General features: G+C 35.7%; 2 protein-coding genes across 3 annotated transcripts in view; one reads left to right on the top strand and one right to left on the bottom strand.

Annotated features, from left to right (window-relative positions):
* Positions 1 to 25,011, bottom strand: part of wol (Dolichyl-phosphate beta-glucosyltransferase wollknaeuel) — a 34,724-nt gene extending 9,713 nt beyond the window's left edge. Inside the window, 4 exon segments of the mRNA XM_089099406.1 lie at positions 5,446 to 5,674; positions 8,311 to 8,419; positions 23,767 to 23,975; positions 24,822 to 25,011. Of these exon segments, the coding sequence (XP_088955532.1) occupies positions 5,446 to 5,674; positions 8,311 to 8,419; positions 23,767 to 23,975; positions 24,822 to 25,011 (737 nt within the window).
* Positions 25,012 to 41,208: 16,197 nt separating this feature from the next.
* On the top strand, positions 41,209 to 136,601 carry LOC148945366 (protein AAR2 homolog). 2 transcript variants are annotated; one of them, XM_089099404.1, is made up of 7 exons: positions 41,209 to 41,270; positions 55,384 to 55,555; positions 56,632 to 56,744; positions 63,024 to 63,280; positions 74,266 to 74,471; positions 92,488 to 92,662; positions 136,322 to 136,601. In XM_089099404.1, exons 2-7 carry the CDS (start codon positions 55,389 to 55,391, stop codon positions 136,565 to 136,567), a joined length of 1,164 nt encoding a protein of 387 aa, XP_088955530.1. In that variant the 5' UTR covers positions 41,209 to 41,270; positions 55,384 to 55,388; the 3' UTR covers positions 136,568 to 136,601. The 2 variants fall into 2 exon arrangements, with proteins under 2 accessions (XP_088955530.1, XP_088955531.1); XM_089099405.1 differs by lacking the exon at positions 41,209 to 41,270 and adding an exon at positions 47,294 to 47,384.
* The last annotated feature ends 7,578 nt before the right edge of the window (positions 136,602 to 144,179 follow it).

The raw sequence follows: 144,179 nt of genomic DNA, 5'->3' as shown, positions 1-144,179 counted from the left end.
ACCTATACTATATGTAAACAATGAGCAAAGTTCACAACTTGTAACCCTTCCCCGGGGGACTGTGGGAGATTAAGTCATCCTCAAAGACATATTTATTAGATTTTTCGACTATGCTGAACTAAATGGTAATCTTAAAATTTTTATCGGGTGACTTTGGGAAAAAATGGGTGTGGGAGGGGGCCTAGTTGCCCTCCAATTATTTTCGTCATTTAAGAAGAGAACTACAATTTTGAATTTCCGTTTGAATGAGCCCTCTCGCAATATTCTAGGACCACTAGGTCGATACGATCACTCCTGAAAAAAAAAAAACAAATAAACACGCATCCGTGATCTTTCTTCTGGCAAAAAACAAAAAATTCCACACTTTTGCAGATAGGAGCTTGAAACTTCTACAGTAGGGTTCTCCGATAGACTCAATCTGATGGTGTGATTTTCATTAAGATTCAATGACTTTTAAGGTGTATTTTCCCCCTTTTTTCGAATATAAGGCAACTTTCCTCAGGCTCATAACTTTTGATGGGAAGACTAAACTTGATGAAACTTATATATTTAAAATCAGCATAAAAATTCAATTCTTTTGATGTATTGGTATCAAAATTCCGTTTTTAAGAGTTTCGGTTACTATTGGGCCGGGTCGCTCATTACTTACAGTTCGTTATCACGAACTGTTTGATAGGAGCGTGTTTTATTAATATTTGATTTGTAAGGCTGAAATACATGGTTATAAGAATGTACTATCAGAAGATATTAGAATGACAGTAATATCTTGCCACATTCGACCCCCCCTCCTTAAATTTTTGTACGGCTTGTAAAAAAATACATATAAACAAATTTTGATGCGTTTTCATAATTTGTAATTTTTTTTTTTTTTTAAATAGATTTCAATCAAGTTATGCATTGGCAGAAAAATGTTCTGGTGAAAATTTACTTGCATTTTAAGAAGTAGATGTTACTTTACACAATATTTAAATATATAACGGGAAACTCAGTTAAATCATTATTTTTTCATTGAAACCACAGTATAGCCCAGTAAGTTTTCGCAAAATTCAGACATTAAAATGTTTGTATCCTCATTTCGCTTTTATTCAACTTCAAGAAGAATATGAACATTCTACAAATGACAACATAAGTTCCTTGATTTTTAATGAAGCATCATCTTCTGCAAATCTTCATCTGTTAGAAAATTAAGCATATCAAGACCAATCAGTAGGAATCATTTTATGAAGAAATAGGAGGAAAAGAAGATAGTTTGCTTCAAGGAAGAAGGAAACTATTGATCACACATCATAAATTGCACAAAAAAAAATCTTGATGTAAATTCAATCCTTGGAATAAACAATATTGTTCAAACTGTTAGTTTTTTAGAAATAATTTTCTTTCATGATCAAACATACTTAGCTATGTAAGTCAGAGCAAAAAAAAAACTATAATCAAAGTAGTATCCTTTATATTATTTTATGAATTAAATATTATTTTTTTTCATTTAAAATTGTTGTAAATACACAACAATTTTTTAAAAAAATTTTTAAAATTTTTTTTTTTCACTTCATATCAAAAAAAAAACGACAAAAAACAGAAAAACAAAAAACAAAACTATAATCAAATTATTTTTATTTATTTTATGTCATTAATGAACTCTTATTATTTTTATTAGAAAATATTTTAAAAAAAAAACAACCTGTTTTAAAAAACATGATTTAACAATAAACCAATGAATTTGAAGTTGTAAAAATACATATTGTGAATGTTCATAGATGTAAATGCTCAAATGCTTAAAATTGACAAATATTGAGGAAAATATCGGGGTTGATTTTCTCAAATATGACCAGTCGACACTACACGTTAGAGGAAATACTGTGGAATTGGGCTGAATCCTTCAGCATCAAAAATTTGCTCTCTTAAAAATTATCAATTAAAAAAAAAATTCCAAGAAAGAACTTTTTGGAAACTTCACAAGCTTTCGAAAAGAAATAGTAAAATGAAACTTAATGCTTAATTTATATTATGATATTAATTATTGAGAACTCAACAGTTCAAAATTTTATTTCACTGTAATTTTATTTTTATGTCAGTATTGTAAGTAAAGAAGAATATATTTAATATGTAATTCATTTTCAGTAAAGCGCCAATGACGCAGTCGGCTTTAGACTTTTACAGTTAGAAAGGGGGCAGAAATCAAACTCTTGTTTGTATTAACTTTTGTTCGGTTTAAGCTTGATTTGCATATTCAATTTAAGTTTTAACCGTTTTAAGAGGTATTTCTTTATTTATGTTGGTACCTGTGTATGTTTGTTTGATATGATTGTTTATTTAATGTCTGTTCGTTTTGGATTTCATTTGTTCTTTAATAGTAATTTCTGGTTCCTTTGAGTTTGAATTATTATATGAATTTATTTCTGTTGATCTTAAATTTAATATCGCCTATATTTTTCTTTGAAAAATTTCGTTTTCGGAAATTAATATTAAAATTAATTTCTGTTCGTTTTTGAGTGCCAGGTATCTATGAAATCGGTAAAATGTAGGCTATAGGTACTATATCCTACGGTTTAGGGGGTAGAGAGGTGTATAATTTATCTAATTCTCAAAGATGTAACTATGATGATTTTTTTTTTACTTTTCTTTGAAAAAAATTCTTTGGAGGAAAGTTTTTTTAAAATTAATTGCTGTTACTTTTTTAATGAAAAAGTTTTATTTAATATAATTAATATATTTAAAGTTTTAAATGTCTATAACATAAAAATTATAATATCTCATTCTAGTAGTTCTAACTACTGATTTTCAATTTATTTCAATCCCCCTTAACACTCTCTGAAAGTTTCGACTAAATCCCATCAGGCGTTCCTGGGACATTTCAGATACGCTCTTCTGACAACCTAGATGCACAGAGTGCTCTGACCCTTAGCCGCTCCTAAGATATTGCAGATATACTCTAGTGATAATACGAATGCATATAGTTTCTTCTTATTTAATTTAAAATCCTTTTAAGCCTTCCCTAAAGATTTAAGCACTGTACAACATACCCTGAAAGTTTCAACTTAATCCCCTCAACTGTTCCTGAGATATTGATGATGTGCCCTTTTGGTATTGTGTGTTGATTTTGTTCAGCATTTTCTAATATTAACTGAAAGTAGTCATAAGTAAATCATAGTAAATCAAAATAGGGACAGTTTCAAGCAGTCACAGCCAAAAGTTTTTGCAGTCAAAAGTAGTCACTGTTGCAGTCGCAACTAGTTGCATTTGTAGCCGCGGTAGTAGTAGTGGCCCTGAAAGTTTCAAGTTAATACCCGTTCCCAAAATATTGCAGATGTGCGGGTTTGATAACGTGGATGCAGATAATATCTTTTTATTTAGCTCACCATATCCCTCAACATTCCACAACCTTTCACCTCAATAGTCTAAGTATTTTTGGACGCACCCGGGATCGAACATTCCCCCCTTTCCCAATGATAAATCATGCAAAAAATGAACAAATTGGATAATTTACAATCCTTGCCCCAGGCACAGTGGGGGCATTGGGTTCAGATGCCTTCGATCAGATAGTTGGCCTACGATCCCTTTTAACTCTTAAAAAGCAAAAAGAGCTTTCAACTTCCAATCAAATGAGTCTCCTCCAAGGTCTGTACGACAGCCCCTTCCGTAAAAACCTTGTATACCCTCGGGGCATAGCTTACAATTCTTTCCTCCGGGTTCTGGGGGGTCGTGTCAACTTTGGATACATTGCTATATGATCTTTGGAATATTTTGACCAAGATGGGTCTCAAAATTTTAATCGGATCCATTCGGGGAAAAGAGGGCGTGGGGAAGGGGGGGGCGTGCTAATTGTCCTCCAGTAACTTATGAATCTTAAAGAGGGAACTAGAACTTCCAATTAAATGAAACTCCTCCAAAGTCTATACTACCATTCCTTGCATAAGAACCTTATATGCCACCCGGGCATAACTTACAACAGTTGTCCCCAGGCTCTGGGGGGTTGTGTCGACCCCAGAATTTTTGTTATATGATCTTTGAACTATTTGTACAAAATGGCTATCTCAAAACCTCGTTCTTATGCATTTGGGATAAAGTAGGGGTGGGGGGGGGGGCTCCTTGCCCTCCGATTACTTTTGACTCTTAAAAAGGAAACTAAAACTTTCAATTTTCAATCAAATGAGCCTCCTTTAAAGTTTATAGGACCACCCTTTTCATAAAAACCCTACGTCCTCGGGGCATAACTTACGACCCCTGCCCCCGTGCTCAGGGGGTTGAACAGAATGACTATCTCAAAATTTTGCTCGGATAAATTTGGGGAAAAGCGGATTGGGGGGGGGGGCTAGTTGCCCTGCGATCACCTTTAGCTCTTAAAAACGTAACTACAACTTTCAATTTCCAATCAAATGAGCCTCCTCCAAAGTCTATACGACAGCCCCTTTCGTAAAAACCTTATATGCCCTCGGGGCGTAACTTACAATGCCTTCCCCCGGGTTCTCATTTTTTAACTTTGAAGGCATTGTTATATGATCTTTGGAATATTTTGAACAAGATGGTTATTTCAAATTTTGATTGGATGCCTTCGGGGAAAAAAGGGCGTGGGCGGGAGGGCTAGTTGCCCTCCGGTAACTTCTGACTCTTAAAAAAGAAACAGAACTTTCAATTTCCAATCAAACGAGGCTCTTCCAAAGTTTATACGACCACCTCTTGCATAAGAACCTTATATGGCCCCGGGGCACAACTTATAACAGTTGCCCACAGGCTCTGGAGGGTTGTGCCGACCCCAAAGTTTTTTTTTTTATATATATCTCAAAATTTTGATCGGATGCATTTGGGGAAAAGATGGCGTGGGTGGCTGCCTACCCTCCGATCCCTCCTAGTTGCTCTCCGATAACTTTTCACTCTCGAAACGTGCACTAGAACACCCGATTCCCAATCGAATGAGCCCCCTTCGAAGTTTATACAACCACCCCTTCCATATGAAGTGCCCATGAAAAAAAAAAACAACATAAAACATAAAACATTGAAGCCTTATGGCATTTACTAGTTAAGTGTTTTGAGAGATACATGTGTTTCCCTTTAGAACATGGAAGAACTGGAAATTTCATTTAGTTTACAGGGCACTAGGACAGAACTTGAGCCTTTTTAGATTTTCTTGGACGTAGGCTCACGTTGGTTCTTCGGTTTGGAACGGGGGTCAGTAGCGTGACTCTGTAAGCTCAGTCAGAGTCGACCCAGCTCTAAATAGGTACCGAGAAAAATCTTGGGGGGAGGGATAAACAGGAAGGGTGGGCGAAAGCACAGGATTATTACCCCCCCCCCCATTGGACCTCCTGGCTGAAGGGCCATGAAACGGAGATCCGCACCACTGGTAGGGACTGTAGAATCCAATGCCGTATTCTTTACCTTTTACCTTTAACATCCGTAATTCATGTTTATATATTTCTCAAATAAGAATTATTCAGCGTTATAACATACCATCTTTCAATATGAATGCTTGGGAATGTTTCTTGCGCTGCTTTTCTTGTGAATAGTTTAAATCCACATTGCGTATCTCTCACAGTTCTCACTGCGAAAAACCAAACCAAAGCGTGGAAGCCATGCATCAGTAAATTCCTTAGAAACGACCTTGTTGCGATTGCTTCTTGTTCAAGATGTGCCCGAGACCCACATATTATGATTGACTCAGATTTACCATTTTGCAAGCCTGAAAAAAATCGCAGTTAATTGTTTTGAATTAACAGAGGAGTTATCTGAAATTAAACCCAACACGTAAATCTTTATTTGTTTTGAGATAGCCGCAGCTATAGAGGAAGTAAATACAGAGGATATTCTTTTTATTTTAACTATGTTAAATATCTAAGAAATAAACTAATGGCGAAAATAAATTAATATATAATTAATTAATTATTAATTAGTTAACATCTAATTATGGATATTAATTAACATATAGTATCTAACTTATAATTAGTATCTAATAAATTAATTAAAGAAATAAATTAAAGTTATATATGATAAATAGTGGACATGTTTTTTTTATGGATGTTCATCGCATCCAAAAGGATGTTTAGTGAGATAGAATTTATGAGGTCAAGTTGCCTCCTTTATGGGAGATAGGGAGCAAGTAAAAAATTTTAAATGGAAGCACTTGTAAGGTTTTTACATATTTGGATTCTATAAGGAAAAAAAAATAACAAACATATTTAGCTAGGAAATGCTTCGATCAAAAGTTAAAAAGCACTTGAAAGCTATGACAAAAGTAAACCTTTACAGCGGTTTTCGATATATCAAACACACTTTTAAATTTCAACTGTAATATTTGATCAGAATATTTTAGAAAACAACAAAATACTTTCATTTTTCATAATAGAATTATATATATATATATATATATATATATATATATATATATATATATATATATATATATATATATATATATATATATATATATATATATATATATATATATATATATATATATATATATATATATATATATAATGCTCATTAAACGCTAGTAGTTGAAACTTTGAAGGCATCAAACCCTTATCCATCATGTTTTTTCAACCTTCACGATACCAATAATCATTTGTCAAAAAAACATTCGCAGTTCTTGTTGTTTCAAATATTTTGCACAGGATTTTGTATGTAAGTCATGTCCCGCGTAATTTTACAGTTTTTCAAGTAACTTTTGTAGGCCCCCCCCCCCCAAAAAAAATTCAGACAAAATCTTCGTTGTTCTTCATGCAGTATCCATAAATAGGAAGCCTTTCAACAGAGTTTGTCATTAGGATTTTTGAGTTGCCATCACAGAATTTTCATGGTTGATAAAGCTAGAATCCCCTTCCCCCGAAAAAAAAAATCTTTGAGTAAAATAAAATCCTGGGTACGACCTTGGTTATGGGGGCAGCTACCCCCTTGATATACGGAATAATCTCTGTTTGCTTTAATGTAGCTCTTTACTTTCGTTTGAAAACTTGTTTTTTTATTTAATTAATGTTGTTTTTTTTTATATAGTATTTGGTGGAATATGGATATAAGGGGAGCTCCTACCCCAACTTCCTCTGGACTTGCTGAAGTTTTAATTATTCAGGGAATAACTTGAGTCGTTCTTTATCCAAACGTGAGCTTTCGTGCATTACGTTTTAGATAAGATGATATTCTTTAGCGTATATAGGCATTGCAATCCTACGTCCATACGTTCTAGGGTTCAAGTCCTGACGTGTCCCACCATTTGTACGGGACGGGAGTCATTGGTGCGACTCTGTCAGTTCAGCCAGAGTCGACCCAGTTCTAAATGAGTACCTGAAGAAATCCGGGGAAGGTAAACAGAAGGGTGTATAAAAGCACTGGATGCCTGGCTAGCAGCCCCCCATTGCACTTCCCGGCTGGAGAGCCATGACACGGAGATCAGCACTGCTGGTTTAGACTATAAAGTCTGGTGCCGTTAATTGGCAAACTCCACCAAAGTGCAACAAGACCTTTGGTAGATAATTTTACACTAATAAGATAACTTTTACCGAGCGAAAAATTGTTTTCGTAAAACGTGCCAAAATATATAAAAGAGGTGAAGCTAAATTAAATGTCATTTGCACTGAGACTCTAACATAAATTAGGAAACAGCAGTAGTTAGGTATAGGAAGGCGCATTTTTGCCAAAATAGGGCAGGGCTTTATGAAGCTTAATTTTGTATTTTCTTACACCGCAGGACTTTAGTGACCCATAATGATCTGGTTTTACTCCTAACCAAAGATTGTTTGGGTTCGTAAAAGAAAGAAGGAAGTCTCAAAACCGCTAACTACAATAGAAGTTTAGCTGGAGTCTAAACAGGCCATGCCAAAATTTGACGGATTTGAACTTTATTAAGGCTGAACCAACCAGAATATTATACAGTACATTTTGATATGTTGATATGTATTTTTGATATGTTTGATTGGTCTTACATTTTGATATGTATTACAGTACATTTTGATATGTTCTCGTGTTTCCATTGCATATCGTGAGATTACGATAGGAAATCAAGGCACTGGCTGAATTAATCACTCAAACTACTCCAGTCATTAGTGATTTTATTAAACGCATAACCATGACTTTTCTCATACAACTAGATCTCCTGAGTTAGCAGTCAATGCAACTGATTCCATTTTAGTATCTACTTAAGCTGAAACATATCCATCATCTCCCAGAACATTTTCGAGCATTTTTCTGAGTGATTATTGGTAAACTAGAATAAAAACCGGCAACATCTCTTTTGCCTAAATCCCATCTACAGTTTGCTTTATATAATGAATCAATTGGGGGTCTGAAAAGCTCATATTGTAAAAAAAAAATGTAACTTACTATCTTGAAAACTTTTCAGAGAGGATTCCAACTTCTCAATATCAGGGAAGCAAGTAGCTCCATCAGCATCCGCAAACAAAATATTCCGGCCACGACTGCTCAACACTCCCTGTAAAAATACAATTTAGACAACCACTAAGTTTACATTTCCAAAGCATTTGAAACGGTCGGCCTATTCCAAGTTTACGTGGACACTTTCGTGAGATAACTAGTCCCTCCATTTTTCTTTCGCCGCACATTCTAGCAAGACAGCTGTTCGTCCTATTTGTTGAAAAAACATGGACGATGTAATGCTCTCTGTGTGCACGGGTTTATCATTCATATTGCCTAGTTGGCCACTAGCGCAGCCACATTTTACTATTTTCTTCTTGGGAGAGGGGTGGGGAAGAGACGCAAATTAATCACAGCAGAAAAAGTGCATAAATTACATAAGACTTATAGCAAAGGTCCCAAAGATGAAGCCCATCTTCCTGCGTATATCCCTGTACCTACCAACGTTAGAAGTGTCCTCTTATAAGTCAACAGAAAAATATTCTATACCTAAAAAGAATGGTTAAACTCCTTAACCACGTATTCTATCAACTTCAGAGAACAACCTGCAGAGATACGCTGACATTTTAACCAATTTCTAGGTAGAAGACAAAGCCATGGAACCAGAAACAATTTTTTAGGCAAGCGCTTGAGCTGGACCCAGAGGGATGGGTCAGATTTCTGACGTTTTGACAGGGACAGGCTCACATCACATCAATAACAAGCGCAGCGGCTGCACATGAAAAAAAGGTCATCCAAACTCATTCCGATCTTTCCCAATACGAAATCTTACTTCCGAAGTCATCACCACAGAAGGTAAGCATACATTATGTGATAGTAATCAGAAGCTAAAAGGATTCTTTAAGGATGTTGTAATAATTGGAACGTCCAGCTATACCAATTTTGGAGTTGTTTTATCTTCGTTTATCGTTTGAGGAGATACATTATTTTTTTCAAATGCCAATCTGAATAGAATATTAGATATATTAAATCTAAAAGGAAGCAAAATTTGGCTTTTCCTTTCTTTTTTGTCAACTGCTTCTATGAAAAATTATACGACGTAGGCATTTTTTCGAAGACCACACTTCATCACCCTTCCTTTCTATGACGAACAAATTAAATTTCAAATAGGGGTCAGTCCTTTTATTAGACAGTGAAATAGATACACTGAAACAGTAAAACTCTATCGAACAAGAGCCCAAGCTCTTTGCCAGAGCTCTGATGAAGATTTGGCTAAGCGGTGCCTAGCTAGAATCCCAGTCTAGACAAAATTCAGTGCTTAGCTAAAACTACAAATTTAGTTTCAAATGGATTACAGTCGTCATTTATCATAGGCAGCGCGCTGCCTAAGCAAAGAACGATGTGGCCACAATGTTTTATTTTTCCTCCATACCCGGGCACTTCGTATCGAAGGAGTTGTCGTTCATTCGATTGTCGAGAAAATTCGAAAAGGGCTCATTCGATTGGAAATTGGAGTGGCTAGTGCCCTTTTTAATAGTCGAAAGTGATTGGAGGGCAACTAGCCCCCCCCCCACGCCCATCCAATCAAAATTTTGAGATAGCCATTTTGTTCAGCGTAGTTGATTTCCAAATAGAAAATATGTTTTTGAGGAAGAAACTCCCCCACAACCCTCAGGGCAAGGGTTTTAAGTTATGCCCTGAGGGCATATAAGAACGATGTTGGCACAATGTACTATTTATTATTTTTTCGCTTTAGAGCAGGGCACTTCATATAGAAGTGGTCGACGCATAAACTTCAAAAGAGGCTCATTCAATTGGAAATTGAAAGTTCTAGTTCCCTTTTTAATAGGCGAAAGTGATTATGGGGAAACTAGCCCCCCCCCCCACGCCCATCACTCCCCCAAACACATAAAATCAAAATTTTGAGATAGCAATTTTGTTCAGCGTAATTTATTTTCATACAATAAATTTGTCCTTGAGAAAGAAACTCCCCCAAAACTCTCAGGGCACGGGTATTGAGTTATGCCCTAGGCGCCTAGAAGGTTTTTTTTAGAAGGCGTTGTCGTAGAAACTTCAAAAAAAGCTCCTTCGATTGGAAATTCAAAGGGCTAGTGCCATTTTTAATAGTCAAAGTGACTGGAGGGCAACTAGCCCCCCCCCCCCTACTCCCATAATCCCCCCGAACACATCCAATCAAAATTTTGAGATAACCATTTTGTTCAGGGTATTTGTTTTCCAGATAGAAATATGTTTTTGACGAAGAAACTCCCTAACAACCCTCAGGGCAAGTGTTTTAAGTTATGCCCTGGGGGCATATAAGGTTTTTATAGAAGGCGTTGTCGTAGAAACTTCAAAAGGGGCTCATTCTATTGGAAATTCAAAGGGCTAGTGCCCTTTTTAATAGTCGAAAGTGATTGGAGGGAACCTATCCCTGTCGCCCGTCATTCCCTCCAACCCATACCATCGAAATCTGGTGTTAACCATTTTGATCAGCAGAGTTGATTTCCACGTATAAAATGTGATTTTGAGGAGGACATTCCCCCACAACCCTCAGGGCAAGGGTTTTAAGGTTATGCCCTGAGGGCATATAAGGTTTTTATAGAAGACGTTGTCGTAGAAACTTCAAAAAAGACCCATCCGAGTGAAAATTCAAAGGGCCAGTGCCCTTTTTAATAGTCGGAAGTGATTGGAGGGCAACTAGCCCCTCCCCACACCCATCATTCCCCCAAACACATCCAATCAAATTTTGAGATAGCATTTTTTTCAGCGTAGTTGATTTCCTCATAGAAATTATGTTTTTGAGGAGGACAGTCTCCCACAACTCCCAGTCCAAGGATATTGAGTGATGCCCTGGGGGCATATAAGGTTTTTATTGAAAGATTTACCGTAGAAAATTGAAAAACGACTCATACGATTTGAAATGCAAAGGGATAGTACATTTTTTAATAGTCCAAAGTGATTTGTGATATTTTTTGTTGTTGTTGTTCTTTAGACAAGGGCGCTTCGTACCGAAGGAGTTGTCGTGGGAATTTCGAAAAGGGCTCATTCGATTGAAAATAGAAAGGGCTGATGCCCTTTTTAATATTCGAAAGTGATTGGAGGGCAACTAATTCCCCTTTCACTGTCACCTCCCACGCCCAACCTCCCATTTGTCCATTACGTTTAAAAACTAAATGTTGCCTTAAGATTAAATCAAAATGCACTGTGATAACTCTAATTCCCAATAAGGCATCTCAGCAGTATCACAAGAACGACTGAGGGTATTATGTTCAAACTTTAGGGGCTACTTCTGCGCTTAAAATTTAACCAAATCAAAATAGCGTAAGTGTATCCAAGCTATCAAAGAAAGTAAACAGATTTTTTTGCGAATGGTATCAAGAACAAAATTTGCACTTTACTGAAAAAAATATAAATGTTTTTACTTTTATAACTTTAATAAATCAAATAATATTAACATTTTGATTACTAAATATCAGCATATGTATATTAAACTGATAACGCACTTTCATTCGTATTTTTTTAGTAAAGTGCAAATTATGTTCTGGCCTTGGGAAGGCATAGGGGTTTTGCGCCCAACTTAGTTTATTTCAGCTCGTTTTGAGTTTGACTTGGTTAATTATTGTAATTTATGTTTGATTTGGATTTAGTTCATTTACCAATGCTGATTTGTGATAGTTTCATGCTTTGTAGACTATTTTATTTTATTTTTGCTCATTTTTTGTTTAATGGGATTCTTTACTTTTCTTTGAAAAACTTATTTTCCCGAAAAAAGTTTTTTTTAATTAATAACCAATCAAGAGAACTTATGCTGGCATGACTTTCAAAATTGTAATTCCTGATTTTACTGTTACTAAGATAAAAAAAGATTAAGGAATAACAAAAATTATATTTCAATTTAAAAATGTAAATACACATGATGTAAATGGTGGAACGTGACACATTCTGATTGGCTGTAGTCGAAAATCCTAGACTTTGAGTTCTATACTCTAGAGTTGGATGCTTGGCTGTAACTTGTTTAGCCAAGTACCAAATTTTACTTGTGAACGGTAGTTGCCTGGACATTGATGTCTGGCCAGACACAAGTCTAGACAAAGATTCTAGCTAGAAACGCATGTGAACGCCGCTTTAGAAATCTCGAAACTCTACATCTTAATAATGGTTATGAAACTGACCTCGGATTTGAGTTTTATTCTAATCTATGCATACCCCTGGGAAACTCTTATCTGGTTCAAATTCACGACCTACCCTCTTCTTTTCATAAGTTGAGACAGTGTATGCATTAAAAAACAAAACAAAAAAAACTCTAGATTTGGCGCCGGACATAATTAGAATTGTGCAATTTTCAATATAGGGGAGGTCACTATGTCAAACGCTTTGTAGTTACATAATGTAGAAGTAGCAATATGGAAATCGCTTTTTATTGGATTCGAGAGTGCCAGGTTTAAAAGATACGTATTTACCAAACATAATGAAATCAGTAAGGAAGAACGAGAAACAAATAAAAAAGGCAAACCAATAATATTCCTTTATTCGCTTTTACTTCACACAGAAGATCCTCTTTCTCACTCCACTTATACCTGGTACAGAAGATGAAAAAAAAGATTTATTATCTCCACTTAAACATTAACTGTTTTTGAGGATGCACTATCAGATACACAAATTATATGCAACAACGTGGCAAATTGAATCAAGCAGAAGAAAATGAAGAAAAAAACAAATTAAAATCCCAATAAATAATGGCAGTCTTCTAGCCATTATCTTTATAAATCTAAATCTAATTTTGAAAACGGCTTAAGTCAAAGTTTGTGACTGAAACACGTGTTTAATGTCATTGCTGTCAGATGTTAGCTCCAAACGGGTTTGTAAAATCTCAAATATAACGTAAAAAGTCTTATGGGAATAAATCAAATGGATTTTCAATTTCTTAATATACTACTAGTACTACTACTACTACTACTACTAAGAACTCACTGTAGCAGCAAGCCGCATGAGGCCAACACAGCTACGCTCGCTCCTCCTCCATCCCACTCTATTCAAAGCCTCCCTCTTTACACCCTCACAGAAGGTTCCCATTTCTCTTCAATCTTTCTTTATGACATTATCCGACCCCAACCATTGACGACTTGCTTTCCGTTATGCAATTGCAATATACACAGTTCTTCATATGTTGACAAAAAAAAGAAAAGGATCGTCTTTATGAAATGAGATTAAACCATTTCGAATGCAGTTTCCCAATGGCTTTTTCTTACACCATTTGTAGTCAAGAATTTTGTTCTTAAGTTAAATAGAACACATTCACTTTTATACAGCTTCCGTTGGATTTTGAAATTGATAGTCGACAGATTGTTTCTACAGCTGAATCGTAAGTTTGCAGAATTTTTTTTTCTTTTGCTGTTTTTAGATAAGATTTTCTTAATGTTTAATACACAATCGTCGAATGCCTAATAGATTAAAGAAAATACAATCTTCTTTCTAAAAAAATTTACACCCTCCCCCCAAAACCCTTTTATTGAACAATTTAGCTACAGACTAAGCCATGTACAAGGTTGGGGGATTTAAGATTGAAACAGAAGTTACCCTAAAAATATGATTCATGAGAAAATTGTAAATTATTGCCTATAGGGGGGGGATAGGGGGCTATCATTTTAAAATGATAATAACTCATTTTTTTAATTGAAAGCAGGGATGCCAACAAGATAGTTTTTTGTTTTTATTTAAAGTGATGACTGAAGAAAATGATATCAAATTTCCTGGGAAACCATAGAAATATTTGGATAGACCCAGCCCCCCCCCCCCTCTTATTGGGACTTGTTCATTGTCTTGGGTATTTTGCAATTTCTCATAGGCTACTGGCCTTATTTGGCTTCTGTGTGTGCTCCCTTTTAATTATATTCTTTGGATCTTATTGAATGCCACGGCGAATCTATTACTCAGTTTTCCAATAATTTGAGGTATATCTGAATAATTTCAACAATTTTGTTTTTGTCATTGTACCCCTTTACTCATACCCTCATTTTTTTTCAAGGAAACACTAAGCTGTTTAACGTTATTTCGAGTGTTTGTTTGAACCATATAGTGACCTAGTTAATTATTAAGTAAATTATTTTTTTAATGTAAATCTCAAATTTTTTATTCAAAATAAGGATGCCAAAAAATTAATTATTTTTTTTGCAATTTAAAGCAGAGACGGTATCCTATCACGGTGGTATCCAGAGGGGGGGGGGGGGTAGGGAGCTATCATAATTAAATGATAATACTTCGATTTTTTTTTGAAAGCAGATTTATTATTATTTTGAAAGCAGATTTATTATTTTGTGCAAATGACAAAATTGAGAAGAGTAGAGATGAAAAGAGGAGTGTAAAAAAGAGTCAAAATTTGGAGATTCAGCCGGCAGTGGCGAAAAATAAAATGTTGGATGGGCTGTGCCTTGATAACATAAATAATAGAGGGGACAAAGAGGTCCAAAATCCACTGGGAAAATTACGAAATTACAATAAGACAAAAAAACTTAGGAGGGAGGAGAAGACCCATGACATAGAATTGACTTGTCAACAACGAGTTACGGAAAGATTGAAAGGTACTGAATTTTGAGTTGGATCGAACAATTTTGGGATGGAATCTGATGTTGGTATGATCAACTCAAAAGAGGGTTTGTTCCTTTTTTAGGGAGAGGAATCCCTTGGGGAAGATCCCCTGCGGGAAGACGTGAAAGATAGCCCTTTTCCTCGATGCACAACTGGCGGACAAGTTGTGATCCCTTTACTGAAGCCTTGTCTTTCCAGTCTTCAATATTATCTTCATCCCTCATCGCCGAGCATTATTCACTCAATTATTTTAGGGGACAAGACCCAGAAAAACGCAATTCAAGGTTCTCTCAGATTCTTACTTCATTTTCCTGAACTCCTATCGTTTTCACAGGCCTGTGTATTTTCGGCCTTAGACTATTTCAAATTATGCCAAGGGGCAATTTACTTTTTTATTGAGATGTCGGGTTGTTTCCACAGATGGAAATTAAGAGGCTAGTGCAGCCAATTTTACATGATGGCTGGCATCATCACATGTGCCAGAAACTGATTCTCTGCTCCTCTCAAATATAAATTCGTGAGAGCGAGAAAATTTTTTGTTTTTGATTGTGCTACGCTCAATTATTTTCTATGAATCCTGGGGACTTCAACTTTCAATACCAAATTCGGATTTTAGAAGATCTAGACCATGTTATTTCTATAATAGAAACGTGGGGATGACAACGAATCCTGAAGCAATGGAAGTACAGACACTGTGGAAAGAGAGAAGAAGCAAGATTGATGATTTTGAAGTTGGTGTTATTTTTTTCAGGTTTTTTTGTGCTCTGACCCATGGCGTGATGGCGGTCATTTTTCTTAGGAGGGAGTTATTGGGACCATTGACTCCTTTTGTTGCAGAAAAATGTCCTTTTTATAAAATTAACTTTATTTATGTTAAATATCTAAATCCCGGAAAAGCTTTTATTGTGATGTCTGAAGAATCCACTAATTAGCGAGTGTCTGAAAAAGCCAGTTGAGCGATGACTCATACAGCTTAAATTTGGAGCTTGAAAAGCTTCAAAGGATGCTGGGAGTCGGCCATTCATCGCCTTTGGTCAGAGATGTGCGCGCAAGCGCGCGTCTTAAAGTGTATTCGTGAAGTGTAAGATTTTTGTCTTTAGTTCCGTTTTGAGTTCTTTTGTAGCGTGTCTTGAATATAGTAAGAATTTTTATACTAAATACTCTTTTAACTTTTCAGCCTAGGTCGAGTCTAAAGAGATAGTTAGAAATATTATCGGTAACCCTTGGCCTTAAAAGTGGCACTGGGACTATTCGATCACGCTAGTAGACACAAAACCGTTGGAGTAACCGCGGAAATCCCACTATTTTGGGCCGACGAGGGATTCTCCCCCTCCAGTAAGTGGCATACCAACCTCTTTGCACCATTTTTGCCTTTAAAAGTGGTGACCCCCGTAACCCCCTCCTCCAATAGGTACCCTATCAAGGTGGTATCCAGAGGGGGGGGGTAGGGAAGTATTATATTTAAATGATAATATTTTTTTGTTTTTATTGAAAGTAGTTTTGTTTTTATTGAATTGTTTTTATTGAAAGTAGGGATGCCAAAAAGTATTTTTTTTTAAATTTAAAGCAGAGACGGATCTTGTAGAGCATTATATGGCTGCTTTAAAAAAAACACAAAAGGGAATGCGAAGGGAGGTGAGAGAAGAATATGAAAGTTTGGTTGCTACTAATAGCTACTAGGTGGAGTATCCTATGAAAGTGTACTGTCAAGAGAAAGTAACTTTGTAAATTTAAGCTGTGATTTGAGAAAGACTGATGAAAAAATTAATGTTTGTGGTCAACATTGATCGCGCCAGTGGCGCGCCACCAACACTTCACCGACGGCGCGTCGCCGCTGCTGTTTTTGGCCCCACCGCCACCGGTCTTCCCTCATAGGCGCAGCGCTGGGGTCTAGTTCGCACAATGTATTTTTCCTTTCTAGACCAGGGCACTTCGTATCGAAGGAGTTGTCGTAGAAACTTCGGAAAGGGCTCATTCGATTGGAAATTGAAATGGCTACTGCCCTTTTTAATAGTCAAAAGTAATTGGAAGGCAACTAACCTTCCACGGCCACCATTTTCCCAAACACATCCAATCAAAATTTTTAGATAGCCATTTTGTTCAACATAGTTGATTTCCAGATAGAAATTATATTTTTGAGGAGGAAACTCCCCCCACAACCCTCAGGGAAAGGGTTGTAAGTTATGCACTGGGGTCATATAAGTTTTTATTGAAAGTTTTGTCATAAAAACTTAAAAAAGGGCTCATTCGATTGGAAATTCAAAGGGCTATTTCCCTTTTTAATAATCGAAAGTGATTGGAGGGCAACTAATCCCCCTCTCACGCCTACTTTTTCCCCAAACATGTCCAATAAAAATTTTTAGATAGCCATTTTGTTGAAAGTTTGGAAATTAGGTCTTTAAGGATGACAACCCCCACCCCCCCCTACAACCCTCAGGGCAAGGGTTTTAAGTTATGCCCAGGGGGCATATAATATTTTTTATAGAAAGCGTGTCATAGAAACTTCAAAAAAGGGCTCATTCGATCGGAATTGAAATGGCTAGTGCCCTTTTTAGTAGTCGAAAGTAATTGGAGGGCAACTAACCCCCCTATCACGCCCACCATTTCCCCAAACCCATACAATCAAATTTTGAGATAGCCATTTTCTTCAACGTAGTTGAAAGTTCTGGAAATTAGGACTTTGAGGATGACAACCCCCCGAAACCTTCAGGGCTAGGGTTGTAAGTTAAACCCTGGGGGCATATAAGGTTTTTTATAGAAAGTGTTTTCTTAGAAACTTCAAAAAGGACTAATTCGATTGGAAATTCAAAGGGCTAGTGGCCATTTCAATAGTCGAAAGTGATTGGAGGGCAACTAACCCCCCTCTCAATCCCACATTTTCCCAGACACATCCAATCAAAATTTTGAGAGAGACATTTTGTTCAAAGTAGTTGAAAGTAGTTCAAAGTAGTTGAAAGGAAATTATGTCTTTGAGGATGAAACTCCCCCTACAGCCCTCAGGACAAGTGTTGTAATTTATGCCCTGGGGCATATAAGTTTTTTTTTTGTAGAAAGCGTTGTTGTAAAACATCAAAAAGTGCTCACTCGATTGAAAATTGAAAGGACTAGTGCCCTTTTTAATAGTTGAAAGTAATTGGAGGGCAACTAACCCCCGTCTCACGCCCACCCTTCCCCAAACACATACAATCAAAATTTTGAGATATTCATTTTGTTCAACGTAGTTAAAAATTCTAGAGATTAGGTCTTTGAGGATGATGACCCCTAACCCCACACCCCACAGGGCAAGGGTTGTAAGCACACAAGGTTTTATAGAGAGCGTTGTAATAGAAACTTCGAAGGGCTAGTGCCCTTTTTAATAGTCTAAAGTGATTGGAGGAGAACTAACACCCCTCCGATGCCCACTATTTCCCAAAAAAAACAACCAATAAAAATTTTGAGATAGCCACTTTGTTCAACGTAGTTGAAAAGTCCAGAAATTAGGTCTTTGAGGATGATATTCCCCCCACAGCTCCAGCGCATGGGTTATAAGTTATGCCCTGGGGGCATACAAGGTTTTATAGAAAGCGTTGCCGTAAAAGCTTCAAGAAGGGCTCATTCGATTGAAAATTGAAAGAACTAGTGCTCTGTTTAATAGTCGAAAGTGATTGGAGGGCAACTAACATCCCTCTCATGCCCACCATTTCCCCAAACACATCCAATCAAAATTTTGAGATAGATATTTTGTTCAACGTAGTTTAAAGTTCTCAAAATTAGGTTTTTGCCAGCGTTTTATGCCTTTGAGGATGACACTCCCCCCACAGCTCCAGCGCAAGATTTGTAAGTTATGCCCTGGGGGCATATAAGGTTTTATAGAAAGCGTTGCCGTAAAAGCTTCAAGAAGGGCTCATTCGATTGAAAATTGAAAGAACTAGTGCTTTGTTTAATAGTCGAAAGTGATTTGAGGGCAACTAACACCCTTCTCAAGCCTACCATTTCCCCAAACACATCCAATCAAAATTTTGAGATAGATATTTTGTTCAACGCAGTTGAAAGTTCTCGAAATTAGGTCTTTGCCAGCGTTGTCGTAGAAACTTCAAAAAGGAGTCATTCAATTGGGAATTGAGAGGGCTAGTGCCCTTAATAATAGTCAAAAGCGATCGGAGGACGAATTCCCCCCCCCTGCCAATCATTTCCCAAAACACTTCCGATCAACATTCTGATATATCCATTTTCTTCAATGTAGTGAAGGGTCCATAAATTATGTGTTTGAGTATAACTACCCCCCACAGCCCTCCGGACTAAGGTTGTTAGTTATGCCCTGGGGGCAAATGTCTTATACAAGGTGTTGTCGTAAAAAATTCAAAAAGGACTCTTTAGATTGGGAATTGAGAGGTCTATTGCCCTTTTTAACAGTCCAAAGTAATCGGAGGGAAGATCCCCCCCATTATTTCCCCAAACATTTCTGATCAACATTTTGATATGGCCATTTTGTTTGACGTTGTTGAAAGATCTGGAAACTATGTTTTTGAGGATGAGAACCTTCCCCCCATAGCCCTCAGGACAAGGATCTTAAGTTATGCCCTTGGGACATATAAGGTTCTTATAGGAAGTGTTGTCTCAAAAGCTTGCAAAAGGGCTCCTTCGATTAAAAATTCAGATGAATAGTGCGTGTTTAATTTATCGAAAGTGACCAGCATGCGAATTGCCCTCTTCACATCTGTCCTTTCCACAATCGTTTCCAATCAAAATTTTGATATAGCAATTTTGTTAAGCCTATCAGAAAGGTCTGGAAGTTATGTCTTTGAGGATAAAAATCCCCCCAGCCCTCAGGGCAAGGGTTGTAAGTTATGCCCTGGGGACATAAAGTTTTTTTTTATAGAAAGCGTGGTCATATAACTTTCGAAGGGGGCTGATTGCATTGGTAATCAGACACTCAAGTGGTCTTTTTAAGTCAAAGTGATCAGAGGGAGCTACCTCTAAACACACATCGTGTTGTCCCGAAATGCGTCTAATAGAAATTTTGGGATAGCCATTCTATTCAAAAGAGTCTAAATATCATATGACAAAGCTTTTGGGGTTGAAACAACCCAAGAGATTAGGGGCAAGGGTTGTAAGTTATGCCAGGGGGGTATTGAAACAACCCAAGAGATTAGCGGGGGTTGAAACAACCCAAGAGATTAGGGGCAAGGGTTGTAAGTTATGCCAGGGGGGTATTTAAGGTTTTTATGGAAGGAATGGTTGTTTAACTTCAGAAGAGGCTCAGTCTTTCTCCCTGAAAAAGACTATGTCAACATAAAACAAACAGAAATTAATCAAAAAAACTTTTTTCACGAATTAAATTTTTTTTAAAAAAGCAAAGAACTCCATTATACCAAAAATAGAATAAAATAATCTACCAAGCATACAACTACCACAAATCAGTATCAATAAATAAATGAAACCCAAAACAAACAGAAATTAAAATATGTCAAACTCAAAACGAGCAGAAATTAATCTGAGTAGGTTTCTAAGCCCTATACTGTCTAAAAGCCAGAATATAATTTGTACTTTACTGAAAAAAATTCTTTTAAATGTTTTCACTTTTATAACTTTAATGAATCAAAATTATTCAAGATTTTAAGGAATAAATATCAGCTTATGTATATTAAACTGACAATGCACATTTTTTTCAGTAGACTCATTTGAATTTTTTTCATAACCCTATTGTAACCCAATTTCATAACCCTATTGTATCAATCCTGAAACTTTATATCCCTGTATTTCTCACAATAAAGTTCTTAGTAATTAGCGAAATATCTTTTTGTGACGACATACCCAAAATAGTTCTGAAAAGCATCATTAAATCAATAGTAATTTGTTTAAGAAACAAGGACAATGAAAGTTAAATATAATTGTTTGAATAGGTTAAATGGAAACATATATGATCAAATATGTCTTAAAAATTGAGCAAAGTCAGGAATACAATTCTTAATGAAAATAGACCTAATGCTGTTATGCTGCTTTGATAGTAGTTGCCATCGAATTAAGAAAACGAAACCAAACAAAATCAAACATGGGTTACAAATCAGCAAAAAATAAGCTAAAAAGACATAGCACCAAATAGCTTCAGAAGGTGTAGCTTTAATTTTTAAAGAGGAAAAGTATTGTCAAATTTATTAGCCCATTACTTTTGCTTATTTGTTTTGGCGGTCCACCGTGGCAACACTGGCAAAATGTGACCCCGCCCTAAAAAGACTTCATAATTTTGAAAACAAGCAAAAGAAAATTTTAGCGCTGTTTTCAGGTATAAATAGACCTAAAATGGGTCCAGGGGGAAATTGTTTGTATTTTGATGTCCTCGGTACTTCGCGTTAAGACATTGGTACACAAACACACAGGCTATTATAACTGAGCTCTTCATCAGAAATGAAATAATATCCTATGAAACTCAAAGCTAAACTGAACCAACCATTCTTTAGATGTTTCCTAGCTCCATATTATTCTCTTCCAACCAACATATTCCACACAATCAACAACCAATACAATACTTTCCCAACGTATTCTGTTGACTTTTGGGTTTTATAGTTTTCACCACGACTTGGGTACAAATTAAATAAAAAAAAAACAAGGTTTTTTTAAACTAAAAGTAAGGAGCAACATTAAAACTCAAAACGAACAGAAATTATTCCGTATACGAAGGGATTACCCCTCTTCAATACCTTGCTCTTCACGCTTAAGTTCTTAAAATTTTTAAAAAAGCTTCCTATTCTAATTAAACGGCCCTTGTATTTCAAGAGTCGTACTTAAACAATTGGAACAAACAATCAAACTTTACCGCAAAGAGCAGGGTATAGAGAAGGGGGGAGGGCTAACCCTCCATATACGGAATAATTTTTGTTCGTTTTGAGTTTTAAGGTTCCTCCTTACTTTCAGTTAAATAAACTTTTTTTTTTAATTTCTGATCGTTTTTCAAATAATGCCGATGAATTTTGTTCACCGTCCATGAAAAATTCCCACCCTCCCCCCTCACGAGAAACTCCTTCCACTGGAAATTTTCACGTGGGGTAAATTTCCACACACGTAAAATACACTCCCCTCCGTAAAATTCCGACCAGACAGTTCCATCCTCACTGAAAATCCCCCCTCCCCACTGAAAATTTCTTGCAGACAATCCAGCCTGAAAAATTCTCCTTACCATACTTTCATTTGAAAAAGACTTTAATTTCTAATCATTTTCTCGGTCACTCCGGAAATCCCCTCACTCAATATACACTCAATTTAATTTTCATCCCGAGTAGTTCTCTCCTAATAATTACTCGGGATTTTTCCATTGTTTTTTTTTCCAGCGTTGTAAAAGTTCTCCTGAAATTTCTACCTCCTCAAATTTCTAAATTATTCAAAAGGACAAATCTAGATTTTCTACCAGAAACAATTTTAAATCAGAGAAAAGGATTGATGACTTTACCAAAAAAAAAAAAAAAAAAAAAAAAAGAAGACGTAAGTTCATAGGTTTGAGCTACTAGTGATTTCTGGCGTTCTTTATTTATATCAGATTGGAGGCAGTTCTGCTTATCATAAACAATCTTTATTTGCATAAAGTATCGAATTTACTTATATTCAAAACATATTTCCGGAAAGAGTAAAATATTTAACCGCATTAGAATGTTCCTCCTTAATCGACAACAATTTTGGGCCTAAAATTTGAAGAGATCATTTGCTGTTGTAGATACAACTAACACACAATAAAACTACTTTCTCTATTGTGCTCCCTGGAATGCTATGATATGTCGGTGTATGAACACTGAGAAAAGTAAATTTGGCTTAATGTTTTGTTTCTTATATAGTTGCACATATATCCGGCCATAACGGATGCCATTGTCGTTTACATTGGGAGGGAGAGGTGTATGTCTGGGCATTAAAGTAAAAAGGATGTATTGTTTGCAATTATTTTTCAATAATCTCAGGAGAGATTAAGAGGGACTTAAGAGTGATACTAACGAATCTTAAGGAGAGGGAGAAACTGCTTGCAGATATAATTTCTTTTAAATTTGTTTGTACAATATTACATTGGAAACTCTGTAAGCTTTCAGCAGTTTCAACAAAAGAGGATGAGGTACCAGAATTCAGGTTGAACCCCTCAAAAGAAATACAAAAAACTATAAGTGAAATTTAATACAAATGCAAAGAATATGTCTCAAGACCCTTTTGAGGCTTAACAACACATTTACTGAACAAGTATAGAGTTATTGCCAGTTCCTACCTTATGAAGAAATGTTGCCTCAAGATAACTTGTTTTTGTTGTAATGGTCAACTAGCTATACAGTTGGCTATACTAGCTATACAACTAGCTATATTTAATTACCAAGACCAGCAGCGCATCATAAACTAGCTGATAGCGCAACAGATCTTTTGCTTGATGGTACGCTAATAATAAGAAAGGAACAGAACGTAAAAAAGATTTACCACCATCAGGGTACCTCCCTTTCCTCAATTTTTAAGCAATACGGAAACGTAAATCTTATAAAACACATATTTTAAAGAACACTTTAGGGAAATCTTAGAGGTATTATCGCTATTGCTAAATAAAAAAACAAAGAAAAAACAAGAAAAAAGACTTACTAGCCTCACACCACCCCCCTTTCCTCGATTTTTCACCAAGGTCAAAACGTATATCTTGTGAAACCCATATTTTAACGAACACTTAGTGGTATTATCGCTATTGCTAAATAAAAAAAACGAAGAAAAAGCAAGAAAAAAGACTTACTAGCCTCACAGCACCTCCCTTTCCTCGATTTTTCACCAAGGTCAAAACGCGTATCTTGTCAAACCCATACTTTAACGAACATTTTAGGGAAATCTTAGTGGTATTATCGCTATTCCTAAATTAAAAAAAACGAAGAAAAAGGAAGAAAAAAGACTTACTAGCCTCACACCACCTCCCTTTCCTCGATTTTTCACCAAGGTCAACACGCGTATCTTGTCGCACCCATATTTTGAGCAATACTGAAGGGAAACTTTAGTAGTATTATCACTGCTTCCATCATCCACAATAAGAATTTCAAAGGAGAAAGTAGTGTCTGACTTGGTCCGCTTTTCTAAATATTCTAGGCATTCCTTAAGCATCACAGGCACTAACAAGAAAAAGTTATATGAGCAAGCTTAGTAAAATATTTCTTAAGCTTGAATTGGCTGATATACACGGCCATCAAGAGGAGGGTACAGCGGGGGGATTCCCAGGGCCAAAGCATAAAAAAAATCAGTAAGGACTTGTTATTTATTTACTTTTTGAATGGAGGAATATACGTTACAAGCTTAATTGATAATTTGTCATTTGATGTACAATCAAAACATTACTTATTTCAGATTTTTTTTTCATGAAATACTAACTTTTGTAAATGTTAACAGAAATGTTAGTTTTTATCCACTAAATTAAAAATTAACAAAAACTGCTGTCAAAATAATTTGAGAAAATTTACTTCATAGCACATGATCAAAAAATGTATATGCAGAAGAGGACCAAAGAAATGTTCCATGCAGCTCTTCACTGATGCCCAGAGCCACTCCTATGACCCGTCACGTCACTTTAGATCAGTACCATATTACAGAAAAAGTTAGGTATGAAGGGGAGGGACACAAAAAAGTTTGTTACCATACCTGGTCTCAGCTCTTGACAAACCCCCATCCCTCCTCCAGAATAGGCTGCATGCAGCATCAAAAATTATAGCTTAAATATAATAGAAAAGAAGACACAAATGGGGGCACAAGAAAATGAGAGTAATGGGATGCGGAGAGAGAGAGAGACAGAGAGATTATTTAATTGTCTCAAAGGATCATCTCACTTAAATAGACATTCAAGTAAGTTAATTTCAATTAAATCAAAACCGTTTCAAAAGAATCATAATAATTAAATGAAAGCATGCATATATGACCCTTTGGTATAGGAATAGACATTCGTGGACTGAATTTTAAATACTTACGTCTTGCTTCTTCGTTATATGCAGGTACAATAACAGATAAGCTTTTGGTAGGAGGATCAAACAGAGACGGAAACTTTTCCTTCTTATTTGTCAATGGATCGGAATAAAAGTATTCATTTGGAAACCGCTCGATTTGAGCATATTTGGATGTCGTTTTAGTAATTGCCATGTAAACCTGTAAAAGAGACATACTGAAGTAAAAGTGTCAGACCAATTGGATAAAAGTAAAATATTAATTTGATTAATTTTTTCATCTAGATAATGCCACATATTATAATTCTAGAATGTAGTTGTTTTTCTTTAAAAAACAACAACATGTTTCTTAAAAATGTTTTTCTTTAATTAAAAAACAGAAAGAAAAAGTAATGTAGCTCAAAATGATAAGAACTCCGTGTTGTTTCCCTTTTTTTTTAATTTCTAGGCTTTACAGGAAATTGCGAGATATTGGGACAGGAAAATTAATTCAACGAACCAGAAAATTTGTTTTTGTAGTGAGAATTCAAAGTCATTATAACAAAGTTAAATAGTATTTTTTAGGTTTGTGTCAGCTAATTGAAAGCTTTCTAATGCTGCCATTTTTCAGTTATGGCAATACTATTATGAACAAACTGAAAATTTTTATTTCATGATTAAAAATGGTAACGCGAAGAAATACATGGTTTCCATCACCTTACGCTGGAGGTGTATATTCCTATTCGTACACGTCAGGTCAACACTTGTTTGATATGAAAGCATGGTTAAACACTAATTGAAAGTAGCTGCCTTGGAGTACGTTCCTTTGGCCAGGACTGAGATGCTTTTTGATAAGTCTGACGTTGTCTAACATAGCAGCTAATATCTCTGTTCATTCATGCTATCTTATATATTGATGTCTTCTTATATAGGCTACCATGCATAGATAGAAAACATTTTGCTAAGAATACTTTGATATGATTTACTGCTTTGTTTGTAAACCTGCTTAGTTTGATCAAATATGGTAGCCCTTCTTGTAACAAAAGTGGTTTCGGCAGCATATAATCAATCTACCTACCATCCTATCAATTATTTATCATCAGTCATACCATAACATCAATAATCTATAATTAAAATATTTTCAAAGCTTAGATCATCTATCATCAATCATCAAAATATTTTCAAAGCTTAGATCTGTTGGATGCAGTTTCTTGTATCTAAGTCAAATGATACACTATATGTTCTTCTATGCTAGTTTTGTTTTCTGATGCTTGGATAGCTTTTGCTCAGATATTTACTTATTTTTGTTCATACATTTCCTTTTATATCTTGTTTTCTGCAATAAGGATCTGGAATACAGAAACGCTTGATATGCTGAAGCTTCTATACCCTGTAGGCTGAATTTGTTGGAGACATAAATAACGAAAAAATTACATTTGCGAGGAAATTCTGATGGTATCCAAAAGCCATGCAAACCCTGGGAAAAGCCTCAGTCTTTTTACTATATGGAAGGAAATTAAACTAGTATTCTAGGAAAAAGCAAAAAAAAAAATAAAAAAAGGGATTTTGCTGATTGATCATTATTATTTGTCCCATTTTTTTCCATTTTATAGATGGGTAGGTCTTTCAAAACCAAATTGGCAGCTTAGATTCCAATAAAAGAAAATCGTTATTGTTATTTTGAGTGCATATTCGCGAAGTATAGAGATATTTTGCATAGCTTGTTGATTTATGCTCCAAAAAAGTAAAATACATAGAATTGCATAATAAACACAATGATAGAAAGCAACAAAATACACACAAGAAAAAATACTTACTAAAAACAAAACAAATGTGCAGATGCCGAGCAGGATTGGAAGCATGGCAATCTTGAAATATAAGCACCCAGATACCTGCAAACGTTTCTTCACAGATCCTAAAGGGCTTATACAGAAGCAAATGTTAGACCTAAAAGAAGCCTTAGAATTAATATGAGCTAGAACTATTATGCTGCCTCCTAGCTTGATCCTTGTTCATAAAGCTTTTTATTGGGTATTTTAGAATTAAAGATATAGAGATGCAATATGAATGTTTAGAGATGTGCGCCCGATTCTAAGTGAGAGGGAGCTAGCTTTTTTCTTCGGAATACTATGAAATTAAAAACATAGGGTTTTTAAGACTGCTTCCTATCTGGATTCTTGGATGAATTGAGAAGGTTGTAAACTTTAATATACACAAAATTTTTCCACATCCAGAAAGAAACACTTTTATTATTTTTACAATTTTTGTTGTTTTGTTTTTATGCAGCATTAATCGTTCTTTCATCATTATGAAGGGATACACACTGCCTTCAGGCAGTTCATAGCCAAGGCACGGTTTTAGCAGAAATAGTTACAGTTCTTTCCCTGTCTATTTGGCTATGTCAGGTATTCATGCTTATTAGAAACAAATCAAAATAGTTTCTCTTCTTTTCCAGAAAGAATCTTCTTGTCAGTGCATTTACATTCTGTTGCCAATATTTTCTTTCTGTCAGCACTGAATTTTGTACATACTTTTCTTCATAGCTCTATTTTGTTCTAATGGATTTTTGTGTTTTGAGGCATTCCTTAAATGACACTAAAGTAGGCGGTTTAGTTTAGGCTAGTTTATTTATTCTAATAAAGTAATTTTTAAGGCATTAGTACTTAGCTATTTAGGTCTTTCTATGTGGGAAGCTTTCTGTTCTTCTTGTGTTCCATTTTTATTCTTCCTACTGCCATGATGGCCAACCACTTGTTAGCTATTTTCTGTCCACTATATTACAGCACTGTTTTCTTATTCTCTGTTTTCTGCAATCATGAAACTTTCCTGATGTCAGTGATTCTGATTAGCATTTCAGTGCAACTCAGGGTAGCATTTCAGCACAACTTTTAGTGATTAGCATACTTGTTCGTTTTTTTTCAAACACAGTGTTATTTTAATTCTAAAATTTTAAATAAGTTTAAAAGATGTTTAAAATTATTTGCAATAGATATATAGTTAGTAGATTTTCCTCCTAAAACCAACCAATTTATCAATGTGAAAACCAAAACAAACTTAGGAGATATAATCCTACTAGCCACTTGACCAACTAGAAATTTATTACCTAAACAAAATAAAATTTCAAATAAGCTAATGAATTCGAGTCAATTTAAAACACTCTGAATTATGTCTTTTGATTTGTGTCATTTCATTTATTCCCAACAGGCGCACATGTGTGAAACAAGCTTATTTTGCCTTGCAATTTCAGTCCTTTCTAATTCTGCTTGAATCAAGCAATGTAAAAGGCTCATTAGCAAGCTTTAATCAATCCAAGTTATGAACACTTGGATGCAACTTAAATCACACATAATTAACAACTTTGCTACAAGCAAATTGGATAGCCTACAAGCAAGAACAGCATGATTTTTTTTAGCTTGAGGGTTTGGGGTCTTGAATTTCTTTGTCACTAGTCAAAATTAGCTTAGTGATCAAAATTAGCAAAATTAGTAACCAATAACATAGAAATCATTATATCTCTACTGGAAGGATCATATCTTTATTCATTCTTTTGAGCAATGATCTAAAACAATGGAGCAATTAACCTGATCACTAATTTGTATTTTCAATTTTCATTTTTAATTAGTATTGTATGATATATGATTTTTTGTTTGACTATTGATTTTATAAGCAATCTTGCTGTCTTAAAAAAAAAAAAAAAAAAAAAAAAAAAAAAAAAAAAAAACGGTTGCCAAGAAATGGATTTTGCAGCTACGGAAAATTATTAGAGATTTTCTCTAGCAAATCGAATTTTTGATGTAGTCTAAGCAGCTAATTCTAACATTTTGACAAGCAAAGCTAAAATTTAGCAAGGTTTTTCCATATTATATATATATATGCAAATATATATATATATATATATATATATATATATATATATATATATATATATATATATATATATATATATATATATATATATATATATATATATATATATATATATATATATATATATATATATATATATATATATATATATATATATATATATATATATATATATATATATATCAAGTTGCTTCAGCGGCAGTGGTTTATTGAAGGGACTTTATTTAGCTCCTGTGGTGCACAATGACAGTAGTGACAATTGTATATTGTTTTTTTTTTTATTTCTTGGTTTTAAATTTTATTTGTTTTTAGGTTAGTTTAGAATTTTCCTTTGTTTGTAGCATTGAAGCGGCATTGATTTATACAAGCGAAATATCCGCGTCGTTTTAATTTATACCTTTCTTCTACTGGCCTTAGTTCTGTTTGTTTTATTTATCTTGAGATTTCTTTTTCTCTTTGTTTTTGTCATGGCTGGCCAGTTTGGCTTTAGATCTTTCATCAATCAAAGTTTTGGCTTTATATCAGTCATGCAGGCAAATACTGAAGTGAACATAGGATTTGCATATTATTGGCTTGTTTTGCAAGCTTATTCCAAGTATATTTTCAAAGTTGAAGGCTTGAAAAAAGCTTGATTCAAAGACTGACCTTATCATTGGCTTGCTTTGCAAGCCTATTAAAAGTGTATCTTCAGAGTTAGAGGCCTAAAACAAGCTTTTATCAATGGTTGGCACTGCCATCAGCTTGTTTTCAAAACTGTAGGCTTGAAACAAGCTTGAATCAGGTATTTGCCTTGCTATTGGATTGTTTTGTAAGCTAGGTTTCATGCCTTGTTAAAGGTTGCAACAAAACAAAAGCTGGGAAGCTAATAGGCTTGACGCAAGCTTTCCTGAGGGTTTTTCACTTGATTTTGGCACGCTTGTTGCAAGCTTATTTGCCTTTCACAATAAGCTTGCCTTTTGCCTTTTTAAAGTCTTGCATCAGATCCATTGCCAAGTATGACTATCCCCTGTGTGCTGGTACTCCAAAAACATTGATCACTCCAAAAGATCCTAAATAGGGCTAATAGGGCAGGTTTAATTGTTCCCCATGACTCTCTCCAGTCTGTTAATGAGAGATTTGATGTAGCATTGATGGCTGTTTTCTACAAGTACTTAAAATCACCTGATTCTCTTGACCTTTCTTGGACTCTGCCTCCAATTGTCCTACCAATAAGACAGGCACAAAGGCACACAGCTAGGTCCAATTATCTTGCGGCTGGCAAGCCAAGAACAGAGTACCTGAAGAACAGCTTTATCCTAATGTTGTGTTCTGATCAGGAATGATCTTCCTGAAGAAGTTACCCTTAAGTTTCTCTGTTGGCACTTTCAGTAGTCGTTTAAAAACATGATAAAAGACTAGCAGTAAATCAGATATTTAATGGTGCTGCAAATTTAGGAATAAAAACAAGACTTGATCAAAGCTTGAGGCAAGGAAATTTGCTAGACAAGATATCGTCTCTATCAAAAGTAAAAATTCCCTAGACTATATGCCAGGCTTCAGAACCAATGTTTCAACAAAATGTTGCATACACAGCTCATTTTTGAACTAAGTAATCATACTTTTTACAAGACATTTAGCAATAAATTACATAAATTGAAAATTTCTCTTGCCAATTGTCTTTTCAAAGAATGGACTTAAAAGGAAAAACACTGAGAAGAATAAAGCTTTGGTAAAACAACACCAAAACCAAATGAATTGTCACAAATCCCTTATGTAAAAAAGTATTCACAAAGTAAGTTTGTTTTTACCAGAACCCACTAGATGGTTTCCCTAGGACTGATGGTGGACTCAAGGTTTAATTGACATAACATACAAGGACCAATGGTGCAGAACAATCACCCAAGAAAAATTATAGAAAAATGCATAAATACATTTTCAGAATAGTGCAGATGGCCTGGAAAAGCCAAAAAGAATTTATTGGTTGCATTGACAACTCATTAGCAAAAATATATTTGTTTTTTGATAATAAATGTGATTTAGAATAATTTCACAGACAAAATCAGATAAACACTAGCATGATAAAAAAAAGAAGATATTTTGAACTGTAAGGAAAATCCTGGCTATGTCCTTGCTCTGCTTCTAGTAAGGGTTGGACAAATTCAAGATCTTACTTTTTCTCAACTAATTTGGTAGCTAGAAGGTGAATATGCCACTCAATGTACATTTTATCACTCTTTATAATAGGCTATATTAACTGCTACCCTTGTAAATTCCATTTCAAGATATTAAACTGGCACCTTGATCCAAACTTTTTACTAAATAGTCCATCAAGCATTGGTTAACTTGAAAAAATAGACTAACTCCTCAACAGGCAATTTGCATTAATTTTTACTGATGAACAAGATGGTAGTCTCCCTCATAGCCCATCCTACAATATCCTTGATTTGATGTAACCTATTCATCTCCTTTCTCCAGTCATCTAAAAGAGACTTGAACTGCTAGATGTCATCAACTCTGCTTGTCCTGATAACTTGCACCCAACACGACTGAAGTAGCTTACCAGCAATATTGCACAACCCCTATAGGCTATATTCCAACTAATGCTTGACTCAAAAAAGGTATCTACAGACTGGAAGTTGATACATATTAGGGTGAACCAGGGTAATTCCAGACAGCCCCCTTTATCTTGCTAACCCCTCGTTAGATTGGTTTTGAAAAAGTCACTGAGGTAGTACCAAGACTCTAGTTTATGACTCACTATATCCGATTGACAACAGCCAGCACGTGGGGGAGACAGTCAGTCTTAAACCGGAGTCGGTCGGAGAACCGACTACGGTTCAATGAAAAAGTAAGTATGGTGTCAGTTTTTTTTTGCATTTGCAGGTGAATGGTGTAACTTATGGGTTTTGATGTTTTATCATTCAAAAGGGTTTTAATTAGGGCATTAGTGTGTTTTTTGCAGATTTTTTATCTCTAACGGTTTAGCCATAGGGTGGGTGTCCGGAATTACCCATTTTCTGACCCCAAACAGGGTAATTCCGGACAGATGGTGAGGCCTTAATCCGGACACAGAGGGGTATTTCCGGACATGGGAAAATGTGATGCAATCAATTCCTTTTCATCGAATTTTGACCTCTGCCTCCTGGAACTGTGTTCTATCAAAGATTCCCGAGTTTCTAGCAATGTAGCATGAGTTTACTGAACTATTTTCAAGATAAATAGTTTTTTCAGGGCTAATTATCTGCAATTTTCATTAGTTTTCGTTTCTTTCGGTGCAAACAACTTTTCTTCTTATACCTTTTACTTACCCTTGCTTTAACTTTCAGATGCCGAGGACACAGTAAAGCCCAGAAGATCTGGACAAGGCATTGGCAGAGGTGAAAATGGGTTTGCTGACAATCAGACTCGCAGCAGAGAAGTATGGGATTCCAAAGTCGATGATTCGGACCATTTGACTGCGACATCGTCGAAAGTGGGAGCAGGTAGACCTACACAACTGGATTTAGATGAAGAAGTGACACTCGCAAAGTGCATCAAAACCATGGACAAGTGGGGTGTTGAACTATCCCGAACCGATATAGTCACTCTTGTAGGCGAATATGTGAAGGTGAACAATATGAAAACTACTTTCAAAGACGGTTTTCCTGGTTTGGACTGGTGGAAATACTTCAAACAACGACACAACCTTAGTCTCAAGAAGCCTGAAACCAAAGAGAATTCAAGATACAAAGCCAAAAATCCGTTCTTGATCTATGGCTTTTTTGATCTGCTCTCAAAGATGTTGAATGAACTTGAACTCCTTGATAAGCCCCACTTGGTGTACAACCTGGACGAGACGAGCTTCTGTACTGACCCTTCGAGAACCAAAGTTGTGGGACAGAAGAACTCGCCAAGCTTCCGCCAAACGGAACAGGGAGAGAAACACAACAGTTCTCGGTTGCATCAACGCTGCAGCGGCAATTCCCCCCCCCCCTGTTCATATTCAAAGGCAAATCTGTGTGGTACACTTGGACATCTGATGACGCTTTGCCTGACACTTCATATGCTGCCACAGAAAGGGGTTGGATGACGGCTGACGTGTTCTACAACTGGTTCAGAGGCCAGTTCCTTCCTAGCGTTGGGTAAGAACGTCCAGTTCTGCTTCTTTTTGGCGGCCATTGCTCTCATTTGTTGCTACAAGTTGTGCAGCTTGCAATGAACGAAAACATCACGATTCTGAAGCTGCCACCCCATATGACACACATGCTTCACGCTTTAGACGTTGGCGTTTTCAAGGCTTTCAAAACCATGTATGACCAAAGGCTAACCAAATGGGCAAGGAAAAATGTTGGAGAGAAGCTACAGAAAGCAGATTTTGTCAAGATGATAAGTGAAATTTGGAAACAAGCAGATCGAGTTCTAATCCAGAAAGCGTTTGCATCAACTGGAGTTTATTATCCTAGCATACCAGAGAGCCAACCATGCGAAAATCAACAGAGAGCGGTTTGACCTGCAGAAACTCAGGGCTTACGATGCCTTTCTTGAAGAAAAGAAAAGAGAACAAGCAAAGAAACCAGCAGAGAAGTCAACAGCCGATAGGATTAGTGTTAGAGTCCAGAGGGAAAGTGACAATCTGACTGTCAACATCAACATTTCTTCCCCTAGGAAGAAACCACCAACTCCAATGAAGAAGACCTTTGAAGAGCTCCTGTTAGAGAGTGTAAGAAAAGAACCGAGAAGTGAACCAGGGCAGTGGAAAAAGATCACTGAGAAAGCTGCTGAAGTGATCGCTTTTAAGGTGTATTTAGAGCAACTTAAGAAGCACCAGGAGGAAAAGGAAAAGGTAGACAGGAAAAAGGGTGTGGAAAAAACCAAAGCAAAAGAAACCGGTGATACCCAGACCTCTGGTGCCAAAAGCAAAAAGATGAAGCTCTCACAAGAAGCAAACTCCCCAGTTCCCTTTTCTGACACCAAAAGCGAGTCTGAGATACCGTACGCTGACACCGATGATGACATTTCTCTTGAAGAGACATGTGTTCTTGATGACCTCGATCAGCCTGGCCCCAGCAAGAAAAAGATCAAAACGAAGCTTGACCATTATTATGCTGTGTATTACAACGACTCACCTTATTTTGGCAGAATTGTTGACTTTATTGATGAAGGGGTTGTTAGGATGAAGTTCCTAAAGCTCGACTCAGCAGCGATGTACAAGTTTAGCTGGCCCAAGAACGATGACATTACAGACGTCGCAGAAGAGTTTATCTTGGGAGGGCCCCTCACTCTGAAGGGCATTGGACCCTTCACTATAAGTGAGCACCGCGAAATGGTGAAACGCCACAAGGAAAGGAAGAAAAGCTATGAAAAAAAGCAGTGATCACCTAGTTCCTCTGTGTTTTGCTTTTATCAGTATTTGAAGTCGTCTTTTTTATTATTTTTACCTTATTTTTAATATATGAATTTCAAGGAAATTAGCAGATGGATTCTGTAGTTACAGGAGATGAAGGCCTAGGATTTCAGGTCCCCCAGTCCTTCAGAAGACTATTTAAATGCTGGCTCGTGGTGGTATGATCACTTTATTATCAAATTATCATGAGAATCCATGGTTTGACACATTGGAAAAACGAGATTTTGATTTTCAGAAAAACAAAATCACGACTGCAAAGCTGAATAACTCCACTAGTTAGGAAGGTACGCGCATGAAATTTTGAAGAAACATAGATTCTGAGGTGTTCATACCACCTACCAAAGCTAAGATTTTTTACTCCTTCAGGTACAAAGATATTGACCTCGTCCGGAATTACCCATTTTTTGGTGGCTAATTCCCTGACACAGTGGGAAAATTTCAAATGAGGTCACCAACCCCCTTCATAGTTCGAAATTCGGAAGTTTCTAGCTCTTGCATGAAAGCTAACAGTCTGAACTTTCATAAGAATCCGATTTTACGGCGAGATTTTAAGTCTGCTGACAGGAGGAATTTTTTGAATCCAAAAAAAGGTCAAAGTGTCGGGAATTACCCTGGTTCACCCTACCTCAATATTTAGAAAGATGATTGTACTAAAGCTAAAACTACAAACCCATCTGTCTGACCTATGTGGTAGAAAAAACTTTGAGTAGATTGTGAATGCTGAGATCCTGACACATCTCCTTAATAACAATGTAGGCCTACCCTCCCTGACCAACACAGCTTTCAGCCAGGTAAATAAGTTTAGACTAATCTCCTTGAGACATATTACATCATATAACAAATTACCAGGATAAAGGAACCCCAGTAGACTTGATTTTATTAAATCTTGCCAAGGCTTTCAATAAGGTACCAAAAAACTATCTCAAGATTGAAACCTTCTGTAGAAGGTACCTACACAGACATGGTCAGCTTGGTCATGGGTTTTCTGACTGGTTGGCCTCAGGAGCTTCAATGATGTTGCAAGTGCAGCCTCCCTAGGCACTGTTTTGGGCTCTACTCTATTTTTGTATGCATCAAGGGTATTATGAACAACACAGAAAATGACATCACCCTCTATGTGAACAACTCCAAGCTGCTGGGCCCTGGAAATCAACAAAGTCTGATGAATGGCCTTTTAAAATCCAAAAATGACCAAAGCATTGGCTACTAGAGTTTAACATATTGAAGTGCACTGTCCTTCACTTTGGTAGCAATAATCACCAATGTACTATGTTCAATCCTATCTCACTCTTAAACTCAGTAGGCTACTAAAGACAAGTCTGAAATAAGAGATCTAAAGGTACTGATCAGTGAACAACTAAAGTTCCCCAGCCAATGGCAATAACCAATTTCAAAAGCAGATTCAAGCCTCAATCTTCTCAACCAAACCATAATTAGCCACTTCCATACTGTCTCTCTAAAGTTCCATAAGGCTATAGTCAGACTTGTTTTAGTTTTTGGAGCTTGCCTTACCAGCCTTCTTTTAAGAAGGGTGCTAACCAAATCAAAGCAGTTCAGAGGTGTGCCACAAAGTGTTTAGCTGGCCTACAAGAACTTCTGTGCAACAAGAGGCTAGAATGCTTGCAGCTGCAAACACTCGTCTTTAGACAATGCTGTGGAGATATAATGCTTAACTACAAGCATAATGCACAACAAAATAACCACATCCTTACTAAACATTCAAGACAGCACCATGCAAGAAGCCAATCACAAAAGCTGCCTAAATGTCCTGTCAATAAACAAACATGGAAACATTTTTTCTTCAAGCATGTTGTCAACAACCAGAATAGACTGCAAGCTGAAATGGTGACTTTATTGACAAATGAGCCCTACAAGCCCAAACTTAGCGAAGAATTGAATAACATGACATTGAAATATATGCGAGTTTGTCTGTCCCATTCAACCATCTACTGATTGGCATGGAGCACAGACAACCCAACATGGACCTTAATGTTGCTTCAAAGTGCAAATTAAGGTAATAGAAGTAAGACAGAAACACACCATTTGATTCAAAATCCAAAGCAAAGTTGATATTCCATAGTCTACTTATAGCACCGACTCTCATAGAAATCTCATAAACTTAACAATTTATGAATATTTTAATTTCGTCATTCTTAAAATGTCAACAGTTCTTGGATGAGTTTGAAGAACAAAAGAGACAAACCAATTCTATTTGAGAGTCAGCCAACTTACATTCAAAAATTTTCTCAAATTTAATCATCTGTTGTGTTACAATTGTACCCCCCCCCCCCCATGGATGAGATAAAACCTAGGCTATCAAACAGTTTGTGGTAATGATCTGTAAGTAAGGAGCAACCCAGCTCAATGGTAACCAAAACTCTAGAAAACAGGTTTTTGATACCAATAGATACATCAAAAGAATCAGATTTCAATGCTGATTTCAAATATATAACTTTCATCAAGTTTAGTGCTACCCATCAAAAGTTATGCGCCTGAGAAAATTTGGCTGACTTTCGAAAAAAGAGGGAAAAACCCCCTAAAAGTTATAGAACCTTAACGAAAATCACACGATCATATTCAGCCTATCAGAGAACCCTACTGTAGAGGTTTCAAGCTCTTATCTACAAAAATGTGGAATTTTGCATTTTTTGCCAGAAGAAAGATCATGGATGCATGTTTATTTGTTGTTTTTTTCCCAGGGGTGCTTGTAGTGGTCCTAGAATATCGTGGGAAGACTCATTGGAACGGAAATTGAAAGTTCTAGTGCCCTTCTTAAGTGACCAAAAAATGGAGTGCAACTAGGCCCCCTCCCAAGCTCATTTTTTTGCAAAAGTCACCTGATCAAAATTTTGAGATAGCCATTTTGTTCAGCATGGTTGAAAATATGAGAACTATGTCCTTTAGGATTACTTAATCCTCCGAAGTCACCAGGGGGAGGGCTGAAAGTTATGAACTTTACCCAATGTTAACATATAGTATTGGTTATTAGGAAGTATACAGACATTTTCAGGGGGGATTCTATCTGGTAGTAGGGGAGTGGGTGGGTTGGTGGTTATGTGAGAGGATCTTTCCATGAAGAAAGTTTCCATGGGGGAAGGGATTTCCCAGCATTATTAAAAAAAAGATCAGAAATTAAATATAAAAAAAACAAGTTTTCCAACTGAAAATAAGGAGTAACATCAAAACTTAAAACAAACAGAAAATATTACGTGTATGATTGGGTTCACCCCCTAGTTATTCTAAGTAACAGCCTTTGTGATTAAGAAGTCATTTTTAAAGAATTGGAACAAAATTTGAACTTTAGCTTAAAGAGCAAGGTATTGACTAGGGGGGCGAGCCCGTAATATACGTATTAAAAATATATGAATATAGAAGTTTGTTATGTAAGTTAATTCGTAAGTTACTTATATTTATTACTAATAAAAACGTTTGTAAATAAAATTAAACAAGTTTTGAGAAAGCCATTTAACCAAATAAAAGTAAAATTAATTTGCAAATTTTGTTTTAATTATTCATGTATGGCAAGCCAAAATCAAAACCTGCATTAATTCAAAAACGTTCAAAAATTAAATAAATAAAAAACAAGTTTTTTTAACTGAAAGTAAGGAACGATGTTAAAACTTAAAACAAACAGAAATTATTCCATATATGAAAGGGGCTCTCCCCTCCTCAACGCCTCACTCTTTAAGCTAAAGTTTGACTTTCTCACAACTCTTATTTTTTTTTAAACAATAAAAAACTTTAGCATAAAGAGCAAGGAGTTGAGGAGGGGACAGCCCTTTCATATATGGAATAATTTCTGTTTGTTTTAAGTTTTAACGTTGTTCCTTACTTTCAGTTAAAAAAACTTGTTTTTTTTTTATTTAATCTATATAGACACTGGTTCAAATCAAAGAAAAATCCTCATGGGTTGTCCATCCAACCTCAGCACTCAAAAGGAAAGTATTTCTGACTTAAGCTTATTTCTGTTTGATCGTGTACTGACAAAATGCCAAATGAATGAGCCAACTGAAAATCCCATTTTATTATATTGTTTATTGACAAATAAACATTTCTTTAAGTTATGCCTTTTAAATGTTAAATGGAAACACAATATTATGACAGCAGTCAAGTAGCTTTTTAAACCCCTTCCTGTCAAGGCCTACTAGGATAATTTATCAAAATTCTCAGCCAGCCCATTTCTTCAAAACAGTGAAAAAGTTCAAAATTGAAGTCAGCTGCCCTGGCCAAACTGAAGTCAAGCCCTGGGGTAAATGCTGTAAATGATTTAAATTTGCAACTGATGAACTTTGGGATTAAGCATTAAGGGATTATTAAGGATTAACAGTTTCTGTCTTTCAAATGACCTAGTATGCCACAAAGTGGCAAATATTTGAAATTTAGATTATTCCAAAATTGTCCTCTCTTGTGAATATTTTCTTCCTTCATAAAACGACCTCACAATGTGATGTATTAACAAAAGATTTGAATTGCTTGGATCTATGATAGTACTAAATAAAAAAAGTTTATTTAACTGAACTAAAGGAGCAACATTAAGACTTAAAACAAACAGAAATTATTCTGTATATGAAAGGGGCTGTCCCCTCTTCATTCCTTACGCTAAAGATTGCCTCTTTGTAACAACTCTACTTTTTAAAGTAATAAAAAAATTAGCATAAAGAGCAGGTGTTGAGGAGGGGACAGCCCCATTCATATACAGAATGATTTCTGCTTGTTTAAGGTTTTAATGTTGCTCCTTACTTTCAGTTTAAAAACAGCTTGTTTTTTTGTCATTTAATATATACAAAAGTTAGCTCATTTTCTTCTTTATTTTTGTAATTGGCTTTATTTTGACCAACTTTAGGTTAGAAATAAACAAAAGAAAAAAAACTAATAAAAACCCACAAAACCAATAAACTTTTCATTTAGCCAAAGGATATCTAGCCCTATTAGGGGGATAGGGGGTGGCACAATTACAACAGCACTGATAATTATATTTGGGAGGAGTACTGTATATATAGCTTAATTTGACTCATTTTCCAACAATTTGAAATAAAAGAAATTTGTAATTTGCAGAAATTTGAAATTTGCACATATTGCAGGTCAACACATTTTGACTGCAGCTCCACTATACTTTATCCCCCCCCCCTAATGTGCAAAAACATAGCCCAAATTATTTATTTTTCATGTGTTTTCTGGTACCCAATTTTGTCACAGTTGATTCAATGTAAGGGTATATTGGTTGAAACAAGTGTGATGCAAGGGAAATAAATAATTTGGGCTATATATTTGCACATTAGGGGCTGAGGGAAGGAGGGTAAAGCATAGTAGAGCTGCAGTCAAAATGTATTAACTACAATTATTCAGTACATTATGAAGCAAGAATTGTTGTCTTAACATGTTTTTACTTCAGAACAGCCCCAATTCTAGACTTGAAAAGAACAAAAAAAAAAAAACACACAAAAAAACTGAATTTTACAAATTTGGCTCCTAAATTTGAAAAAGAGGTAAAATATCTGGTAAATTTGAAGTTTACAACAAAATTTAGCTGGGATGAAAGGGAATACATCACTTGATGCCTTCTCTTATGTTCTTATATATTTCAATAATCATTTCTGGGAGAATTTCCATTTTGAGGCCCCAAAAGATAAAACAGTCCAGTGCCTAGTAACCAAAATTTTAAAACATATTTTATAAAAACCTGTCTGGTGAGGACTAATTGCCATTTGCAGTTGATCAAGAAGTTGCAATTATTATTTTCAGTAGTCTTAATAGTGAATGTTATTTTGAAAATATATTTGTAGGAATGTTTTGGAAAAGAGCCTGAAATTCCCTTAAAATGACATCACAGCAAATGCAATCATTTTTAATGGGTTTCAAACTCTTAATGTAATTTCTATCAGAGCCAAGGTAAAATTCTAGTTTAGCTACTTTTTGCTATCTTGGAAAGGGGTTAGGTTAGGAGAATGAAACTTACAGTAATGAATCCAAGGCCAAAAACGTACTCAGAGAAGGTATTGTCCAGCTTCCATGTTAACCCTCTTCTGATTTCTAAGTCTTGGAAATAGGCCTACTTGACAGGATTCATAAATACCTATTGGAATTTTGACAAAATAATAATGTACCTTAATTTCAAGTTTTTGGTTTCTTTTTCTCTGGTTTCAGTATTAAAAATACAATTCCTGTCATTTAAAATTTAACTGCTTAATATTTACCACTAAATTATGTTGTAAACTGCAAATTTACCAAGTATTCAACTTGGCCAATATAAATCCTGTTAGCAATAAGTTTAGAAGCCCAAAAAAGATACATTGGAATTTCTTTAGAATAATTTTTAAACACCTGACTCTTTCCTGTTTTCAATCTTCCCCTTGGCCTCCACCTTTTGACTATTGGAAAAAATTAGTTTATAAGCTTATATAGAATGGTACTATCCAATCTCCTTATAATTAAAAACATTTTAGTCATCTAGTTGGAAAATTTAACCCATCTGTATAGTAAAAATCTAAATTTGCCAACTAGTTGACTAATAACTTCTCCCCAGCAAAACTTTCATTTTCCAACTAGTTGACTGATAACTTCTCCCCAGCAACACTTAAATTTGCCAACTAGTTGACAATAAATGTTGCCCCAGCAAAACTTTCCTTTTCCACCTAGTTGACTAATAGCTTCTCCCCAGCAAAACTTTCATTTTCCAACTAGTTGACTAATAACTTCTCCCCAGCAAAACTTAAATTTTCCAACTAGTTGACATTAAATGTTGCCCCAGCAAAACTTTCCTTTTCCAACTAGTTGACTAATAACTTCTCATAACGTTTTTAATTATAAGGAGATTGGATAGTACCATTCTATATAAGCTTATAAACTAATTTTTTCCAATAGTCAAAGAGTGGATATCCGCCTCCACAGAGCTATCCTAAAACTACAAAGCGCAATTAAAACTAACAGAAAAGAAAAGATCTATATACTCCCACAGTTAAGTTTATCGAAGATAGGTAAGCTAAATTCTTTCGAATGCAAATATAAGTTTTGTATTTTGTAAAAAAAAAAAAAAAAAAACTAGAACATACTACATGGGGTTTAAACAGTAGCAAACCTGCTTGCCAGTTTTTGGAAAAATCTTTAAATGACTTGAAGAAAATCTATGGCTGTCTTTTGCCGTTGTTTTCGGCATGTCCGTATCTGCAAATTAATTTCGTTTATTTTCGCAACGCTGCTGACTATAAGCAAGATTTTCATAAAAACAACATGTGCATGTTTTTGTCAATTGAGCAACATCATACAATCTGGTGAATATCCAATAGTAGCTTAAACATTCCTAGTGAATCTACCCTTTTAAGAATAAAATGAAAGATAAATCTTGATTTAAGATTGTTCTTTGAACTGAAAATGGCAATCACAAACGAATAGACCTAGCCTAATATGCCATTCAACAGTAGGCCTATTTCTAAATATAATAGCCTACATGCAATTGTGGCATATGGGTAAACATTCCCACTACCCTCTTAATACTCAGAAATAGCCTGAGGATATCCTTAACTCTTATGCAAAAAGGTTGCTTTTTTTTCAAATCAGCAATAGGCATATGAACCAACAGTTGATGAGGAAAAAGTATCCTAAGTAATAGAGGGATGTTGCTGGGATGCAGTTGCCATTGTTATGCCTATTATGTTGTAAAAAATATTAGGCCTATTTGACATGAAGCTAGGCTCTTCTTTTGTTGTAAGGCCCATAACATTCTGTTCAGAAATGAAATTTACACCAAGATTAGCTACCTTGTTATTTTTTTTTATTTTTTTCTAAGAAAGTTATTTAATTATACAAAAAAAGAAAAAAACGGTTGTAAAAGCCTAGGGTTCCAGCAGAACATGAGGAAAAATGTTAAGAAAACAATTTTTATACTTCATAATAGGCTATACAGAATAATCCTAGTTAACATATTTTGCAAGGGGAGAACCTTTATCTTCACTATTTTCTTTGTATTTCCTGTGTTTTCTTACCACATTTTAAATATTTGTCTCTATTCTCTAAGTATTGAAAATCATTTATAAACAAACACCAACTGTCATCTAACTAATCTAACCTAACTGAACCTAATTTACCAGTGTTTGTCTATTAATATTTTTTGTGATAAATTATCAGATGGCACTGATGGTGTTTTATTATATATATAAATCCTTATATACAATCAACAAATCCTTACAGCAGCAACAGGGTTGTGTGAAATTGAATAAAGGACTGTTGGCCAATTCTGTGAGAAAGATTATTTATTTCTACCCATATTTTGCCTTAACTGCTTATATTTGTACCTAGGTGTTATTTTAAGTGGATTCCCTTGGTGTGTCACTTTGTTTACCTGGATTTTGAAGTTAGAATTTTTTTTATTCTAATTCCCAAGGGACCTACCCTTTGTTTCAATTCATTTAAACAGCTGATCGAACAGCTGTGGCTGTTTGTAAATAAAGCCAAGCTTCTTCTTCTTCTGAATTTGAAGTCAGGAACGGAGCACAGTTGCCAAACGATAAATATTAAAAACGCCACAGATTACGTTGGCCTTCCGTTTTCTGCGTACTTTTGGTGATGATTTGCTCTGCGTACTTTTGGTGATAATTTGTGCAGAAGGGAGCAATATCAAACAAACAAGAGGCCGAGTTGGTACCAGCGGGATTTAATCCTTAAACTGCTGGGAATAGGTGATTTGAGTATTGCACTTCCCACATTTTGTCTACCTCAAGAACTTTCAGGGCAAATAGAACTTCAAATTAGAAAATATATTGGCTGTGAAGTGTATTTAGAAAGCATATTGGCATATTATTTGCCAGGACCACAGAATACGAAGGTGTGTAACTTGTAGAAATTACATCCTTTGTGTTGACCTTGGCGTCCTTGAGAGTGGATCAAGTGAAATCTTAGAACAGTTTTTTGGAAAAATAAATAGGACATAGACTATTTTATATACTTGATGATCAGTTTTGACTATTCTTTTCATCGAATCCTGTGCAATTATCGAACTTAAGCTCGCGATAAAAGTGCCTACGTGACCGCCCGCCCACGTGCCTTTTTAAATTTTAACCCGGGCGCCTAGTTTTGATCGCTTGGCGTTGTACTGTGGTTTTGTTCTCATCCGAGTTCTCAGCGAAGAAATAGAAGAAAATGCCGCCGAAAGTGTCAACAAACAAGAGAACCCGGGTAAGCCCAAAGAAAAATGAAGATGAGTGTGGTAGCTGTAGACGCGAACTTGATGAACAGTCCCAAGCTTTGTCTTGCGATGGTTGTGATAAGTGGCTGTGCATAGATTGCGTTGGAATATCAAAATCAGAATACCAACTATTTTGCAAAATGACTGACAGCCTCACCTGTGAGTGGTTCTGTCCTGTGTGTAAGGTTACTGGGAATAGCAGCCTTGGCTCAAATGCTACACAAAAGCTTATCGAAGCTACCGTTTCAAAAGCTGTGACCTCTTCTCTGGATCAGTTTCAGCAAGATCTTAAACAAGAACTGGGGAACATTAACAGCAAAATCTCTAACTTGGAAAGTGAGATCGCAGGCAAGTGCACCCTAGCAGAAGTTGAATCCAAATTAGAAGATATAGTTACTAACAGGCTGAACCGGTGTCAGAGCGATACTACCAAGAACTTTGAAAGTGATGTTAGACGGATCATCCGTGAGGACAGAGAGAGACAGAAAAGGCAGCTCAACATCGTAGTTTACGGAGTTCCTGAATCATGTGAAGAGGCAGCTGATATTCTGATGTTTATTCAGGATCATCTTGCCCAGTCATACAATCTGCCCTCTGTCAAAATCTTGAAGCCGCAGCGGCTCGGGAACAATCCACCGAAACCAGGTGACCGACCTAGACCTGTCCTCTTCCTCACTGATAACTACAAGATAAAAAAGGAGATTGTGACTAAGTCGAGGGAGCTGAAGGGTGCTGTGCAGTTTCACTTTGACCGCACAAAGGCGGAAAGGGAGAAACGAAAACAAATCCAAACTTCAAAAAACGGGGCAGCGACGGAGCACTAAAGTGCCCACTGCCTGCTGAGGATAGCCCATATGTAAATAGTTTCCACAGTTGTAGTAGTGTCGATGATAGTGATTCATTTAAGAGTGGCAATAATAGTTGTGCTTTCCATTCATGCTTGAGCCCTAGCTCATCAGACATTAGTTTCAAGAGTTTGCCAAAAGTGATACATTATAGTAACCCTCCACAGACTAGTCAAAAGAAATTATTGAAGCTTTTTTACACGAACATTGATACAGTGACAAATAAGCTTCCTGAACTAAAACTTACAACTACTGCTGAAGAATACAATGTGTTGTGTATCTGCGAGCTGACCCCCAAGAACTCTACTACCCCACTGGAAGATGATCATATCATGATCCCCGGATATCGCCTGTTCTCGAATCTCTCAACTCACCCCAGAAGAGGCGTTGCTGTTTATGTGAAGTATGTATTACAGGTCAGAGATTTGACTTTGAATCATGATTATTCCCCAAGGGTTGAGAGTGTTTTTGTTAACATTGTTATTGGGGGGAACCCACATCTAATAGGATGCGTTTATAGAAGCCCAAGCAGCCCAGATGCCGCTGCCTCTTATGGGGCTCTTACTCAATTAGCTGATCATGCATCTAAGCATTGTAACCAAGATTTTATTTTAATTGGAGATCTAAATATGCCTGATATTTTGTGGGTGGATGGAGCAGGTTACCATCAAAGTTCAACTGCAACTAACCCGTTTGTGGAATATTTAGGCAACAATAATCTGTACCAATTAATTGATCAGCCAACCCGTTACAAAAACAACCAGATACCATCTCTACTAGACTTGACAATCACTAACAACCCAGGACTGCTAGTGAATACTGATTACCTGCCCCCCATTGGCGCTAGCGATCACCTCTGTATTTCCCATGACTTGCTAATAAGTCAACCACCAAACAACTGCACCAAACGAATGTATACCGACTACAGCAGGATCAGGGAAATACTACAGGCGGTTGCATGGGATCAAGTGACTAACAGTGATGATATAGAGCAAGCCTGGCTAAATTTCAAGAACGCCGTCCTCCATGTTGAGCAGCTTTGTACTTCAACGTCTTTTGTCAAGGCACCTAGAACACTGCCTCACATAGATCGACCCATTAAAAGAGCCATGAACAGGAAGAAAAAGGCACTTTCGAAGTACAAGAAGTGTGTATGCACACGACACTGGGAGCATTATGCCAGAGCCAGGAATAAGTTGAGACATCTAACTAGGTATTTTATGGCAGAATATGAGGAGAAGATAGCCTTTAGTATAAAGGAAAACCCTAAACGATTTTGGAGGTATGTGTCCAAGAAAGATAAGAACAGGCGATCAATACCATTCTTATTCAACGCTGAAGGGAAAAAGTTGGAAGACCCAGAAGCTATAGCAAATTTGCTTAACACTACCTTCGCTTCGAACTTCTCCTCAGACTCATCAGCTGAACCCTCATGTCCTGACCCCAGACATATCGAACATCTTATGCCGAAACTCATCATCACGACTGAAGAGGTTAAGAAAAGACTATCAAAGCTGGACCCTAACAAAGCCAAAGGACCAGACGGCATCCATCCCAGGCTGCTCAAAGAAATTTCTGATATAGTCACCGAACCGCTCTGCTCCTTGTATAATCTGTCTTTGAAGACAAAGAAACTACCACCTGATTGGCGTACAGCAACAATAACTCCAATATTTAAGAAAGGTTCCAGAAGCCAGCCAGAGAACTACCGGCCCATAAGCCTTACCTCAGTCGTTGCTAAGCTGATTGAAGGAATTGTCAATGATGCCGTTATAGCTCACATGACAAGGAATGGTCTCCTTTACAGCGTCCAACATGGCTTTAGAAAAGGAATGTCCATTGAAACGAACCTGATCCAAGCTTATGAATCAATCACTGAGGTTATCGAATCGGGATCCCCTGTAGACGTGTTCCTACTGGACCAGGCAAAAGCCTTCGATAAAATGTCCCACCGGTACCTGATGATTAAACTGTCAGCATATCACATTGATGTAGACGTAGCCCAGTGGATCCATAGCTTTCTGTCTGATAGAATCCAGATTGCTGCAGTCTACGACCACAACGGAAACCTCGTGTACTCGGCACCAGTAAATGTCAGAAGTGGTGTGCCACAGGGAACTAAGTTGGGCCCGACTTTATTCAACCTCTACATTAATGATGCTCCTGAGGTTGTCCAGAATCTGCTGGAACTATATGCAGACGATTCCAAACTCTTTGGACCTGCCGCTTCTGACGAAGACTGCAATGCCCTGCAACAAGACTTAACAAACCTCTGCCAATGGGCCTCAACTTGGACACTAGAGTTTAACCCAAGCAAATGTAAAGTTTTACATCTTGGACTGAACAACCCTTGCCATAGCTACCATATGTTGGACTCTACTGGTGCTATAACACCCATCCAAAGCGCAGAGGAAGAACGTGATCTCAGGGTAATCATAGATAATAAGCTGAAGTTCCATAGTCACTGCCGAACTCAAGCCGCAAAGGCAAACAAGATCCTAGGCCTAATCAAGCGATCAGTGACTAGTCGCCACCCCAGGGTCATTAAGAAGCTTTACACAGCCCTTGTCCGCCCCCATCTTGAGTTTGGGATGGCAGTTGCAAACCCCCACTTCAAATGCGATGCAGAGTTGCTTGAAAAAGTCCAGAGAAGAGCTACTAGGCTCCCATTTGCCAACCAACAAATCCCATATGAGCAACGCCTAGAAAAGCTTGATTTGCAAACTCTGACCTACCGTAGAAAAAGGGGGGACGTAATTTTGGCATATAAGTTGATGAACAGCAGTGTTATCAAGCCCATTCTCGAACAGGACCAGTCTAGCAGAGCGCGAGGTAACCCCATAAAACTCCGCCAAAGATTCAGCAGAAAGCGTGAGAAATACAACTTCTTCACCAATCGCGTTGTTCCGTTGTGGAATTCACTGAGCGATTCAACTGTTTCCGCAGCTTCAGTTAACAGCTTCAAGACTGGCGTTGACCATGACTGGAGGAACAAGCCATGGAGGACGCAGTGGGATGAGCCTGCATCCACCACTAGGTTCTATTAGTGTGTGATATTCAACTGTCCTGTATACGTGTAGGATGTGATGATCCACTATTGAATTGTGCAACGAACTCCTGTCAATATTACCTGGCGACATCTACAGGTTCCTGCAACCTTAGTCGCTAGAAGATGCGATTTAAGGTAATTTAAGGTAATTTATATATATAGATTATTTGAAAATAGAAAAATGCAGTTGCATCCATGTTTATTTCTCTTTTGTTAAAAAAAATTGTACAATGGTGAAAGAAGTAAAGATAAAGGTACTCCCCCTGCAAAATGTGTTACTGGTAACTTGGATTATTCTGCATATTATGAAGTAAGAATTGTTTTCTTAACATGTTTCCTTGTGTACTGCTAGAACCCTAGGCTTATACCAAATTGGTATGTAGCCCTAACCAATAGGCATATTCTTTCATGAGAGGGAAGTTGATACCCAATTGTCTTATAAAACCTAGTTTTTATTTAGTAAAAAAATCTTGAACCAAGATTAATCAATGATCTTCTACAAGTAATCCAGATATTAAGCCACATTTTTGCATGTTGTTTTGCCATTTAAGGTTTTTTAGACTCATGTCATGTTGGTTTCTTTTTTCTAGTTTTGATTTGTTTTGTATAAGGGCTATCCTGACAGTAGATTAAATTTTGGGATTAAAAATTACAAGGTATAAAAATCATACAGTTGAAAGCCACACTTAAACTACTTTTCAACATAGGCACTACTTAAATTTAGGCACTTTTTGTAGTGATAAATAACTTATCAATTTCTGTTAGACAGGGTCCAAAAATTTTGGAAAATTTACAATCAGCACAGATTGTAAAAATTACCTTAATTTGCACTTCAAAGCAAAATAAGGTCCAATGTTGGATCTGTTCAGCTCTGTTGTCAAAAAGGCAGTTAAAGAACAATTTACACAAAAATATAAAAGAAACAGGGTTGTGACTATTATTACAGCCTAGTTACACGCCTTCCACCTAAGAGTGTGCTAGGATAGATGCAATTTAAGCCCACTATGTAACAGTGACCAGAGACAGTTATGATCAAGGGCACCATTCTTCTGTAGTTTAGAGTAGACACTGCCACACAATGTCAATTTCTGATACAATATGCAAATTGGTTGGGTCTGATACGCAGCATTAGCATCTTAGCACAGCTATGTTGTATGTACGCATATATCAATCACTATTTACAAGACACCAATAATGGACAGCTCCAGTTGTATCTTGAAGGTTTGGCTTCCCATTATTTGTCAAGTGTCCTTTTAAAAACTTCAGCTGATGTTGAAGACACTGTCTCCTTGCTTAAACAGTTCTAATCATTAATGACCCTTTGGCTAAAGAAATATTGCCGGATTCCACTTTTAACTCAGTGCTTATGAAGCTTCTTAGAATTACCTTGTGTTTGTCTTTTGTTGGGTAACTGGTTAAAGAATTTATTTTGAGGTTGGTTGACAAATTTATATGTGAGTAGCATTTCACTCTGCTTGTGTTGGAAGGTCAAAGATGGGAGTTTTAAGTTAGATAGCCTTTACTGTATGGTTTCTCACCAAGTCCAGAGATGTACTTGGTGAAATGATTGACTAAGCAAATCACAAGTAACTACTATTGTTCATTTTTTTTTTCAAGGTGGTAAGGCTAGTGACTCTGAAGTATGAAGCATATAGAATATTGCTTGTTTTGTAAATGACCATGAGCAAATGCATCTGGATAGACTCAGTTTTGTGCCAAGTTCACTGGAAACATGGATGCCAGACAGGCATATGCCAATAATGACCTGACAGAGGATAACTGTTCCCTTGATCATTTCAGTTTAATAAGCTGTTAAAGCAACAAGAGCAATGCATTTGTTTGACAATATTCAAGACTTATATCCTGCTGAAGATTATTGAAAATTGTAACACAAAGAAGTTAACTTGTTTCACTAACATTGGTAGGATAGGGTGTAAAAAGGTAGTAGATTTCAGCAAGCTTGTGGTCAGAATATTTGCTATTTGCTTTAGGAGTGTTTATTCTCAAGTGTAGATTCATAGATTTGTCCAAAATATTACCTTGAATTACCTAAATTGTAGCTTGAAGCAAATCCAAGGATTTGCCATCCTTGTAATGCTCTGTTATGACTTCTGTAGGTTGTTTGATGTGGTTGCTTGCTACATTTGGTTTGAGGACTCAACAGCCTCCCAGTTATACAGGTACTCTTTCTGTATCTATTATATGTCAAGATTTTGCTTGAATGCACCTGCTGAATCAGCAGCCACTGTATCTCTAGAGAGTTGATTCCACAAGTTTGTTACTCACTGGCTGAAGAAATGGCTTTTTTCTCAGATTAATGAGTATTTCTTGAAGATTTTCTTGGAATGCCCTCTAGTCACAGAACGTTCTGGGGGGGGCAAGGAGACCAGGAAGAACATTTTTGGAAACAATTTTGTGGGCCACAATCATGTTGCCACATTTCCTCCAGTATACAAGAGTAGGAAGCTTCAAGTGACATAATGCACTTTGTATGGCATTTGTTTGAGGCCTTCAACCATTTTGTTTGCTCTTTGTTGTATTCTTTCTAGTATTTCTTTGTTGTTCTTGAAATAGGGTGATGCCAAGGACATTCCAACCTCTTGGCATGGGCAAACTAGTACCTTGTAGAGCATCATAAACAAACTTGGGCATCTGCTAGAGATAGTTCTTTTGATCATTTCAAGAGATTGGTGGGCAGCCAACAATACAGATTTTGCATTGGTGCTGAACTTAAGTTGACAATCAACAATGACTCCAAAATCTCTTTCTTCAGAGACTGCAAAAAGGGGGTTACCTTGAAGAGGGTATTGTTGATGTGTATTATGATTGCCAAAGTGGATTACATGGCATTTGTCAATATTGAAAAAGAGGAGCCATGTATCAGCCCATGTCCCAAGAATATTAAGGTCCCTTTGGATAGATTGCAGATTAGAGGGTGTGGCTGCTTTACTAACAAGTTTTGAATTGTCAGCATAAAGAGTGAGGAGGTTTGAGAGAAGATTGGGTGCATCATTTATATATAATTTGAAGAGACTCAGCCCAAGAATGGTAGCCTAGGGAACATGCTTCCAACAGAGAACCCTGCAAGGTCATCTTTAGGAACAAGTGAAGAAGTAATAACGTGTAGTGGCAATGTTGGGTTTGAAGTACTGTAACAGAATAGCCTCCATGCATAGCCTCCATGAGGCAGAATAGCCTCTGATCAGTGCATCACAACTCATAGCTTAATGAGCATTTCTTGAAGATTTTCTTGGAATGCCCTCTAGTCACAGAAAGTTCTGGGGGGGGGGGCAAGGAGACCAGGAAGAACATTTTTGGAAACAATTTTGTGGGCCACAATCATGTTGCCACATTTCCTCCAGTATACAAGAGTAGGAAGCTTCAAGTGACATAATGCACTTTGTATGGCATTTGTTTGAGGCCTTCAACCATTTTGTTTGCTCTTTGTTGTATTCTTTCTAGTATTTCTTTGTTGTTCTTGAAATAGGGTGATGCCAAGGACATTCCAACCTCTTGGCATGGGCAAACTAGTACCTTGTAGAGCATCATAAACAAACTTGGGCATCTGCTAGAGATAGTTCTTTTGATCATTCCAAGAGATTAGAGGGGAGACGACACTACAGATTTGCATGGGTGCTGAACTTAAGTTGAAAATCAACAATGACTCCAAGATCTCTTTCTTCAGAGACTGCAAAAAGGGGGTTACCTTGGAGAGGGTACTGCTGATGTGCGCTGTGATTACCAAAGGAGATTACAAGGCATTTGTCAATATTGAACAAGAGGAGCCATGTATCAGCCCATGTCCCAAGAATATTAAGGTCCCTTTGGATAGATTGCAGATCAGAGGGTGTGGCTGCTTTACTAACAAGTTTTGAATTGTCAGCATAAAGAGTGAGGAGGTTTGAGAGAAGATTGGGTGCATCATTTATATATAATTTGAAGAGACTCAGCCCAAGAATGGTAGCCTAGGGAACACTGCTTAAAACAGTTGGAGACAAGGAGAAATAGGGGAACCTTGAGGGTCATGAAGTCTTACAACTTGTGGTGTTTCAAAAAGAAAACTCTATATCCACTGGACAATAACATCATCAACAGCAGCTGGTTTAAGTTTGGTGATAAGGAATCCATGATAAACCCTGTCAGATGCTTTTGAGAGGTCCAGAAGCACCATGTCACCAGGTAAATCATTATCCAACAATGATTTAGCATACTAGTGTGTCTGTTTTAGATTAGTATCAATGGATCCTAAAGATCTGAAGCTATGTTGAGTGGAAGTGAGACTGTTGTTAATTTTCAAGTGATGCTGATATTATGGTAATTTTCTACATGATTTTTGGGGCCTTTTTTGTTGAATGCTGTGATATAGGATGTTTTCCAATTGATGGTAGTTCTCTGTTTTGTAGGGACAGCTGGAAGAGTATACACAAGGGAGAACTGAGAACATTTCAGCATTCCTTGAGAAACCTTTGTGTATCCCATCTGATCCTTTGGATTTGTTAACATCAAGTTTATCCATGCTAATTAAGACCATATCTTCAGTAATTGATAATTTTCCAACAGAGAACTGCAAGGTCAGGAAGCAGGAAGCTTCAAGTGACATAATGCACTTTGTATGGCATTTGTTTGAGGCCTTCAACCATTTTGTTTGCTCTTTGTTGTATTCTTTCTAGTATTTCTTTGTTGTTCTTGAAATAGGGTGATGCCAAGGACTTTCCAACCTCTTGGCATGGGCAAACTAGTACCTTGTAGAGCATCATAAACAAACTTGGGCATCTGCTAGAGATAGTTCTTTTGATCATTTCAAGAGATTGGAGGGCAGACAACAATACAGATTTTGCATAGGTGCTGAACTTTAGTTGACAATCAACAATGACTCCAAGATCTCTTTCTTCAGAGACTGCAAAAAGGGGGTTACCTTGGAGATGGTACTGCTGATGTGTGTTATGTTTGTCAAAGTGGATTACATGGCATTTGTCAATATTGAACAAGAGGAGCCATGTATCAGCCCATGTCCCAAGAATATTAAGGTCCCTTTGGATAGATTGCAGATTAGAGGGTGTGGCTGCTTTACTAACAAGTTTTGAATTGTCAGCATAAAGAGTGAGGAGGTTTGAGAGAAGATTAGGTGCATCATTTATATTTAATTTGAAGAGACTCAGCCCAAGAATGGTAGCCTAGGGAACACTGCTTAAAACAGTTGTAGACAAGGAGAAATAGGGGAACCTTGAGGGTCATGAAGTCTTACAACTTGTGGTGTTTCAAAAAGAAAACTCTATATCCACTGGACAATAACATCATCAACAGCAGCTGGTTTAAGTTTGGTGATAAGGAATCCATGATTAACCCTGTCAGATGCTTTTGAGAGGTCCAGGAGCACCATGTCACCAGGTAAATCATTATCCAACAATGATTTAGCATGCTAGTGTGTCTGTTTTAGATTAGTATCATTGGATCCTAAAGATCTGAAGCTATGTTGAGTGGAAGTGAGAATGTTGTTAAGTTCCAAGTGATGCTGATATTATGGTAATTTTCTACATGATCTTTGGGGCCTTTTTTTGTTGAATGCTGTGATATAGGATGTTTTCCAATTGATGGTAGTTCTCTGTTTTGTAGGGACAGCTGGAAGAGTATACACAAGGGAGAACTGAGAACATTTCAGCATTCCTTGAGAAACCTTTGTGTATCCCATCTGATCCTTTGGATTTGTTTACATCAAGTTTATCAAGGCTAGTTAAGACCATTTCTTCAGTAATTGACACTTTAGGCATTGGATTACACATTAAATATGATGGTGCTGGAGGAGTAGTTGGACAAGACGGGATGGTGAAGGCAGATGCAAACAGGATATTCAATACATTAGCCTTATCTACTGGCAATGAGTGGGTTATCCCAGCATGTTTGAGGTCAGGAATGGTGCGACGGTTTAGATTTTTAGCAGAAACATGTCTCCAGAAAAATTTGGGGTTTGTCTGGATCGTTCTTGAATATGGGTTAGGATTTCAAGGGAATTGCTTTTAATATTTTTATGACATAATTTGAGGGTTCACATCTTTGACAGGGCTCATTGTCAATTTCATTAACTATTAGTAGGAATAAAAGGGTTTACAATAAAGTTCCTTAAAGAATCCATAGTAAACAGACAAGGCAATATGCAGTAGAAGTACAGGCTTAAATTATCTAGCTTAAATTGTATAGCTTAAATTGCCAAATTGTGGGATATCAGTGTTTAGAAAGATTTTGACTATAAACCAGTCACACAGACAGCTTTTGTATTAAAAAGAACTGGAATAAGTACAATGGACTAAATATTATTAGAATTTAGAATAACACATTTTTTTTGGCATACTTTAAAACTATGTTCTCAACAACTGGAGAATTTACTCAATCTTGTCATTTGATCTAATTTTTTTATAGAAGTTCAGCAATTTTGTCTAAAAGAGCTTTAATTGAACCAATTGAGATGTTCCAGGTGCAAATGCTTGATTTTCTAAGCTTTTGGATTTTATATATAACATCAGAGGGGGAAGCAGGTATTGTGGGGGATAGTTAGACCAGGGCTAGTGAAAGGGAATAGGCTTTTTACAATTGAAGCAAGATACAAGTTTGTATAATTGACAGTCTTGTTAGGGGGTTCATAGCAATGAAAATCAATTTCAGAAGTCTTTTTTTCATATCGTTCTCTAATTTTTCTGTACTATTGGTTATGTACATTAGAATACAAATTATCTAATTTGATTTTTAAACTCCAAGTGTGGGTATGATAAAAATGGGTTTGTGCTAACCTGATAATCTGGTTCATATTATATCAGAAGTGTTGTCTAACAGGAACATTCCAGCACTTATCTATGTCAAAAAATAAACTAAGAGATTCAAGATGGCATCACCAGGGTGCATCACCTCTTCTGCAATGGTAGACAGCTATTGAAATCAAGCCTCCCAAAGTCTGTATTTGTATGTTTGAGCATCCCTTATCCAGCTAAGCTTAACTTTCCTGGATATAACTTGTAAAAGATTATAACTAATACTTTTCTTTCCACATGCTAGCTGAAACGCTTGAATTAGGCACATGACAAAAATGATCACATGTAGTCTAATGCATACATGGTATATTTATATGTCCCTGAGGGGTTGCTACTTTTCAGTATTACTGTCTTTTTGTGCTCTCCCTTTAATTTCATATGTTTTTTTTTCATTTTTGATATGATTGACTTGTTTTGCTATATATGGTATCACTTATGCTTGCTTATCCTGCATTTTATTGGGTTAGCAACTTATGTGACAACTATTTCAGACCATATCAAGTAAAAATTCTCCTAGCCTCTGAGGTCATTTATGTCTTGTGAAACGCCTGGGAAAAGTAATTGGGCTTGTCAGACAAGTAATCTTGGTATGCTTGAATGCACTCAATATATTATATACTTAATCAATCCTTTTAGAAAATAATTATAGCTACAGGGGTATCTTAAAAACACAACTACAAGTATACAGTCTCTCTTGCCCTGGATAGGGATAGATAAAACCTGATATGTTGACGTATGCTAATTAAAACCCCCAAATGCATGTTGTTCATACTAAAGCAGCATATTTTACTGTGACTATCGACTTAATTATTTAAAACCAGCCCGCAATTGAGTTCTGTTAAGAATACTTATATTAGCAAATATTTTTCCTTGTTAAAATAGCTCCACACTGTAAGGGGACACAGGATACTTTTTGAACCAAACTTCATATCATTGATTTCAAGTGTCAGTGGGAGGAGAGTTATTATATATATTTTTTAAATTCACCTGGGAGATATTTTTAAGCATTAAGATGCAATAAATTTTGGTTATGACAGCCTAAAACCACCCTTCATGACATCAGTCACATACAATTTTGAATTCTCGCATCCCTCAATTTTAAGCTCTACAGACATTTTAAGAAAATTTGTTGAGTATCAAATCCAAATATCAGTTTAATTGTTGTTAACTGGACTCCCAAGGGACTGGTCATCCAATCTGTCCTTCCTTGAATCATGCCCACTGTCAGCACCCCTGACCATAAGTCTCCATTGTAAGTAAGGGCTTGTAAACCAGAGTCAAACCTATAAAGCAATTTGGGGGATTAGCTCTTTTTATTGTAAGCTTGAAAGAGCTCCACAGATAGTTAAATTTATGGTAGGCAAGAACTTGATGAAGTTACTGCAACTGTATATATTAAGATGTTTGTTCATTGCCATTATTTTATCTGAAATATTTAATTTTAGTTTTATGAAGTTAGATTCCTGTTTTGTTGCAATATCAACTGTTATATTTCCTTTCTTTTTACAGTTAATATGGATCAGGAAACAGCTAAGGTGCTTTTTAAAGAAGGATGTGTCTTTTTTTTAATGGAGTACCCTATAGGATCTGAAATTGGGATTGACCTACAGTCATGGAATGTTGGTGAAAAGTTTAGAGGAATAAAAATGATTCCACCTGGAATGCATTTTGTATACTACAGGTTGTTACTTTTTTTTTCTAGTCCAGTTGAAAAAAATGAAGCTTAATGCTGAATTCAAGCTGATCCATTAATATTGACCAAATAAAATATGTGCGTGTGTACACTCAAAATCAACCTAATTTAATCAAGCTAGAAACCTGAAGATTTATGCAGATTAATTTTGGAACCATTAACTTGGAAATTGACATCATGACTACAAGCTTGAAAGGGCCAAAGGCCCAAGTAAGTGAAGTGAGGTCCTCACAGCATCCTCACATTAATTATTTGTTGTTTCCTAAAAAAACAGTACTTTTCATCCTCTCTTGTGAAGTAAACACTTTAATAGCAAAATTCTTGCTTTGTTACATTCAGAATATTTTAATTATTTAGTTTTTATAGTTGATTCCAGTTAACGGCACTGTAGTCCCTTTCCCTTATTACTGGGGTAAACCATAAACCTTACACCCAAGTTTAGTCTTTTTTTTCAGATTTGGCATTATGAACCAGCAGTCTATGTGAAAGAAATAAAAAAAAATAATGGAAATGAACAAAACCAGTAAACTTTTCTATATTACCTAGGATCATATCCAGGCATTTAGGGGGGGGGGGTTGAAAGGGGGCTGGAATGTAGTTAAATTGGAATCAGTGTTGAAAACTGTATTAATATAAATTTTATGAATGTATTCAAGTTAGATACTTTTTATCATACAATTTAATTCAAATGAAGGTATCAACAGCACTGTTATCAAAATAAGTAAAAAAAACAAAACGAATAAAACAAAAAACCAGCAAACTTAGGGTTTGGCATATGGCTGTTTCAAGAAATTGAAGGGGGAGAGGGCTGGGATGCAATTATACTGAAAGCAACTATATAAACTATCAAACTTGGTGTAAAATTAAACTTCTAAGTTAGCCAGAACAGGCCAACAGCAGTTCAGTTAACCTCTTCTTCTGAACTAAACACTATGAAAACGAAGCATTGTATGTCACCATAAAACCAATTTCAGCCATACCAGAAAGTGAAAGGAACTCAGAGTTTATGTCTGGAATTCAGTTGTTTTTGAGAAAGAATTATATACTTTATATTTCATTTTTAGTGTTTCAAATAGAACTGGTCAGATAGCACCACGAACTGGTTTTTTTGTTGAAGTCAATCCAAAAGAAGTTATTGGTATGAAATGGAATGCTGTGAGTGAAGATTTTGAATATAGTAAGTCAGTTTCTTTTTCCTGAAAGATTTTTTAGTTGATAGTTTTATTGTTCAAAATTTCTTTATAGTTCTTCAGTTCCATTGCTGTTTATCTGTAATTCAAGATTGCAACTGGATGAAGTACCAAAATTTTAACTGGTAATTTTTATTCACAGTTTTCCAGAAGTCTTACCTTAAATTTTGGACACTTTAGATTTGAATATCAATTATATCTTCTGTGAAAATAGTCGCTATAGTCTATTTAACTATGATTTTTATTTTCCTGGGTAATTCACTTTCAGATTGTTTGTACTTTATTTTCCAGAGTAATTCAGGACAAAATGGAAAGCAGATCGTGTCCACAGGAGTCGCAGGCAAGTGGGCGACTGAGATTGTCCATATTATATGAATTTTGCCTACTGGGAATAGCAGCGGGGGTGACCAAGATTTTTGGGTTGAAACACTGAGTTTGTTCTATTGGGACAGTCCGGCAGAATCGCAGCATGGCAACCAAGATTTTTAAGTTGACCCATGACTGACAATCACCACTGGACTTGTAGGGAAGCAGGCGACTGAGATTTTTTCAACCACTCTTGAATTTTTTTTCAAACACTGAGTAAACCCACTTCAAAAAAGATCAGTTTGTAAAAACGGCCATGGAGCAACACGTAGAGCTTGCTATGCAATGGTATTTTTTTCTGTTTTCGAGTTCGTCGAAAATTGTTATGTTTTATTATGTTTTGTTAAATACAAAAGCACTAGATATAGCAATTTTCTTTCTAATAAGGACTTAAACATCTATATATAATGTGCAAGAACACTTCTGGCGACTAAAAAAAAGAAGCAAGAATAAAAAATGGAGACACATCACTGCTCCCCATGTAAAAAAGTGATTTTCCTTGTTGCACAAGGTTGGTGACTGTGTTTCTCCTAATGGTGGTTTTTGACTATGGCTATTTCGGATGGTGCGGTTTTCATTTCTATCTGACTACAATTTTGTGGGATTTCAGGTTATCTTTCAGAATTTACACAAATTTGTTTTCGTAATTAACTTTTACCATTAGGATCGACACAATAGATACCATACCTGAATCAGCTTCAAACGGTGATTCTTCCTCACTTGACAGTTTTTCTTAAACGCGTTTTTAAATTTTCGGTTATGTTGGACTAGGGTTCATTCTTTACTAGGTTCCATGATCAGCATTTCTCATATGATGTAGTAATAAAAAGATATAAGAATGGTTTGTATGATGTAAAAAAGGGCAAAAAAGTTGTAACCAATTTTTTTCCCGGGTTCCAGCAGTAGCTAGCAACTTAGTAAGTGACGATCACGTCCAATACTAAAAAATATAATAGCCCATAACTCCTTAAAATAGTGTCAGATCAAAACAAGAAGAACACTATCAGAACTGCCTTGTTCAAAACCTCATGTATAATAATAATAATAATAATAATTTATTATAAGCCAAAAAAAAACAGGCCATACAGAACAGTATTCTTAATCACACTCCACAAGAAAAATAACATAAATATCAAATTTCACTCATTGATGTCTGCGCTTCATTTACATAATTACATAACTCCCTGATTGATCTTTTTACAGTCGTGTTAAGGATCCCCCGGCACACCAAGTTAACACCCACAAAATAAATTTACCATAATATAGAAAGTTGCTGGCACTCGGTGAGAATATGGGCGACATCCTCAATACCTTGGTTACATCTGGGGCAAGAGTAATCCGCATTTGCATCTGGGGCCACCCTATTTCTTTCAAATACTCTTTTTCTATTCTTTAGTGGCAGGCAATTCGCTCGGATCCGAAACCAAGTCCTCAATGTTTCCCCCGGTAATCCTAGTTTAAAATAATATTCGAATCCAAATATCTCTTTTACATGGGAATAAAACTTTAATGTTTCAGATGTTTTAACTGCCTCGGTCCACATTTGGACTTCCTGGTCTTTTATTCTTTCTACAATCATAGCAAAAAACGACTCACCCTGATCTGAGGGACCTAGCCCCTCATTCCAAATATATGATAATCCTAATCCATATAAAACATTTTTTATTTGATACGGCCACGATCTTTTACGTTTCGACCGGAGCATCTCCACATAAGCTGCTTTTGCTAACCTATCTTCTGACAGACTTAAAACCTTTAGCCAGTACCGGATCATCTGTGCTAATCTACTCATTCTCAGCGAAAACATACCTAGGTCACCTTTTATAGCCTGATTGTGGGTCGTTACGTGAAGACCAATTAATCTCTTAAAGTGTTGCAGCTGAATTGACTCCAAGTGTGGTGCCGGGTCATGCCCCCAAAGTTCATCTCCGTAATGGATAGTAGGCAAAACTTTAGAATTAAAAACATATTTATGCATTTTTAAATCTTTTATACTTGAAAGCCTTGAATTACGTAAAATGGCCGCTGAAACCGCTTTACCTCTCTTAATCATCTCTTTTACATGCTCTTTCCATCCTCCTTTTGTTGAAAGTGTTACTCGCAAATATTTAAAATTTTCGCTCGCTTTTACTTTTTCGCCTTTATAATAAAACTCTACATTCTGATCATCATTATTCACCCGAGCTCCTCTAAATACCACAATCTCAGTCTTTTTAATATTCAACACTAGTTTCTTTCTACCTAAATATTCTTCTAATATACCCAATAATATTTGGAGCTCCTCTGGTGACTTGCCTATCAACACCGCGTCATCAGCAAAAAGCAACAGAGATAACGTCAGGTTCCCTAGTGACACTGAAGGGGCCCATACCTTTTTAAAATGGTCAACAATATCATTTATATACAACGTGAACAACCTAGGCGAAATACTACTACCCTGTTTTACTCCTTTTCTAATTTCAAACGGTGACGATAATCCCTTCCCTAAAACTTTAACTATACCAAATATGTTTCTAGACATATCAGCTAGTATCCTAACGAAAAGTCTTGGTAAGCCTATCTTTAACAGTTCTAAGCACAGGAAAATCCTATCAATACTGTCAAAGGCCTTTTCTAGATCTAAAAATGCAACATACAACCTATTCTTCCCTTTTGCATATTTCTCTACAAGCGCCTGTAGGACTAAGACCCTATCAATAGCATTATATCCATCCCGAAATCCTGCCTGCTCCTCCTTCAAAATACTATACTTTTCTAACCAATGAGATAATCTAGCATCTAGTATTCTTTCTAATATTTTGCTAAGACTAGGTACTAAAGATATCGGTCGATAATTACTGTGATCCGCTTGGTCTCCCTTCTTGAATAACGGCAAAATCAAGGATGTTTTCCACAGCGATGGCCATTCACCGGAAGCAAGAACTGAGTTGAAGATAGCCAAGAAGATGGGCATAAATAAAAGTTGGAATTGTTTCAAGATCACTGTCGGGATTCCATCGCTACCAGGTGCTGATCCACCTTCCATGGCGCTTATGCATTCTTCGATTTCTTCTTCCGATGCGGATTTTATCATATCATAATCGTGTTCTTTCAGTGGGAAACTGGTCTCATTCTCTGTATTCGATAATTCGTCGCTGAACCAGCAGTCAAACGAATAGTCTTCATGAACCGCGTCATTGTAGTATGTAGGCCATGTTTTCGGGTCAGGTACTTTTGGCTGAGCTATGGAAAAACCTTTTTTTATCATTGTCCAGAAAGACCGCGTATCACTCTTTTCATAAAACTGGATCAGCTCTTCCTTACCTTTTTGAATAGCCAGTCTCTTCTTCTGTTTTAAAAGGCGTTTATACTCCCGGCGAATATTTTTAAACCTTGTTACTAGTCGAAGCCTATTTTCCTCTTTTTCCTCTTCCCTCAAAATCTCCATTTCTTTAATCAATTCTAATTTTTTTTATTCTACACTGCTCATCAAAAAATTCTATATCCTTACAACCTCCTTTATTTCCTAGAACTGGGCCTGCTATTTCATGTAAAATCTCCGTGAACTCTTCTATCAATCTATCATGGTTATTTATCTTCTCTAAATCACTTAATCTTATAGCTACATCATCCTCTGAAAACGCTTCACTTAATTTAACCTTTTCCTCTGTAGACCATTCCCTAGGTATCTGACGTCTAACATTATTATTATAAATACGACTTTCACTTGAAATATCCCTCATTTGGGGAGCACTCCTTGATCTAATTTCTAAAAATACCGGTAGATGGTCCGATCCTACTAGCTTAAGCACATCCACATTAAGGTAATTCGGATCCCAGCGAATATCCACCAAAACATAATCAATTAAACTTGCTTTAGCCCCAGATACGCAGGTAAACTCACCCCGATTATTATCCTTTCCAAATCTTCCATTTCCAATCATCAAACCCGATTCTGTCCAAAGTGTCAGCAGCCTTCTACCCCATTGATTTATTCTTCTTTTTTCGTCCCTGCTAGCTCTGGGAATTCTGTAGACGGCTGGGACTGCTGACGGAATACCTGGAATTAAAACATCATTTAATTCAACTTCATCACTAGTATAAGCATGAAAATCGCCCATTAATATCAATCTATCATTTTCAAAATTAGCTCTTTTTTCATCTAATTCTTTTACCAACAAATTCCACGTATCTTCATTTCGGTACGAGCTATTTTGAGGCGGAATATAAATCGATCCTATTACAATACACAGTCCATCCCAACAATCTAATCTAATCGAAATAAGATTTTCTGATTTACTTTTCAGCTTTGTATAACTTTTGAAAGACTCATCTTTTATCAACACTACAATGCCTCCAAAATAACGATTGTTAGAAGCTAACTCTCGCGATACACTTTCCACATTAAAACTTCTTACTTTTGGAATTTCACTAGGGCAATGCCAGGTTTCAATTAATGCTACAAAGTCAAAATTTGACAAATCACTTTCCACAGAACTTAACTTATTTATTATACCCTGTACATTCCAAGATACAAACTTCAGGGTTTGTGTATGGCCTTGTCGATGCTATTGAGCTCCGTAATCACTCGGGGGGAAAGCTAACCGGTAATAATCGTCGCCCCTAGGCCTATTAATACCCATGTACTGCCAAGGCTGGTTTTTTTGTAGCTGCCTGAACGGGCGTGTGTTTTGTCTGTAAATTGGTGGCTGATTTCCTTCAGTAACCCGGCTTGTCAATGGCTCCTCATTTCTTTGCCGTACATTTCTAGCGGTGCGACTGTAAGTATTATCAACGGGGCTAATCTCGCTACTTTTACGACCTTTCCCTGTTCCTTTTGTTTTCGGCAAGTTGCTGTTTCTTTCAACTATCGTGTTCGTGTCACTTTCATTACCAGAACAGTCCGACTGATCTGAATGGAAATTCTGGACTGCACTCTGGTTATTTTCATTCACATTAGCGGGATTTAAACCTCTGATCTCTGAGTTACTCTCTGCTGCATTAGGGGCCCTAAATGGTTGGCTTACCGTCATTTCTTTTATTTTTTGACATTCACGGTCGTATGTGTACGTTTTACCTTCAATGATAAGCCTATCGCCTTTGAGCCGCGCATTTTGGCCTTTTACTAGGGCTTGGGACAGCACTGGCTTTAAATTTTTTCTAGCCTCGCGTTGATACGTAGTGTAGTCCGGAGCAACCCCTACGCCGTTCTGTTTCAATACAAAATTATTCCTGAGAACCGCATTTCGTATTTCCAAGTCATGCCACTTAACTATTACAGGGCCTGATCTCAGGCGGAAGGTTCGGGAGGCACCAGCTATACGAAACTTATCGTCCCTTGGCTTGAATAATGAGGAGAAATCTATTGGCTTGAAAAAGAAGATAAGTTGCTTGAGCTACGATATTTTGCATATACGACATTTTTTTTCTTTGTCTTCCTGCACAGCTAGCGCAGCACTGGAACATCAAAGAGATCTGTTTAATGGCTCATTTTAAAGGAAATTACTCCATCTAGTGCCTTTTGTAATTGAAAAAAAGTTTTTAAAATAAAATCAATTTTTACGAAAAACTGCAATTTTTTTCAACACTGTAGTAGCAAATGTTCATCGTCTTGCATACGAACATCAAAACAGGATTTTTAACATTGTAAAAAGCATGAAAATATAGTTGTATAAAATTTCCACTTAAAAAATTGTTCATTATTAATGCTTAAAACTAATGGTTAATCTATAGTGCAACACTAAAACTGAAAAAAAATTGAATAATAGGGGCTGATAGGTCTTGGTTTTGGATCACTCATAATGTTTCTTTAGGGCTTTTTAAAGCTCTTGAAATTCTTAAATATTTTTTCCAAAGTTCAGCGTGTAACTAACATTAAATTTATTTTTATATAAAGTTTATTATGTTTTTCGTTTTTTCAGTTACTTCAACTGAGGAAATAGAACCCCTGAAAACAAACCTTGAAAACCTGGATCCATTATTGGGGCCGTATCCGTACGACACTTACAAGCGGTGGATATCCCTTAGTCACCGAGTGTCAAAAACAGTTGTGGAGAAGCTGGAACCTCTTTCAAAGCGAATAACGTCGGTTGCAGACTTGATACCAAGTAAAAAATTTGAGCAAAAACACAAACATCGAAACTTTCAAGGTGAAACTACAGCTCCTGCTCAGACAAATGTAATTTTTTTTTTATTTTAGCTCCTTAAGGGGCGCTGTAAAACACTGTTAGCGAAAAGTACAGCCAAATTACCAAACCAATTACAAAAAATTGAGTATTTATGAAAGACTTGGACCTCATGTCAATGTTTGAGAAAAGCATGGCAAAGAGTTTTAGAAGAAGTCACCAAAATGGGCTGATGAAAAAAAAATTCAATAACAGCGTTTTTAGAACAAATTTTCAACCAAATAGAGCAAATTATACCGGAAGGACTGATGGCATTTTGGTCCCATCTTTAAGAGTGAAGCCATCAAAAGTACTTAATTTCCCTGCTGAATTTTTTGGGAGCACCCAACTATGTAGGATCAGGCCCTCCTGCAGTAGGAATTTCGGAGTAACTTTTATTTCCAGAATTGTTTTGCAATCTGGACTAATCATGTGTCCATATAAGATCTGTTACCAGTTGGTATTGATGATAGTTTCACGGAAAAGCTATTTAGCTATATGTTGAACTTGAGTAAATACAACGTAAATATTAAAGAAATAGCACTGAAAAATAAAGAAAATAACCATGAAAATCGGGGAAATCATGAAATAAAATCATTATATCGAGGGAAAAAACTGAGGCGACTATCTGCTTTATTGAAGTTGAAGATAAGATAGGTTCAAGTTGATCTTGATGTGTTGTCAAGTGTATGCTTGGTTCTCAATGTTCAAGATCTTTTTTATGGGGGGGGGGGTAAAGCCTAACTGTGCCTTCTTTTGAAGTGTTCAATGGCACGTTTTAGGCTTTTAGCCAATTTCGTAAAGTCTGGATCTTTATATTGCTTCCAACAGAGAACCCTGCAAGGTCATCTTTAGGAACAAGTGAAGAAGTAATTACGTGTAGTGGCAATGTTGGGTTTGAAGTACTGTAACAGAATAGCCTCCATGCATAGCCTCCATGAGGCAGAATAGACTCTGATCAGCGCATCACAACTCATAGCTTTAATGATGTATCGACTGAATTTTTGTTTCAATTGGTTTTTGTGGGGGTTTAAACCCGCTAAACAGGACGTATATTGACTCCATGTTTTATATGGGACTTTCTTAACTCATTTGGTACTACTCTGGGAATTCAGATTAGGGAAAGTATGACAAGCTCTAGCATTATTGGGACCATGTGCTACCATTAAAGGCACTGTCTTGTGCAAGTGCATCCGCTCAACTTCTTCAGAGGAACTCTCTCTATTCCTATGGCATAGAGTATGCTCTGGTTACTTAAAGGAAAAAACACCTAAGAATGAGTGTTTGAACTTGTTCTGCATTACACGTCTATCCATAACCATCTCACTGAGGGGCTTATTCCGTATAAGCCATCTGCGAATCATTTTGAGTAAAGATTTAACAGATTCAAAAAACTTGTTAGTCAAACTGGGTAAATGACTTGCAATAAATCGTAAACTCTTGAGGAACTCTGTGCTGGAGAAACGCTATTTAAAGAACATTTTGATGCTAAAATCCAGTACCAATTTTGAAATATAATGCGCGTCGTATCTTGGTCAGTTTTATCCCATTTGATAGAAAACGAAGAAAATTAAAAAATGATGAAAAAAACAAGAAACGAGGGTGATTTTCCGCCAGTTGAAAAAAGTGAAGCGAAAAGACAAAACAGGTATTTTGGCATGGACTTCTGCAAAGCCGTCATCCGTGCTCAACACACACTTGCAAAGAAGAAGAAGAAAAGCACAACGAAAACACAACAACAACAAAAAACAATAAACTTTTAAGTTGAACTGTAACAAGACAGAGGAAACACTGGAAAAATAAACAAAGTCAGAACTAAAGAGAGAATATTCAAAATTAGATTGGGCAAGAATTCTGTCCCGATTAATGAAGTCTATCTACTGACCAAATTTTTGCTATTCCGATCGTATGTAGTCAGTTTGGTCTTGGAGCGTGTTTGCGTTAGTTTTATTTAAATTTGGCGCGATTCCAACTGATACTCCTATAAAATCTCTCCTGTAATCAGGCCTTGAGAAAACATAAACGATTGCTTTGATTTCTATCATGATTTCAAATATCCTTTCCCCGTTATACTCTCAAATGGACCTAATTAAGCTTTGTGAATAAAATCTACAATGAACTGGGCTGCTAAGACTAGGTTGAAATATATCATGTAAAAAAGTATGAAATTCGGTACCGGCCCTGTTGATATCTTCACTATATTTGGCCTCCAGACTGTCTTGTCAAAATATATTGAAATCAAATTGGAGGGAAATTCAAATCATTAAATTAAAATTTTAAGTTATCAAATACTTTAAAATCATTTTTGAAATTTGGGATTAAAAAATCATATAGGGAGCAAAACCTGCTTTTGTGCTTTTATTATTACCATGTAATTTTATTTCTTTTCTAAATATCAGCATTTAAATGAGGTCATTGACCAAAACTGAATTTACTTTTCCTCCGTCCTGTAGCCCTATTTATACCAACAATAGCCTAATCGTGGGAACTTTAAGTAATCCTCTTAGAGTTCCTCACCTCAGGTCATATCCCTTCCATAAATATTGCAAACAAAATTGCTTCTCGTTTCCACGGTGAATTATTGAAATTCATAGCATTGTGTCCCTCAAACTTTTGCCGAGGCTGGATGTTTATCAATGAATAATTTATCCGCTAATATTTAGAAGCTGTTTCATGATATAACTTCCTACCAATATGGAAAGGATCTCCTGGCCGCTTGCATTTGTTAAATTTATCCTTTTAATGCTGTTCAAGGGTTTGAGGGGGTAAAGACATATTTATTTTTGGGAATCATTTTTCAAATTCAGTCAATAAGTATAATATATTCAAACCTTTACAGATGTCTAGATTTTTAATATATACTTAGTTATGTTTTAGTTTATTTCAACCAACGGAAGTTTAATTTGCTGATATTTACTAGACATAATAACTGCCAAAAGGAGTTTAAAAAGTCTTTTGTTTTAACATACTCTCAAGTAGATTTATCACAACTAAAATTCAATTAATGGAATCATTGATGGGGAGCAACTGGATGGAGCAATTGATGGGGAGCAATTGATGGAGCAAACTGGTTTCAAAAGGAGAAAGGAAGGCAACAAAAGAGGACAATGTGTCTCTTTTCAATCACATCCTTGATTGGAATGAGTAATTGGAAAGGTCTTTGTGACTGAATGTGGCCTGTGACTGGATGGGATAGAGAAAACAATTGAAATGAATTCCTTCAAATAACTTCATAACGTCTAAACGTCTCCTCAAATAACTTATGTTTGAAAGCTGGTTCTGGGTGGTTTTTTGTGGCTCTCTGCTCAAACCGGTTAAAACATAATTAAAAAGTTTCAAAAATATGCTTATCCGTCTTAAACTTTCTGGCCACGGATGGACAACAGGCACAATCGTTGGCCATTAATCGTCCTTCATCTGTAAAGCGTTGTTTATCCCTCTTAACCTTTCTGGCCCCAGATGGAAAAGAGGCACAATCGTTGGCCATTAATGATCCTTCATCTGTAAAATATTACTTATCCATCTTAACCTTTCTGGCCCCAGATGGACAAGAGGCACAATCGTTGGCCATTAATGATCGTTCATCGTAAAACATTACTTATCCATCTTAACCTTTCTAGTCCCAGATGGACAAAAGGCACAATCGTTGGCCATTAATGACCCTTCATCCGTAAAACGCTACTTTCCATCTTAACCTTTCTTGCATTATTGTCCTAAAAAGTGCAAATATACCACATTTTCGACCTCGTATTTCTGGGGGAAACATCAAAATTTAAAATAGAAAAAAGAGAATAAAATATCCAGTTGGATAACTATAGTTGCATACATTTATAGTTTTGAAAACGGCATTGAAAACGCAATGTCATTTATTACCACTGACTCAGAAAAAAAGTAAGTGCAACAAATCCATAAGTTCATTTGATCATTTGGCAACCTGTCTTTTGGACACGTAACCCACTGCAAACCAATTGCTCTGTTGATGGAATCTCACCCTAGAGTCATACTGATAAGTTTCTTACAAAAATGTAAGCTTTTTTTTATATGCAGTAAACTTACTGTGATAAGCAACGCATACCTCTTCGTCAATGAAGCTAGTTGGGTGTATAGAAATATTTTTGCTTGCAGTCAAGAAATGCAACCACAGGAGCAGCGATAAACGATGTAAAAACTATAATTAGGCTGTACTGAGCCAAATTTCGTCAGCTGGTGTTGCTTTAATTTTCAAGTTTTGACAATAATGGCAAAACTTTAGACAAAAGGAAGATTTTTAAGTCTGTGCAAAGTGCCAGTTTGTCAATCAAAGCGGGTGGCACCATCAGGAACGTTTGAATCGCCTGTCTCTTAGATTGCTTTCTTTATATTCGTCCTTAGCTGGACTGTAGAGCTATACACTCACTAGAGGGTGGATTCCACTTTCTTTTTTTTTTGCGATATTCTGTTTTTAAACCCAAAGAATATTGAAACCTTGAAAGATACCGAATCCGTGGCCCTTTTTTGGCCTGGATTTTGTAGGAATTGAAAGTGCTTGTGCAATAGGCCTTATATTTGTGATCTATAGAATTATTATGTATGTCTCTCTCGGTGGTAGTTTTCTTCCCAAATGTTCATGTAAAACAGTGAAATCCCTGATTCTGTTTCTAATGCTATCTGCTTGAGAAAGAAATTTTCGAGGTGGGTTGATAAAACATCAGTGTTTTACAAGCAGATGTTGCTTAACGTTTACCTTATCAATATAGACATTCAGTTTTGATTCGCGGCTATAAAGCTGTTTAATATACGACTATATTATTGTACAACTCAAAAGAGGGCTGACTCGACCAGTTTTTGGCTCTTTTTTTGTGAATAAATGAACAATCAATGCAAACAAACATACAATATATATTAATGCAAATGAATAAATAAATCTTAAAACGAGTGACACTTAAATTGAATGTGCAAATCAAGCTTGAATCGAACAAAAATCACTACAAACAAGAGTTTGGGTATCGCCTCCTTCCTAACTGTAAAAGTCTAAAACCAACTGCGTCATTGTCGCTCTACTGAAAACCAATTTTATGACAAATATTTTCTTTTGTACTTAATATTGAAAATAAATACTAAAATCATAGTAAAATCTTGAACTGATGAGCTTTCAGCAATTAATATCATTATACATCAAATTTTCAGTTTAATTTATTAGCCCTTTCTAAAGTTGTTCAAGACGAATATAGTTTTACTACAAAACAGAGTTTGGATACTGCTCCCTTCCTTAACTGTAAATAAAAACCAAAGGCCTACTGCGTCATTGGTGCTTAACTTAAAATGAACTATATTACAAATATTTTCTTTTCCAGTTCTTACAGTATTGAAAATAAAAATAAAATTACAGTGAAATAAATTCTTGAACTGATGGATCTTTCAACAATTAATATCATTATACATCAAATATTCAATTTGATGTTGTTTATACTTTCCATGACTGTTCAAGACGCACATAGTTTTCAGTAAAGCGCCAATAACGCAGTAGGTTTTAGACTTTTACAGTGAGAGAAGGAGGCGATACCCAAATTCTTGATTGTAGTGATTTTTGCTCGTTTCAAGCTTGATTTGCGTATTCAATTTAAGTTTCATTCGTTTTAAGATTTATTTATTCATTTACATCAATATCTATTATATATTTGTTTGCATTGATTGTTTATTTAATTTCTGTTCGTTTTAAGCTTCATTTATGCTTCAATAGCAAAATATTTTTTCTTTTAAGCTTGATTTTCATATTCAATCTAAGCATTACCCGCTTTAAGATCTATTTATTCATTTATATTATTACTTGTTGTATGTTTTTTTGCTATGGTTGGTTATTTAATTTCTGTTCATTTCGGGTTTCAGTTATTTTGAAGTAGTAATTTCTTGTCGTTTCGATTTTGAATTTTAACAGGTATTTGTATCTGCGGAGCTTGAGTTTAAAATGGCCTTCAAAAACTTTACTTCAAAAATTTATTTTTCGGAAAGTTTTTTGTTAATTAATTTTTGTTCGTTTTTGATTGCAAAAAGTTTCGAATTTTTAAAAATTCCTTGTTTCAAAATCAAAATTAAAAAAAAAATTAAATGTTCATCAAAGTATCAACTTTGGTATCAAAGTAACAATATCAAAGTGAAAAAATGGGTTTGTGTCAACCTCGGAGTTCTGTTATCTGATTTTTGAACTATTTTTAACAAAATTGCTATCTTAAAATTTTTATCGGATGGGTTTGGGAAAAAGGGCGGGGGAGGGGGGGCTAATTGCCCTTAAATATCTTTTGACTCTTTTAAAGCGAGCTAGAACTTTCTATTTTCAATCAAATGAGCCCTCTCTGAAGTTTATATGAGCATCCCTTCTGTAAGAACCATATATAGCCTACCTCCAGAGAATAATTTACAACGCCTGTCCCTGGGCCCTGGGGGTTGTGTCGACCCCGGAGTTTTAATATCTAATGTTTGAACTCTTTTTTTACTCTGAGAAAATGAACTAGAGGTTTTAATTTCCATTCAAATGAGCCCCCTCTGAAGTTTATACGAACATCGCTTTCATAAGAACCATATACGGCCCCAGGGAATAACTTACAATTCCTGCTGCTCTTGGCCTTGGGGTTTGTGTCAACAATGGAGTTTTTGTTATCTAACCTTTGAATTATTTAAAAAAAATGCTCATCTCAAAATTTGTATCGGATGGGTTTGGGGAAAAAAGGGTGTGGAGGGGGGGGGGGCTAGAGGTCCTCCGATGTCTTTTGACTCATAAATATTTAACTAGATTTTTTAATGTCATTCAAATCAGCCCTCTGGAGTTTATACGACCATCCCTTCCATAAGAACCATATACGTCCCCAGGGCATAACTTACAACGCCTGTCCCCGAGCCCTGGGTGGTTGTGTCGACACCGGAGTTTTTGTTATATGATCTTTGAACTATTTTTAACCAAATGGCAACCTCAAATTTTTATCAGATGTATTTTGGGGGAAAGGGCGGGTGGGGGGGGGGTTATTTGTTGCCCTCTGATCACTTTTGACTCTTAAAAAGTGAATTACAACTTCCAATTTCCAATCAAATGAACCCTCTATGAAGTTTATACGAGTATTCCTTCTATAACAACCATACATGCCCCCAGGGCATAACTTACAACGCCTTACCTGGGCCTTGGGAGGCTGTGTCGACCCCAGAGTTTTTGTTATCTGAACTTTGAACTGTTTTTAACAAAATGTCAATTTCAAAAATTTTATCTGGTGCATTTAGGGCGTGAAGGAGGGGGGGGTGGGTTAGTTAGCCCTCCGATTTCTTTTAAGGCCCCCAGAGCATTACTCATAATGCCTGCCTCCGGGCCCTGGGGGGTTGCGTCGACACAGGAGTTTTTCTTATTTGACCTTTGAACTATTGTTAATGAAATGAATATTTTAAAAATTTTACCGTATGGGCTTGGGGAAAAAAGGGTGTGTTGGGGGGGGGTTAGTTGCCCTTGGATATATTTTGAATCTTAAAAAGTAAAATAGAACTTTCAATTTCCAATCAACTGAACCCTCTCTGAAGTTTATAAGAGCATCCCTTTCATAAGAGCCACATACGATCCCAGGACAACACTTACAACGCCTACTCCCCGGGCCCTGGGGGGGTTGTGTTGACACCAGAGTTTTGTTATCTAAATTTTGAACAATTTTCAAAAACTGGCAATCTCAAAATTTGTAGCGGATGGTTTTGGGGAAACTCTCTTGTCTTAACTCTCTTGTCTCTTAAAAAGTAAACTAAAACTTTCAAATTCCAATCAAATAAGCCCTCTATGAAGTTTATATGATCATCCCTTTCATGAGAACTATGCATGCCTTTAGGGCATAACTTAGAACGCCTTGCCCTGGGCCCTGAGGGTTGTATTGACACCGTAGTTTTTCTTATCCGACCTTTGAACTATTTCTAACCAAATGTCTATCTCAAAATTTTCATGGGTTTTGAAAAAGAAGGCGTTAGGGGGGGGGGGCTAGTTGCCTTCAGATCTATTGACTATTAAGAAATGAGCTCGAACTTTCAATTTAAAATCAAATGAGCCCTCTCTGAAGTATCCCTTTCCAGCATCCCTTTCATAAGGACCATATATGTCCCAGGGCATAACTCACATCGCCTGTCCCCGGGCCCTGGGATGTAACGTCGACACATGAGTTTTTTCATCTGACTTTTGAACAATTATAGCTTAATGGCTATTTCAAAATTTTTATCGGATGCATTTGGGGAAAAAGGGGCCTGGCGGGGGGAGAGGGCTAGTTGCCCTCCAATCTGTTTTGACTCAAAAACTGAACTAGAACTTTCAATATCCAATCAAATGAGTCCTCTTGGAATTTTTTTCGAGCATCCCCTCCATAAGAACCATATATTCCACCAGGGCATAACTTCCAACGCCTGCCCCCGGGTCCTCAGGGGTTGTGTCGACACCTGAGTTTTTGTTATATGATCTTTGAACTGTTTTTAACAAAATAGCAAAGTTTTTATCGGATTTATTTGGGAAAAAAGGGTTTAAAGGAGGGGGCTGGTTACCATCCGATATCTTTTGACGCTTAAATGTGAACTAGAACTTTCAATTTCCAATCAAATGTGCCCTCTTTGAAGTTTATACGAGCATTCCTCCCATAAGAACCATATATGCCCCCAGGGCATAACTTGTAACCCTTGCCCCGAAGACTGTGGGGGAGTGTCCTGCTCAAAGATATAATTTCCAGAATTTTCAATTACGTTGAACAAAATGGCTGTCTAAAAATTTTGATTGGATGTCTTTGAGGAAAAGGTGGGCGGGAGAGGGGGGCTAGTTGCCTTCCAATCACCTTCGGCTATTAAAAAGGGCACTAGACCTTTGAATTCCGAATCGAATGAGTTCTTTTTGAAGTTTCTATGACAAAGCTTTCTATAAAAAACCTTAAATGCCCCCAGGGCATTACTTACAACCCGTGCCCTGAGGGCTGTGGGGGGAGTGTCCTCCTCAAAAACATAATTTATATCTGGAAATCCACTACGTAGAACAAAATGGCGATGTGTTTGGGGAAATGGTGGGCGTGGAAGGGGTGTTAGTTGCCTTCCAATCACTTTGGACCCTTGAAAAAGGGTACTAGAAGTCTTGATCTCCAATCGAATGAGCGCCCTTTGAAGTTTATACGACCGCCCCTTCCATATGAAGTACCTTTGGGGAAAAAACATTGAAGCCGTATGGCCTTTACTATAGGCAACGCTATAGCGTTGCCTCTGATATTTCTTCATTTCATCTAATGATTCTAAAAGTTGACGGATTTCACATTTTAAGAGTTTTTGGCTTGGCTTTTTAAAATTGAAAAAGTAATAATGCCTTAGAGGGTGTTGTAGTCTTTTTTCGAATTAAGAAGCATGGGTGCCACTAGACCAACCAGTTTTTCTTTTCTTGCATGACCCCTAGGGTCTCCTGTTAAACCAGAGCCCTATAGTTCCGTATATTTGGAATTGACAAGCCATTTCTCTCTATTTACTTATATTTAGACTATGTGTACGGATAGAATAAATGGGAATTTGACGTTGAATATCTTGGTCAAATTAAAATACTTTCAAATTATTATCAAATTTGTTTTATTACTGATATTATCAAATTTAATCCTAAAAACCTCACAAACAAGGGGTATTAATTAATTTCAAATTCCTCTCTATTTAGAACTAGGAACCTTTCAGAAATTTTTGTGCGTATGTGCCACCTTTTCTCTGATTCTTCAAAGTTTTTTTTTTCGTCTTCTGTTTTTACAGTTCTTGAAATATAATCTGTTGCTAATGATTTGTAGAATATGGTTGACAATTATCTTAGTAAAGGTTAGCGGAAATTTAATTGACCTTTTTTTTCACACCAAGTAATTTCAGCTTTTTACTTTCTTTAGGTTTTAGCTCAAGTTACTTACATGATTTCAGGGGGAGGAGCTGTCCAGTGGGATGAACTGTTATGCCCAAAAGGATCTTATAATTACCTTTTTTCAACTACTTTTCGGCTGTCACATATCTAAAGGGAAATAAAGGAACACAAATTCCCCATGAATTGATCTTAAAGTTTAAGTATACTGGAAGATCTATCCCTATTATAAGCATTTTGGCTATAGTATGCGTGAGTTCTTTTTCGATTTTTAAATATATTTTTCTATTTCGCACCTTGGACTAATAATAGTCGGTTAATTTGACGTAACACATACAGCGTAGACTATTTTCTTGCTATTAATGATATTGCGACTAAATATTTGAAAGGTCTTAATAGTCGTACGCCTTTCCTCACATCCTTGTTAACGTACCATGTGTAATAATTCTCTCTCTCTTATTTGTTTCTGTTGTTGTCTGTCTTTTTTCTATGCAAGCACTAGTTTCAGCTACTGTTGTCTTTATTTTTCTCATGCTGGTGTTTGTTAAAATTTTTTTCTTTTCAAGATTAGGGAGTTAGATTTCCTTCATTACCTATTGGCTGCAGCTTTCTCTGCTTTTTTCCAGATTAAGTGATCTTAAGTCTAAAAGCACTCAGTTGACTCAATGGGCGTTTTTTAGTGATTGGTAGTTTGAGTCATATGGCATTGTACGCGAAAGGTTACGTACTAGGATGAAAATGTATCCGTGACCTGAGAAAGCAAACGAAACGTCGGCAACTTCATGGAATTTTTACGTGCTAATGTGCCCTTTATCTCCATACTAAAATACCCTTAAGCAAAAATTTTTTTTTCTCAAAAAAACGTTCTTGAATACTTATTATTCAAAAAATATATAGCAAAAGACTTAACCCTCCTTAAGCTTTCGCTTGCATGGAGTAACCCCTTATTGTTTCCCAAGGTAATTGTCACATTAAATTCAATCCAGCTGTGTATTTTTATATTGAATTTTCTATGGTGTTTGGATTGCGAACTGGATCAAATTATCCCATGGATAATTCAGTTGTTGTTTTCAACAACTCAAATTATGTTATTTAATTTTTCTTTTAAACTGCTCGAAGTTGAGCCTGCGTAATAGGTTTAAATTGTAGATAGAACCGTCAGACAAGCCTCTATCGGAACTTGCAACAAGTGAAGAATTCCTGCTACCTGAAATGCATCATAGACCTGGGACAAACCTAAGATTTTCAGAGATACCCACGAGGAGATACCCGGAAGGTGCATCATCTGCGGAGATCACGCAACACAGTCTTGACTCCACCTATATTCTGGAGCAACTCTGGAGCCAATGGGATAAGTAAGTTGGTTCGACACTAGTTAATTTCTACATTAAAGCTATAAAATATTAAATGTGCTCTAAGGGTCTAAGAAACGGGTGAAAAAATATGCCAACCTCAAAAGAATCGCTATACAGACGTTTTTTTTTACCGCCAAAAGTAAGTGCTAATTCAAAAAATAAATATCTACTGTTTTCATGAATTTGAATTTTTTATATTGAGGCAGAATTTTAAGCGCGACTATTCTAGTGTAAAGATTGCCTTCTTTAAAAGTCAGTTCTGAAGCCACAAGGCTAAAAAGTTTATCTTTTTAGCCACGAGGCTAAAAGGTCCATGTCTCTGCGGGAGGGTATTTTCCGGGGGGAGGGGAATTTTCCGTGGGATGGATTTTCCACGGGCGTATTTTCCACGGGAGGGGGGTATGCGCCGGGGGGGGAGGTAAACGCCGACCACCATTAACATGTCAATATTTAAGGTTTTGTTTTTATGTAAAAATATACAAATTTTGATTTATGATATTAAATTGAATACAATCTACAAAGTCCTTCAGACTTACTTTTCACAACGCGTTGCTACCAGTGTTACATATCGTTGATAAATAACATATAATGTTTCCTTTTTACTGATCAATTGGTAATGGCCTATGCCAAGGTCTCTTCAGGTGCTTCCTCTAAAAGAGAGATCATTTTTCTAAATTGGGGGGTCGACTACTCTGATGGTGCTGAATTGTACAGATAAACGTAGATGAGAAAATTAATGGATCACAATCCTTTGTCTGCCTGCAGTTTGAAATCTGGACAGAAATTGTAGAAGATTTAAGTATCAGGTAAGCGAGAGAGAACTGCGTCAATTACTAGCTGATCGTCTGCGTTCTACGTCGTGGAAGATCTGAGGGTTACATCACTTCAAGCTGTTTATTATACTTTAATTAATTTAAAAAATGTTTTCCGCAAAGCAAGTTTTTCAAAGAAAAATAAAGAACTCTATTTAGCCAAAACTGAGCAGACATATAGTCAAATAATCTTCCAAGCGTAAAACTATCACAAACCCTTATCAATAAATAAATGAAACTCAAAATGAACAGAAATTAACATGTATAGGGCTGGTAATCCCCATGGCTTCTCAAAACCGGAACATAATTTACGCTTTACTTAAAAAAAATAACCGGGAATTGTCAATTTAATTGACATATACATAGTTATATACATTGTTATTATAAGTTTTGATGTTTTTTTATATAACCTACAACACTTGCCCTGAGGGCTCTAGGGGGGGGGGGGTTGTCATCCTCAAAGACATGGTTTTTGGACCTTTTAACTACGTTGAACAAAATGACTGTCTCAAAATTTTGATTGGTTGTGTTTCGGGAAATGGTTGGCGCGGGAGGGGGATTAGATGCCCTACAATTACTTTCGACTATTGAAAAGTACACTAGCCATTTCAATCTTAAATCGAATGAGCCCTTTTCAAAGTTTCTACAACAACAAATGGCCATCTCAAAATTCCTATCAGATGCACTTTGGGAAAATTTGAGGGGGGGGAGAGTCATCGGTGCTCTGATGACTTTGAATCTTAAAAAAGGCACTAGAAATTCTGATTACCAAATTCAATGAGCCCCCCTCCGAAGTTCCAACGACGACCCTTTCTATATAAACCTTATATGCCCCCTGGGCATAACTTACACCCCTTGCCCTGAGGGCTGTGCGGGGAGGGGGTTCATCCTCAAAGGCATAATTTCCAGCACGTCTTAACTACGCTGAACAAAATGGCTATCTCAAAATTTTGATTGGATGTGTTTGGGGAAAGGATGAGCGTGGGAGGGGGTTTGTTGCCCTCCAATCACTTTCGATTATTAAAAAGGGCACTAGTCCTTTCAATTTCCAATCGAATGGGCCCTTTCTGAAGTTTCTACGACACTTGCTTCGATACAAAGCGCCCTGGTCTACAAAAAATAAATAAATAATAATACATTGTGCCCACGTCGCTTTTTACTTGGCGCTGCCATGATTCTGCTGGCAAATGGATTTTTGCTGGTCAGACAATGTTAAGAGTTGATACGGTGTTTAGGTGAAGGAGTTCAATCTGTATTAAGAAAAGTTTTAAGGTTTGGCATTTGACTTGTTTTTTGTCATGGCCAAGCGATATTGTATTTGTGTCTGGAATGAGCAAGGTAGGGAGAATATTGCTTGTGAAAAGTTTATAGATGAAATTCATTTCAACATGTTTTCATTTAAAGTATAGTGATTGAAGTTTCTGTGATCTTGGCCCTTATTCTTTTGTTTTTATCACTTGACTTACTATCAACTTGGTTGCGCATTGCTGGACTTTCTCAACCTCTATACTTATTCGGGTTGGTTTGCTTTAACCACAACCGCTTGATATTTATAGCCTTTTTTTTCTTTTTTTAAGGTCGAGTGAGGATCCACACCTTTAAACTTTTGGGTTTATTTCCGGTCTGGTTATTAACTAGAATTTATTATTTGCCTGAAGCTTATTTCTTCTGAAGATTTGTAATATGATGTTTTCTTTTTGCTTGACAGATTCATATATACTTAAGTGGAAGCTTTATAAAATTAAACAGTTCACCAGGGAGGGGGGTAACCTCCCTTGGTCCGCCCTCCCCAAAATTTGTAACCTCACGGATGAAATTTACCTTTTTAGATGTGTTTTAATGTATGCGCTAAATGCTGCCAACTTCATAGCCTGACAGAAGAGTAACAAACTTTTCATTAAAATAAGCGTTCAAGTTTTTTTTTTTTGTGAAAACATTTCCTTTTTGTAGAAATAAGAAATGAAAATCAATCTATGAAAACTATAGCTTTTAATTACAGTTGTTAATGCAACTATTTTAGTATTAAGTTGACCTTCTCACTTTTTATGCAAGTAGCCTAAGCATTCATGTGTCGAAACCAAAATGATGGAGTTCCTCTGTTAATGGATTTAATATAATCATATGTAACTTAGAATCTAGTATTGCAATTCTAGTTTTGAGCAAGTAAAAGATTGTCGGTTAAAATCATGAGGGAAGAAACAGATAAGTAAAATAAGGGGAACTATCTGCGGATTCGATTATCTGGTCTCTTAGAAACAATCCTGTAGAAAAGAATATATGCACCGAAATATGGATGAGAGTGACTGACATTTTCTGGTTCTGAAACTTTTTAATGAATTGTGTTAAAGAAATAAGTAATCCCACTCGATTTTGGAAGTCAGTGTGTAGTTAATTTAGATAATAAAGTTTTCTAGGTAAATCTAGAAAAAAAATTGAAAAACAACGGAATATTATTCTGACAGTAAATGAAACAAGAATAAATTCAAACAAGATAAAATATTTATAAAAGATTATTTTCTTAGTGATAATTTGTTGAATTTTGTTATGGTTGAATAGGGGGGGAGTGGTTCAGGAGAAAAGTGGGTAGGAAAGCAAGGGCAGAGGGATGAGATGTAGTTGGGAGTGCAGGGTGGTGGAAGGGAAAGTCGACTAATTGGCTGGATTTGCTTTTATTATTTCTTCTTAATATTTATTATGATCTTTAATTCAGTTATTTATTTTAATTTTTATTGTTACTGTTATTATTTATCTTTATTTTTATTGTTTATTTTGTAGATTATTTATTTGAATTTAATCAAATGTTTAGTGTAAAAGGTAATATGTAACATTGACTTTGGCGCGAACGTAATTCCTAGTAGGTTTTCTCCTGCGTGAAAATGATGTTTTTATATGTTTATTTATTTGTACATTAATTAAAAAAAGACTTTCCGTAAAAGAAGCTTTTTAAAGAAAAGTAAAGGCCATTTTAAACTTAAACTCAGCATATACAAATACCTGTTAAAATTCAAACTCGAAAACAACCAGAAATTACTATTAAAGAATAAATGAAACCTAAAACGAACAGAAATTAAATAAACAATCATAGCAAAAAACATACGACAAGTAATAATATAAATCATAGGCAGCGCAATAGCGCTGCCTAAGTAAAGAACGATGTTGGCGCAATGGGCTCATATTTTTTTTTCATACCCGGGCACTTCGTATCGAAGGAATTGTCGTAGAAATTGCGAAAAGGACTCATTCGATTGGAAACTGGAGTGGCTAGTGCCCTTTTTAATAATCGAAAGTGATTGGAGGGCAACTAGCCCCCCCTCCCCCAACGCCCATCAATCCCCCAAACACATCCAATCAAAATTTTGAGATAGCCATTTTGTTCAGCGTAGTCTATTTCTAGATACCAAATATGTTTTTGAGGAGGATACTCACCCACAACCCTCGGGACAAGGGTTTTAAGTTATGCCCTGAGAACATATAAGAACGATGTTGGCACAATGTATTATTTTTTTTTTTTTCCTTTAGAGTAGGGTACTTTGTATCGAAGAAGTTGTCGTAGAAACTTCGAAAAGGGCTCATTCAATTGGAAATTGAAGTGACTTGTGCCCTTTTTAAATTCGAAAGTGATTGGAAGGAAACTAACACCCCTTCCACGCCCACCATTTCCCGAAATACATCCAATCAAAATTTTGAGATAGCCATTTTGTTCAGCGTAGTTGATTTCCAGATAGAAATTAGGTTTTTGAGGAGGACACTCCCCCACAGCCCTCAGGGCAAATGTTTTAAGTTATGTCCTCGAGGCATATAAGGTTTTTATAGAAGGCGTTGTCGTAGACACTTCAAAAGAGGATCATTCCATTGGAAACTCAGAGTTCTACTGCTATTTTTAATAGTAGTAATTGATTGGAATCAGGTCTTTTAGGATGATAACCCTCTCAGAGCCTTCCGTGCAATGGCTGTAAGTTATGCCCTGGGGGCATTTAAGGTTTATATAGAAAGTTGTTGTAAAAATTTCAAAAAAGGGCTCATTTGTTCGGAAATTGAAATTGCCCTTTTTAATAGTCGAAAGTGAGTGGAGAGTAATGGACCCCCCTCTCACGCCCACCATTTCCCTAAACATATTCAATCAAAGTTTAGATATAGCCATTTTGTTCAACGTAGTTGAAAGTTCTGGAAATTATGTATTTAAGGATGACAAACACCCCAGAGGGCAAAGGTTGTAAGTTATGTCCTGGGGGCATTCAATTGGGAATTGAGAGGGCTAGTGCGATGTTGTAGAAACTTCAGAAAGGGCTCATTTAATTGGAAATTGAAAGGGCTAGTGCCCTTTTTAATAGTCGAAAGTGATTGAAGGACAACTAAACCCCCTCTCACGCCCACAATTTTCCCAAACACATCCAATCAAAATTTTGAGATAGCCATTTTGTTCAACGTAGTTGAAAGTTCTGGAAATTATGTCTTTTAGGATGATAACCCCCTCAGAACCGTCAGTGCAAGGGTTGTAAGTTTTTCCCTGGGCGCATATAAGGTTTATATAGAAAGTTGCTGTAGAAATTTCAAAAATGGTTCATTTGATTAGAAATTGAAATTGTCCTTTTGAATAGTCGAAAGTGAGTGGAAAGTAATTAACCTCCTCTCACGCCCACCCTTTCCCCAAAAACATTCAATCAAAGTTTAGAGATAGCCATTTTGTTCAACGTAGTTGAAAATTCTGGCAATTATGTATTTAAGGATTACAAACCCCCCAGAGCCCCCAGGGCAAAGGTTGTAAGTTATGCCCTTGGGGCATATAGGGTTTTTATAGATAGTGTTGTCGTAGAAACTGTAAAAAGGGCTCATTCAATTAGAAATTGAGAGAGCTAGTGCCCTTTTTAATAGTCGAAAGTGATTGGAGAGCAACAAACCCCCCTCTCACGCCCACCATTTCCCCAAACACATCCAATCAACATTTTCAGATAGCCAGTTTGTTCAACTTAGCAGAAAGTTCTGGAAATTAGGTCTTTGAGGATTATACCCCCCCAGCCCATAGGGCAAGGGTTGTAAGTTATGCCCTTGGGGTATATGAGGTTTTTATTGAAAGCGTTGTAGTAGTAGCTTCAAAAGGGCTGATTTGATTGGAAATTGAAAGGGCCATTGCTTTTTTTAATAGTTGAAAGTGATTGGAGAGTGACTAACGCCCCTCTCACGCCCACCATTTCCCCAAACACATCCAATCAAAATTTTGAGATAGCCATTTTGTTTAACGTAGTTGAAAGTTCTGGAAATTAGGTCTTAGAGGATGACAACCACCCTAAAAGTACATAGGGTAAGGGTTGTAATTTATGCCTTGGGGGAATATAAGGTGCTTATAGAAAGCGTTGTCGTAGAAACTCAAAAAGGGCTCATTCAATGGGAAATCGAAAGGCCTAGTGCCCTTTTTAATAGTCGAAAGTAATTTGAAGGTTTGACATTTTTATATCAAAGATCGATATGGGTATAATGGGTGATTTTTTTGTTGTTGTTGTTGTTTACACCAGAGCACTTCGTATCGAAGGAGTTGTCGTAGGAACTTCGAAAAGGGCTCATTCGATTGAAAATAGAAAGGGCTGATGCCCTTTTTAATAGTCGAAAGTGATTGGAGGGTAACTAATCCCCCACCCATGCCCACCCTCCTATTGTCCATTATGTTATGCCCATTATGTTCAATAACTAAATGTTGCCTTAAGATTAAATTAAAATGCACTGTTTTAATGCAAATTACCAATAAGGCATCTCAGCAGTATCCCAAGAACGACTAAGGGCATTATGTTCAAACTTTCGGGGCTACTTCTGCTCTTAGAATTTAACCAAATCAAAATAGCGTAAGTGTATCCAAGCTATCAAAGAAAGTAAAAAGATTTTTTTGTGAATGGTATCAAGTTTTCTATTTCAGGTCAACTAGAGGAGGTATGAAACTAAATAAACACGGGTGTTTAAATTTTTAAAAGGGTGTAAAAATTGCTGAAAATTTTTCTCCAGCATACAAATAGCTTGTGAAACTATAAAATCTTTAAAAAAACGAAAAGTTTTTAAGAGTTATTTACTTTTTTCCTGAAAAAACTATGTTAATAAAAAACAAAGAGAAATTAATTAGAAAAACTTTTTCCAAAAATTAAGTTTTTCAAATGAAATTAAAGAACTCCATTAAGCCAAAAACGAGCAAAAATAAAATCAAATAATCTACCAAGCGTGAAACTAACACAAATAAGCATCGACAAATAAATGAAACCCAAATGAACAGAAATCATAGGTAGCGCAATAGCGCTGCTTAAATAAAGAGCGATTTGGGGACAATTTTTTGTTTATTTCTGTGTTTTTAGACCAGGGCACTTCGTATCGAAGGAGTTGTCGTAGAAACTTTGAAAAGGGCTCATTTGATTGGAAATTGGACTGGCTAATGCCATTTTTAATAGTCGAAAGAGATTGAAGGACAACTAGCCCCCCCCCCCACGCCCATCATTCCCCTAAACACATCCAATCAAAATTTTGAGATAGCCATTTTGTTCACCGTAGTTGATTTCCAAATAGATAATATGTTTTTGAGGAGGACACTCCCCCACTACCCTCGGGGCGAGGGTTTTAAGTTATGCCCTGAGGGTATATAACAACGAAGCTGGCACAATGTATCATTTATTTTTTTTTTCCTTTAGAGCAGGGCACTTCGTATCGAAGAAGTTGTCGTAGAAACTTCAAAAGGGCTTATTCAATTCGAAATTGGACTGGCTTGTGCCATTTTTAATAGTCGAAAGTGATTGGAAGGCAACTAACACCCCTTCCACGCCCACCATTTTCCCGAAACACATCTAATCAAAATTTTGAGATAGCCATTTTGTTCAGCATAGTGGATTTCCAGATAGAAATTATTGTTTTTGAGGAGGACACTCCCCCACAACCTTCAGGGTAAGGGTTGTAAGTTATGCCCTGTGGTCATATAAGGTTTTTATAGAGTGCGTTGTCATAGAAACTTCAAAAAGGGCTCATTCGATCAGAAATTGAAATGGCTAGTGCCCTTTTTAATTGTCGAAAGTAATTGGAAGGCAACTAACACCCTTTCCTTGCCCACCAGTTCCCAAACACATCCAATAAAAAAAATTTGAGATAGCCATTTTGTTCCGCGCAGTTTAAACCTCAGTAAATTATACCTTTGAGCAGGAACCCCCCCCCCCCATCACAGTCTTCAGTGCAAGGGTCATAAGTTATGCCCTGGGGGCATATACGTTTTTATTGAAATCTTTGTCGTAGAAACTTGAAAAAGGGCTCATTCGATTGGAAATTCAAAGGTCTAGTGCCCTTTTTAATAAACGAAATTGATTTGAGGGCAAATAACCCCCCTCTCTCGCCCACCTTTTCCCCAAACACATCCAATCAAAATTTTTAGATAGCTATTTTGTTCAACGTTGTTGATTTCCCGATAGGAATTATGTTTTTGAGGAGGACACTCAGCCCACAGCCCTCAGGGCAAGGGTTGTAAGTTATGCCCTGGGGGCATGTAGAGTTTTTATAGAACGTGTTGTCGTAAAAACTACAATAAGAGCTCATTCGATTAGAAATCGAAATGGATAATACCTTTTCTAATAATCGAAAGTGATTAAAACGCAACTAACACCCCTTCCGCGCCCACCATTTCCCCAAACATATCCAATCAAAATTTTGATATAACCATTTTGTTCCACGCAGTTTAAAGTTCAGGAAATTATATCTTTGACCAGAAAACCCCCCCCCCCCACAGTATTCGGGGCCAAGGTTATTAGTTATGCCCTGGGGGCAGATAGGTTTTTTATTGAAAATCTTTGTCGTAGAAACGTCAAAAACGGGTCATTCGATTGGAAATCCAAAGGGCTAGTGCCTTTTAATAGTCGAAAGTGATTTGAGGGCAACTAACCTCTCTCTCACGTCCATCTTTTCCCAAACACATCCAATCAAAATTTTTAGATAGCCATTTTATTAACTGTAGTTGAAAATTTTGGAAATTAGGTCTTTAAGGACGACAACCCATCCCCCCCCCACAACCGGCAGCGGCCGAGAAAGAAGAAATTTGCAAAATTTGAAATATGTAACTTTAATCTTTTTCAAATCGTTTAGCTAAAGTTTCAACTTAACTTTCAACTATTAAAAAAGGAACTAGGCCTTTTAATTTCCAAGTGAATGAGCCATTTTGAAGTTTCTACGACAACGCTTTCAAAAAAAACCTGACATGCCCCTTGTGCACAACTTACAACCCGTGCCCTGAGGGCTGGGGGTTATCATCCTTTAAGACCTAATTTCCGGAATTTTCTACTAGATTGAAGAGAATTGCTATCTCAGAATTTTGATTGGATATGTTTGGGGAAATGGTGGGCATGCGAGGGGGGGTTAATTGCCCTCCAATCACTTCCGACTATTAAAAAGAGCATTAGCCCTTTCAATTTTTATTCGAATGAGCCCTTTTTGAAGTTTCTAGGACAACGCTTTCTATTAAAACCTTATATGACCCAGGGCATAAATTACAACCCTTGCCCTGAGGGCTGTGAGGGGGCTGTCACCCTAAAAGACATAATCTCCAGACCTTCCAACTACGTTGAACAAAATAGTTATCTCAAATTTTGGTTGGTTGGGTGTGGAGAAATGGTGGGCGTGAGAAGGGGGTTATTTGCCATCGAATCACTTCCAACTATTAAAAAGTGCACTGGCTGTTTCAATTCCCAATCGAATGATTCATTTTCGGAAGTTTCTACAACAACGCTTTCTGTATAAAAAAACCTTATATGCCCCACGGGCATACTGATAACCCTTGCCCTGAGGGCTGTGGGGGAGTGTCATCCTCAAAAACATAATTTCCGGACTTTTGAAAGACATCAAACAAAAGGAATATTTCAATATTTTAATTTAATGTGTTTTCGGAAATAGTAGTTTTGAGAGGGGTGTTAGTTATACTGCAAGCACTTGACTATTAAAAAGGACACAAGCCCTTCTAATTTCTAATCAAATGAGCCTTTTTTGAATTTTTTACAACATCACTCTATAAAAATCTTATATGCCCCCAGGGCATAACTTACAACCCTTGCCCTGAGGGCTCTGAGGGGGTTATCATCCTCGAAGACCTAATTTCTATAACTTTTAATTACGTTGAACAAATTGGCTATTTAAAAATTTTGATTGGATGTGTTTGGGGAAAAGGTGGGCATGAGAGGGGGGTTAGTTGCCCTCAAATCACTTTCGACTATTCAAAAGGGCACTAGCACTTTAATTTCGGATCGAATGAGCCCTTTTTCAAGTTTCTACGACAAAGCTTTCAATAAAAACCTTACATGCCCCCAGGGAATAACTTATTACCCTTACTCTGAGGTCTGTGGGGGGAGTGCCATGCTCAGAGATATAATTTCCGGATCTGTCAACTACTATGAACAAAATGGTTATCTCAAAATTTTGATTTGATATGTTTTGGTAAAGGGTAGGCGTGGAAGGGGGTTTAGTTGCCTTCCAATCACTTTTGACTTTTAAAAAAGGCACTAGCCATTTCAGTTTCCAATCAAATGAGCCCTTTTTGAAGTTTCTACAACAACGCTTTATATAAAAACCTTATATGCCCCCAGGGAATAACTTACAACCTTTACCCCTGAGGACTGGGGGTGTGTGTGTCATCCTCAAATACCTAATTTCCAGAACTTTCAACTACGTTGAACAAAATGGCTATCTCAAAATTTTGATTGGATGTGTTTGGGGAAACGGTGGGCGTGAGAGGGGGGTTAGTTGCCCTCCAATCACTTTCAAAGGGCACTAGCCCTTTGAATTTCCAATCGAATGAGCCTTTTTTGAAGTTTCTACAACGCTTTCTATAAAAACCTTATGTGCCCCCTGGTATAACTTACAACCCTTTTCCCGAGGGCTGTGTTGGTGTATCCTTCTCAAAAACATAATTTATATCTGGAAATCAACTACGCTGAAGAAAATGGCTATCTCAAAATTTTGATTGGATGTGATTGGAGAATTGGTGGGCGTAGAAGGGGTGTTAGTTGCCTTCCAATCACTTTCGACTATTAAAAAGGGCACTTTTCGACTATTAAAAAGCCACTCCAATTTCCAATTTAATGAGCCCTTTTCGAAGTTTCTGCGACAACTCCTTCGATACGAAGTGCCCTGGTCTAAAGAAAAAATAAATAAATAATACATATTACCAACATCGTTCTTTACTTTAGCAGCGCGATTGCGCTGCCTATGATCACCATAAATTACTTTTCGCAATAAACTTTTAATTTTAAGACAAACCGAAATAAAATTATCATTCCTGAATCAGTGTTACATGGCATTTTTGTTCACTAGGTAGTTTTTTTTCAAGACGCGTTTTTTAACTTTCGGTTGCTATGGGCTGTGGTTCGCTCTTTACTAGGTTGCAACTACCGCTGTAACCACGACAATGGGCAAATTTTATAACTTAAATACCTTTGCTCAAGGATTGTAGGGGCCATGTTATCTCTAAAGGTATAGTTGTTGGGCCTTTCAACTGTGCTGAACAAATTGGATATTTCAGTCCGACGATTTTGGAAAAAGGGGCGTGGAAGGGGGTCTTGTTGCCCGCTAATCTTTTTGGTCATTTATAAAGGGCACTAAAACTTTCAATTTTCGTTCGAATGAGTCCTCTCTCGATAGTCTACGACCATTGATCGATAAGATCATCCCTGGGAAAAAAATAAACACACATCCGTGATCTTCCTTCTTGCAAAAACACGAAATTCCACAGTTTTGCAGATAGGAGCTTGAAACCTCTACAGTAGGGTTCTCTGATACACTGGATCCGATGATGACATTTATCAATTCTGTGACTTTTAGGGGGGTTTCCTTTCTTTTTTGAAAATCGAGCAAATTTTCTGAGGCTCGTAGTCTTTTTTTTATTCAAAAATAAACTATAATACTGAAAATACACGAAATCTTTTTCTAATACTTACTTCAAATAATTCTTCTTTTCCTTCTTTTATCCAGCTGTATTTGGTCCTCCTTTCCTCGTTTCCTCTTCTTTTTCATTTTCTTGAGTTGGTGCTACTTCATGCAATGCATAGAATCAGACCGGTTATTGTTTTCTTTTCGTGCCCCTGAAAATTAAATAAAAATTAATCCTGTTTCTTTTTTTTTTAACTAAGACTTCCTGCTTATTTGTAACCTAATTCATCCCTATTTCATTATTATTCCCTTCATTTTACTACCTATCTATCTTACCTCTTGCTCGACATTATATATCATAACAAGCCGATTCTTTTGATATAGCTATTGGTATCAAAATCGTCTTTTAGAGTTTTGGTTACTATTGAGTCGGGTCGCTCCTTACTTACAGTTCGTTGCCACGAACTGTTTGACAAGTGCACAAAAGTCAAAAGTTACTATGATCACTCAAACTGGAGTGAATCATATTTTTAACACCAAACTTTATTTTCTGAAAGTGACCACTCCTCTTTCCGTGCGAGTAAGCATTCTTGTATGGAAACCAAAAAGACGTAGTTTCTCTGCTAATGGGGTTAAAAGACTCATCAGGTACTTGGAAGTTAGTATGCAATTACAGTCGTAGCAAAGTAAAAGACTATGTCGCTTAAATTCGTGACGGTAGAAATAGCTAAGTAAAATGAAACGGAAGTTTCTAGGGAGTCAATGATCTCTTCTCTCTGGGAAACAAACCTTTAGAAAAAGAACTATGAACTGGAATAATTCACGATGCTATCTCACATTTTCGGGCGAATTCATTAACTAAGTTGTACAAAAACAGTACTAAGTTCTACATCAAAATTAAATTCTGACAAAAACAAAGCACAAAATTGAAACAAACTCTGAGCCTTAACACAAAACAAAGATAGGATAATTTATTCTCAGCAGTAGTAAGCGATATTAAATGATAGATTCATACAACGGTTTAAAAGCATGTGTTGGAGAGAATGTTCCAAAGCTCCAGTTGAAGTAAAACAGACAGTCCTGGATTAGTAATTAAATTCCCAGGACTTTTTCCAGTTACGTCCAGTCTATGAGAAAATATATTATTTAAGTTTTACTGATAACTATTATCAAAAAGGAAAATATTACATAAAGATAACATGACCCCCATAGTCCCTAAAAAAAGGGCTGGAACTTATGCAATTTGGTCATTGTTCAGACATAGTATTTATATTGGGAAGTATATTTAATTTTTTTTTAGGGGGGGGGGTATTTTTGGCGGGGTAGGTTTTCTACTGGATAATTTTTTCTTGGAAGAAGTTTCCAAAGGAATTTTCCAGGGGAAATTTTACACGGGAGGGGGGAGGGGATTCTCTGGCAAGACTAGAAAAACGGCCTGAAATTAAATAGAAAAAGTTTTTTCAACTGAAAGTAAGGAACAACATTAAAACTTAGAATGAGCAGAAATTATTCCGTAAATGAGGTGGGCTGCCTTTTCCTCAACCTTTACGATAAAGCTTGACTTTTTGTCACAATTCTTTAGGAAAGACAGCTCAAACCGTTGAACTTGAATGAGATGTATTTTTAAAGAACTTTAAGACTTTAGCGTAAAGAGCGAGGGTTGAGAAAGGGGTACCCCCTCATATACGGAACAATCTCTGTTCGTTCTAAGTTTTAATGTTGCTCCTTACTTTCAGTTGAAAAAAACTTGTTTTTTCAACTTAATATCCTAACAGAAATCCTCGTTTACTAAATGACAAAATCACCTATGCGATGACGTTGTTTTTTTATTTGCTATAATCACAGCAACGCGTTTGCTTTTCAAATAGGCTTTCGTTTCAAATGGGTCAAGTTTTTCAGGGTCATAGTACAGAGAAATACATTTTGCTTTCAAAATTGCTTTCACTTGATAACTTTTCACTCTTTTTACTTGTTTAAAATTTCATTAAAAAAAGAACATGTTTTGCGTTCATTTTACAAGCTTAAAAGTTTACATAGTACTAGCAGCAGATATATACCACAACTGGTAAAAGGGTGGGATTATTTGACTTCACTTTCTGACATGCGCTTTAAAAATCATCCACACGTTCGGTTAAGTTGATTTTTATTATATTTTTTTCTATAACCTCAATGGATTTTGTCAACATTCTATGTTTCCGGACATAGCATAAAAATTGGAATAAAATAATTGCAATAAGCTTAACCGAAATCAGAGTAACCCTGCGTTTGGCTAAGCTTATTGCAATTATTTTTTTCAAAGTCCTTAATGGATTTTGTCAACATCGTATGTTTCCGAACATAGCATAAAAATTGGAATAAAATAACTTCAATAAGCTTAACCAAAAGCGGAGTAACCTTGTGTTATGTTAAACTTGTTGCAATTTTTTTTTCAAAATCCTTAAAGATTTTGTCAAAGTCCTATGTTTCCGAACATAGCATAAAAATTGGAATAGAACATTTGCAATAAGCTTACCCGAAAGCGGAGTAACCCAGCGTTTGGTTAAACTTATTGCAATTATTTTTTTTTCAAAATCCTTAATGGATTTTGTCTACATCCTATGTTTCCGAACATAGCATAAAAATTGGAATAAAAAATTGCAATAAGCTTAACCAAAAGCGGAGTAACCTTGAGTTTTCTTCAGCTTATTGCAATTATTTTTTTTCAATTTTTATGCTATTTTTAGACCCATAAGATTTTGACAAAATCCTTTAAGGATTTTGAAAAAAAAGTATAATTGCATTAAGCTTAACCGAACGCGGTAAATGATTGGATAAAAGAAGATCTGATGATAGGCGTCACAAAAATAAATCAATGTAGTTAAAGCACACTTTTTACTGGGGGGGGGGGGTGAAGGACAGTAAGCTCTACTTTTCTGTTTGATCATAGTTTTGAATATTTTGCTCTGCGACAGACAAGCTTGTTCTTCGGTATTTTTATTATTACAAATTGAATTCAAATTATCTTCATCTTGATTCATATGTAAATCTTTGTGCGTAGTTTTTTAAATTTTGGAATTTCTCTAAAACCGAGTTAAACTTGAGTTTCTCCCGATTATTGATGCTTTTTCAAATCAGATATTTTGGTTTAGAAATCAAACAGATGTTCTGCAATTGATGGACTCAAATTTGGGAATGTCCTGCTAGATTTTAAAGGAATCAGTTGCCTATATTCATTATATTGTTGCTAGCCAAATTAATTTTGCTTACTAGCCAAACCTAAAAAACTGTTTTTATATTAGGGTCTCCTTGGCCCCAGACTTACGGATATATATTTCAAGCCACTTGGGAGAAAAAATTGCTCTTTTTCAGGCCCCATTTCCGGCCGAACATTTTTTTCCAATTTTTCTTTCATTCAATTGAGTCTCCTGGTCAGGGACTTACGGAGTTGAAGTTTAAAACCGAAGGCGAAACGGTTTATCGCCTGTTTTTTTTTAGTGGAGTGGGACTGTATCCCAACCTCTACTTTGTTTTTCTTCACCTGTTATTTCTTAGTCATCGTTTTTTTTGCTTTAGCTTAAAAAAAAGAAAAAAAAGAAGAAGAACTGTGAGCCTTTAGAGGGAAAGTCTTTCTTCAAGCATTAAATAATTTTTTTCAAATGGGAATAAATGATGGCACTAAAAATTAAGTTATCGCATATACGAGGGGGACTGTTGTCTGCTCAATCGCTCGCTTCTTAAGCTATACTCTTTAAGATCAGATTCCCACTAAATAATAAGTTAAATGGTATTTAGCAAAAAAAAAAAGGTTTCTGAGGGATGACAGCTGCACTCAATTCTTGAAATTGGAATTTTCGCTTGTTACTATTTTGGTCCGCCTTGAACCAAGATTATTGCTTTTGCAGTTGCTTAGTCTCATTTGTTAATCAGAAATGACCCTAGAGCTTTCAATTTTCGCTTGAACGAGCCCTCTTCCTATATTCTACTACAATTGTTTTGATAAGATTACCCCCAGAAAGAAAAGCTACAGGTGAACAAACCTTAGTGATCGTTCTTCTTGGGAAAGTACGAAATTTCCTATCTTTTAGGGAAGACTTATAACCTCCGCTTCAGAGTTCTCGGATATTTTAAATTTGATGACGTAATCATTACCCTTTTTGGGGGCATCTTCTTCCTTTTCCTGTGATCTTTTATTTCATGCTGAAATTTTTATGTTATAAGGGGTGGAATATCACCCCTTCAGTATCCATATTGCCTAAAAACGGGTCATTTAAATACATACTTGTGCTTGTGTTTAAAAACAAGTGGCCATATACACACAAAAAAAGACAGAAAAAAAATATATTAAAAAATGAACAAATCAAACAATAGCACTCAACACTTCGAAATTATTACTTCCGTTTTCCTAAAACATCATTTATGAAACTTTCCTGGGAGCTGTGGTGCCCCCCCCCCAAAGAAGTTATTGCTTAAATTCTCCAAACTTTGGCAATTACTCCGAAAATGTTCCAGGTCATCCCCATACTCCCCACAAAGGTGGCAAGCACGCCTACCTCCCAGGCCATCTTCAGCATAAGAGTCCCAGTTACTCCTGCGCAATGGAACATAATTTTCTTGTGCTCGCAATCAGCACTTCAGTGCCTTCTAAGGTGGGTTCAGTCTCAAGCAAAACTCCTCCGCATACGCTACTTTAATCTGCTTATAATTAAAATATTATAATTACATGAATTTCTGTCAAATTTCTATTTCGAATTATTGCCAATTCCAAACCTCCAACAGATTGTTCTGAACTCATTAATAGTAAATCTTCCATCTCCCTCTCAATTCCTCCACCTTCCCCTACCCCTGTCTGTCTGTCTGTCTCTTTCTTTCACTTGTCCTCCTCCTCTCCCCCCTCGTCTCTCTCTGTATCTGCTTGTTACCCGTAAAGCATATTAATCTTGTGGCCGGCGTTAACCCGCCCAGAAAATACCTCTTCGGAAAATACCCCCCCCCCGCGGCTGGTTGTTCCCCAATCACTTTCGACTTATTAAAAAAGACTTGAACTCTCAATTTTTGATCTAATGTGCACCCTCCGAAGTTTCTGCGATAATGCGATGGAGGTTTGGATAAAGAAGGGACAGTCCCCTTCTTATACGGAATTGATTCTGCTCATTTTGGGTTTTAATGTTACTCTTTCTATAATAACAGCCTAGACCAGAAATATTCCCAGAAATCACAAGGGAGTAGATACCAATTTCCCGTTTTTTATGCGTTTTTTAAAGTTTCTTTTGTGCCAAACCCCCCTGAACCTCACCCCTCTCCCCCAACATTAATCCTAGCTACGGCCCTGGGGATCATACATCAGTTTCTACATCCACCCTCCCATTGTCTCTCCCTTAGAACTAATTCTGTATTTATCTGATGACTTAATGAGAGCAGGGATTTTTTGGCATTAAAATGTACCCTTTGAGGTATCTTCCTCCCCCCAAACTACAAAACAATCAGAATCCCATTGTAGGAGTTTAAGTGTCTTTTAAGTTTTGTACTTTGTCCATCACTTACAGATAGTACTTGTTATTGGAAAACATACGGAAATTTTTCGCGAGGGACTTTTCTCACGGGGGGGGGTATATTTTCCGTGGGGGGGGAGGAGTAAGTTTTTGGGAATAATTTTCTTTCAGGGAGGATGTATTCTCCGGGGAATTATTATCCGAGGGGGGGGGGTGTTTTCCGCGGCGGGTAAACGCCTAGAACCATTAATCTATCTTATAATGTTTTATGCGTTTTTCCTGCATAGTATACATAATTATCACCTCACAGCTAGATTACTTTGCTTGCATTGCTTCATTGTTTTACTAAATACTCTGTTTTATTACTTGTGAGCTTTTCAGGAGCTGATCTCTCGAAGTTCACTCTTTTGGTAGTTTTTCTCGTTTTAAGGCTTTACATTCTAAGGACTTAACTGAGGCTGAAGTCAATACATTCAGAGGGATACGAGTATGCAAAAAATAAAAAAGGAGAAATGAAAGAAAGAAAATATTGCCAATGCAAAACAATATTTTGAAAATCCAATCTGGCTAAATCCATAGTAGAGTATGGTTAATAGCGTTTTCCTAAGCCAAGCAAATAAGCCTAGAAATTACCCTAAAAGATATTAATAGAATCAAATATAATCCTGGAAATTTCCTCGCTAGATGGTCTGATCAGAACATGGAGTGAGCCTTATTTTCAAGCTCCCCAGCTATTGGTTATAGTCACCTGCATTTTACTGATAGCCTAAAAGCCTTGTAGAGTTCATCAACTAGATATCCTCATTTTCTAGAGCAAATCGATTCTATCGGTAGCAATAGCGAAATTTGATTGTCAACTTTGATTTTCAGTCCGAACCAGCTTCTTGGAGAGCTTCAAATGGCATTTCTAGCATTCCTAGTTGGACAATCTTATCTTGGATTTGAGCATTGGAAACAATTAATCCTGACAATTTCAACATCGGATAGAGCACTCCTAAAAAATCCGGAATTTTTCATCGAATTCCTTAATGATCTCTACTTTCAAGTAAGTGTACTGTATTATTCGGGTGTTTTCTCTTCATATATTGTTGTACCTAAAGGAAGAGCACGTATTTAAAGGTTTTGGAATTCTAATGTAGAGCAGTAATAAGGAAGAATAAAGGGACAACACTTTAGAAAGGTTGCACGTACAAATTTGCTGGGTAATCTTTCAGTTGGGAGAACGATTTTTTTTTTTTTTTTTTTATTTAGTTCTGGCTGTTCCCCCAGCTCCTCTCAAGTAGGCGAAATATCCTTTAGAGGAAAGAAGATTCACTAGGGAAGTATGTTAGTGTTTCTGAGAAAAAAGTGTTTGTTACGCCTTTGTGATTCAGATTCAGATTTATTCACCAATAAATAAAAATTTAAGATACAATACTCTTATTAGCCCTCGAAAGGCTCCATGGCCAGGGATACAAGGGGGATACAACAACAACAAAAAATCAATATAAGCGACTACTACTACTACTACTACTAACAACTCACCGCAGCACCAAGCCATCTGAGGCCAACTAAGCTACGCACGCTCCTCTTCCATCCCAATCAATTCAAAGCCTCCCATCTTTACACCCACCCACGAAGTTCCTATTTCCTTTAAATCTTTCTTTATGACGTCCTCCCACCCCAGACGAGGGCGACCTGCTTTCCATTTAGCCCAAGACGGTTGGGCGAAAAGAACAATCTTCGGCAATTTATTATCCTTCATCCGCACAACGTGCCCTAGCCATCTCAACCTTTAGCCCTAGCCATGTCAAGCTTTATATAAGCAATATATAATATATAAGCAACAACTAAAAAAAAACTAAACGCTGACGAAACAATAAATTTGCTTAAGGAAATTATTTTTGGCTTATATCACGATAGTGTGACTCATAATCTACGTCAATGTAAGAATTATTAATTTATAAATGCACGTTCTGAAAGTTTCAAAATTTATCAATTCTGCATAAATAAATTTTCCATCTAATATCAAATCGAAATAACACATTTTATGAAAATTAGAGACGCTAGATTAGAATACTATACCGGTCGAACCCCATAATGCTGGATAGCTCTACCATAAAAGTACAAAGAAGACTTTACACCTGACCCTGGAAAGACCAAACATAGACTGTGACACCTACAGTAATATACATTAACTGTTGCAGAGATGAGATGAGATGGGTTTTTTTTTCAACTAATAATTACATCATACTTAGCTAGCACTTACCACATTTTTCTGAATAACATTATCAACCAAACCTAGAAAATGGTAAGAACGTATGACGCTTTATTAAGCCACTATTGTGGCTTGAGCAGCGTCACACAATCTTTCATCGTAAACCAAACTCATTCACTCCTCCTACTCTTTTCTTACCTTTCAATACTATTCAACCCTCCCGAATAAAAAAAAAATACCCACTAAACACACCCAAAAAAAAAAAAAAAACAACAATCAAATATACTCAATTCCCACCCAACGAAAATTTTGAATTTTTTAATTTATTTTTAAACTGAAACTGGTTTTCTGACTCTAATGCTCTCCGGAAAACCGTTCCATAAATTAACTGCATAGTTTCTAATTACAAAACTAGTTCGACTCGTACTCCTTACTTTTGAGACTAAGCTTCCACGACCTCTAGTCCTATGCTGATGATAATCTGAATTAAACTTAAAAAATCTCTAAAATACTAAGAAGATAATCTATTAAGCACTTGGTAAGTAAACACTCCCGCCCGCCTGATGGTCCCTGATCTGATGAAAATTTAAAATTCTAAAACTCAAAAAACATTCACGCGTGTGCTCATACTGAATAAACTCACCTAATACTCGAAGCGCCTTATTCTGAAGAACCTGCAGTCTTTTAATATTTGAAGAAAAATTAGATGCATAAATACAGCAACCATAATCAATAAAAGGATGAAAAACAGTATGATATATATTTCTTAAAAGAGTTAAGGGTAACACGTGTTTCAAACGCCGCATCACTCCAAGACCTCGTGCAAGTTTAGAAGAAATCATATTTATGTGTTTCTTCCAACTAAAACTATTATCAACATAAAATCCTAAATATTTATTTTCAAAAACCTGTGAAAGCGACGAATTTTCAAATACTATAGAAGCACTATTTACAATTTTTCCTATCCTACTAAAAATCATATAATTTGCAGCAGTCAATTTCACTATAATTTGCAGCAGTCAATTTCACACATGAGGGAGGAGGGGATCACCACAGACAAAAAAATTACGGAACCTAAGTTAAATAACGATCGGGTTCAACTTCCGTAACTTTCAAATAAAACCTATTTAAGTAGTGAAGAAAAAAAAAAGAGAACAATAGCCAAATAACATATAAGATTAAGATGAGAACATACACGAGGCCTGGGATTTAAAACGCAGAGAAGACAACCTTACCTACTTACTTAATTCCCATCCGGCCGGGTTGGCCGATTCGGGGCTTCTCCTCTAATGGCATCATAAAAATATTTTCGGTATGCCTCCCTGTTTGTTACAGTCCTCAGCAGTTCTTGGGTGGGGTGGTCAGAGAAATTTTCCCATCAGCGCTTGGAACGTCTTCCCCTGGGGCGAGAGGCACTCATACTTCCCTCAAAGGCTATTTTAGGCATTTGTGCTGGAGGCATACACTGAACGTGTCCAAACCATCGAAGCTGTTGGAGATCCATGGTCTGCATGATGATTTGAGGGTAATCCAAGGAGGACAGTAGTTGTTTCTCTGATAATCAGTCAAGATAAAAGATGCCACTGAGCTTTTAGAGCGATTTAGTTTCAAAAGCTACCAGTCGGTGCTTGTCATTGGCTTTTAGAGTCCATGTCTCTGCGCCATATGTTGCAACTGGAATCACTAACGCACGGAAAAGTCAGGTCTTCAGTTTTAAGGGGAGGTGTTTATTTTTCCAAATAGAGCGCAGTGACTTGAAGCATGCGGAGGCAAGAGCCAGGTGTCGTTTGATGTCTTTTGAGGAGTCGTTTGTGCATGTCAGCACACTTCCTAGGAAAATAAATTGGTCGACCCTTTCGATTTCCACGCCCCGAATAGTGACTTTGGTGAGGGGGACCAGTCTTTGCATGTCACGTTACTCTAGTCACCATAACCTTTCAGGCGTTTATCCTCATTCCAAAGCAACATGCTGCTTCGTCGATAGCGTTCGTGCTGGCTTGGTTTTTCTCTATTTTTATTGAGACGATTAATGTTATCAGCATATGCAGGTAGGTCAAAAAGGTATTCTCCCAAGACTATTCCCGTGTTATCGGGGACAAGATCCAGCACACTGTTTAGGAATAGGCAGAAAAGAGTAGGTGAGAGGAGGCATCCATGGAGAACACCTGTAGAAGTAGAAAACTCCTCAGTGAGTCCTTCAATAGTCTGCTCCATGCTTATCGCCTTTTCGTACATACTCCTTATAATATCGATAATATCAGAGGGAATTCCGTAGTGAGCCAAGGATATACCAGAGTCCATCTTGCCAGATCAGGTCAGAGGCTTGCTTAAAGTCGATGAACAGTTGATATAACTCTTTACCGAATTCCAAATATCGTTCCACGATTTTTTTTTAATAACACACGTTTGTTTAATAGATCTATTCTGACAGATCTCAGCTTAATACTCAGGCATAACATGCCGTGTCATGCTTCCTTTGCGGTCTAGGAGTATTTTTGCGAGGATTATAGAGGGTTGGCCAGTAAGTGATATGGGCCCGTAGTTGTCGCAATGGCTTTTGGAGCCTTTCTTGTGCAAGGGAACTATGACAGATGTTGACCAGAATTCTGGGTAGTATTTTGTTTCCGAAACAGCTGTTACTATTCGACGGTACAGATCGATGATAGCGTCAGATTCTAGTCTGAGTAATTCTGTTTGTATAGCGTCAATCCCTGGTATTTTATAGGATTTGAGGGATTTCACAGCGGTTTCTACCTCTGACCTTAAGGGTGGTAGGGATGGTTCCTCATTTATTTGTGCTGGAAACATCTGAAGGACTTCACCATGAAAAAACACTCAGGGGAAATTACTCCTCAGAGAAAAAAAAATGCTATTCTGTTTGATTCGTAACTAAGTGGTCCTTAAATTCCTTTTAAAAGTCCCAAACGAGTTGCGTCTTTGTACTGAAGAAGGTAGGGGAATTCTATACCTGTTGATAAGCAATGAGGGGATTAAATTTGACCCTTATAGTAGGGGTAGGAGGAATGCAGATATTATGTGAAGGACGAAGGTTATATGGAGCTGAATCAGAAATAAACGCAGGAGTTTTTTGAAGAGATTTTAGAAGATTGCCATGAAGCTGATGAGAGACAAAAGAAGCACAAGAAACAACGTAAATAGACTGTTGATTTAAGAGCGGTTTAGGTGAGGAATGGTTGGTGTCCATAACCAGACGCCGTGCTTTATTATGTATGAAAGTGACCGCAGTGTAGAAGGAAAATTAGACATCCATAAGTGAGGCAATACGAAACATTTGACTGGACAAGGCAGAAAAAAAGAAGCTTCAGAATAGATCCAAGAAATGTTTGTCTGAGTTATCGAAGAATACCCAAACTCCGTGAGACCTTAACCGTAATCATGGCTACATGGTTTCTAAATGATAGGTTCTCATCAAGCAGGATACCAAGATACCGGACCACCGATTCTCTGGTCTACACAAGGAGGCTTGTGACACCTGAAGGTGTGTAAGCTGAGGGAAAGCGATACCAATTCGAGAAAAAATAAGAAAATGTGACTTGCCAGCATCCAAGGCCAAGTAATTTGCATCAAACCATGAAATAGCTCTGTTGAAGATTGCCACAAGGTTAGACTTGATATCACATTCCGTCTTCTCAAGGGTCCCAAGAGTGGTGTCAGCTGCGAAAGCAAAGAGAAAATCTTCATTAAATTAGTATTAGAACGCGAACGAAATCAGAATGACATAGCTTGCAGCATGCTGGAAGCTTAGTATATTTTAACTGCCGAAATCAGATCATTAATATAAATCAGAAATAAAACGGGACCAAGAACAGATCCCTGAGGGACGCCATAATCTACTTCAGAAGGGCTTTGGAAAGGCGGATCAATTGAAATAAGCCTATTAAAGAGATGTGATTCAAACCAAGAGAAAGCATTTGATCTTATACCAATATGTGATAGTTTCCAAAGAAGAATCCGATGGGTCTAAGAATCAAAAGCTTTTTACGAACATCCAAAAATAAAGTTGCCAGGATATGACCAGAATATATTGCCGAGTGAATGAAATTCAAGAGAGCTGCGTAAGCATGCTCTGTAGAGCGATTCGCTCGGAATCCAAACTGGAAATCATGCAAAAATTCTTTTGCATCCAGAAAACTAAGAAGCCCGGATAGCATAGCCTTCTAAAAATTTTACTGAAAACAGATAGGAGAGAAATTGGCCTATGAATAGTAGGATCACTCCGAAAACCCCCTTTATGCAGCACTATAACCTTAGCTAGCTTGAGAGATTCAAGGAAATGTCCTTTCTTGAAGGAAATATTAACAAGCTTAGCCAATGGTGACAGAATAGCTGGCAGAATGGTACGGATAAACCTCGTAGGAATTATGTTTGGCCCTGAAGACGATAACTCAGAAACAGAGTTCAAGACCATTGACTTTAAACATGGGGGTCCAAAATAGGCTCTGAAATCGCAACGAGAAGTTGCAGATCTTGCAGAGGAAGCAGTTGTTTCCTCTATATTAGCGAAATAAGAGGTACGCTCTAGTTGAGCATCTTCTTCAACTTGGACGGTTTTACCATCGACTATCAGCGTTGTTGGAACTGAAGGCAAAGGGGGAGTAGGTCTAAGAGCCGAATTAATTAAATACTATGTCTTCCTAACATCTTTTCCACATTCAGAAAATGTCCTATGATAATACTGAGACTTAGCCTTTCGACACAGAGAATTAAATATACTTCTATAGAACTCGAACCGTTGATGATGAGCTACAGATGATGAAGCCTTGTAAAGCTTCCACAAATAATTTTTCATTTTCTAGCCTTTATGGTTGGAAAATGAAAAGTTAATGGTCTTGTGAATAATTGTGCTGAAGCCTCTCAGATCGGTAAAACGAGATCGTTCAGACTGAAATTTGTGACCAAGCAGCATCTAGCCTCCGCGATGAAATCTCCGCTTATTATAGGCTACGAACGAATTCCAGTCGAGAAATTTCATTTTCTCCCAAGGCGTTGCTATAAGTGTCAGGCCTATGGGCATATTGCAAAGGACTGCTCTAATAAAGCAAGATGCTCAAACTGTGGAGGAGACCACACTAATTCCAAAGACACCCCGTGCCAGAACCAGATGAAGTGCGCCCTCTGAGGCTCCGATAAGCACCCCTGCTACAGTTTCAGTTGTCCAGAAGCCAAAAAGGCCCTATCTAAGCGATGACTAGCTCCAGCACTATGAGAATAGTGACGTGGAACATAAATGGCGGAGTACTATCTAGATTACCAGTTTTAGAAAATCTTGCTAACAAATTTGAGATTGTGTGCGTGCAGGAACATTTCCTGTCGGCTGAGGGACTCCAGCTCTTACAACTAAACGAAAACGTAAATGTGTTTGGCATTCCTTCTAGGAGGTCGGGAAGAGGTTGTCCCTCTGGTAGTGTTGCTATCATTGTCCATGCCTCGCTTCGTGCCTCAACGTTTAAAGAAGCGGACTTCTATATTGCAGTGAAAATTGAAAATACTGTTGTGCTCTCAGTCTATATGCCAACGAACTACAGGAATGTCCAGTCTAACAATAAGTTCAATACTGCTTGTGGAAAAGTAGCCGCTGTTGCTACATTATGCGCGGCGGAAAAACTTTCATGTATTATTGCCAGAGATATGAACTCTAACCTCTCTGATGCTAAGGATCCGAGAGGTCAAATACTGCTCGATGCCTGCCCAAATCTGCGGGTACTGATAAGCAGAGTAGACTTCACATATGCACATAATTCCGGTTTCACGTCCTCGCTCAATTTCCTGCTCTGCTCTCCCGCCTTGAGGACTCATGGTGATTCTTATGTTGATATCGGCTTCTGTGTTTCTAATCACCTTCCAGTGGCTATTACCTTCATTGTTAATGAACTCCTGAATAATACCCCAAACGATGCTCCAAAGGACAAAAAGTGGTTCCAGAAGACTGAATGGCGAAAAGCTAATTTAGCCATGTTCAGGTCTGTGTCTGACGGAATCCTGGAAAATATTAAGTCCCTTTCCAGCTACTACTCCAAAGCTCGCCGATTCTATGTGATGAGAAACAAATACTTATAAATATTTTCTGTCGTAAAATAATTCACGCCTTTTGCTATGTAAAAAGAAACACGGTCCCTCGTTGTAAAGTGAGAGTTGTATCACAAGTTCCAGGATGGTCAGAAAATCAAGTTTATGTTAATTCTTCTCGTCTAACTACAGCGCTTTATCCTTTGGGGATTGATCCCGGCCGTCCTAAAAAGGACGTCGTAAACAGTATTCAATTGTGTGTAAAGTGACTGTTCTCCAAATGTCTCGCCGTGGACCGCTGTCGTGTGATTGATGAAATCAGGGCGTCACTAAGAGTCGATCCAAATAAGATTTGGAGATTCGTGAAGAAAAATCCACCTGAAGAGGCACTCAGTAGTAAAACCGCCCTTAATGTAAATGAATGGAAAAGTTGTTTAAGAAGTTAATTGTATGTACCTGACCCTGACTTGGATTGCAAGTTCGAGAGGAATCTTGATCTCTGTTTAGAATCTTTCAAACGGATCTTGGTCATGTAGTGAGTGTCTCGGATGTTCGTTCGGCTATCCGTAAACTAAAAAAGAAGTTCTCTAAAGGAGTAGATAATATTTGTGGTATGCACATGATTTTCAGTATTTGACCGCTAACAGTGAATCTAGCATTTATGTTCCAAATGATTTTTAATTGCAATCTAGGGCAAGACATTTTTTGTACTAGGGAAATCACCCCTGTCATCGAGAAAAATAAAGACCCATCTGACTGTTTTTCTTACCGCTCGATAACCGTTGCTCCCGTTTTTTGTAAATTGATGGAGTTATTAGTTATTGAGGAGATAAAGTTTGTTTGTAGTACACCAGATTCGCAGTTCGGTTTCAAGAGAAATATTAGCCGCGAGCACGTGCATAGCCTATTGTCTAATGTTTTTTTGGATGCAGATGCTAAAGGAGAAACCATGGTACTTGCAGGCCACGACGTCCGCGAGGCTTTTGATTCGGGTATCCATGCACAACTGCTTGTCTCTGCGTTTAAGAGAGGTCTTGACAGATCTATAATTGCTACTTACAGGAACATGTATTTTAAGTTGAAGGTTAGAGTAAGGGTACTAAAAAACCAGAGCCCGACAGTATCCGATTTCCTCATACCAGTACGAAAAGGCATTCGCCAAGGGGCTTTATCATCATCACCTCTTTATAATAAGAATATCATCGAGGCTCAGAAGACGATGACAACGTGCTTTATTTTTCATGGAATTGATTTGTCTCTTGTTAACTATGCCGATGACATTTTAAATCTGAGTAGATCCGTCAGTGGCATAGAGAGTAATTTCAGAGTTTTGTCAAATAAATATGCTAACATAGGCCTAGAATTCAACTCCAGCAAAAGCGAGGTGGTCGTCTTTAATTGTCGTAAGAAAGAGTTGGTGCCTGAAATATTTGCACTAGGTAGTAATACTGTTGCTGCAGCAGCATCAATGACTTACCTTGGTTTGCCAATTGGGTCTGATCTTAAAGCTACCGGGTCCTGTCTAATAAATGATCTCAAACAGAAAGTCCGAAAAGCGTATGGGATGATTTTGTCATGCAAACGCCTATATAACCGCCGCATTCTAGCACCGATCTTCAATTCCTTTGCCACTCCTCATATCTTAGCTTTGTCACTTTTCTGGTCTTTGTTTACTTTTGATGATAAAAAAAACAATCCGTACAGTGTTCTATAAGTTTGCAAAATATCTGCTTAGCTTTCCCTCCTATCGAAAAAACCTCCAGATTTCAGCACGTTACGGACTCGATGACCCCTTCGTCGTGATTGCGACCAGGAGGGAAAAGTTCCTGAAATCTTTAGACCCAACGCATAGTATGTTTTAAGCTATAGTCAGTAATGTGTAATGTTTGTATTTTTAAGTAAATAGTTTCGTCATTGGTTTTTTTTTTTAGTTATTGAAGTATAAATTTAAGCTGTTCGTTTGTTCGATGTGTTTTGTTTTCTTTTCATTTTCTCTACTCCATTTTTACTTTTTTTTATTGCTAAAGATGGGTAATAAAAATCATTCATTCATTCAGAGATGATGTTAGCAAGGCCGCATCCAAGGGGTGGGGCTGTGAGGTTTGATCCCCCCCCCCCCGAAATACTTTTCCAACTCGTAAAACGTAACAAAAATGAATAAAAACAAAATTTGATGGGTTTTTTTTATTTGACTTTCTTGTTGACTGCAACGTTTCTTATAATCTTGTGTATTACACATTCATTACCAAAACCTATACTTTCTTAAACGAGGCTTATAAGCGTTAGTGGGGAAGCTCAGGAGTCAAGCAATCCTATTTCTTAATGAAAAACTCCAACTTACTTGAACTTATTGAAATTAATTAGAAAACAAAATGTGTCATGTTTAGTTGCGATAGATGACATGGTTAAAACGCGTCTGTCTTCAACAAGGGGTGTCTGTGCAAAGCATGAGCACCCTCGATCTCCTACTTCGGAAAATCGAATATGACCTAGAAATATGAGTTTCTTAGGCTAATTAAGGGCTAAAAATTACCTTAGACCTTAGCTTAGTTAAAACTAAGACCTTAGCTTAGTTAAAACTGGAAGTTTTAGCGCTTCTTTTTGGCGGCTAAGTTAATACCAGTGATTATATTTATCTTTTATATGCCATCTCACAAAGTGAGGAAGTGGATTGCTGCCAAATATGTTTCTTATAATAAATCTAATATTGACTTCCACTTTTTTCCCTTGCTGATGAAGGCTTTTGATTGTGAAGCAAAACGCCTGGACTTTTATTAGTATTTTTATGATGCATGATTATGTATATTTATAATCTGTATAATTAGTATGTGGAACCTTTTTAGATCATCAATATTAGGTTGAAATACAAGAGGACCTACCAATCTTAGTATCAGTAGAGATGCTCGTCTGGATTTGCGGAGACGTATAGCAATCTCCATGTTATTTGCGGAGACATCCGTACCAAACAGGTTTTTCTGGTAGAACCTTATACTTTGCTGACACCCCCGTACCAAACAGGTTTTTCTAGTAGATATTCTATTCTACAGGTCATTACAACTTTGCCAAGAGATTTACGGGTTTGGTAGGTACAACCTGGTTAGGTGGGTATAATCACATTGCCTATTCAAAGGTAGCGTGCAATTTAAACCGTATCAATTATTTTATTCCAGTTTTTCTAAACCAGTATTGTCTATAACATAATTTACGTAGGTTAAACTTCCGGTGGTTAAGAAAGCGTAACGAGTAATTAAAGTATGAGAAATGGGGATGCTATAATTAGAATGGTTTTAAGTTGAAAATTGTGACGTAAAAATAACTCAGTTATTTGCTTGCGTGTATAGAAATTCCCATGTTATTTGCTTGCCTGTATTTTGTGTTAAATAAGTAGTTTTTGTATCTGTTAAAAGAGCTTTAATGGGTTTGAGAGACTCAGTTGCCTGATTCCGTGTGGTTTTTCTTTACTTATTGCTCATTAAAAACAAAGTTTTTGTTTTAAATAAGTAGTTTTTGTATCTTTTAAAAGAGCTTTAAGGGGTTTGAGAGACTCAGTTGCCTGATTCCGTGTGGTTTTTCTTGACAGCTTTTTCATTAAAAACTAATTTTTTGTTTTAATTAATTAATTTTTGTATCTTTTAAAATAGCGTTCAGGTGTTAGAGATAATCAGTTGAATGATTACGGGTGGTGTTTAATTAAATAATTCAATATAAAAAATAAGTTTTTGTTTTAAATAATTTTTTTATTTATCATTAAAAAGATCTTTAATTGGTTTTATAGAATAATTTTCCTGATTAAGTGAGGTTTTTCTTAAATTGTTGCACATTAAAAACGAAATTTTTGTGTTAAATAAGTAGTTCTTGTATCTTTTAAAAGAGCTTTAAGGGGTTTGAGAGACTCTGTTGCCTGATTCCGTGTGGTTTTTCTTTACTTAGTGCTAATTAAAAACAACATTTTTGTTTTAAATAAGTAGTTATTGTATCTTTTAAAAGAGCTTTACGGGGTTTGAGAGACTCTGTTGCCTGATTCCGTGTGGTTTTTCTTTACTTGATACCCATTAGAAACGAAATTTTTGTGTTGAATTAGTAGTTCTTGAATCTTTTAAAAGAGCTTTGAGGGATTTGAGAGGCTCTGTTGCCTGATTCCGGGTGGTTGTTCTTTACTTAGTGCTCATTAAAAACGAAATTTTTGTTGTAAATAAGTAGTTCTTGTATCTTTTAAAATAACTTTACGGGGTTTGAGAGACTCCGTTGCCTGATTCCGTGTGGTTTTTCTTTACTTGATACCCATTAAAAACAAAATTTAGGATTTCTGTCAAATAAATAATTCTTATACATTTAAAAATAGCTTTACGGGATTTGAGAGACTGTAATGCAGTAGTTTTCAGTAAAGACACTCGATATCCTAAAAGTGTTTAATTCAAACTTTTTTTAAAACTTCAAAATTTTTCAACTTTATTTATTTTTTTCTTTTTGTACATAACTTAAAATGTCAAAATATGCTTACAGCTCTAACAATTACGCGCATTGATTGGTCAGAGACACGATGTGACTTGCCCACTGGTATTCTATGACCGGTTATTCACACTACCTAATCTATTGCATGTATTAAATCAGTATTTCTTACGCAGTAGAATGATAAACACATTAGTCATATCTTTAAAAAAAAAAGGAAGATGGAGCATTTTAATAAAGTGTGTTTACATAACAAGGTTATTGTAGCATTGAATGCCGACAAAAAAAAGTATTTAAACTTTGAAACAAGTACAGATGGTAGCACTATTGGAAATGTATGCATGCATTGTCATGACAGTAAGGAATTAAATTTCTTTGGAATACCGAAAAAATTCAACTCTTATGTTGGTGGTTATGCGAGATTGAGATCTCCAGAGATGATTGCACTCAAAGAGAATGCCAACATAAAAATAATCATTGATGATAGAGGACAACTCCTTGCTACTGTTGCAGGTTACACATTACCTACTGATACATCCAATCGTCACCTTTCGGGTATTAGCATTCAACGAAAGATCAATAAAAGAAAGGCCTACTCTTCTACTAATATCGTAAACCATATCTTGTCTACGTACCAACTGTTACCTGTGTAAAAATAATGTGATAATAGACAGTGAAATTGCCAGAAAAATAAAAAGGGCATTGTCAGAAAATATCACTATGGGATATAAAGATGAATCGATGAAAAACAAAGCACCAGCAAACGTTACTGTCATTGATCAAACAGTCATTGAACCAAATAATACCAAAAACGAAAAGCATATTGAGCCTATTGATGACACACCAGTAAAAATTGTGTAGGACTCAAAATGGAATAATGATTCTTCTACTGATTACGAACTAAGAGAAGACAATAGCTATAATATCAAGATAGAACATGGTGAACTATTTTATAGAACAGATTCAAAATGTCCAAAGTTAATCATTGATATTAATAATGTATCGTAATATATTTATTGTATTAATATTCTACATAGCATTATTTCATTAAAAATATATTATGCATTACATTGTTATGTGTTCATTATTTTTAGAGTAAGCTAGCATATCAAACGTTTAGAATGTCTAATAAAACGTCGGAGATGTAAGAAAAGGAATTTGCATACATCTATTGTCAGACACATGGGATAACATTGCCAAAATCTTAGTATCAGAATGAATAAATTATTTATCAACATCCGTTAATGGATATGTCATTATGAAAAAATTGTAAGTAAGTAAGTAAGTAACAAACTCTTTCTTGAATTCACCTCTTTGTTACACAATACAGAAATTTAATTAAGGAAATTATGAAAAAAAATTGTCAGTAAGTAACAAACTCTATACTGAAGTCAATACTTTGATACACAATTAATAAAATTACTGTAATAAATTATGAAAAATTTTAAGTAAGTAGAACGTTCTTTCCTGAATTTAAATTATGTATATATAAAAAGACATTTCGTACAGGACATTATTACAAAATTAATAGAAAGTAAAGAACTCTGTCTCGAAGTCAACTCTTGGATACACAATGAAGAAATTTATTCTTTCTTGAATTCACCTCCTGGATAAAAACAAAAGACATTTCATTCAAGAAATTATGACAAAATTCATAGTAAGTAACAAACTCTTTCTCGAAGTCACCTCTTGGATGCACAATGCAGAAATTTCATTTAAGAAATTTGAAAATTTTTTAAGTAAGTAACAAACTTTTCCTGAAGTCACCTCTTGGATACACAATGCAGAAACTTCATTTAAGAAACTATAAAAAAAAATGTAAGTAAGTAAGTAACAAAGTCTTTCTTGAAGTCACCTCTTGGCTACACAATACAGAAATTTCATTAAAGAAATCATGAAAAAATTGTAAGTACGTAGTAAATTGTTTCTTGAATTCGCCTCCTGGGTAAATAAAAAAGACAGTTCATTAAAGAAATTATGAAAAAATTGTAAGTAAGTAGCAAATTCTTTCTTGAATTCACCTGCTGGATAAACAAAAAAGACATTTCGTTCAAGAAATTATGACAAAATTCCAAGTAAGTAAGGAACTCTTTATTGTTTTCATAACTTACATACACAATGTAGAAATTTAATTCAAGAAATTATGAAAAAATTCTCAGTAAGTAACAATTTCTTTCTCGAAGTCAACTCTTGGATACACAATACGGAAATTTCATTTAAGAAATTATGAAAAAATTTTAAGAAATTAAAAAACTCTTTCCTTAAGTCATCTCTTTGATAAACAATGCAGAAACTTCATTTAAGAAACTATGAAAAAATTGTAAGTAAGTAACAAATTCTTTCTTGAAGTCACCTCTTGTATACACAATACAGAAATTTCATTAAAGAAATTATGAGAAAATTGTAAGTAAGTAGCAAATTCTTTCTTGAATTCACCTGCTGGATAAACAAACAGACATTTCGTTCAAGAAATTATGACAAAATTCTAAGTAAGTAACAAACTCTTAATTGTTTACACGACTTAGATATACGATGTAGAAATTTAATTCAAGAAATTATGTAGAAATTCTCAGTAAGTAACAATTTCTTTCTTGAAGTCAACTCTTGGATACACAATAGGGAAATTTCATTCAAGAAATTATGAAAATATTTGTAAGTAAGTAACAAACTCTTTTTGTTTTCACCTCTTGGATATACAGTACAGATACTTCATTCAAGAAATTATGAAAAAATCGCAAGTAAGTAACTTTTTTTCTCTTTATCACAAACAATTTTCACTTAGCTACACGATGTATAAATTTAATTTAGAATAGTTTTATTCATTTCATGAAATTATGAAGGAATTGTAAGTTAGCAACATTAGCTTTCTGAGTTCGCTTCCTGGACACAATACAGATATTTAATTCAGGAGATCATAATAATATCGCAAGTAAGTAATAAAGTCTTTATTGTTTTCACCTATTTGACGCGCAATACTGAAATTTCATTCAAGAAAATATGAAGGAATTTTAAATAGGTAACACGCTCATGTTATCTCATGGATACACAATGGAGAAATTTTATTTAAGAAACTATCAAAAATTGTAAGTAAGTAGCAAATTCTTTCTTGAATTTGCCTCCTGGGTAAATAAAAAAGACAGTTCATTAAACAAATTATGAAAAAATTGTAAGTAAGTAGTAAATTCTCTCTTGAATTCACCTACTGGATAAACAAAAAAGACATATCATTCAAGGAATTATTACAAAATTCCAAGTAAGTAACAAAATTTTTATTGTTTTCATGACTTTCATAAACGATGTAGAAATTTAATTAAAGAAATTATGAAAACATTTTCAGTAGGTAGCATTCTCTTTCTCGAAGTCAACTCTTGGATACACAATACGGAAATTTCATTTAAGAAATTATGAAAAAATTGTAAGCAAGTAACAAACTCTTTCCTGAAGTCACCTCTTGGATACACAATGCAGAAACTTCATTTAAGAAACTATGAAAAAATTGTAAGTAATAAATTCTTTCTTGAAGTCACCTCTTGGATACACAATACAGAAATTTCATTAAAGAAAATTATGAAAAAATTTTAAGTAAGTAGCAAATTCTTTCTTGAATTCACCTGCTGGATAAACAAAAAGACATTTCGTTCAAGAAATTATGTCAAAATTCTAAGTAAGTAACAAACTCTTAATTGTTTTCACGACTTAGATATACGATGTAGAAATTTAATTTAAGAAATTATGAATAAAATATCAGTAAGTAACAATTTCTTTCTTGAAGTCAACTCTTGGATACACAATACGGAAATTTCATTCAATAAATTATGAAAATATTTGTAAGTAAGTAACAAACACTTTTTGTTTTCACCTCTTGGATATACAGTACAGATACTTCATTCAAGAAATTATGAAAAAAACGCAAGTAAGTAACTTTTTTTTCTCTTTATCACAAACAATTTTCACTTAGCTACACGATTTAGAAATTTAATTCAAGAAATTATGAAAAAATTCTCAGTAGGTGACAATTTCTTTCTTGAAGTCAGTTCTTGAATACACAATATGGAAATTTCATTCAAGAATTTCATGACTTAGATAAACGATGTAGAAATTTGATTCAAAAAATTATGAAAAAATTCTCATTAATTAACAATTTCTTTCTTGAAGTCAACTCTTGGATACACAATACGGAAATTTCATTTAAGAAATTATGAAAAAATTGTAAGCAAGTAACAAACTCTTTCCTGAAGTCACCTCTTGGATACACAATGCAGAAACTTTATTTAAGAAACTTTGAAAAAATTGTAAGTAAGTAACAAATTCTTTCTTGAAGTCACCTCTTCGATACACAATGCAGAAATTTCATAAAAGAAATTATGAAAAAATTGTAAGTAAGTAGCAAATTCTTTCTTGAATTCACCCGCGGGATAAACAAAAAGACATTTCGTTCAAGAAATTATGACAAAATTCTAAGTCAGTAGCAAACTCTTAATTGTTTTCACGACTTAGATATACGATGTAGAAATTTAATTCAAGAATCATTCAAGAAACACGATTACACAAGTATTAAAACTGCACACTATGTTCGTTTTCGTCCAGTGCCGCAGTACCAATGAGTGAAAATTTACCATCGCTTAAATAGCATGGCAAAAGAGTGGGCTGCACGAACTCTCCGCTCTTTCATACTGTCTGGTAGTTGTCCTCATTACTTGGAAACTGTCCAGCCTTGATGCTCGAATGGGAAAATGATAGGGGTATTGTTGTCAGTCAAAAAATATTACATTGAGAAAAGAGCTTGAGAAAAGTACCTGATTATCGAAAAATGGGAGAAACATCCTCCAAACGTCAACAGGACTGCCCCCCTCCCGCGCGGTCTCGGTTATGCTTAATAAAATATGCAAAGTTGTCATATCTTTATTTCATTTTTTAAGTCTATTTTAGACGTGGTTACGGGCGCGCACGTAACCTCGTCTAAATTTTTTCTTACAATTTTATCATAGTTTCTTACAATTTTTTCTTACAGTTTCTTACAATTTTTTTTACATTTTTTCTTACAATTTTTTCAATACTTACAATTTTTTCATAGTTTCTTAAATGAAGTTTCTGCATTGTGTATCCAAGAGGTGACTTCAGGAAAGAGTTTGTTACTTGCTTACAATTTTTTCATAATTTCTTAAATGAAATATCCGTATTGTGTATCCAAGAGTTGACTTCAAGAAAGAAATTGTTACTTACTGAGAATTTTTTCATAATTTCTTGAATTAAATTTCTACATCGTGTATCTAAGTCATGAAATTCTTGAATGAAATTTCCTTATTGTGTATTCAATAGTTGACTTCAAGAAAGAAATTGTTACTTACTGAGAATTTTTTCATAATTTCTTGAATTAAATTTCTAAATCGTGTAGCTAAGTGAAAATTGTTTGTGATAAAGAGAAAAAAAAGTTACTTACCTGCGATTTTTTCATAATTTCTTGAATGAAGTATCTGTACTGTATATCCAAGAGGTGAAAACAAAAGAGTTTGTTACTTACCTACAAATATTTTCATTATTTCTTGAATGAAATTTCCGTATTGTGTATCCAAGAGTTGACTTCAAGAAAGAAATTGTTACTTACTGAGAATTTCTTCATAATTTCTTGAATTAAATTTCTACATCGTATATCTAAGTCGTGAAAACAATTAAGTGTTTGTTACTTACTTATAATTTTGTCATAATTTCTTGAACGAAATGTCTTTTTGTTTATCCAGCAGGTGAATTCAAGAAAGAATTTTCTACTTACTTACAATTTTTTCATAATTTTCTTTAATGAAATTTCTGTATTGTGTTTCCAAGAGGTGACTTCAAGAAAGAATTTGTTACTTACTTACAATTTTTTCATTGTTTATTAAATGAAGTTTCTGCATTGTGTATCCAAGAGGTGACTTCAGGAAAGAGTTTGTTACTTGCTTACAATTTTTTCATAATTTCTTAAATGAAATTTCCGTATTGGGTATCCAAGAGTTGACTTCAAGAAAGAAATTACTACTTACTGAGAATTTTTTCATAATTTCTTGAATTAAATTTCTACATCGTGTATCTAAGTCATGAAAACAATAAAGAGTTTGTTACTTAATTGGAATTTTGACACAATTTCTTGAACGAAATGTCTTTTTTGTTTATCCAGCAGGTGAATTCAAGAAAGAATTTGCTACTTACTTACAATTTTTTCATAATTTCTTTATTTAACTGTCTTTTTTATTTACCCAGGAGGTGAATTCAAGAAAGAATTTGCTACTCACTTACAATTTTTGATAATTTCTTAAATAAAATTTCTCCATTGTGTATCCATGAGATAACATAAGTGTGTTACCTTTTTACAATTCCTTCATAATTTCTTGAATGAAATGTCAGTATTGCGTATCAAATAGGACAAAACAATAAATACTTTATTACTTACTAGCGATTTTATTATGATTTCTTGAATTAAATATCTGTATTGTGTCCAGGAAGAGAATTCAAGAAAGCTATTGTTACTAACTTACAATTTCTTCATAATTTAATGAAATGAATAAAACTATTCTAAATTAAATTTCTACATCGTGTAGCTAAGTGAAAATTGTTTGTGATAAAGAGAAAAAAAAGTTACTTACTTGCGATTTTTTCATAATTTCTTGAATGAAGTATCTGTACTGTATATCCAAGAGGTGAAAACAAAAAGAGTTTGTTACTTACTTACAAATATTTTCATAATTTCTAGAATGAAATTTCCCTATTGTGTATCCAAGAGTTAACTTCAAGAAAGAAATTGTTACTTACTTAGAATTTCTACATAATTTCTTGAATTAAATTTCTACATCGTATATCTAAGTCGTGAAAACAATAAAGATTTTGTTACTTACGTAGAATTTTGTCATAATTTATTGAACTAAATGTCTTTTCGTTTATCGCGCATGTGAATTAAAGAAAGAATTTGATACTTACTTAAAAATTTTTCATAATTTCTTTAATGAAATTTCTGTATTTTGTATCCAAGAGGTGACTTCAAGAAAGAATTTGTTACTTACTTACAATTTTTTCATAGTTTCTTAAATGAAGTTTCTGCATTGTTTATCCAAGAGGTGACTTCAGGAAAGAGTTTGTTACTTGCTTACAATTTTTTCATAATTTCTTAAATGAAATTTCCGTATTGTGTATCCAAGAGTTGACTTCAAGAAAGAAATTGTTACTTACTGAGAATTTTTTCATAGTTTCTTGAATTAAATTTCTACATCGTGTATCTAAGTTATGAAAACAATAAAGAGTTCGTTACTTACTTGGAATTTTGTCATAATTTCTCGAACGAAATGTCTTTTTTTTATCCAGCAGGTGAATTCAAGAAAGAATTTGCAACGTACTTACAATTTTTTCATAATTTCTTTGATGAACTGTCTTTTTTATTTACCCAGGAGGCGAATTCAAGAAACAATTTACTACTTACTTACAATTTTATCATGATTTCTTTAATGAAATTTCTGTATTGTGTAGCCAAGATGTGACTTCAAGAAAGAATTTGTTACTTACTTACTTACATTTCTCTTATAGTTTCTTAAATGAAGTTTCTGCATTGTGTATCCAAGAGGTGAATTCAGGAAAGAGTTTGTTACTTGATTAAAATTTTTTCAAATTTCTTAAATGAAATTTCTCCATCTTGTATCCAAGAGGTGACTTCGAGAAAGAGTTTGTTACTTACTATGAATTTTGTCATAATTTCTTGAATGAAATGTCTTTTGTATTTATCCATGAGGTGAATTCAAGAAAGAATAAATTTCTGCATTGTGTATCCAAGAGTTGACTTCGAGAAAGAGTTTGTTACTTACTATGAATTTTGTCATAATTTCTTGAATGAAATGTCTTTTTTATTTATCCAGGAGGTGAATTTAAGAAAGAATTTTGTACTTACTTACAATTTTTGATAATTTCTTAAATTAAATTTCTGCATTGTTTATCCAAGAGGTGACTTCAAGAAAGAGTTTGTTACTTACTTACAATTTTTTTTTCATAATTTCCTTAATTAAATTTCTGTAGTGTGTAACAAAGAGGTGAATTCAAGAAAGAGTTTGTTACTTACTTACTTACTTACAATTTTTTCATAATGACATATCCATTAACGGATGTTGATAAATAATTTATTCATTCTGATACTAAGATTTTGGCAATGTTATCCCATGTGTCTGACAATAGATGTATGCAAATTCCTTTTCTTACATCTCCGACGTTTTATTAGACATTCTAAACGTTTAATATGCTAGCTTACTCTAAAAATAATGAACACATAACAATGTAATGCATAATATATTTTTAATGAAATAATGCTATGTAGAATATTAATACAAAAAAATATATTATGATACATTATTAATATTAATGATTAACTTTGGACATTTTGAATCTGTTCCATAAAATAGTTCACCATGTTCTCTCTTGATATTGTAGCTATTGTCTTCTCTTAGTTCGTAATCAGTAGAATAATCATTATTCCATTTTGAGTCATACACAATTTTTACTGGTGTGTCATCAACAGGCTCAATATGCTTTTCGTCTTTGGTATTATTTGGTTCATTGACTGTTTGATCAATGGCAGTAACGTTTGCTGGTGCTTTGTTTTTCATCGATTCATCTTTATATCCCATAGTGATATTTTCTGACAATGCCCTTTTTATTTTTCTGGCAATTTCACTGTCTATTATCACATTATTTTTACACAGGTAACAGTTTCGGCAAGTAGACAAGATATGGTTTACGATATTAATAGAAGAGTAGGCCTTTCTTTTATTGATCTTTCGTTGAATGCTAATATCTGAAAGTTGACGATTGGATGTATCAGTAGGTAATGTGTTACCTGCAAAAGTAGCAAGGAGTTGTCCTCTATCATCAATGATTATTTTTATGTTGGCATTCTTTTTGAGTGCAATCATCTCTGGAGATCTCAATCTCGCATAACCACCAACATAAGAGTTGAATTTTTTGGTATTCCAAAGAAATTTAATTCCTTACTGTTATGACAATGCATGTATACATTTCCAATAGTGCTACCACCTGTACTTGTTTCAAAGTTTAAATACTTTTGTTTGTCGGTATTCAATGCTACAATGACCTTGGTATGTAAACACACTTTATTAAAATGCTCCATCTTCACTTTTTTTTTAAAGATATGACTTATGTTTTTATCGTTACACTGAGTAAAAATACTGATTTAATACATGTAATAGATTAGGTAATGTGAATAACCGTTATTAAAATAGCAGAGTGAAAGTCACATCGTGTCTATGAACAATCAAATAGCATAATTATTAGAGCTGTGAGAATATTCTGACATCTTAAGTTATGTATAAGAATAAAAATATTAATAAAGATGAAAAATTTCGAAGTTTTAAAAAAATTTTTAATTAAACGCTTTTAGGATATCGAGTGTCTTTACTGAAAACTACTGCATTACAGAGTCTCTCAAATCCCGTAAAGCTATTTTAAAATGTATAAGAATTATTTATTTAACAGAAATCCTAAATTTTGTTTTTAATGGGTATCAAGTAAAGAAAAACCACACGGAATCAGACAACGGAGTCTCTCAAACCCCATAAATTTATTTTAAAAGATACAAGAAGTACTTATTTACAACAAAAATTTCGTTTTGAATGAGCACTAAGTAAAGAGCAACCACACGGAATCAGACAACAGAGTCTCTCAAATCCCTTGAAGCTCTTTTAAAAGATACAAGAACTACTTATTTAACACAAAAATTGCGTTTTTAATGGGTATCAAGTAAAGAAAAACCACACGGAATCAGGCAACAGAGTCTCTCAAACCCTGTAAAGCTATTTTAAAAGATACAATAACTACTTATTTACAACAAAAATTTCGTTTTTAATGAGCACTAAGTAAAGAAAAACCACACGGACTCAGACAACAGAGTCTCTCAAACCCCTTAAAGCTCTTTTAACATAAACAAAAACTAATTATAAACCAAAAAACAAAATTTTTTAATGTGAATAAAGTAAATAAAAACCACAAGGAATCAGGCAACAGAGTCTCTCAAACCCCTTAAAGCTCTTTTAACAGATATCGTTTTTAATGAGCACTAAGTAAAGAAAAACCACACGAAATCAGGCAACAGAGTCTCTCAAACCCCTTAAAGCTCTTTTAACAGATACAAAAACTACTTATTTAAAACAAAAACTTCGTTTTAAATTAGCACTATGTAAAGAAAAACCACACGGATTAAGGCAACTGAGTCTCTCAAACCCATTAAAGCTCTTTTAACAGATAAAAAAACTACTTATTTAAAACAAAACTTCGTTTTTAATGAGCACTAAGTAAAGAAAAACCACACGGAATCAGGCAACTTAGTCTCTCAAACCCCTTAAAGTTCTTTTAAAAGATACAAAAACTACTTATTTAACACAAAATACAGGCAAGCAAATAACATGGGAATTTCTATACACGCAAGCAAATAACTGAGTTATTTTTACGTCACAATTTTCAACTTAAAACCATTCTAATTATAGCATCCCCATTTCTCATACTTTAATTACTCGTTACGCTTTCTTAACCACCGGAAGTTTAACCTACGTAAATTAAGTTATAGACAATACTGGTTTAGAAAAACTGGAATAAAATAATTGATACAGTTTAAATTGCACGCTACCTTTGAATAGGCAATGTGATTATACCCACCTAACCAGGTTGTACCTACCAAACCCGTAAATCTCTTGGCAAAGATGTAATGACCTGTAGAATAGAATATCTACTAGAAAAACCTGTTTGGTACGGGGGCGTCACGAAAGTATAAGGTTCTACCAGAAAAACCTGTTTGGTACGGATGTCTCCGCAAATAACATGGAGATTGCTATACGTCTCCGCAAATCCAGACGAGCATCTCTACTAGTATCCATACTGTCAGAAAAATATCCCAAGTCGTGCGCTTTTTATTCCTCCCCCAACAGAACACAAAGCTTTGTATTTAAATTGTTGAAAAAACGTAAAAATCATAAGATATCCTCCCTTCGCGTATACACATTCTTCAACTTCCCCGTTTCCCTGCCCCAAATAGTTATAATAATTGAAATTAGATTACTTATAAAAACTCTTTTGACTTGGACGCTTATTATTCTTTTTCCTGGCTTAAAATTTGGTGCGGGAATATTAATGAGGCGGAAGTTAACTTTTTTCCCCTTTTCGCTGGTTTAAAATTTCATACAGGATCTCAGGAGAACCAATCAGGTTTTAAAAAGGCAAGGTTATTTGGTTTTTCTTTCTGAAATACGCTTAAAAATTAATGGGACGGGCTTGCGAAACTACATTGTATTTATTTGCATTGCCTGTCGAACTTGTTCAACAAGATCTGAATCTGGACAAATTGAAGAAAATAAAATGAATTATTTTCCACAACTTGTCAAGTTGTACTGGTTTGAATTGTATGGATATATTGTGGTGGTATGTTTTCTTGAGTACTGTACGCTGTTTTAATTCGATATGTAAGATTTGTCTTTCTTTCTTGACTTCACATTTTTTCAGGCAAACGTCCTTTAACATGGTGATTCATCCTATTTTAAATACGCTTCCTTTACTAACAAAAACCCTCAATCTATTCCAAGTAAGGATAATAACAATGTTCTTATAACCACAGCTTCACACATGAGAAAAGAAGAGGGGAGAGTGGAGGGAATTAGAACAAAACGAAATAGTATGTCGCATTACAAAAAAGAAAATATACAGATTGCTGTATTTCAAGGGTGGATCCAGGATTTTTTTTCGGGGGGGGGGGGTTACTAATTTTTGACTCAGTTTTCGACTAATTTTACTGATTTTTACCTAGGTTTTACTAATTTTCGACTCGGTCAAAAATTTCGAGGGGGGGGGGTTCAAACCGGGTAACCCCCCTGGATACGGCCTTGCTGTATTTGGAGGTTGGTTATGGTATTTGACAAGGGCGGATCCAGGATTCCCCCCCCTGGATACGGCCTTGGTATTTGACACAAAAAAGGTAATGCAAAAACACAAAGTTGAAAGATCGTTTACTTTTTGTTATATATTTGTTCCTCTCCAAATCAACTCAATTTAAACACACTAGAAATTTGTTCTTGGGGTCCACCCCCCCCCCCCTCACGCTGATTTAATAGTGGGCCCTGTGCTAATATTGCCACTAAAACAATTAAATCTAGCAATAATCCAATCGTCAAATATCCCATAAGAAAGAATTTACTGAGGGAAATTCAGCTACTGTGTAATTGTTAATTCCTTATTTTGTGTTTTTAGTGTTTCTTAATAGCTTCTAAGCAAGGCCAGATCTGAATGGTGGCTACAAGGTTTGAACCACCTCCCCCCATAAATTTTTATCCGACTCGTAAACACAGAACAAAAACGCATATAAACAAATTTTTTACTGTGTGTTTTTTTTTAAGATTTTTGTATAAGCCCATCATTCCCGTAAAAAGACTCCCCGAACAAAAATCCAGGATACGCCCTTGTTTCTAGGGCATCATCTATAGTGTCTAGTCTATGTTGTTTGTCTTTTTTCTAGTTAGATTTAATTCTTAGAGAAAGTAATATGCAGCCAAGGACAATTTCTTGACAAGAGTATTTAAGCGAATGCACCTTCCCTCCCCTCTTATTTGTGTCCCTGATTATGATGTTTGTCCTCAAATAATAACCTGCTCAATCTTTTTTCTCGTTTTTGTGGAATTCTTTTTTCTCTTTGTGTTCTAAGGAGCTGAATAGCTCCAATATTATTGTGCTTATTACTGGATATCTATTGAGATATTTTTGCTTGGTATCGATATTGAATAGTGCTAAATTGGGAATTTTCTCTCATATAACGTAATTACTTTGTATCTTTTTGTTACTTTTCCGTAAAGAGAAGTAACAATATCTACTTAAAACATTAAGATTTTAAAGGATTTTTAAAGGTAGAGTGTTGAAAAGTTGTCGCTAGTTGTTAGCTATAGTTGAAAGTCGGAAAGTTGAGAAGGCGGATAATTTAGTACATTTTGGCCAAAAAGACTTGTTTTACGTTAGTGAACAATATTTACATTGAAATAAGAAATTACTGAAGATAGATAAACTTCAGATGATTAAGAAATTAATTTATTAATAAATTAAATTCGCTGTCTTTTAAACCTTTTTCGCATGCTGACCGTAGGCTAGCGCAGGTACCGATCTCCTGATTCTCTGCCTTCGGCTGGGAATGCAATGCGTGGTTTGGGGCAAATCATCCGACTCTTGTGTTTTTTCCCCAGATTTCTCCAGGTACCCATTTAGAGCTGCGTCGACCCTTGCTAAGCTTACAGAGCCACACTGCTTACACCCGTTCCAAACCAAAATAACCGGCGACACCAGGACTCGAACCACTGTCCTCATGGACAAAGGATTAATTAATAAATGATAGGCCTTATAAAATAAATATTTCTAATGTTTATGCGTATGAGGAAAGCCATTGGATATTCAATTGCCCAAATGTACTTCATCTTACACATTAGGATTAAAAGCTGTTTTGCCATACGTTTATTTCTCCTAAGAATTTGCTGTAAATTTCCATTTGGAACAGGTTGGGCAATCTCAGCAGCAATGTTGAGCTAAAAATATTTAATAAAAATAGAACATACATTTACGAGACATATGCTTGAAATATACAAATAATGGTTGAAGCGGTCAAATAAATGAAATTGCTAGCACAAACTAATATTTGGTATGTGTTATTCAGTTTTTTTTATTATATAAATGTCAAGTTTATCCATTTCTTTTGTGGCAGCGCAAAGATTTACTTTGTCTGACCTTTTGGTAAACTTTTAAATTCTGAAGGAACAGAAGTTTATCAGCTAAAACCGCTTCAAAAGCGATAATGGAAGTGGGTTTTTTTTTTTTTCTCAGAAGTGTTCTTGGAAAATTGTAAATAGAAAGCGGTTATAAGTTTTACTACGTATAAGGATTTTAAGCTAGGAAGGCCATTGTCATTGTTTATAGCCGGAAATTACTAAGGTAGAAAAATCATTAGCCTTTGAGCAGGCAGGTCAATCGAGGAATAGGACCAAGGGGGTTAAATTGTCTCCTAAGGCTCCCCCTAGACTTCGGAAACACTTAATAACAGTATTTAACTTCCAATCTTATTTAATTTTCTTGTTCCAGAAAAACTTTTCCATTGGGCTTAAAGGGGTAAAGAACTCATCTTTCCTGTCAAACCCCAACTTTGGCTTGGACTAGAAGCTCGCAAAAATAGTTTTTGAGATTTGTTGGATAATCTCTTGTCTTATACTATTTGTCTGCGCGGGTGTTGACCCCAATTATACAAATATGGGGTTAAATCGTTGAATATCGTATATGACATAAAACTGTATTTAGATACCTTAAAAGGATACAAAGCTCAACATTTCATTTTTTAGTGCACAACTTTCCGATTTTTGTTTTGATCATTGGTTTGATGCAATCACACTTAAGCACATGAGGGTCCACCCCTCCCCAATTTTCGACAATTCTTGAGATTAAATTAATATTTTTTGTATGGATAGGATTTTATAGGATCTTTTTTGGATAGAATCACTTAAGCACAGGAGAGGTCACCCCCTCCTCCATTTTTGACAATTCTTGAGATTAAATTAATACATTTTGTATGGATAGGGTTTGATAGGATCTTCTGTAAAAATGACTCGGGGTTTATTTATAATTTTTTTTCAAGGGATCCTAGAGCCCCTGGCTTCGTCCGTCTGCTGAGAATTGAACCCCTACGAAAAGCAGGGTAGATTTGCTTATATTTGAAGTTTAAGATTTTGAACGCCTATCTATATTAATCATTGCATGTAATATGTTGTCGTATCCACCGAGCAAAATAATATCCAGCTTAAGCTTAAAATAGTTGTAACATATATAAAATATGACATACTTAAGATATTCAGGTCTATACTCCCTAGTCGATCTCTTTTTGGAGAAAAGCAGGCTTGTTGTCTAATTCTAAATTGCTAACAAATCTATTTGCAAAGGGCCAAAGATTAGAATTTCCACGTGAGGTGACAAGGATATACATGTTTAAGAGAACGTGGCACGTTAAAGGTTCGTCCTGTCTTGTCCATTATAAACTTTTTTAGTTTGTATGGCCGAATTATATAGAATCGATTGGGTATTTTGTGATAACTCGTAGATCTTGGATAAGAGATTCAAATAAACGGCAGAAAACTAAAAAGTGACCCCTTCGTTCCCGAAATCTTAGAAAAACCATTTAACTTCTTCCGTTTTTGCTAGAGATAGAGCTATTCAGATTTCATGAAACTTACATCATTCGAAAGCATGAACTTGTTTTTTTTTTATTATTAAACGGAACAAAACTTTCTTTTTAAAGTTCAAGAAAGGGCAATCGTTAAATATTATATAGCATACCCGCTTGGAAAATGTTATAAATTAGCTAAAAGGAAGTATCATTCGAGTAATTTGACAGATTTTGGAGTTTCCTGTGGTGCTATCCGCTTCGATTGAAAGCCTTGCCAAGACAGGGGAATACTGTTGGTACATTGAATAGACTGCACTTTGCTTAATAATTAGTAAAAGATTATAGTTAGTTTTTTAGATTTAGACTAGCCTCTCGTTAGCTTTCTGAACTGTTCGCACATTTATGATCCACTATCAATTTTTACCAAAATGACTTTGGGAGCTCCCTGTGGCTTTGGGAAAATTCGCTAAGGTTTGAGACAGTCTGCCGACGCTAAGGCTTGCAAAATGATTTTTAAGGCATCAAGTGGCCTTAAATAGAGTTTAATGGTAACAGAATTTGTGCCAGGTGCAGTTGCAGTAAGTTAGTCGCACCAGCAACAAATATAGGAAAGTGAAGAAAATAAGATCTTTGGCAATTAGTATGATTCTTGTGAAAATTGAAAACTGCTTCTTAGCAGGATGACAGTATATTGCTAATTTGAGCTTTAAAGGCTTGCAACACAGTCGCCATAAACTCTTTAACACTCCTTAGTTGAATTAAAAAGCATAGGTAACATCTCAGTAGGACTGAGAGTCCTACTGAGCCCCTAACGGTTCTTCACTTATCACTTTCAAAATTGAACTTCTCTCATTGTGTGGCCTCTTGTTTGGGCCTTTTCGGCTTGTTTATGATTATCGTCTCCTGTTTGCTTAATCCTGCGTTTTATTTGATGTTGTCTTCTTGTTGTTCTATTTGTCACTGTTGATGAAGGTCCTCAGTGATAAAAATCAGAATCTTCTCGACTTGTATTGTTGTCCTTTATTTTTTCATTGTCGGTTTTCAGAATCATCGTTCTTTTCATATTTTTTGGTTCTAATTTTTTTAAGTTTTTGATTTGTTTTCAATTAGTTTGTCTTTTTTATATTCAAGATGGGCATTGCAAAAGAATCTTGATAGGAGACAGTTAATGTTAGCCAATTAGCATAGTTACGATTACTAACCCCGAATTTGAATATAATTTTCCATTATGATGTATTTTGTTATAAGTAAAAAATTTATGTTTTCTCCCGTTTGTTTATATGTTGAATTATAGCCTAAAGTGATTTAGTCTGAAAACTAAAAAATGAAATAGTGAATAGTATCACATGAGATAGAAACCTGGAATTAAGGAGTATTTGTACACATAAAGTATGGTTTCAATAAAATTCCCTTCAAGATGTATGTCTCGAGATCTAGGACATTACCATATGTGTTACCAAAGTGTATCCACAAACTTGTTAATCTATAGTATACTACAGGCAACATATGTTTGGTGAGCATTTGTGCCCTTCCTTCCATGCCATGAGAAATCAGAATCCAGTGCAAATTCTTTTTCGTTTACCAGGCTATAGTTTCCTCGAGGGGTACCAATCCTCAAGGTCACCCTGCAGCGCTGTTAACAGTCATAGATTTGGTCAGGAAAACTCGTGAAAGGTCCACCCTGATGCCACCATGAGACCATGCTAGCGGGATTTCCCTGTCAAGGTCAAATGTGGCTTGGTGTTATAGTGAGTTGTTGGTAGTAGTAGTATTAGTATTAGCAAATATTTCCTGAGTTCTCTTTTCAGGTATTTGAAGAGTGAATCGTAATTTGTGTTTATGTTATTAATTAGTTACCAATGTTGCCATTGGTTTTGTCGGACGGGTGTTGGCTGTTAACTGTAAGGATGTGCTTTGATTTTTGGCATTTCCATCTTGGTGATTCTTTGTTCAAACTGTTTAAAATATTAAAAAAAAATGTTATATGATTCTAGGAATGCCGATGATTTTGTATTTGAGTATCGATACATGGTCTTCACTATCCGCTATTTAGCTCGGGAAATTTGGGATAGTAATCCGACTGGGATTCGGGGGCGATTTATTTCGAAAATAGATTAAAGAAATAATTTCTGAATGAAGAATTATGGTTTTATCATTTAATTTCTTTTTATGAGAAAGGTATTGTGAGAGAGAGTATATTCATTTATGTTTTTTAATGATTGATTAATCGGTTGAGAGTCAATGGATTGCAGCCGTCTTTTATCAGGCGCTTTGTTGCCTTCCCTTGCAGTGGTGGATCCAGGGGGGTGGGCACCCCCCGAACATAGTCTAAAGTAGTGTAATTTACTTATTAATGCAAGTTTGTGTTAATTAAACTTGCTTCTAATGCAAGCTTATCGGATCAACCTATTTTGCGTCCCCCCTAAAGAAATCCTCGATCCACTACTGTTCCCTTGACGGTTGTTGTAAGTGATGTTTCGTAATAACTGTTTGTAAATGAATTAGTCAGTCAGTCTTTAGCTTAATATATTTAATCTCTTTTGATTTTAATAGGCCGACTTCTCCAGATGTTTAAACTTAAAGTCGCTTGATTATGTAGGCATTTTGTGATAACTCATTTAATTGCACATAAATTAAGAAATTGGCCCTAATTATGAAAACATGCCTACCAAAAAGATGAGGCTTTCTCATTCTCTCATAGCGTCTGTAAACAAAACTGATAAAACCTTTATAGATAGGTTTTCGCCTACATTTATGTTTTGAGTTTGCTAATGCATCCTTAGTGTGGGAAGGAACTTGAGTTTGTTTAAACAATTCTTATGCTTTTTGTTTTCTCTTCCGTTCTAGTTCCTCTCTAGTTACATACACTACTGTTTTAAGTTTGTTTGGATTTATATCTCCGGTTTTCCAATACATTGTTAATGTGGGAATAAAATTAGAACTTTAGACGGTTTAAGTAATTGTTTGGTTTGTTCTTGGTTTTTGCTATTGTACTTCCTCTATTTTTAAAACAGAAATGGCATCTTGAGTTGTGCCTGAAATTCTAGTACCATTAAAAGTGGGTGCTAAGAGGTAGATACGTAGGTTGAAACCAGGAAAAGTGGCATATAAAAGAAGGAATGTTTTTCAATCTTCACCAAAAAGATGTCTCCATTTATTTTCATTCTTGGAAAAGTGCATGAACAACGATTTCCGGGGAAAAGGCCCACTACAACTTTTCCAGGGAGGTGGAAAGGTTGAATTTCTTGTGTATAAGAAATTACCAAAAAAAGGCCTTGTTTTCCGAAAACAACCAGGTTTTGGCACTTAATAATTACTTTTGTCGCCCATGGAGAAAGGCTGTTGTCCTACCATGTAAATGTCCTTGTATTTAAGCGCTTTGAAATTAGCATGCCTGTTGAAAATGTTTATCTTTGTGTCAGTGCCTTTGAAAAGCAATTTAAGGGGGGTGTCATTTTTCTTTAGTAAGGCATCCAATGTGGTGTTAAACCGTCTGATGTATTGGTAAGATCTGATTTTTTTTTTTACTATTTCTGCCATTTAATAAAAACAAGGTTGGTCTAATCTCTGATCGGTCTGCAGATGTGAGAGCATGCGTGCACGAACGAGTCTGCAACGAAACTTTATAAATCATTGAAAAAAGAAAAATTACTTTAATGTTATATTTCTTGGAAAGAATTGTTATATTATACGTAAACTCTAGTAGTTCTGTATCCATCTGGGGAATGTGACCATCCAAAATCAAAGAAATGTTCCATATCATCGAGCAGCTTCAAGCTGCAGCTGATCATTTTTTTTTACATAATATTTTCTAGTTTAAGATAGCCAAGTGGGTCCATCATGTGAGTTTCCAGCATTATTAAACAGTTTGTGGCAACGAACTTTAAGTAAGGAGTAACTTGTGCTAATGGGAACCGAAATTGTAAAGGAAAAGGAGTTTTGATAACACATTAAAAGAATTGGAGTTTTATGGTAATTCTAAATAGGTTGTTTTCATTAAGTTTAAAGTTACCCACCAAAAGTAACAAGCCTGAGAAAATTTGCCTGATTTCCGTAAAAGGGGAGAACATCCCCAAACGGCGTTTGACCTTGATAAAAATTACAGCCTGAAATTCAACATATCAGGTAATCCTGTTGCAGAGTTTTGAGGTCCCTATCTATAAGAATACAAAACTTGTATTTTTTCCGAGAAGGGTGATTACGGATGCGTGCTTCCATTTTTTTCCAAGTCGTGATAGTATTAATTCAGTGGTCTTAAAACATCAAGAGAACACTCATTTAAACGGGAATTGAATATTCTACTGCTCTTTTTAAGTAGCAAAAAAGGTTGTCTGAAAATTCTGAGGTAGCCAATTGATTTAAAATTATCCAAAAACTATGTATTGCGCTTCTTATTTTCAGAGAAAATTATGCTGCGCGGTGGTGCATTCGTTTTGAAAGATGCCCGTTGCCCATACAAAATAAACAGTTAACATAGGCATTTACATTAAAGCTTCGTTTAGCTAAGTTTATTCATTTTAGGCGTGATAAAATTATCTACTTTGGTGTATGATTGGGCATCAGCTTTTATGGAGAAAGGCCAGTGGATCTTTGTATGTGTATGGGGGGGGGGGTCCATGAAGCCCTTCCAAAAATTGGGCTTATATGCCCAAGTTTTCTAACTCTGTTTACCTGCAGACAAATCTAGATGGGGGTTTGGCGGGCTGGAGAGGTTAATTCATTATCTCTTTTCATTGCCTAGAATATTTTTGGATTAAGCCTGTAATATGGGTGCTGCGGGATACTTGACTTGACTTGACTTGACTTGCTTTATTTACTACTAATTACAAAATAAACTATATACAAGCAACCGCCCGGAGAAGGCTAAGAAAGCCTTATTATAGACGGCTGCACTCCTCTAATTAAAAACAACAAAAAATTATAATAATCAAAAAAAAAAAAAAAAAAAGACATGAAAAAAAAAAAACTTGAACACTCACTATAAAAATAAAAAAAAATACCAAAAACAATTAAGAAGAGAAAAAAAAACATTAATGATGACAATAATAATAAATTACCTCCCCTCTCCCAATAATTGTTTTTTTATTTTTACTTTAAACGACCCAATGTGTTCAGCTTCCCGAACGCCAACTGGGATATCATTCCAAATAGCCGGAGCCAAATACCGAATCCCGAAACCTGCACGTGTGGTGTCTCGATACTCAACCGTAAAATTTTCCGCCTCTCTAGTCACATACCTATGGAGTGAACTATTTACGCGAAAAAAATTTGTAAAAACTGGAGGACATACATCATTCCAACATCTATAGCCAAAAATAGCAGCTTGGTAATCGCGAATCTGACCAATGTTAAGCACTCTTAATTTTTTAAAACATGACGTGGTATCATTCACAATTTCTATATAATTCCCAAGAAGACGTACTGTTTTATTTTGTAAAATCTGCACTCTTTTGAAATTTGCATAAAAATTGCTAGACCAAATGACACAACCATAAGACATATAAGGCGCAAAAATACTATGATACAATAATAAAATAACCGATAATGTTAAAAAATGCTTCAAACGACGCAAAATTCCCAGACCTCTAGCAACTTTAGCTGCAACAAGATCACTATGGTGCTTCCAAGACAAATTACAATCTAGCTGGAAGCCCAAATAACGCACCTCGTGCACCTGTGACAAAGGCTTACCATTAAAAAATATCTCTCCATCAACACTCGGAGGCTTACCAACTCTCCTAAAAATCATAAAATTAGTTTTTTTAACATTCACAGACAAAAGGCTTAAACTTGTAAATACATAAAATGACTTTAAAATCCTATTTACTTTCAACAATAGATCATCAATCATTCCACTAGACATAGTTAAAGCAGTATCATCCACAAAAGTCGTGATAAAACACTCCGGTAAGTAAAAACGCATTGAATCAACATACACAAGGTACAGAAGTGGTCCCAAGACAGATCCCTGAGGTACACCACACTTAACTTGATAGGGAGAAGAAAATGCATCATTTAAAACAACTTGAATAGATCTTCCACTTAAAAAATTATCAAAACATTTCAGATAATTACCACGAACTCCAAGGGACTGTAGACGTTTGAGTAAAATTTTAAATCCACTGTATCAAACGCCTTTCTAAAATCAATAAAAACAGTCAAAGGGATTTCACCACGCTCAAAGCATCTATTTACAATGTCACAGAGAGAAAGCACGGCGTCCGACGTCGAGTGACCTTTCCTAAAGCCGAACTGAGTTTCACTTAACATCCCTGTTTTCGTAAGGTAATCATACAGCCTTTTATGTACAATTTTTTCAAATATTTTTGAAAACAGGGGAAGGATTGATATAGGTCTATAAGTTTCGATATCTAGTTTAGACCCACCTTTATGGAGAGGGATACCTTTTGCCCTTTTAAGCGCATCGGGGAATACCCCAGTTTCCAGGGAAAGATTGATTATGTGGACGAGACATGGTATGAAATAACACATCACTGATTTAAAAGCCTTCAAATTAATTCCATCTGTCCCTGCTGAATTCGAGTTGATTGTTTTCACAACCTTCAGAATTTCATCTCCAGTACACGGTTGAAATTCAATTTCATTTCTAATTCCTCTTTCATCCAAAATTTCGTCCCCCAAGGAATCATTATTAAAATTCACTATCCCTTCCGCCTGCACATTTTGACCAATACTTGAGAAGAACTCAGCAAATTTATTAGTAATAATCGTTTCATCACTCACTGCTTCTCCTTGAATCAGCAGCGAATTGGGTGGAGCTTCTTTCTTCTTTCCAAATAGGTCATTTATAACCTTCCAAGTTCCTCTCGCATTATCCTTATTTAAACTCAGTTGGTTAGCAAAATATTCTTTTTTAGCTTTCCTTCTCATTGAGTTCACTTTATTGCGTATTATTTTAAACTCTTCCAATTTTTTGACACACTTACTATTTAAATAATCTACATACACTTGATTTCTTAAATGTGACGCTTCAAGAATTTCTGTAGCTATCCAAGGCTTCCTGGGTTGATCCTTATGCGGTTTCACAAATTTAACTGGGCAAGTCTTGTCATAAATTGGCTGTATGATCCCCATCATGCAATCAAATGCCCCAGAAGCGTCATCTTTTATCTCCAAAATCTCGCTAAGATCAGTGCTGCTCAACTTATCACCACACCTCTGTAAGTTCTCTTTTTTTAACGACCGAATCATCACTTTTTTTATTTTATTTCTTTTTATGCGGACACAAGGTACCGTTCCGAGTATTGAAAAATGGTCAAAACAAGGGTACAGAACCACATCAGCATAACTACGGTCCAGATACTTCGAACCAACAAAAATATTGTCAATGAGAGTAGCTGAATGACTCGTAACCCATGTTGGAATATTAGCTAGGGGAAAAAGATCATTAGCAACCATCAAATTAAAAAAAAATCAAGATTCACTCCATTCAACGATAGCAGATCAAAGTTAAAATCACCCATACAAATAAAATATAAACCTGTCCGAGACACCGCACGCGTAAGTTGATCAATTCCACGCTCAAAATCTTCCTAGCTTGCGCTCGGTGGCTTATACACAATACTAATCGAAAATTTACTACTACCCAAATTTAAATCTATATTAAAACTTTCAAACTTACCCTCTATCCAAACATCAATATCATTTCCTACTTGGTATGTCAATGACTTTGAAATCAAAAACACAATTCACCCTCTGTGAAGTGAAGTCCGGTTTATAGCCTCCTAATTATAATCTGGAAAAGAATGCAGCGAGAAAGAATGTTCCTGACTAAAAAAAACTTTCAGATATACCAATAAAACTAATTTTTCCTTGAGAATCAGAAAGAAATTGCAACACATCTTCATAACCAGTAGTGAGGTGACAATTCCAGGCACATAAACGCAACGAATCGGCTTCCCCGGGGTCTAACTTCGATCTTTGGACATAAGCACTATTTTTTAACGGTTGAAATCTAACTTGGTTCATACACGGTTCAACATCTCTTTCTATTGGTGCCTATAAAATCTCTTCTAGACGAAAAGGTCGGCTCATTAAATCATTAAGTGAAGAACCAACGAAAGTAAATAAATAAAAGTATAACATATCTCTCTAAATGAAAAAAAAAGAAAAAAAGTAAGAAATAAAAAATAGGAGACCAAGACATTTTTTTTGCAAATAATAATAGAAAGACTAAAACCAAAAACGAAACAAAGCGGATACCTCAAAAGAAAAGTAAAACCAATAATAAAATAAACGGGACACCAAAACAGTTTTTGCTAATAATAATAAGAGTTAAAAAATCGCTAAAAATACAGACAAACAAAAAAGGCAACAACGCTGTACAGAGAATAAAACACGACAGAAAACAACACAAATATGAATTCAAACACATTCAGCAAGGGATCTTATTTTCCGGACAGACGGTTCACCAGGTAGCTTCACTAGTATGTTGCCCCGGTCAGTCCATACATTTTTAACACCAAAGCGATCCCTTGCGGCATTTAGCAGGTCGCGACGTCGCTTTGTAAGGGATTCTGACACAAAGATTCCAGACCCAGCTAGTTTAGACTTCTGTAAGAACACTTTTCGAGCAACTTCTTTACTAACAAATCGCACTAAAACTGGGGCAACTTTGTCACTGGTGGTATGAGGCCCATTCATTCTAAACCGGAAAACACTTGATAATTCACAAGAACATCTGCTAGTAACACCCATCCGTGTCCAAAGGACGCTGAGCATAGTCGTTTTAAGGTTAACACCTGACGTTTGCTTCATACCGTTTAAAAAAAGACAGTCCAAAAAATTTTAGTCATCAACAACGTCTAGCGTGACGTAGATTTTTTCAATTAGATTCTTCAGATTACGGGTTTGCATTCTATACATTTTCAACTCACGCTCGGTACGGTCTAATATGGGGTTGACTTCTAGTGACACAGATTTATATAACTCGCTAATTATAGTCTCAGCTGTATCTTTAAGACCAGATTTCGCATTCGAGCCACACTGAGTAGAAACCTGACGAGTTATCTCTCTAACTATAGATTCTCTAGTTTTCACTAGCTACTGTTCTGTAGTAAGAATTCGTGCAAATAAAGCAGACTGTGAACCAGGCTGTACGGCATCTTGATCCGATACTTTTAGTGCCACAAACGCTTTTGAAATAGACCTGTAAATGTCAGGAAAACGCTCAAGTTCCTCAAAAGCGTGTTTCATATTCTTTGCAGTTTTAGTAGAAGCCTCTTGAATATTATCCTTGTACGATACAAGATTATTCTGAGACACAATTCGCTCGTTATGATCCCCGTACCAAAAGATCAAATAGTTAGTTCACTTTCCATTATTTTTCGTAATCATCAGAATTTTTACAGGTCACAATGGATAGCCTGCAAATTTCGCCAGTGCAAGATCGAATTGCTTGAAAGACGTCATGATTAGTGTGAGATGGAAAACCCAAAATTAAAAATGAAAAACCAAAATGAGACTTATCTTGTAGTGGGCAGGCCCACGGATGGCGTTGGCAATCACCGCTCTTGCAGGGTGGCCCAGTGGACCGTGGAGGCCTGCGACGTTTTTTTTTTCCACCGTTTTCTTACATCCAAAACAGCATAGCATCCAATTATTAACAAAATAACTAAGCCACAGCAAGTCCATTTTCTTTTCACAAAATGTGAATACAGCGAAACGAATTAATTCACTTATTGCGAAACTGTTATTGCGAAATGTATGGAGGCAAGTACCATGAGTAGCGGCAGGAAGTTTCTCAGGGGGAGGGTAAGGGGCAAGTGTTAACAGTAGTTTTATTTTTACGGAGAGTCAAATAGGATTTTTTTGTTTCCCTGTTTATTTACGTTTTTAATGTCTTTTTGTTTCAGGGTATTGCCCCTTCCCCAAGATGTTATCCATGAATTCTGTTAGAAGAGCTTCCCTCTTTTTAAAAGTACTTCCGCTTTGGATTAATGACCATATATTTCATTTTTATATTTCAGACCTCTCCTCCTAATAAATATTTGGAGGGGTACTTTAGGGGTTTTTAGGGATATTATCACACTCAAAATATTGCTACAAGTGTTGCATCAGGCCCATCGCCTAGTATGGAGGCTCGATATATACTGGTGTTCCAAAACCGTTGTTGCCACCACTTTGAAAAATCCACTATAGGGCCAATAGGACAGGTAAAAAATGGGTTTATTTCCTCATGATAATGTAATATATAGAGTTTATAATAGTAGGTTAAATGCTGCACTCCGACTGGCTAAGGTAGAATATTATAAGGTTAAATTTAAAAAAGTTGAGGGTAACCCGAGTAAGACTTGGAAATTGATTATGTCGGTGACTTGCCCTGGTAGCGTCTTGATCCGTCCAGATAATATGGGAATGAATAATAATGTTGCAGATGAGATGTGTAATCACTTCGCTACTATTGGGCAGCGTGTGTCATCATCGGTGCCAGTATTTGATCAAGATGGAGATTTTCGTCAGTTCCTACCTGAAGATTGTGATGTGTCTGCGTACCTTAAATCTGTAACTATTGATGAATTATTTGATGTTATAAATAATATGAAAAATGGAGCATCAGGAGGCGATTTTATTTCGTTGAAGGTTTTGAAGTCGATATTACCTGTTATATTTAGTCATTTTTTAGGACTGATAAATAATTGTTTAAAAGCTGGAATATTTCCTGATTGTCTAAAGTGCGCGAATGTTATCCCGATATTTAAAGGAGGGGATAAGAATTGTTTTAGTGATTATACACCGATTTCTTTACTGCCATTTATTTCTAGAGTGTTTGAAAAGTTGATTCATAGTAGGATGGTAAGTTTTTTCGAAAAAAGACAATTTTTTAGTTCTAGTCAGTTTGGGTTTAGGAGTCATCATTCTACAGAGCATGGAGTTTTGTTTTTAACAACTTTTATTAATGATGCTTTAGACAAGGGTCTGAAGATAGCTTCGATATTTTTGGATATTACTAAAGCATTTGACTCTGTTGATCATGATATACTAGTTCAAAAGCTATATAGTAGGGGTATACGTGGTGATTTTTTAAATGTGATAGCTAGTTTTCTTAGTGGAAGGACTCAGTGTGTCGTGATGGATGGAGTTACATCTAAAATTGAATATATTTCGATTGGAGTACCCCAGGGTTCCGTTTTGGGCCCTTTGTTGTTTTTGGTTTATATTAATGACCTTTGTAGAGCTTCAAGTAATGTGTCTTGTTCTTTGGACCTTGATACTTACGGTACTAAGGGAATTCTACCATGTTTTGCTGATGATGCCCATTTCACCGTAGCTGCTAGAACTGAAAATGAGTTGATGACTATATTGAAACAAGATATTTCTTCGATTGAAAAGTGGATGCGAGTAAATAAATTGAGACTGAATCATAATAAGTCGAATTTTTTGATTTATGGTTGAATTACTGGACATTATCCATGGATTAATAATATAGAAGTAGGGCACCATACTATTGTAAGATCTACTAGTACTAGATACCTTGGTGTTATAATTGATGAAAGCCTTAGTTTTAAAGACCATATTGCATCTGTTAACAGCAAATTGTCTCGTAATATTGGTATTATGCGTAAACTTAGGTATCTTTTTCCGTGTGAAATTCTGAAAATGTTGTATTTTTCTATGGTTCACCCATATCTCATTTACTGTTGTATGGTTTGGTCGAAAACATTCGTAACTCACCTCCATCCGCTCTGCGTAACACAGAATATGGCAATTAGAGTTCTTTATGGTAATCAAATTGACCTATCTGCATCGGTGAGGCATCTTTACCGCGAGTATAAAATTCTACCGTTGGCAGGAATATGTGTATTCTATAATGCTCTGTTTATGTTTAAATATTTAGCTTCGGAGTTACCATCATGTTTTTCAGGAATGTTTAGTCTTGCGTCTACTACTCACGATCATTTGACACGATCTTCTCAGTTGGTGCGAAGACCAGCTATGGTCACGTCTAGGTCTAGGTTTTCAATTGGCCATGTTGTTCCGTTAGTTTGGGAGAGTTTGCCAGAGGATTTGAGGAATGTTGGGGGTTTGCAGGATTTTCGTAAGTCGCTAAAGAACTATTGTTTTGATGTGTATATTTTGAATGGATTATTCCACGCCACTTAAGTTTTGTTTTTGAGGAGGGTTTAGTTGCAGCTGAATATGATTATAATTATTATAATTTTGTTGGGTGTTGTTTGGAGGTTCGTTGGTTTTCGGGTCCGGTAAGTTGAGCTCTAATTATTATTTTTTTTTTTATTTTTTTTTTTTCTATTTCTTTTTTTCTTTTTTCTTTTTTTTTTCTTTTTTGGTTTCTTGGTTTTTTGATTTATTAGGTGGGTTTTCTCCCGCACAAGCATTGCTTCAGGGAATCGATGATGTATATATATATTTTTTTTTTTTTTAAATAAAATTAACCCATTGTTACTTACAATCGTTCCCCAGGACTCTCTCCAGTCTGTTAATGTAAGGCTTGATCTAGCGTCGATGGCTTCTACATTGTTCTAAGATGGTTTTTGTCTACAAGTGTTGTGGCTGTTTTCTCCTTCTATAGAGCTTTGTCGTATTGCTTCCTCCATTGTTCAACCGACAAGACAGACACGAAGACACATAGCTCGGTCCAATTTTCTTAAGGTTGACACACTGAGAACATAGTACTTGAAGAACAGTTTCATCCGATGTTATAATTCGATTTGGAACGAATTCCCTGGGGACATTATTCCTTAAAGTTTCTGTGTCGACTCCTTCAAAAGAAGATTCAACAGTCATCTAAAATCTTATGATGGAGCAATGTAAAAGACTAGCAGCAAATCAGATATTTAAATGTACCTGGCGCCGGTAATTTAGGAATAAAAAACAAATGATATACTAGTATTAGACTTGAATGTAAAAGGGGGTTGATGTAGGGAGGGTGGTTCCCCTTGCCTCACCTCACACAAAGTGTAAGGTTTATGCTGATTCTAAATGTGCAAGGTATATCAATCTTAAAGCTGTTCATCAAAAGCTATAAGAACATGAAAATGTACTTAATTGTAGAAATAGAGATTAAACTGCTCCAGACAGGGGTGCGATCTTGATAAAACCTATGGAATAAATTAAACATGTACAAGAACCCTAAAGCCAGTATTGACAAAATTTGAAATTTCGGATTTTTCCAGAGAAGGGTAATCACGCATGTGACCATCCATAATCGGTAGTTGTAGATTATGAAGAGATGGTTTATTCGAATGAACCTTTGAATATCTTGAGTCATTTTTAATTAAAAGAAGAGATCACGACGCAGGAAAGTACTGCGAAAGCTCCCCTCTTATTGGGGAGACAATAGGTCAATTTGTACTATTGTTCTTATTTTGAATGAAAACTTACGAGCTGTTTTCTTCGAAGCATTGTTCTGCAAAAGTTAAAACTTCGATTTAAAGGATTGGGTTTGAGGGGGTGTTAACCCTCCTTAACAGTGGAACCCTTGGCCTGGTAGTAAAAACGCACAGATATAAAAAAAAAAGTTCAAATGAAAGTAAAAAGTAAACATTTGCGCTAAAATTTGGACTTTTGTCCCCAGTGCTTTAACAACGACTGCTGAAGCACAAGGACAGTTGAAATTGGATACAAAGTATGTCTTGACAATACGTTGCCAATAGAAGGGCTTATTGATTTGCATTTGTTTCAAACAATAGAATTTTCGGCCCAGAAGTTTTTAAAGACTATTGGTAATTAAAACACTGGCAAGTATCCATTAGCTACATTTTTTGCAGTTTTAAGTGCTTTCAGCATAGTACTACAAACTTTAGCATAAAGAGCGGGGACAAAAGAGCGAGTAATTTCTTTACGTTTTAAGTTATAATGTCGCTCTCGCTCTTTACTTTCTTTAAAAAAAACAACTTATTTTCTTATTCAATTCTTTGTAAACAACTTTATTACTCCTTTATGGAAATGTACAACTAGATGAGTTATTCATTACCAGGCTTTTGCGACTCATTACTTCTATAACTCAACGTCTTGTCAGATTGTTTTCAAATACATTGAATTGATTTTTACTTTTAAATCGTGCCCAATTTAAAAGAGGGTAGAAAGGATTAAAAAAACGCTGTCAAGTTTAAAGAAAAGTGAAAATAAAACGCTTTCAGTTTAAAAAACAAAAGTAAAAATCTCAAAGTTTCAAAGGAAACAGCGAAAAAATTGTATTAATATTTGAAGCATCACTGTCGTGCAGTATGTTCCTCCATAAGAAATGAATGAAAACAACTAGCAATTCTACATTCCCTTGCTTAAAGAAGGTATAGGCATAGACTCTTATCTGGAACCACGCATCTAAACAGCTCCCGTCTCCGCTATACAGTTTCTCGCAACACAGCTCCATAACCATGACTTTAGACCTTAGTTTCACCTATGCCTCCAAAGCCAGGATATCAAAAAGGAGCAACCAATCATGCGTCGTATCTTTGATTTTCTGCTGCGATGACGCCCATTCAAGTTAGAAGGCGGTGTGGATTTTTTGCAAATCGTTGTTTCATACGTGCCTCAGGGTGTTATCGGTCTTCCTCTAAAAAAGGATCCCCTTGGTTTCCAATGTAGTCCTGTAGTTGTGATTATGCGGTCTCCCATTCTTAGATCCTGTCAATGTACTTCCATCGGCGGAATATTATGGCATCTAACACGAGAGGTTAAAGTATCTTGTCATCGATGTTTTGATCTGTATTTTAATCCGTAAAAATTAAAATTCCCACTTTTTATTGTGACACTATGTGCTAGTTTTCGTCCCATTACCTTCCATTAGAAATTTGTGCCTAAAGCGAATTTGTAGGAAATCAAGTGTTTTTGTTCCTTTCAACATTCGAATTCCAGTCATTTAGAATTAGAGTTTATTTCACTATATCAGTCAGATCGGCCTTATCACTCTGCCTCTCATGCTGCCTGGAATATCTTGCCCGAGTCACTCGTTTGGTACCTTCTGAAAAAGCGTGAAATAAATTTGATGTCCGAGTTTTTCGTGTTTTTTTGGCCCCCGTAAGGTGGATGTCTCTGGACCAGGCTTGGATTGTATGTTGATATTGTTTATTGCGCTCACACTTCGCTCTGGCTTTGTTTCGGTGGACAGTGGGCGGAAGTTCGTCTTTTCTCCTTTTAGTATCTTTTCTTGTGTGTTTATATTTTTTTCTATGTAATTGCGGCCATAGAGCCTTACAGACAAGGTTGTATCCAGGACGGTGCCGTTAAAACCTCTCCCACTAATTTTTTTCGATTCGTAAAAATGTAACTATATGTATATAAACAAATTTTTAATGTGTTTTTTAAAGTTTTTTTCTTACCCCCTCCCCCCCTCCGTCCGAAAAAGATCCCAATCCCTCGAACGAAAATACTGGATATGCTTGCAGGCGGAATATGATAATGTATTTGTTTTTTGTTGTTTGAATTTATTGTTGTGTTTATCATTGAATAAATCTATCAATCCATGCTTTATTTCTGAAAATGGAATTACAACTCATTCTTTATTCGAAACACTTTGAGAACTATATCATTATGCAATAGATAGAGAGGCATTCTGCTTTGAAAGATGCATTATTACTAGAGCTTCGTTACCTTTGACAATACTTACATATTTTCGTGACTTTACTCGATGTTTTTCAAAGGCAGTGAATCGAGTTATCTTTTTGACTTGTAAACAGCATAAAATCGAATAAAAATAGATCAGAAAAAACTGAAAACTAATGGTTTTAACAGAAAACTAATGGTATTAATTTGAAAGAAAACATCCGTTTTTCTGAAAAAAAAAAACAGAAGAAAACATCCATATTTCAGAACAAAGAATTGAAGAGCTAGGTCCTCTGTTTTGGCTTTAATTTACAAACAGATTTGTGTTGTGTTCCACCTCTCCCAAGTGCAAAAATCCTAATAACAATTTCTTTAGTTCAGAACTAAACAAACAGAATTCTCTTTCTGATTGCATGCTTAGAAACAAGGCCGTGTTCAGGGGGGAGGGGGATGTTACAGGGTTTGAACCTCCTCTCCCCAAATCTATGCCCGACAATAAAAACGGAATACAAATACACAAAAGCTAATTTTGATTTGTTTTTTAACGTTTTTTTTTTGTAAAATACCTTCCGAAAAAAATCCTGGATGTGCCCTTCCTTAGGAGATTAAGTAAAAAAAAATTCAGAAAGTAAAGAGTGACATTAATACTTGAAATGAACAGAAATCACTGTTTATTTGAAGGCAGATGCCCCCTCCAGTTCTTTCCTTTGAAGTTTTGTATTGCTTCACTGAAGTAAATTTTAACTGTAATGAATATAGTTAGCTGCTGAATTAAAGCCTTTTGTTTAACGATTGCCAACATTTGGCCTTGTAATTTTTTTGTTTGAAGCAAAGGCGGAACAAAAAGCGTTCCAATTTTGAAGAAATGGGAAAATACTTTTTGTTCCTTTACCGTTGCCCCTGTGTTAGAGTATTCGTCCTAAAAGTATTGGATAAGACCAAATTTTAACGTAAATAGTGGGGCTGAGGGGGGAGGCAGCCCCTTTCATATACCTGACAGTTTCTATTCCTAAGTTTCAATGCTGCTGTTTACTTTCGTTTGAAAAAGTACTTTTAGGGGGACCAGGAAGGATTTTAGATCCTTCTCACCCAAAATCATGACAAGCATGAGCTAGCTTAGACATATTGTATCTATATCAATTTATATATATTTTTTTATCTTTATTGGCATAATATTTAATCTCTTAATTGTCATTAAAAAAGAAAAGTCATCATTTTCTTTGTCACCTTTTACTCTTAAGTCTACTTTCGTGGATACAGTCTACAATAACTTTCTGAAAAGTTAATTACCTTTTTTTTTCTTTTAGCTTTCTGAAGTGTCTGAAGATTTTTTTGTTGACATAGTTTCTCAAGATAATTTCCTTGTCCACTCACTTAGAACATTGTTTTCTAACATAAGGGAAACAAATGTGGTAAAGAAAGACAAGGAGAGCGGTTTAAAGAAGTTGAGAGACAAGGCAGATAAGATGGTGGAACACCTGCAGACGCGTTTCAATTGGGACTTTCAAGCAGAACCAGAAGATGAATCTCCCGTTATTGTTGCTGACCTTTGATTTTTTTTTTTTGTAATTTATTTTGAAATATTAAATTTTGATAACGATTATAAAAAGATTTTTACATTGAACCTAGTAAATGCTTATGGTCATTTGACCTGGTCATTAGGCTTGTTATAGTTTATCCCTATACGAAGTGTATTTATTGAAGTAATTGTTCTTTTTTTACTTAGGCGAACATTTCTGGATTTAAATCTTTTCACTTAACAAAGGTATCTTTACCTACAGACACTTCATTATAAAGACATTTTTTGCTTAGTTGAGTCAGTCAGAAACTTATTTTTCTACGAGTAGTGTATATTCTCAAGTTCATTTTAGGACTGACTTACTCAAATTGGTTACTTGAAAATGGTTCTTTGTTCGGTGGTAAAGGTTTTTCTGTCGTTTTTAGTGCTATTCTATTTTTATTAAGAATATTCTGATAACTCTTGAAAGCTATGAATCGTATCAAGTGCTTGGAAGCTACAGCTTAAAAAACGGAATGTCTACTTGGCCTAATTGACCTCTGAGAGTAATTTTGACTATAGATTTGGTATTTTTAGCCTAACCATCTGATTTTTTATGGAGGAGTGATGCGTGATTCGAAATATCCAAGCACTGATGGCCAAGGCCGTATCCAGGGGGGGGGGGGGTTGGGGGTTTTTAACCCCCCAACCCCGTAATTTTTGTCCGACCATAAAAACGTAACGAAAATGAATATAAATAAAATTTGGATGTGTTATTTAAAGCTTTTTTGTAACCTCCCCCCTACGAAAAAAATCCCTCTCTAAACCCCCCGAAAAAAATCCTGGATACGGCCCTGCTGATGGCAATCTTCTTTTACAGAGGAAATTTGTGGCGTAGACCCACTGTTGAAGGTGTTTTGCCTCATATTTCACCTTTTGACGTTCCCATTGCCTACATATTTATGTCTAGGCAACAACTATTACAAGAATTCTCATAATATCTTGACGACTGTTTGTTTTCTAATGAGCTTGAGAATTGTTTATTTTCATAAGTAAAAGCTTTGCTTTGATTAGCTGGTAAATTTTCTAAATGCTAGATATTCCAGACCAAACTACAGTGTCAGGATTTTAGGTAAATAGAATTTGATGGTGAGGTGGTCTTTTCAACTGAACTAGAATCTTCTTATTGAAGAATAGTAGTATATTTGCGTCAAAGCCTCAAGTAAAACTGAGGTTAAGCTAAGCACAGGATATTGCTTATTTGGATCGATCCTTCTTTGTCAGACCTCTTCGGATAACTTATGATTTATTAGATTTATATGAGAGAATAATACGATCAGATCCTGTTGGCATACGGCTAGAATACGGCTAGATACGGCTAGAATACGGCTAGATACGGCTAGAATATGTTATGGTTTTATTGAATAGCTAATTTTTTTTTAATTTAATGTAAAAACTTTTCCGAAAAGGATTTTTTCAATGTAATGTAAAGGGCAATGTCAAAACCTAAATTATTAACAAATAAAGGCATATAAAATGTAAAACATTAAACGAACATAAATTATAATGAATGGTCAACCTTAACCTAAGCAAATATTATCACTAATAAGAGTGGGGCTACCGCCCCCTCAAATCCCAGAAGACTAGAGTGTCATTTGTGCCTTGCTGAAAATGATTTGTATTTCATAAGGGCATTTCATTTTTCATGACAACCACAAAATAATCAAAATACTAATCAGGTTTACATTTGGGACTTACAATTTAGCATTTCAAAATGCTAAATTACTATTTTAAAAAGTAAATTAATGACAATTTAGTATTTTAAAATACTAAATTATTATTCTAAAAAATAAATTAAGGGTAATTAAATTTTACTATTTTAAAAAGTAAATTAATGACAATTTAGTATTTTAAAATACTAAATTATTATTCTAAAAAATAAATTAAGGGTAATTAAATTTTACTATTTTAAAAAGTAAATTAATGACAATTTAGTATTTTAAAATACTAAATTATTATTCTAAAAAATAAATTAAGGGTAATTACATTTTACTATTTTAAAAAGTAAATTAATGACAATTTAGTATTTTAAAATACTAAATTATTATTCTAAAAAATAAATTAAGGGTAATTAAATTTTACTATTTTAAAAAGTAAATTAATGACAATTTAGTATTTTAAAATACTAAATTATTATTCTAAAAAATAAATTAAGGGTAATTAAATTTTACTATTTTAAAAAGTAAATTAATGACAATTTAGTATTTTAAAATACTAAATTATTATTCTAAAAAATAAATTAAGGGTAATTAAATTTTACTATTTTAAAAAGTAAATTAATGACAATTTAGTATTTTAAAATACTAAATTATTATTCTAAAAAATAAATTAAGGGTAATTAAATTTTACTATTTTAAAAAGTAAATTAATGACAATTTAGTATTTTAAAATACTAAATTATTATTCTAAAAAATAAATTAAGGGTAATTAAATTTTACTATTTTAAAAAGTAAATTAATGACAATTTAGTATTTTAAAATACTAAATTATTATTCTAAAAAATAAATTAAGGGTAATTACATTTTACTATTTTAAAAAGTAAATTAATGACAATTTAGTATTTTAAAATACTAAATTATTATTCTAAAAAATAAATTAAGGGTAATTAAATTTTACTATTTTAAAAAGGGACTCTTTTGCTCCTCTTTTTTCCTTTTGATTGTAATTGAGTCATAAGTGTAAACACCTGATATTCAGATTACATTGAATTAATTAAATGCATTAATTTGATTAAATTACACTTAATTAGATTAAGTAATTAGATTACACTCAATTGGTTTGATTGCACTGAATTAGATGTTGTTTTAGTATTTTTTGAAACACCAAACATTTATCTGAAGCAGCATCTTGAAATGGCGAATCAATAAATGACCAGCTAATTTATTTTTTATGTATTTGAAAGGAAAGTATTCAAAAGAAAGAAAGTATTGATGATAACGTTTTGCATATAAGACTAATATAACCAAATCAATTGTTTTAAATATACGTATATGAAAAAAAAATACCTGGAAGTTCAAGCAGTTTTTAGTTTTTCAATAACGAAAAGAAAAATTCCGCAAGACATAAAATGTTTTTCGATAAAGTGAAAATGGCACTCCACCCATTGGGCGTAAGAGGCTCTAGTCCTAAACTTAATAGTGGTAATTTCTTTTCGCTAAATTTGGCTTAATTATTCATTTTATTATTTGTCTGTTTTAAGTCTGACTTATTCCATGGCTTTATTTCTGCTTAGTTTATATTTTAATTGCTCCTGACTTTCTTTGCAAAGCTTTATTGGGAAAATTGTTTAAATGGATTTCTCTTCATATTTAATTGACATAGTTTTGTTATTTCCTAATTGTTGCAATATTTATGAAGCAGTTAAGTTTTCTACTTAAGAATAAAATGTTGAGTTGCGATTTAAACTTTTGGCAAAATTTGAATATTCAGTCAAAATTTTCGGTCAAAATTTTGATCGATTTTCTTAGGATAGATGGCATGAGACTGGTAACCTCACCGGCAGCATGCCGAGGAAGCAACCGATAATTAAAAGTGCTGACATCTGCTTGAAAGTTGGTAACTAGGTGCCTAAACCCAAAAAAAACTTTCTCCAAGTAATTTTAGATGGCTGACCTTTACAGTCAAGGTTTTGCCTGGCTTCAGAGTCTCGTAGTTTGCAGAATTCTCGCATTTATGGAATTTTGAAGTCTGGTAGTGCCTTGCCCCAAAAATCCAGTGGTCTTTAAGATTTAAGTGGTCTTAAATCTTAAATCGGGGGAAGTTTGGTTGAATTTACGTATTAGACCCCTCAAATTTCCAGTGGAAAAGTTCTTTTATTGCTTAAGGTGGTTTGGTCCTGGAAGGGGCAAAAGCCTCTGATAATGTCTCCTCTGGCCCTTTTCCAAGATTCTGGCCTCCTAAATTTGAACAGAATCAGTTTTTTCATTAAAGTATTGGAGCAGGAGTGTTCGCCCCTATAAATCATCGTTGTCATGGCCCATTAGCCCAAGTACTTGCTCCTTAAGTTTCTAGCCGATCGCTCAGAGAAAAATAAACCTGCCTACCTTTCTACTGAAAAAGTTGATGTTTGGGGGGGGAGGCTGGTGCCTGAGGCTGACAGGCGCACTTCATTTCTCCAATCGTATAGGTTTGAGGTCCTTCTATAAGTCTGGTTCAATTAAGATGCAACATGTATACCTTTTTTCTAAAATATTGCAGTGGGGTTGGGGGCTCGAAATGTCAGACACTGGCCCACATGGTTCAAGCAAGATGCTACAGGCCTACCTAATAATCTGGAGGCTGCTGTTTTTTTTTTTTAATTAGCTACTGTTTCTTTCCAATCATAAAAGTTGAGAATTCTCAAGTGATTTCGGTTCAAAAAAGGTTCAACATATCTAGCTTTCTGATGCCCACCGAGTCAGTCTCTAGTTTGAACCTCTAGGAGCTGACTCAGGACGAATCGTTTTTATACCAAATCACTAAAATTTTCCCATTGGACCTAGATTGTAAAAAACGAATTTTTTCAATTGAAAGTAGGGACCAACATTAAAACTAAAAACGAAAAGAAATTCTTCCATATTTTAGGGAACCCCTTTCTCAACCCTCGCTCTTTATGCTAAGGTCTTAAAGTTTCTTAAAAATACCTCGCATTCTAATTCATTGGGCCCTTGTGTTTGATCAGTCTTTCTTAAAGAATCGCGACAAAAAGTCAAGGTTTAGCGTAAAGAGCGAGGGTTAAGGAAGAGGTGCCCCCCTTATATACGGAACAATTTCTGATAGTTTTAATGTTGCTCCTTAGTTTCAGCTAAAAAACTTGTTTTTTAAATTTAATTTTTGACCGTTTTTCAAATGATGCCAGAAAATCCCTCCCTATAAAATTTCCTACTGAAAATGTAACAAATACTATATGTAGGCTAAATAATAGGCAAATTGCATAACTTATAGCCCTATCCTCAGGGGCTCAGGAGCTGGGTTACGACATCCCATGAGGCATAGGCTTAGTTATTGGGCCTTTCAATTATGTTGAATTGAATGGCTATCTCAAATTTTGATCGGATGTATTTGGGAAAAAAGGGGCGTGGGAGGAGGTTAGTTACCTTACAATTTTTTGGTTATTATAAAATGGCACTAGAACTTTTGAATCCTATTTGAATGAGCCCTCTCCTTATATTCTAGGACAATTGCTTCGATACGATCATCCCTGGAAAAAAAAATAAACATGCTTTGTGATCTTTCGTCTGGCAAAAAAAAAAACTAAATTCCACCTGTTCGTAGAAAGGAGCTTGAAACCTCTACAGTAGGGTTCTCTGATATGCTGAATCTGATGGTTTGATATTTATTCAGACAGCTCATCTTTTTGGATGCGTTTTCTCTCTTTTTCGAAAATCAGGCAAGTTTTGTCAGGCTATTAGCTTTTGATAGGTATTATTAAACTTAATAAATTTTATACATTTGGAATCAGCACAAAAGCCAATTCTTTTAATGCATTCAATGTTATCAAAACTCTGTTCTAGAGTTTCTTTTACTATTGGGCCTAGTCACTCCTTACTTACAGTTCGTTGCCACAAACTGTTTTATTTTTTAGACCTTTTAATCATCGTTAGTGGAAAATACCCTCAGTTTTTGTTTGATGTCTTCGAGTTTTATGCAGGTATATGGGGGCAAAAAGAGCATCGGAGGGGGAGAGGGGCGGGTTCTCATTCAATTGCTGTCGGCGCTTAAAACGGTCACTGGGCCACTGCTAAGTTCCTGCGACAATCCTTTTCTATAGTGGTCGAAAAAATAAAATAACACATAAAAAATACATTGTTTCTTACTAAATCAATACTTTTGTGTTGACTCTGATTACATCAGTCTTTAGGCGGGATATAATTGAAGTAATTCTCCATCTATCTAAATAAGTCGGTAAGTCATGCAGTCTACAATTGGTGGCTTCGATCTATGACTTTTAACTAATTGGTCTTTTGGTGGAATAGAAATAATTGCTGTCTGAGCTTGTTTAGTTCACGTGTTATAGGCTCATTTTCGCTTTCAGTTCTTCATTCCTTCACTTCTCCTCCCTTGAAGCTATAATAGAATAATCCGACTGTCTATCTTTCTTGCACGAATCCTGAATTAATTTAGAAATGGCACTTATATAACTCTGAGAAAGGTTGGATAATATTTGAGGCAGATTGTATTTATAAGGACGAAGTAAAATAGAACAGTTTCAGCTACCTGACTAATTTACAAAGTGAGTAGAACGCAAGTGGATGGGAACATTCTAAGTGAATTTTAAAAGAACGGTGTTGACTCCGATGTAAATAATTTTCACTATCCCTTTTTATCAGCTGGTTTTTGTTATCTTCGAAGTAATTTGTTGCCCTGCTGCTGCTCTCGATTTCATTTTATTTTCAGTGTTTTGAAGAATTAGTAAAAATAGATAAGATGAAGGGTATTTTAGCCAAAAATGCGGCCATGTACGCAAAAAAGTACAAATAGTATAAACGTACATCAGCGATCTCTACGTAAAATGCCTCTCGTAAAAACGTACAATGCTTCTCACAATGAAGACACTTAAATGGAACACTACATTTACTGAATAAACTAGGATTTGTCTTTTAGTCAATTTAATTCACTGAACCTAAATGACTCGTTATTCTACAGATAAAATATGGCAGCGTACTGTTTGATACATCTGGAAGTATCAACTGATTTTCTCCGAATATAGGCTACCGTAGAGGCTATATAGCCTCCAATATAGGCTACCGTCTTATCGTAGAGAGCCCCTGTCACCGGCTTAAGCAATGCACCAAATCATCCTCATCTTTGCAAAGCGGGCAAGTATACCTGTCTTCTGTGCGACTCCTTTCTTTTGAGAACCTATTAAATCTTGCGCTAATTGGAAGGCAATTAGCCCTGAGCTGCATACGCAAATTGAGATATCTAGCTGATAAATTCAGCTTAAGGTAGAACTCCTGCCCATAAACTATCTTAGCATCCTTATAGAATTTTAGCGCTTTCAATTTCATTAGCTCCATACTCCATTTTTGGATCATTAGATTTTCTAGTACGATCTTAATCTCATTGTCCCACTTTGAATGTATATGCATTCTCTGGAGACTCTGGAGAGTCTTTGGAGACTGCTAAATGTCCAATGGTTTGACAAGGTAAACGATACTCAATTCATAAAATGCGCAAGACAGATTAACTAAATTTTGGTTGCTTGGGTAGTGTCAAGTGTTGTTGCGTCCTTAAGTCGGCCGACAAAAGTGTTTCGGCAAAAGTTTTATTGGTCCGCAAACAAAACGTTTGTGGGAGCAAACTTTTTTTTTTTTTTTTTTTTTTTTTTTTTACCAAGTAACCTGTAATACACTATAAGTTCCTTAAAGACGGTTATAAAATATGCTGTTTCTACTTGAAGCCAATTTTTGATGGTAAGAGCAATTTGATTCTATACCTATCACCGAGTAATTACTGCAGAAACACTTTACTAATAACTTGTGGCTGTTGCATTATTATTTTTAATAGTTACATCACTAGTTGTCTGACCAAGTATTTTCCTATCTTAAAATGTTTCGAAAAGACTAATAATTAGAAGAAATATCGCAGGTATGTAACCCCTCATCCTTGAAGATGAATATACTTTG

The sequence above is a fragment of the Artemia sp. Qi Xiang Cuo genome, chromosome 13 (genome assembly GCF_049724085.1).
Source record: "Artemia sp. Qi Xiang Cuo chromosome 13, ASM4972408v1, whole genome shotgun sequence".
In the NCBI taxonomy this organism is placed as follows: Eukaryota; Metazoa; Arthropoda; class Branchiopoda; order Anostraca; family Artemiidae; genus Artemia; species Artemia sp. Qi Xiang Cuo.
The sequence above is the reverse complement of the archived record's forward strand: the minus strand, read 5'-3'. Positions and strand labels throughout refer to the sequence as shown.

Bases quoted from the DNA above. Each gene is read 5' to 3' on its own strand.
- LOC148945366 (XM_089099404.1), top strand. From the start codon at position 55,389: ATGGATCAGGAAACAGCTAAGGTGCTTTTTAAAGAAGGATGTGTCTTT. The intron at 55,556-56,631 runs GTTGTTACTTTT...TTTCATTTTTAG, and splicing joins ATGCATTTTGTATACTACAG to TGTTTCAAATAGAACTGGTC. The intron at 92,663-136,321 runs GTAAGTGTACTG...TTTTTCTTTTAG, and splicing joins TTAATGATCTCTACTTTCAA to CTTTCTGAAGTGTCTGAAGA.